General features: G+C 38.7%; 1 long non-coding RNA gene across 1 annotated transcript; it reads left to right on the top strand.

Annotated features, from left to right (window-relative positions):
- Positions 1 to 65,088: 65,088 nt before the first annotated feature.
- Positions 65,089 to 136,910, top strand: LOC144259098 (uncharacterized). Its single transcript, XR_013344821.1, has 4 exons — positions 65,089 to 65,106; positions 69,627 to 69,677; positions 97,944 to 98,007; positions 136,792 to 136,910. It is a non-coding gene; the product is annotated as an uncharacterized LOC144259098 (long non-coding RNA).
- The last annotated feature ends 7,269 nt before the right edge of the window (positions 136,911 to 144,179 follow it).

The raw sequence follows: 144,179 nt of genomic DNA, 5'->3' as shown, positions 1-144,179 counted from the left end.
ATATGCAACCACTGTCATAGTATATCCAAATCAGACATAGAGTGGACACAAGTAAAAAGTTCATTCCAGTTTTAGAGATATTGCTGACTCCAGCAATATACCCTGGACTTGAAATGAAAACTCCCTTTGGAACCAGTAATATATCTAGAAGTGGAATATGAACTTTCTAAGTGCACCTGCTGTACAATTGTGTATATATTTTGCAAATAGTGTTTCACAAGCTAACTTATTTGGAAATCTGGCCAAATCTGAATCTAATATGAATCCTTTTAAGAGATTTATCTAGTGCCTGTTGAAGTCAATGTCAGGCTTTCAGTTCACTTAAGTAGATTTTGGATCCGCCCCTTAAATAGAACCTATATCAGAACTGTAAGGGAATGTTCTCATTTCAATATGTGTGGGTTTTCCTAGGTACAGTTACTCTGTGCATATCAAGTTGAAAAATGAGTCTGTACTGTAGGAAGTTCGGTTCATAGAACTGTTGGTTAAAACAGCATTACAATAGTTTTTGGGTAGATGACTTTTATTACAACACACTTGGAAGTGTTAATTATCTTCATTTTGATTCCTAATATCCATACCCTTTGTACTATAAAAAATAAGTGCAACATACTTTTATCGTATCAATGTTTCCATCAGCTACTTTTTATGGCACCTCAATTATAATTCTTTTCTATTCCTTTTCTTACTTCCCAAAGTTATGAACAATAATTTGTCAAGGGAGTTGTGTGAAATGAATTAGTTAATAGCAAATTCACACTAGATATCAAAATGTCTCATCTATTGATTTTGAACTATTGTGGCAACATTTTTTGAAGTTCGAGATGCATGATTATTGTGTGGGTTACCTGTTGATTTAGTGGCTGACATTCAAAATATTATTCAGTTTTCAATATACTGTCATTTTACTTGTGTGTGTTTGTTTATTTTAAAATGCAGGCTACAGTATTCTTATAACTGAACCTGCCATTGAGAGGCTGGTGAGTAAAATATGCATGACAGTTCAGTTTTGGTTGAAACATAGGTCTTGACTCTTATTAACCAGTTCTCAGGTTAATAAAGGGAAAACCTTTCATCTGTTAACTGTCAGAAAACTAGTTCAGTTTGTTGCACTTCGGGGCAGTTTTACAAAGGTAAATAGGCACCTAAAGATGCAGATAGACACTTAGTGAGATTTTAAAAAGCACCTATGCAGGTTAGGTGCCTAACAGCCATTGGCTTCAATGGGAATTAGATGCCTAATTTGGCTAGACTCTTTTGTAAATCCTACCGGGTATCTTTAGGCACCTAACTACCTTGTAAATTTACCCCTTTATGTCTTATTCAAGCTCCACTCCACCATCACCAATACAAACCACAGGATAAATGAGATTCAATTCCTAAGCCTCAAGCATCCCAATAAAACTGTGATCTTGGAGAAGTTTGGGACCCAGCAAGGGGTGCCTTCAGCAAGGCTGAAATGCACACCAGTCTTATGTCTCCACAAAACAGAAAATGTCCCCCTAATCAAGTGGGTAACAAAGAAATACAATCACATCCCGGCAATAGCCCAACAATGTTTGGATTCACAAAATTTATGAAAACTGCCACTCCCAATAATAGATGAGGAGGTGTCAATTCCAGGAGAGGCAAAGCTGCTTTTGTAACGAGCCAGCCACTCCCAGACCCTATTCAAGGGGGGTAAAGGGAAAACCCATACCCCATTGTCAAATTGTGGTTTGCAATTCCTTCCCACCCCCAAAACTGGTGTTCATCAGTAGTTCTCAGCATTTGCCTACTAGAGCACAGGTGTGTTACCCAATTTAGGAAAGTAATGATAAACATATCCATTTCCCCAAACATCAATTGCTTCCTTCCACCTTCTGGCAATGATAATGGATAGTAGTGAAAGTGTGTGCATTTCAATTTGTATTTATTTATTGTGTTTGAATTAAAGGTGCATGCAGCTGTGATTCACTAATAACTGATTAGAGTGTCTTTTTATTGAGCTACAAAACCTTCAACAAATTAATGGAAATTTCAAAACACCTTGAAAATTGCAGACACTTCAGTCCTGCATTGAGTACTGAGACAATTGAGTAAATAGCCACATCACTTAATTCTTTCTTTTGAAAACAGTTTTCTTATTAAATTAAAAAAAACAACCCATGATTATTACTAATTGATGCATGGCTAAGAAATATCTCCCATGTTTTGTTTTTTCTGCGCTAATGTGAAATTTTCACTAAAGATAACTTTGATTATTTCAGTTGTTTTCTTCCTTCACTATACAGTTCAGAATCACAGAGCCCTATTTAAAATTTAAGCAAACATTTTGTATTTTTCCCACCAAATGTATACCATAATCAAGTAATTATATTTTCTGTTACTTTGAGGTAATGATTTTGATAAGTTACATTTTTCCAGCTTCCACCCCCCAAAATCAGATCGTAATTCAAAGAGAACTGTTTTTGAAAGAAAAATATTAATTATTTTCTCTTTAAATACAGTGGCAGAACTCCAAATATAACAGTAATGAAATGCATTATTTTATAGGACTGGGCATGTTTAAGAAAGATTTATGGGGGCAGATCCTCAGCTGCTGTAAATTGTCATAGCCCCATTGACATCAGGAAAATTATGACAATTTATGCTAGCTGGGGATCTGGCCTATGCTATTTAGGGCCCATTCCTGTCAGATGTTGAGTACTGTTTGCTTAGCTCCCTGATATCCCATTAACTCAATGGGTACTCAGCACTTTACAGGTAGAACTCAGCATTACATACCCTAACTCTATAAAGATCTGATTAGAGGTTTTTCCCTTCGCAGTTTAAAAAAAAAAATCCCTCTTTTGCTACGTCTTAGACTATCTGTAATTTTGTGTCCGGCCAGCCATTTATTAAAGGGTTTTCAACATCCAGTAGTGTATTTTGAGATTTTCTAAGCCACTTTAGGGTAGCTTGTTGTAAGTGAAAGATCATATGGAATTCATGTTAGAAGTTCCAACATAAGTAACAAATTAAATAGGGCCAAATTCTCCACCCTGAGGCACACTTAGGGTTGCTGGTGAAGTCGCTGGGTCATGAGCATACCTAAGCACACATACACTGTCCCCTAGTTGTCAGCAGAAGAAAGGCAGGCCTATAATTACGAAGCCTTTAAATTTCCAATAACACAACTGCCGTTGGTGGACAGGAGGAAATGGAGTACTCTTTTCAGTCTTTGAACACAAAACCTTCTGAGAAATTTGTCTAGGTTAGTCAGGTTCTAGGGCTGAATAATTTATGGGATATGAAATAATGTCTCTTTCAGATGGCTGGTCTTGAGAACTGGGAGTAGCAAAGTGTGAGACACTCTCAATGATCCTTCTTCCCCTCACACAGCTAAAGAGTGGATTAGACTAACCTTCCTTCATCTTTTCTTTCACTTGTTCTTCAGCTTCTTATGCCTTCTCCCCCCACCATCTGTTGTTTCCTTTTCTCATTTTCTCCAAATTGTTGATAATGTATTCTGATTCTTATTATTTCATTATATTTTTAACCAGGACTTGTGAAACCTCTCTTCTTAATCACCCTGTTACTCTCTCATTTCCCTACTTTTGTCTCATCTTCCCCATATCTGTTTAGAACTTCCAGGGTGATTGTTGACCAGAGAGATGCTCTTCCCCTGACAAATGCTATGAAGGAGAAAGAGATTCTTGCTCCTTTTCCTTTCTTCCCCTCCCTGTTCAGACTAATTAGACCCAAACATGCCCATCTTTCTTTGCCCTTTCTCCAACCTTGTTAACAGGGAAACAGAGTCCTTAAGATTCTTTCTTCCTTCCTGCATGAAGCTCACAAAGCTTATATATAAAGCTTGACCTTATATTTCCTTGTCCTTTATGTCTAACTCAGCTGTTCTCAGTCAGGCAAGGAATGAACACTTCCTCTTTCACCTGAAAACAACTGATAGCTGATGAAAATGGGGTGGCTTGCTGCCCAAAACTCCAGACTGTGGAGTCCTGATAATCTTGTATTCATATTTTTTTAAATACACGTGAAACACTTGCTTTGCTAGGAACCTCCCATCACCGCTGCAGAAGATACGTACATCTGGAGAATCCACATCACTTTCAGAGATGTGTAGAATGATGTATCAAAAAATTAAGCAATGGCAGCTGTCTTCCCTTCTTATTATCCTTTTTAAACATCACAATGTGAAATGAGACTTTGGAACAAAATGAAGTATGCAGAACCTGTTTCTTAAAATATTTGTATTAACTTTAAATCTTGTAATGGCCCCAGGGCCCATTAGATTCCATGATTCCAAATTAAAAATGTAAGAGAGCTAATTGACCAAATCTGTATCTCTTATTGTTTATGATACTTAAACAGTTATTTGTCAGAGTATATATGCCAGTGAGTTCATATGTTCCATTGGCACATACACACAAGTCCTGTTAGTCTTACTGGGACTTAATCATATTTGTCCAGATGATACTTTGCATCCAAAACTTCAAGAAAGTTTCTCATTCTGCTGTTGTGATTAGAAAGTGTAAGGCCTTTTCTGATGACAAATTCCATTTTTCTGGACTTCACATTGAAATGGTAATCCCATTTTATATATATTGTACATATGAACCAGCTTGTAATGACGTGACAGTAACTGAAAATTACTTTTCATAAATGCTACTTGTTCAGCTATGGCCCAGAGGGTGCATTAGATTAAACTGGAAACTTCTTCAATACTGCCTAAAATAACTAATAATATGCTTCTCTAGCTGGAATAAAGGTGGCAATGAGAGCCATGTTGTTGAAAAGGCATCAGTTACTCTGTGTGCAGTGTGACAGATTTACATATCTTTGTGAATTGCAGAAAAGGAATTGAACAGGATCTACCTAATTTAATCTCTCAGATATATTGTATTTCAAAGGGACCTATACATGAATCTGACTGGAATTTCTGAAAGCCTAGACCATCAAAATACCGTGGTAACAATTGCAATTCAGTGTATTTTCTATTATTAGACGTTTTCTTTGAACAAAAATCTGATCTGATCTAATCTACCTCTCTACCTATTATAGTAGTAGGGTCCCCATCATTGTAGTACCAAGGCCCTAACTGTCCACTAAGAAACAAACTCACTTCATGTTATGTTTCTGGCCTAACATACTCAGCTGTACTAAATATATGAACTCGGGTTTTTGACTGTTCTCTTTGATCTCCATAGAACTCTCTTCTTATTATAATAATAATAATAATAATAATAAATAAATAATTTCAAATATCTGATTTAGTGCTGCTTCATTTAGGTATCTGAAATATCTAGTGGTTCAGTTGTAAAGGAAAATATGATCTTAACAGACCAATCTGTTTTGTTTCATGCTGTGTTGAATGGTGAGGACTTAAATACTGTTATCTGTAGCACCCAAAGTGAATAGAAATATTGTTAAGTAGAATGCAACAATAATAATAATACAGATTAGTAGGTATATCCATTTTATGGATGAGTGAATTGAGAAATAGAGAGATTAAGGACATAATTTTCAAACCTGGATGCCTACAGTTTGAAAATCAAACTGCTTTTGTTTGAATGCCTAATTATGAAATCAGGGGCCTAATCTTAGGCACTTAGGCCCAGACCCTCAAAGGTATTTGGATACCTAACTCCAGGATTCTTTGATCCAGGCCTCCAGTATGAAACTTTGGCCTTAACGCCTGATTTTATTTGGGCTCCTAAAGGTGCAGATAGGTTTCTAGCAGGGTTTTCAAAAGCGTATATGCGCTTAACTCCTAGCGGGCCCTTCATGGCTGCTCAAACTCACAAGCACATCAATAGCAGAGCTTGGAATGCAACCTAGGGCCACTTATTATTAATCACCTATTATAAATAATAGGCACTGCTACCTCACATTAGGTAAATGACATCACAATCTGCTTTGAACTACAAGTTGCTAAAAGTTTAGTAAGCAGACTACTGCTCAGGCGAAAGTGATGCTAGCATCTGTGCAGTGTCAGCTGTACTTAAACAGATGAGACTGAAAAAACAAAGTGGTAACCTCCTTCTATTTTGTTTGTGTAGAGTCCTTGTTGTCTAAGAGACTTTTGTCTGAAAAGTTTACATTAAAGAGTGAAAATATTTTAAGAGTCAACTTAGTGCTAATTTAAAGGCATATATATTGGCGGACTGATTGACTAAGCTTTGCAGTTGGACAGGTAGTTTTGAACTCTAGACATAATGCTGCAAATCATTGTGAAGCATACATTGAAGAGCTTGACTTGATGCCCTAATCTAATCTTTCTGAGGAATGTACATATCACCTGAATTTTTTTACAAGTTTTATTCCTGTCTTGTGGATTCATTAAATCTTCCTTTAAAATAATGGCAGTATCTGCAGCAGATGAATATTATGTGCGATAACACCACCAACAAAAAAGACAATAAAATAAAATTATGTGTATTTGGTGAAGGAGAGTGAGTACCTTAGTCACTCTCAGACTATAGACTATGGAGCAGATTCTGCATTTTTCTTTTGCCCTTTGTGTCATGCCAGTGGTGTAAAGGGGACACATAACTGGCAGAAACAGCCCCTAGAGCAGGGGTGGGCAAACTTTTTGGCCCAAGGGCCACATCTGGGTGGGGAAATTGCTTGCAGGGCTGGGGCAGAGGGTTGGGGTGCGGGGGTGGAGTGTGGGGTGTGGGAGGGGGTGTGGTGTGCAGGAAGGGGCTCAGGGCAAGGGGTTGGGGCAGAGGATGGGTGTGGGGTCTATGAGGGGGCTCATGGAAGGGGGTTAGGGTGCAGGAGGCGTGCAGAGTGCAGGAGGGCGTAAAGGAGGGGTATGGGATGCGCCGGGGGATCAGGGCAGGGAGTTGGGGTGCGGAATTCAGGAGGGGTTCAGGCTTCCGCCAGGCGCCGCTTACCTAGAGCGGCTCCGGGGTGGCAGCAGCTCCCTGCATGCTGCCCCAAGCCCCACGCCGTGTCACTCCAGAAAGCGACCAGCACCACGTCCCTGTGCGGCCCCTGGGGGAGGGGAGGGCAGAGGGCTCCGCGTGTTTCCCTCGCCTGTGGGTACTTCCCCCAAAGCTCCTATTGGCCACAGTAGCCCGTCCCTCGCCAGTGGGAGCTTCGGGGGAGGTATCCACAGGCAAGAGCAGCGTGCGGAGCTCTCTGCCACCCCATCCCCACGGGCTGCAGGGACGTGGTGTGACCGCTTCCTGGAGCGGTGCGGAGCCCGCAGCAGTAGTTTGCCCACCACTGCCCTAGAGAATACCCTTGGTGGCATAGAGCTGTCAAAACAGCTCCACATCAACCCTTCCTTTAAATCTCCTGGTGTAGACATAGTACAATGGGCTGTTTGGGGAAGGAGGGTAGATGATCAGAGCATACGTGCTCCAGCTGTCCTTAATTGCCAAAATTAAGGAGGGCCATTGGAGTTGAAATAGATTACAGCATTCCTGAGGCTGCTCTAACTTGTGCCAGAAAGTGTGCCAAAAAATATGACAAAGACCAAAGACATCTTAAAGACATCTTTACTCTCCCTCACTCCATTCCTGTACAAAATGGACATCTGGAGAAATGGAAGAGAATTTGGCCCACTGTTGTCTAAATTGCATAGTTATCCTTAATATACAGAAGTCACTCATCATCAGCCAACACTTGCCACAAAGTGGCACAGTTATGTTTTATGGTCAGAACAAGGAAATAGTTTGATATCTTAGCTGTCGCTGTGTGGTCACAGCTGTGAAATGCTTACCCTTTAACGGTGACCACTATATAATACAAACACTGCTACAGCACCTTTCATCAGAGTATCCCAGAGCACTCAACAAGTTTTGAAATTGGTAGGGAAGCATTGTTACCCCATTTTACAGATGGAGAATCTGAGACTCAGATTGTCAGATCCTCAGTAGGGAAATCTTTTTACTTTGGTGGAGGTATGCCAATTTAAACCAGCAGAGAATCTGGCCCAGAGAGTTTAAATAACATACCCAATGTCACTGAATGAGCTACAGGCAGAATCTGAAATGGAAACCAGGAATCCTGATTTCTAATCAGCCCAAACCAGTAGACAACATTCATACTTATTTTATATTATAGTTCTGAGATGCCAGCTGGTGTATTAGAAATTTCACATCTGCTTCAAATGAAGGAATAAGATTTTTCTGTTTAGTGATACATTTTTAACAGGTTTTAATGTTTGTTTAAAGACTGCTTTTTTGTTTGTCTTAATATTGAATTTTATTTCAATCTTCATCCTACTTGTTTAAAAAATACTTTTGAAATAAAAGCAGTGAGAGACACTTCAGTGCAATATGCCAAACCTCCTTCATAGTGAGCATTACAAAAATGAATACTATAGGATGTTCCAATTATTTACATATGAACTCAAGAAAATGGTCAAAACACCATGACTGCAGATGATAGACAAGAGGAGGTAAAATAAGCTCTTTGGGGCAAAAACCATCACTTGGGTTCTGACTTTGTAGAGCACCTAGCACAATGGGGTCCTGGTCCAGATTTCCCATGTTGAATCAGTGGAATGGTAAAGCCAGACACACTGCTACATATATTGGAGGAGATGCTTCAGGGGAGCATGTAAGTCCACCATAAAGGACATTTATGCATTACTGTATCTGAGGCAAGTTTCTTCCTAACTCCAGGCAGTTAGTAGTTGTGTTCCATCCTGAAACATGAACACTGATATCCCATGAAACCCTTTAGCCCTTTCCACACTCAATATCTCTACAAAGTGTAATGTATCTTGCTATACATTTATGAAACTTCACCGCCATCCTGCAGCTCAACATAACATGTTAGGGAAGCATGTTTCTTGGGAATGAAAAAAGCTGTAGGGCAGGACAGTTAATTTGAAATGCCTCAGAGTCTCAAACCCAGGGTTAATCTGTGTTTTCTTTCTATATTATCATATGGGAAAGTTTTACAGTGTGGAAGACATAGTATCTGACAATTCAGCTTGCAGTGGGCCCTGCAGTTGGACAAAGGCACAAGAAGAGAGAGTAGAAGAAATTATGGGAGTCTCAAAGTCCAAAACAGATTATATGTCTTGCAAGCCTAGGTCATAGTTTTGGCCCATCCCGTCTGCTTTCCTGCTTCCAGTAATGCTTCAGAGGAAGCTAAAACTATGCATTAAGTCACCTAGCTAGTTTTCATAACGGTGTACATGTATTGATGAACTACTATCTGTTGATCCTTGTGGCGATCTCTTTACACCTTTGAAACAGAGGCGATGAAATCCTGACCCCACTGAAATCAATTAGAGTTTTGCAGTTGACTTCAGTGGAGTGAGGATTTTACTCCAGGCTTGTGATTACTTCTTATCTTGTAGAATATTAGCAGACACATTATTGGTCATAAAGTAATAGTTCAACATGATTATATCCAAAGTAAATAAATAAAAGTAGAAAAAAATCAGTCTACGTGAACACTTAAAAATATTCTAAGGGTATATCTGGTAAGACTCCCCAACGAGGAAAAGAATAGATGTTGCTGGTGATAGAGAACCCCTCATTATTTGTGAAGGAATGTTCATGGGGGATGGCAAGCGGTGATGCCAGGTAGTTCGGGGAGGGAGTGTCACCTCTACCTTTGACTCACCTGAGCTCAAAATGACCTCAGCCCCCCCGCCAAAGTTACAATTTTTGGTTGTGCCACCCCCAACCTGGGCAGGCTGGGTGGCCTGCTCTGGTGGCGGTCCCTCCCCAATCCCTGCCATGTGGCATTTGCCCAAGCTGTCGGGCGTCACTGTTTGCTCCCCACCAATGTTCCTCCATGCCCCTTCTACAGGGGGCACCCCACAGTTTGAAAACCTCTGTACTAAATAAAATGTGTTGTCCGCCATTACAGGGTTTTTCTCGCATACACCCTGGTGAGAGCTTGCATATTCCAGTTTGAAAACCACTGCTCTATACCATTCTTGAGTTTATAGATCTTTATCAGATCGCCTCATAGTCATCTCTTTTCCAAGCTGAAAAGTCAGTCTTTTAAATCTCTCCTCATTTTGGAATTTGGAAGTGGAATGCAGTTTGGGTGAAAGTGATCATGCAGTGGTAAAGTTCATGATTCTAAGGAATGGTAGGAGGGAGAAAAGCAAAATAAAGACAATGGATTTCAAGAAAGTAGCCTTTAGCAAACTAAGGGAGTTGGTAGGTAAGATTTTATGGGAAGCAAGTCTAAGGGGAAAACAATCGAAGACAGTTGGCAGTTTTTCAGAGACATTATTAAGGGGACAAGAACAAACTATCCCACTGCGTAGGAAAGATAGAAGTATGGCAAGAGACCACCCTGGTTTAAACAGGAGATCTTCAATGATCTAAAAATAAGAGTCCGACAAAAAGTGGAAACTAGGTCAAATTACAAAGGATGAATAGAAACAAATAATGTAAGTATGTAGACACAAAATTAGAAAGGCCAGGGCACAAAATGGGATCAAACTAGACATAAAGGGTAAAAAGAAAACATTCTACAAATACATTAGAAGCAAGAGGAAGACCAAGAACAGGTTAGGCCCATTACTTAATGCAAGGAGGAGGGAGAAACAATAACAGAAAATGTGGAAATGGCAGAGGTGCTTAATGACTTCGTTTCGGTTTTCACCAAGATGGTGGTGATTGGACGTCTAACATAGTGAATGCCAGTGAAAATGAGGTAGGATCAGAGGCTAAAATAGGGAAGGATCAAGTTAAAATTACTTGGACAAATTAGGTGTCTTTAAGTCACCAGGGCCTGGTTAAATGCATCCTAGAATACTCAAGGAACTGACTGAGGAGATATCTGAGCATTTGCAATTATCTTTGAAAAGTCATGGAAAACGAGAGAGATCCCAGAAGACTGGAAAAGGGCAAATATAGTGACAATCTATAAAAAGGGAAATAAGGACAACCCGGGGAATTACAGACCAGTAATCTTAACTTCTGTACCCAGAAAAATAATGGAGCTTATAATTAAGCAATCAATTTGCAAACATATAGAAGATAATAAGGTGATAAGTAACAGCATGGATATGTCAAGAACAAATCGTATCAAAGCAACCTGATAGCTTTCTTTGACAGGGTAACAAGCCTTGTGGATAGGGGGGGAAGTGGTAGATATGGTATATCTTGACTTTAGTAAAGCTTTTGATACTGTCTTGCATGACCTTCTCATAAACAAACTAGGGAAATGCAACTTAAATGGAGCTACTATAAGGTGGGTGCAAAACTGGTTGAAAAACTGTTCCCAGAAAGGAAGGAAATAACAAGTGGGGTCCTGCAGGGATCGGTTTTGGATCCAGTTTGATTCAGTGTCTTCATCCACAATTTAGATAATGGCATAGAGAGTACACCTATAAAAAGTTTGCAGATGATACTAAGCTGGGAGGGGTTCCAAGTGCTTTGGAGGATAGGATTAAAATTCAAAATGATCTGGAGAAACTGGAGAAATGGTTTGAAGTAAATAGTATGAAATTCAATAGGGACAAATGCAAAGTATTCCATTTAGGAAGGAATAATCAGTAGCACACATACAAAATGGGTAATGACTACCTAGGAAGGAGTACTATGGAAAGGGATCTGGGGGTCCTAGTGGACCACAAGCTAAATATGAGTCAACAGTGTAACACTCTTGCAAAAAAAAAGCAAACATGATTATGTGATGTATTAGCAGGAGTGTTGTAAGCAAGGCACGAGAAGTAATTGTTCCGCTCTACTCCGTGCTGATTAGGCCTCAAATGGAGTATTGTGTACAGTTCTGGGTGGCACATTTCAGGAAAGATGTGGACAAATTGGAGAGAATCCAGAGAAGAGTAACAAAAATTATTAAAGATCTAGAAAACATGATCTATGAGGGAAGATTGAAAAAAAAAATGGGTTTCTTTAGTCTGGGAAAGAGAAGACTAGGATGGGACATGAAAACCAGTTTTCAAGTACATAAAAGGTTGTTACAAGGAAGAGGGAAAAGAACTGTTCCTCTTAACCTCTGAGGATAGGACAAGAAGCAGTGAGCTTAAATTGCCGCAAGGGAGGCTTAGGTTGGACATTAGGAAAAACTTCCTAACTGTCAGAGTGGTTAAGCACTGGGATAAATTGCCTAGGGAGGTTGTGGAATCTCCGTCATTGGGGATTTTTAAGAGCAGGTTAGACAAACACCTGTCAGGAATGGTATATATAATACTTAGTCCTGCCATGAGTGCAGGGGACTGGACTAGATGTCCCTTCCAGTTCCTACGAAACCTGTACCCCTCCTCCCTACATCATTGCCTCATCCATGCATTGAGACCCTGCAGTTCTCCCTGTCTAACTGGGCCTGTGCGTGGAACTTGAAGCATTTCAGAGACTGCTACCATGGAGGTCCTTGACTTCAATCTCTTACCTGACAGCCTAAATTTGACCTCCAGGACTTCACTGTTATATTTCCCTATGTCATTGGGTCTTACGTGTACCACAACCACTGGCTCCTCCCCAGGACTGCACAAAAGCCTGTCAAGATGTCTCAAGATCTGCAACCTTTGTACCCAGCAGGCAATTTACCAATTCTCCCGGTCAACACAAACCCAGCTATCTATATTTCTAATGATCAGATCCCCCATTACTATTACCTGTATCTTCCTAATAACTGGGATTACTTTCCCCAGAGAGGTATCCTCAGTGCAAGAGGATACCATGAAATCATCTGGAAGGAGGGTCCCAGCTATAGGATTGTTTCCCTCCACTCCACTTCGATGTACTCCTTCCCTGAGACTTTCATCTTCCTCAGTAGCACGGAATCAGACTTGGGGTGGGACCACTCTACTGTGTCCTGGAAAGTCTCATATAAGTACGTCTCTGTTGTCTTTAGCTCCTCTGGTTCGGCCTCTCTGGTCTCCAGAGCCTGTACTCAGTTTCTGAGAGCCATGAGCTGCTTGCACCGAATCCACACATATGCCACCTGCCCACAAGGGAGGCAATTACACATGCTTCATTCAGTGCAATAAACTGGATAGCCCCCACTCTGCTGCTGGACCTCTGCCTGCATTCTCTTTTTACTCTTGCAGCCTTTTGTGTTTTTTGTTTTGTTTTGTTTGGGGAAGGGGAAGGGGAACGGGCTGTTTATTGGCCTAAGTTTAGAGAATGTTAATCAGGTGTATCAGGCTCTCACATCCCCTCTCTAAACGCCCTTGCATAACTTTCATCATGGAGCTCAATATATGGATGTTTTGTTCAAAAACTTTATTGATCCACAATATCTGCAGATCTTTGTTGGGCCACCATGATATCTGAAATTGTATTTTGATGCATATGTTTCCTGATATGATACTGATGGGTGCTCAGCACAAATGACTTCCAATGGTTTTAGTGAGTGTTGGGGATGCTGAGTATCTCTCAGTATCAGACTTATCCAGCCCAGTCAACAGAGTGAGCTATCACCATTATGATAATTTATTATGACTGTTTGGGGCATACATTGGCTTTAACATATCCATCTTAGAAAGCTGGCTAGATTGTCAGGCTCAATGAGTAGTGATCAACAGCTCGATGTCTAGTTGGCAGCCGGTATCAAGCAGAGTGCCCCAGGGGTCAACCTGAGGCTGGTTTTGTTCAACGTCTTCATTAATGATCTGGATAACGGGATGAATTCCACCCTCAGCAAGTTTGCAGATGACACTAAGCTGGAGGGAGAGGTAGATATGCTGGAGGATAGGGATAGGGTCCAGAGTGACCTAGACAAATTGGAGGATTGGGCCAAAAGAAATCGGATGAGGTTCAACAAGGACAAGTGCAGAGTTCTGCACTTAGGAAGGAAGAATCCCATGCACCGCTACAGGCTGGGGACCGACTGGCTAAGTAGCAGTTCTGCAGAAAAGGACCTAAGGGTTACAGTGGACGAGAAGCTGGATATGAGTCAACAGTGTGCCCTTGTTGCCAAGAAGGCTACCGGCATATTGGGCTGTATTAGTACTGTAGGAGCATTGCCAGCAGATCAAGGGAAGTGATTATTCCCATCTACTTGAGGGCACACCTGGAGTATTGCATCCAGTTTTGGTCCCCCCACTACAGAAGGGATGTGGACAAATTGGAGAGAGTCGGGGGCTGGGGCACATGACTTACGAGGAGAGGCTGAGGGAACTGGGGTTATTTAGTCTACAGAAGAGAAGAGGAGGGGGAGATTTGATAGCAGCCTTCAACTACCTGAAGTGGGATTCCAAAGAGGATGGAGCTCGGCTGTTCTCAGTGGTGGCAGATGACTGAACAAGGATCAATAGTCTCAAGTTGCAGTGAGGAGGGTCTAGGTTGGATATTCAGAAACACTATTTCACTAGGAGGATGGTGAAGCACTGGAATGGGTTACCTAGGGAGGTGGTGGAATCTCCATCCTTAGAGGTTTTTAAGGCTTGGCTTGACAAAGCCCTGGCTGGGATAATTTAGTGGGTGTTGGTCCTGCTTTGAGCAGGGGATTGGACTAGATGACCTCCTGAAGTCTCTTCCAACCCTAATATTCTATGATTCTATGATCCCTGTCAATCCCAAACATTCAGAAATCATGAGTCAGGCACCAGAAATCATGAGAGTGTCTTAAGAATCATGATTTTTGTTTAAAAAATAACTCCAAAGCCTCAAGTGAGTCGTGGGGTCTTTTTATGTCTTCTGCATTTTTTTTGGTTGGTTGCTTGGTTTGGGGTTTTTTTAGCTCTCTAGGATGCACTCAGTTCATATTTTCAAGGGGTTTTTTTTCCTGCAACCATGAGGGCTATAAGCTTTCCTTAAAAAAAATGAAACCTAAGATTCTCACTTGACTTCAAGAGCCAGGGCTTAAAGGAAACACCAAAGATTATGAGGCTTGCAGTAAAGTCACAATGATTGCAACACTGACATTGTTGCACTCTGCAGTGCATACCATATGTTCAGCTTTGTGATATTATTTTCTCTGTGAAAACCTAAATAAAATATATTTAAAGAAAAAAGGAGTGCTCCTCTAGTCCTACTTTGATAATTAGACAGAACTGTGCCCATGGAAGATGTCAGCGCACCAATTATTCTCTACTATAGTCTACTTTTTTGCTTTGGATTAGTGTACTTCAACATTTGTTTCACACCATCTGGGGAGGCAAGGCTGCGGGACAGGGATGCAGTGTATGTGGGAGAAGCCAATGAGCTTTCTAGGGCAGGGTGAGGGTAGGGGGAACTCTGCAGCTAGGACACCATTGGACAGTTTGGGTGGAAGTGCACCAAAATTCTAATAGAAGATACTTTGTTCAACTTTTGCTATATAATCGGATACTATATAGTTCAGAAGGGATGTTTCTCAGTGCCCCTGTTGAATTTTATGTATGTTTGTGTTCCACTTCAGATTACTCACAAGATCTGAATGTTTCTTTTTGCACTGGTTACAGAATATGATGTGTCAGCTTCCATGCACCATACCTATAACTAATAGAGGCTTATATTTTCTTTTAATGATCTTACTTTTCACATATGAACGTTATATGTAAATGGATACGTCGAGTTCTAATCTCATTTATGATGGTGCAAATTGGAATAACTCCACTGGTTGCAGTGGAGTAATTCTGGGGTTGCACCAGTGTAACTGAGAACAGAATCTGGACCTGTGTGTGTATGGGTATATATATGCCTACTTACACAACACATATATGCATAGTATTTGTGGGGGAGGGGTGCCTATACAATATTTAAGAACTGTTACAAAAATACAGATTAAGTAGAAAAACTAGTGAGAAACGGAAAATAGATGTGTTGTTTCTGATGCTTGATAAGTTTTAGAATCCGTGCTAAGTCAAAAAAACATCTTGGGTGCCAGTTGGATTTTGGAATCATGTTCCAGTAATCTTTTGTCCTAAATGGTCACTTCTCTTTACTTGAATTGAAATGCTGCGTTTCTACAAGTCTATAATCTCATTTTTATTTCACTCCAGGGGAACAAGGGGTGTTAAAATTGCTCCTATATGACAAATCCAAACATGGAACATATTTTAGCACTACAACCCTAGCTCTATCATATGTGCTGTGCAGAGTCATCATGGCCATGGTGCATAGCTCAGAGCCGGAAAGCAAACAGCTGCTGTAGCCTGATTTGAGTTAAAATAGTGTCAGTGTTTAGTCTGGCGCACTGCTTCAGGAGAGATTGGCAGCTGGGTCAAACAAAGTCATTCCATTGGCTCCTTTCCCAGTTTGCTTCTGCTAGTATTTAGGTACTAATGCAGCCTAGGCCCCTTTTCTCAGGGATAGCCTAACATCTGACCGCACCCTCTTTGCTTTTTAAAAAATGCCTTTTCCCTCTTTAAGATAAATCCACTATTATACAATCTGCTGCTAATTGTGTATTAAGAATATTTTTTCTCTTGAAAGCTGACGTATCCTGCTCTCACTGTGGTGTAGAAAGCAGTCTGTTACAGTGCTGGATTAATCAAAGGGGCCTTTATGGTTTGTGAAAGAATATCTGTGTGCTTAGGCAGGAAACTTTTTGATCCACAGAAAAGCCAGACGACATCTAGGTAAGGCTGTGTATCAAATCTGCTTTTATGGGAAAGTTGTGCAGCTCTGTTAATTGTAAATGCTTAATGTTTGCAACTTGCATGAACAGTTTGATTATCTTTTTAGAACATTTGGGAAATAGCTACTCTTATATATTAAGTCCTTTCTCACACACTCCCTCGCCCCCCACTCCACCCACGCTTTTAAAGCTCTTGAAATGTTGTAATTGTCTATTTACCATTTATAGAAATTAAATCTATATGGGCATGCTACTCCTACTTTAGAGAGATTTTTAGTAGACACTTAAAATGAAAGTTCTGTCAGCACATGAAAATACTTTTAAAAGTGCAGCAGATTGAGTGAATTTACAGGGAAAGCTTTCAACTTTTAAAGAATGCCGGCACAATTATTTAAAAGTAGTTGAAAACTGTTTAAACTAATGAGGGTTTAATTACGAAAAAGTTCAGTGTGGCTATGGAAGGAATATTAAGTAAGTTGTCTTTGTCTCATAATTTTTAATTTTAGTCGTTGCTTCAGCCTGTTGGGTCACATTTTTTTGTCAGCGCTGAAGGCTGCCATGAATTGGTAATGAGGGCCCCTTGTGCACATGATTTTGGCACCTCGCCAAAATCAACTTCCCAACAGCAAGCTTTCTCTAAAAGATCCTGGAGCATTTTTTTGTGATTAGGAATCATTTGTGAAAGCTGCTACAACCAGTTGTGTAGGCATGTCAAAATGACTTTGTACAGTTTATCTGACACATTCATTTTCTTTCTGGTTTTTCCTAATGTACCAAATTGTTGCTATTATCATTCTAAATTTCCTTCGCTTACTTGCCACCAAAAATAGGTTACAATGAGCTAAGTCATAAGGAGGAAGGCTTGTCTTTTATATGTATATCTTTTTTTCAGCATATCGAAACAGGCTAATTTTATCTCATTTAAACAGTATACAGTGCTAAGGGTTGTTTAAAACACTCCTGGATAAGTAGCAGATGAATTCTTTTAACGGGTTAATCTCAGTAAGTAATACTCAGTGAACAGTAAGTAATGAAATTTTCTAGAAGTTTCTTTGTGCACACAGTAAAAGTTAACCTTTTTAATATAACTATTCAGATCTCGGCAGAATGTTGTAATTTAAAAAAAATAACAGAAACCTTTGAATTTATCCTACATTTAAAAAAAAATCTGGCTATGAAGCTTTCTGGAATAGTGTGCAACAGCTGCGTGCCCTTTATTATTAAAAATGGAACAGGAGATTTACTTTAAACATTAATAAAGAACTGAGAAAGTTGACATTTCAGCCTTTTCAGAGATCAAAAATTTGTAGAGATTGTCACTGTATTTTATGTGCACTTATTTATTTTTTATATTATCTAAATAAATTTGGCCCTGTAAATGAATAGTTCACTATTGTACACTTGAATGTTTTGTGAGTTAAATCTGTTTCCAACAATGAAGTACAGTAATTAGAAACTAAGGACCTCCTGTTACATACTGTATAGCTTGCACCAGTACTGAAGGCAGATTTCAGTGTCTACTCGATGTAAAGGGAATATATGAAACAAGATTTTTGTAAAGATTTTATTTTACTTAGCAGTACTTGTGGTTTTAGCCTTTTAATTGCTTGTTTCCTCTTATATTTTATTCTGTTTTTCCCTTGACTTATAAGCAAAGTCATGTTTAATAAGCAGCATCAGTAAGAAACAAGGCTTTCATCACCACACTACTCTGCTCCCTTTTGCAATAGCACCTGCACTTAGAATGGGCTTTGTAAGCATTGTGTATTTCTTTTTTAAACATACATACATTTTCTATAAAGTGTATTGTTTTTTTCCTTTATTATTAAACAATGCAAGATGTAACTAGATTTAGGGAAAAGCACCTGGAACAACTTGAGAAGCTTTAAGAAACCTTCAGGGTCTGAAAATTCATATTAATTTGTGTAGAAAAGTGATCGTTCATTATTGTGTTGCTGTGGACTGAATTATGATATTGTACATTCTTCCCTAACAATTGAATTGTAACATATGGCGTTTGCAGAGGTGAAAGCTGACAAGATTAAAAATACATTGAAATAATGGATTGACAGTGTTTCTGAAACAGCACAAAATGTGTAAGTCCTAATAGATTTTAGTGAAGATTTTATTTTTGGGTTTTCAAGAGGTAAAAATATATTGCAGCTGAATCCTGATTTACTCTGAAGTATTGCCGGAAAAATGACAATATAGTGCATAAAAGGAAATGTCACAGTAGCATTTGGGAGTGGGGGAAATAAATCTTGTATCCAATATATAAAAATAATTTTTGCTTGTTTCTCTAAATTAGATACAGCTGATTTAACTCCCTTCCCCCCCTCCCATTTCTGCCCCATTCATTGCCAAACTACATTTTAAAGCAAGGTTTTCAGTACAAAAAGTGAGCACTGGCTATCAATACTTTGTGCATCGCTTGTAGAGTTTCATATCTTATGGGGGTAAGGAGGAGGACTAAGTTATAAATCATAACAAGTACTGCTCTAGAAACTTCATGAGCCATTTTCTAAATCCAAAGTCAAGTTCTCTATTGTGGTAAGCACTAACTTCAGAGATCGTTACAGTGTCTAAAGTAAAGGAGAGTTTGCAAAGAAACTAAAGACGGTATAAATTTGATTTTAGACTACTGTAAAGTTCACAAAAGTAACTGACGTGCTAGTTAGTATTTTGCTTCATCAAAAATATTGGCTAAATCAGTAAATAATATTTAATATTATTTCCTCTTTCTAAATCCTGAAACAACAAATGAATATTTCTTCAGTACAGCCAGGTTGGTACATGACCTGGTTTGTTAACTTTCCCGGAGAGACTCAAAAGTAAAGCATACTAAATATTCCCCATTAAGTGATTTTTACAACTCTCTGAAATGGTGTTATTTTAACTTCCTAATTGGCATTCTTTAACTTTTGGTTTTGTCTGTTTATGAAGGTATCATTAGTCTGAAGAATTGTAGAATTGAAGTTTATTCTATTTTTTTCATCTTTGATTTTACTCTATAGAACAGCTGAACTTCTAATTGCTGATTTTAACTTAATAAAATAATTGGTCCTCATTCAAAATATTACACTTTTGCTTTGTAGTTTGCACTGTTAACCATGACACATTAATGCTTGAGGATTTTGCTAATAGTTCAGTGACAAAGAACATTATTTGTAATTTTTTTCCAATGTGTAAGAATATGTGAAGTACTTTTTCCCCTCCTTAAAAAATCAAATAAACAGATAACAAAGTATGTTCGATTCACCAGGCTAACAAACAAAATTTAAAAGACAGCTTTATCCCTCAGTAATTTGCACCCTCATTTTTAAAACTTGAGAAATGAAAGAGAGGATTTTGTTAAAGGCATTTCATTCATATAAACTGAGCACTTTGTTCTATATGGTCTAAATTCCAGCAATGAGATAAATAAATTGCTACACTGGATAGAACATAATTATTGAATTTTGGCAGAACTTCAGTGAACTCTGCCATGAAAGATTAATGTATACAGTGCACTCTTAGATTCTAAAGTAACAGAGTTAGATAAGAGGAGCACATACCAGACTCCAAACTTCATGGGTTAGAGAAAAAAGAAGACGATGTGCTAAATTAAAATGTTAGTTTTGTTATAAGGTACTAATGGTAATATGTTGTCAGCTCAGTGATAAAAAGTACAGTAAACGACTAGAAATCTCAATTTAACATGAAATTATTTTATTTATGTTTTATCTTCAGACTTTTAGTATTATGTAAGAGTAGTATGATTGCTGTATATTCTTATGCAAGGGGAATACAAGCATGCAGACTACTTATAGTGTGCAGTGGTGTAATTTACTTTATTAGCATGTTGCGTGCGCTTTCTTATTATATTTTTTTTTTCCTGTGCAGTGATTTGAGGGTCTGAATAAAAATGCATGAGTTTGCACAGAGACTACATGCAGTCAAAATAGTTCTTGATTATATTCCCTTCTCTGTTCTCTCTGCAGCAGACTCTCAAAAGTTTACAAAGTTTGTTTTAATTGACAAATTGTTGGTATAACTGCACCATATTCTGATTGGTTATTAAATAATTACTGTATCCAAATATTGTTTTTAATTGAGAACAGTGGTATATGGTATTAGGTTTGTCAAATATCCCAAGAAGGACGAATAGAATTACGTAGCCTTTTTAAATATCTGCAACTACATCTCTAAGGGAAAAAATGGACAAGGATTTAACCCTGCCCTTCTTAAAATGGCCATGATATACTAATATGACCCAGAAAACCCCTGTTCCTGGTAGTAATTCCAATGTCAACTCTGCATTCTGCACACAACAATCACCCAGATATTCAGTAGTTTCTGGGTGTGGGAGGCCTTTCTGGCCAGATGGCGATGCTCTCTTTTCCCTTCATGCACCATGTTCTTCACCAGTCACCAGCTGCAATCCAGATTCCAGTTCACTACTTTGCAAGTAACTGAGTGGACAAGCTCCATGTGAACGTATGTGCATGCACACTACAGGACTAATGGGTTCAAGGGGAATTGCCCTAATAAATCCCATCAAATCTACAGTCTGAAATGAGAGGGCTTTGGGTAGTGTGTCCATGGGAGTGTTTGCTTGCTCTTTACCCCACCACCAGGCTGTTATCTGCAATACTGTGAACTACGGTAGAATGAATTCATATCTATATTTTAAAATGTTAATGGCTCAGCATCTTGTAAAAATCCCATTTCTTCTAAGGCACCGTTCATCTCATTCCCAGACACATCCCTTATCATGCTATTCTCCTATTAGCAATGCTAGTGAGTGTGGCAGTTGAGGAAATGGGAACACATGGGGCTTGAGCTAAAGCTCATTGTAATCACTGGAAAGAATCCCGTTGACTTCACGGGGCTTTGGATCGTACCCATGGTGAGCAAGCCTTTGTAGGGTGCACATTTTTCTTTCTTTCCATGACTGCTTAACCATTTATGGTGGAGCGTAATTTTCCTACTCCCCTGTGTAAGTATCTCCTTGCTTGAAACAAAATCAGCATCTATCTCATTTAAAAGCTGAAGATATGATTCTGGAGATTTTACTTGGTTCCTGATTGTAGTACCATCTTCTACAAACAGCCCCATTGTCTTCACTGGCCTGACTTATGGAAGATGGTGGTAAAGTTAGGAAGGGTGGTCGAATCAGCTCCGAATTTTGTGTAAAGAGGTAGCATCTAACAGCCTTTTTTTCCAGCCAGTTTGCATTCTTTTGTTTCTAAACTTACTCCCATGACCTTGCTTTGATTAGATAAAGCAGTGTCACTATTTCCAATTTATTTATGTTGGTGTGCCAGCTGGTTAAGTATGTGCTAACACATTCTCACTTAAAAAACTACATCAGATAAAATATTTCCAAGATTAATCAGATTTAAATTCCCAGATCCACTGTTTGATAATTAAAAACACCTTTTTTCCCAATAAAGTTGATTTCAAGTGGTCCCTAAGATGCAAATGATAAAATGAATATACAAAATAAACTTATTTTTGAATAATAGTTGAGCACTATTGAATGCTTGACAGGGTTTGTACGCCTTATGAATTTATCTAGTTTGCAATACATTTTACAAGATATGTATGAAGTGTGCCTGTTTTTCCAAGTAGACAGTGGTCCTTTTACATTTTTAGTTTTGTGTGCTTCACAAAAATGAAAATATTTTTAACAGTGTAAAACAGTTACTGTAGATTAGGGAATAGGAGAAAGAGTATTCTCTCTCCTTCACGTGGACAACCAGTATGTTAAGACTGTGAAAGCAGGTTATAATTTTATAACAATATGGTTGTGGCCTATTAACCTTCTTAATTCCCCAAGGATATTCAAAATATTTCTTGCAAAGGGCTAGCTGTGTGGCCCAGTGCATGTTCTATACAGCAACCCATCCAGCATTGCACTATTATTGAATATATAGTACTTGGGTGCATTTGTAAAGGGATGCCCAATATGCATAGGTGTGGCACACAAGCCTTTGAAGTACGAAGAAGATAGATTAATGGACACATCTTGCCCTCCTTTCCCAGCAGATATGGAGAACCTTGGATGCAGCGGAACCAATGCTGCTATGGGGTGGGAGGCAGCAGAATTTGGACAGCCTGTGCAGGGAATGCATGCCTTCTAGGTGCTACTGTGCACGGTCATGGAGGGATTTTGGTGGTGGGAGGGCAGGAGAGAGGCCAAATAGATTTGTGGATCCATTAGTGATTCCTCCACACAGAAAGAGAGTGTAGTGGCTGAGGTAGTATCCAGGAATCAGCTCCACTGTTTCTCTGTCTGGAAGGGGGAGAAGAATCATTCATTCCAAACCTCAGGGCTCTTGACAGCACAGTGAAGTTATTCAGGATTTGTTCCCAAGAAGAATTCTCTGTGGCTTCATATAATCCCGTAAAATTTAATTTCTGAAATGTGGGTGAAAATATTAGTCAGGTGAATGTGTTTTTATTTTTATGATAGTTTGAAATCTTTTTTCTCCAAACATATTAACTGATAAGCTGATGAAAGTATGCTGATGTGACATTTATAGCTCTGTTCTTAGTTAAATGAATGTTATGAAAATAACATAGAAATTTATACTAAAATATGGTAGTTTGGCTGTATCATTATGTTCAAGGGTTACTCTTTTTTATACTTCTTTGAGGGAGAAAAAAACTATTTGGAAAAGTTGTACGAGTGTCCATTTCTGACTGATGTGTCCTTGGAGAGTCAGGGATTCCTGTATCAGAGTTAAATACATTACAAGTAATCACTGTCTCCCCTCCCAGATGGTACATAGAGATGTTTGCATGTCCACCTTAGACACACTGAGAATTCTGAAAGAGTGATATTGAAAAAAGGAATGTAAAAATAATGTACAAATCTGGAACTTCATCCTTTGTCAGAAATGAATGATGGGGATGTAAACAAGCAAAACATTTACTTTTCCCTTGTAAGCCAAAAAGACCCAGATTACCATAAAATCAAGATATATGCAGCTTATGAAATATTTTTGACTGAATTGAAAGATTGTGCTGGCATATTAGAGTTTTAATTGTCTTTTGTAATCACAGGGTTTGACTACAAATGCAAGATGAAGTATGATTATGACACTAAAAGTCTGAAATAAAATGTAAAAAAAAACAAACAGAAACCAAACCAAAATAAAACCCCACACAATTCATCTAATTTGAAGAAATAAATTAATTTACTAAATTACACTCTGCAGACTAATAAACATAATTTTTAATGTATATCTTTATGATTTCAGAACCAGACAAGACTATTTTAGATGCACGCTTATTGTGATATCCTCAGTGGTAAGTACCTTAACTGCAATCAAGTTTATTACACTTTTTGTTGAGGAAAGGCCTTTTTTAAGACCACGCTTGCTGCAGCTTAATCACATAACAACTTTATATGTAGTTCTGGAATAATAGGGTAGTAATGTGATATACTCTATAATGCAAATCAGAGTAAAGCACAGGTGGTTGTTAGCATTTGTGTGGTCAGATATAAAAGCTTCACTATGGGCACAAGCTACTGCTTTCCTACTTGAGTAAAATGCAATTAAAAGTGGTTTCCAGATGTGCTGGCACAGATCTGCTTCTTTTGAAAGTAAATTTTGCAAATACAAAATAAAATATGTTGTATTCATCACCACTAAATTGTCAGTGGGTTTTTAGATAATAATAAAAAAGATTAGAAGTATCGATATTGCCTTTGTAAGTAAGGTATGCTTAAGAAATGTAGAGTAGCATTTCATGTTTACATTAGATTCTTTTCCATATTTTTTATGTGTTCCATAGTTAATTCACTGCCAGTAAACTAAATCAATTCAAAGAAGAATTTAACATTGTATCACCAAAACATGAAAAGAAAGATTAAGTTTAAAGAGACATCTCCATGTTAGGTACTGTTATTGTTTACCTCCAACAGTGTGCAGATCTCTCTGCAATACACAAAGAAAATCCCTGCCCCAAACAGTTAGATTTGAACTTCCTTATTTCTGCTAGAAATTTAATTTTCAAGTCCAAAAACACAAGTTACTGCTTTTTTATAGCTTTGTTACATTTTTGTATAGGTAAATACAAATATCAGACAACATGCAGAAAAATGCTACATGCTGAAAAGATACCCTTTAATTTGTCTCAGAACACAAAAGAGAAGAACAGTCAATCCATCTAGGCATTTATAATGCACCCATCAGTTTGATATCCAGCACAAATTAAATTTAGTCAAAAATTCAGAAGGCTAGACGTGTTCTAGACATTCTCCATTACAGAAGCATTAGCCAGTGCAGCTACTCAGTCTGAGCAAGTGTCAGAAAGGCACACTCAGACACTTTCATATCTTTAAAATCACCATCACAAGTACTGAGACATATACCTCCAAATGAATTATAAAAAATGAAGGCTGGGGCCCATGAGCTCTGGAGGCTGGGATCATTGATCACACTGCTAGAAACAAGTAGAGTCTTGACAGGTATCAGACAAAAATTTCTTGAGTTTCAGAAGCTAGAACATAATCTGGATGAATTTTCCTAGCTGTTTCTGCAAATGTAACACCTCGTGTGTTTCCCATCAGGTGAGAACCTGACCTCTTAAGAATCTTGTTTTAGAGGAACCTCAGCAATGGAGAAATCAATATTTTCTGAGCATTTGACCATATCTTTTCTTCTTAATAATATATGTGCCCTCATGTATTCATTCTTCCATTTAACTTCAATTTCAGTGATTAATGGGTAGATTGGACTGTTTACTCTATTAGATGGAAATTAGTCCCTATTTCATGGGCTCTTACAGGATTATTACAGATCCTTCATTTTAGAAATCTCCCTAAGGTCCAGTTACTGTTAGGAAAGTATTTGCCCTAGTTGACTTTTCTGGGAATAAAACATTTTGTAGTAATTTTATTAATATTATTGTGATGATTTTATATGAATTATTAAACATTATAAAGTGAATCTTAAAAACAGATTTAGAGATGGGATCACACTTCAAACCTGCTATTGAAGAAAGCAAGCTGTCCTGTGCATTTTATTTTCAACAATAACGCACTGACATACAGATATTATAGGTATTAACATAACACTGGTTTCCTCTAAACATTGTAAACTCTCTAGGACTGGAACTTTTTGTTTTATGTTTGTACAGCACTTAGCACAATGGAGTCTTGGTCCATGAGTCTGGCTCCTAGGTGCTACAGTCCAGGACAAATAGTAAATAATAAAGGTGATAAGCACAGCATAGTAGATATTTCTTTGCAATATCAGTTACAAGGCAGAATCTCTACCTTGCAAATAGGTTACCGCACTTTAGCATCTTGAAAATGATGTTTCAATACATATCTGCCAAATGCAGATTGCAGTGTTGTGAGAGCCTGGTAAATTGATGACTTCAGAGTGGGGTGACTGGAGGACAGTATAAACTGTTGTGAATATACGATATTGTTGATGAAGGCTGTTTACTATACATTTTGCAACTGTACCCTATTCCTTTAGACCCAATGCTTTATCTTTTTCAGTTTGTAGTTACTGTGTAACTAGTTAGAGTTTAACAGCTCTATTTTTAGGGACAAATACACAATATATTAAAAATAAACTCTGAATGTTTCCTTTAGATTGCATTCTATCTTGTACGTATTTTTGATCTTTCCCCCTGATTTGTTGCTTCTGATGTTTTCTTGAAAAACAGGATAATTGTCATCTAGGATTTCATCACTTCCAGATGTTTTTTCTTCACCAAAAGTCATAATCCTCTGCTTTTGACTTCACCATTAATTGCTGTGGAGATGTCTATGATCTTGCAAACAGAAGATTAAGATTTTTGGGTGAGGAACAAACCATGGAAATTGAAGTACTCTTTAGAAATAAAGATTCTCTTTTCATGCAAAGATTCCTAGTTTAAAAAAATGTTGGGGGAGAAATATAAAATATAAACAAATTGTGTATAATCAAAATATTCTTCAAAACTTTCCATGAAGTATCAGCAGTTCTTCCAGTTTGTCAAAGAGCAAATTCTATTCACCAGAAATTGGTTCATGCTTATGAAAAGTCATTTCAACCTCAAAAAATAACTTTATTAAAAAATTTTAGGAAGGAGGAAAGTTGTCGAGACTGATAATAATCCTCTCAATAATTTCTGTTTTGACAAATCAACATTTGCTGATGAAAAACTTTTTGTCAGAACATTTTCAATCATCTTTAGTAGAAATATGTATCATATGACAAGCATGTTACGTATTTTGCATGTTTTAGTGCTTCCCATCTGTTGATTCTCATTGTGTGGTACAAACGTTAATGAATTTAGCCTCATGTTGTGCATTTGAGATAGGCAAGTTTTATAAATCTACATTTTGCAGACAAGGAAACTAAGGCATAAAAACATGAAGGCCCAATTCAGCAACCCTTACTCATGTTGAGTAGCATTTACTCTTGTCAGTGGCTATATTGAAGCCAATGAAAATCGGGCCATAAGTGACTTATGCAAAGTCAGCATTTCCATGGCAAAATCAAGAATATATACCAGATCACTTGGGTGTGTCTGAGTCCTGTATGCTGATCATTGTGCTTAGAACATATTTTTTCTTTCCTCGTAACATCCTAGTGCAAGTGTCTCAACTCTTTTTAAGGAAGGTGTGATGGGAAAAAAATCTATAGTGCTTGATTGACTATGTAATATATATATATATATATATATATATATATATATATATATGCTTTAAGGAGAACCCCGCAAGGTGCTACCAGCCACATATGGTCATCAGATCTACCACTTCTGTCCAAATCTGTCACCAATGCCTTTGGCACTGAATGCTAATTTATATTATTCTAGCCCTTCTGCTATTGCCATTCCTGTATTCGTTGCCACGGCTGTCCCTTCCCCCAAACCAAATGCTCTGTGCAAAGATTGTCTCGTCTCTGTGTTTGTTCGTCACCTAGCACAATGGTACTAATGGGGGCCTTTGGGAGCTACCATAATATAAATATTTACTGTTAATAATCGTCTCCAAAGCAGCAAAAGGAGGTCTTCATTTTTGAACAGTCCAATCTGACGTTGGCACTTGGCTGCACATTTGTAGGCTGAAGGGAAGAGTCCACATCCCTGAGCAAGGAGATGTAGTCTGTTTGGAAGTCATCAGCTCTATCCCTGATCTAGCTATCCAGTGACTCAGTCTGCATACACATCTGTATTGCTAGTGCAATTGCTCTCGACAATCCCTACTCAGTGTAATCATCGCGCTCTTTGCTTCCTTCCCCCACCACTCCCTCCCTCGCCCCCTCCAAAAAACCCAACCTTTCAACATAGTGAAGTACAAGTGATACAGAGCTCTTTCGATGACAGCTCCTCAAAGGCTCCTACTGTATATACGGATTTATACCTCACTCATAACCATAGTATCTGGAGCAGACCATGATGGGTAAAGTAAGGGATTCTACAGGAGTCTTGTTGTAGTATTGGAAGCAAAATCTCTTCTGCTCCTCTAATGGCTGCCTTGTATCCCTTAGGGTATTTTAGTCTCCTGGTGGCCCTCCCCAAGAATGGCGCGGGAGAACATTCTGTGTGCTCTTGACTTAGCAGATTCAGCTGCTTTCTCCATGCTATCTGCCTTACTTTGGTCAGAGATCCAATCACTATGCTTGTGTCTGCCCAAAAAATGCCCCAACTCCACTGTCAGGGACTCCATTTTGATGTACGTTAAACAGGAGAAAATGTTTATTTGCATCATACAGAACATTTGAGGGAAAAAACATAAATCAGAAGGAGGGCCGTTTCATACACAGCCAGTACTAGGTAAGGCATCTTTAAACTGCCCCCTCACCTCTCAATTACAGAATATTTAAAGATTAACTGGATTTACAGCATTGTATAAATTATCTAGATGTGACCCTAGTAAGAGAAACAGAAGCCTGACAGGTTCGAAGAAGCTGTCTGGGCTTAACAAATCCTTTCGCATAAATAAAATACCACGTAGTGTCCTTTGTGTTTTGCTAGTGGATCTAAGTCACACTTTTAAAGTTTTGGTCCCTCCACTACAGAAGGGATGTGGACAAATTGGAAGGAGTCCAGTGGAGGGCAACGAAAATGATAGGGGGCTGGGGCACATGATTTACGAGGAGAGGCTGAGGGACCTGGGGTTATTTAGTCTACAGAAGAGAAGAGTGAGGGGAGATTTGATAGCAGCCTTCAACTACCTGAAGGGGGATTCCAAAGGGGATGTAGCTCTGCTGTTCTCAGTGGTGGCAGATGACTGAACAAGGAGCAATGGTCTCAAGTTGCAGTGAGGGAGGTCTAGGTTGGATATTCGGATATACTATTTCACTAGGAGGATGGTGAAGCACTGTAATGGGTTATTTGTGTGGGGGTGGAATCTCCATCCTTAGAGGTTTTTAAGGCTTGGCTTGACAAAGCCCTGGTTGGGATGATTTAGTTGGTGTTGGTCCTGCTTTGAGCCGGGGGTTGGACTAGATGACCTCCTGAGGTCTCTTCCAATGCTAATCATCTATTATTCTATGATTCTATGATGAAAAACAAGTACCAACTTCCTTTTGAGCAAACAAGTTTATTATTGGTTAAGTTCTGGTGCTGCTTGCTGAGCACTATATAGGATAAAGATATGGCCCCTGCCCCAAGAAGGACTACAGTGTAAATGGACAACACATGTCAGCCAGAATGCACTGGGGCATCTGGAAGAAGGCTCTGTATTAGCAACCTTTTAAAAAGAGTGGAAGATAGCCGTCATACTGATGTAGGTTAGTGTGTGTTGGCTTTGTAGAATAAGTGAGAACTGAGAGAAGATGGTGGGTGCCTGGTGCAAGTAGGTAGGAAACAGAAGTTATTTCATGTGTTGGAGACAGCAGCGGAGAAAGCGCCAAAGAAGGGTGATGCAGAGAGTACATGGTCTGAAATGAGAGCAGAGATATAGGCAGAACCTTGAAGGCAAGGAAGAGGTTCTTAAAGTTGATGCAGACCCATGCTTAGAAACCCACTTTGTTCCTCCTTGTGGTTTTTCCCTTACATATGGTAGGGGGCAACTCCACTTTGAGAAACGTAACAAAATGATTAGCTCATCCAGGTAGGGTTCACAATGAGATCGTGTAAAAAAAGAAAGAAATGGAACACCCTGCAAATTATAGCAAACTCTACATATTGGACTTTTAGCAGTGGAAGCTGATAGAGAGGGCTGTGGGTTTGCTTCCCAAGCAGAAACGTATATGCTTTATGCACTTCCCCTATATGTGGTGCATTCTACAGTAATTACCATTACCAATAGTACAGTCAGAGGATCAGCAGCAGCACATATAAGACTCTGTGCGTGCGCACGCGCTTTACAGTTTGTAGGGGTTATTTATGGTGTTGGATTTGAGATGTTTTCGGTATAGCATGTGATGATAGAATTGGTAATAATAGTAGCATTTGGGAATAAAATGCCTCGTATTCATGGAACATACCCATATGTAACAGCTGTACCCTCAAAAATCTGGGAAATAAATGGTATTAAGAAAAAATATCCATTCCACAGAGATAGTTGGGCCACGTTGTGATACAGCGTATCCCCCAACCTTTTTATCTTTTAAGAAGTAACTGTGTAAGAGTCTAGGGAATGCTACCGTCCATAATGGCTGCATAGTAGCAAGAGTGAGCAATGGGCAACCTCTTTTCTGTGTATTTAAGTCCACCTGGAAAACCCAGGCTCAGTGGGGTTTTCCCCAAAACACTAGCTGATTTGGAATAATGCTTTTGTTTTAAATGTTGTTTGTTTGTTTGTTGTTTAATTAACAAACTATGTAGAGGAATAAAGTTTCTTCTTCAAGTGCTGGCTCATGTCGATTCCTTTTTAGGTGTGTGCATGCCCATATACACTGTCGTAAGAGATTTTTGCCTTATCAGTATCTGTAGGGTCGGCAGTGGCACACCCTTGAGTGCTGCATCAGTATATAGGCCCTATGCCCTCCCTGTCCTCGATTAAGGTCCATTTGGCTGCTATTTCAGCCTTCCACCCTCCATTCCAGGGCAGGGCAGTCTTTGCTCACAACGTGATGGTCTGGTTTTTGAAAAGTCGGGAGCATCTCTACCCTCACATCCCAGACCCCATCCCTCCTTGGGACCTGAATCTCATGCTGTCATGGCTCATGGGTCCCCCCTTCGAGCTTTTGACTTCCTGCTCCCTTCTCCTCCTTTCCTGGAAGGTTTCTTTCCTGGGCACAATAATGTCCACAGGGTGTCTGAGATCAGGGCGCTTACTTCGAAGCAACCCTATATGGTGTTCTATAAGAAGTAGGTCCAGCTGCGGTCACACCCAGCATTCCTGCCCAAGGTAGTCTCAGTTTCATACCAGCCAGGACATATATTTACCTGTCTTCTTTCCAAAGCCTCATAAATCGGAGGAGGAGTGCAAATTGCACTCTCTGGATGTCAGGAAAGCACTTGCCTTTTACATCAACAGGACCAAGCTATTTCGTAAGTCAACACAGTTGTTCGTCATGGTGGCGGACAGGATGTAAGGTTGTCCAGTGTCCACTCAGAGAATTTCACCCTGGATCACTGCCTGCATCTGTTGCTGCTACGATCTGGCAAAAGTGTCTCCACCAATGATTGTAACTTCCCACTCGACTAGGGGGCAAGCCTCGTTGGCGGCCTTCCTGGCCCAAGTGCCTATTCAAGATATCTGCAGGGCAGATACCTGGTCGTCTATCTACACCAGTGGTTCCCAAACTTGTTCCGCCGCTTGTGCAGGGAAAGCCCCTGGCGGGCCAGGCCGCCAGGTTTGGTTACCTGCCGCGTCCACAGGTTCGGCCTGTCGTGGCTCCCAGTGGCCGCAGTTCTCTGTTCCAGGCCAATGGGAGCTGCTGGAAGTGGCGCAGGCTGAGGGACGTACTGGCCAGCCACTTCCAGCTGCTCCCATTGGCCTGGAGCAGCAAACCGCGGCCACTGGGAGCCACGATCGGCCGAACCTGTGGACGCGGCAGGTAAACAAACTGGCCCGGCCGGCCAGGGGCTTTCACTGCACGAGCAGCTGAACAAGTTTGGGAACCACTGATCTACACATTTACATCTCATTACGCACTAACCCAGCAGGCCCGAGATGATGCTGCCTTCAGTAGAGCAGTGTTTCAAGCCACATAACAATGAACTCTGAGCCCACCTCCAGGGATATTGCTTGTGAGTCACCTAAATGGAATCAACATAAGCAAGCACTCAAAGAAGAAAAACCGGTTACCTCCTTTTGTAACTGTTGTTCTTCGAGATATGTTGTTCATGTCCATTACATTACCCGCTCTCCTGACCCTCTATCGGAGTTGCCAGCATGAAGGACCTGAGAGGGTGTAGGGCTGGCAGCGCCTAATACCGACTCATGAGCGGGGTACTCCAGAGGGTGCCACTGCCGACCCTACGGATACCTGTAAGGCAAAAATCTCCGACGACTGTGCACGTGGGCATGCACACACCTAAAATGGAATCACCATGAGCAACACATCTCAAAGAACAACAGTTATGAAAGGTAGGTAACTGCTTTTGCAGAATATAACCACCACCACCGAAGAAATCAGTGACTGCACTCCTGAGTAGTACTGAAAATACAGCACCCGTCAGTTCCTTTTGCAGATGCCTCAAAGACCCAGAAACAGAAGACAGCCTTTTTGATTTTCCCAGCTCTTGTGACCTACATAATTGTCATTCCTGTGATTTCAGCCAACAAAGATTGCCATCAGCTACCTTGATTTACATTTTGGTGGCCTACTGCATGACCATACTTTTAAACAGATACATTCATCCCAATTCATAGTGTACAAAAAATAAACAGCCATCTGTATTTGTTTATAAAAAACTGTGTTCCTTTAGCAGCAGTGTACGTTCAAAGCAAGCAGCATAAGTTTAATGAGGATCCATTTAGATAGTGACACTTTTTCAGAGTACTCTGAAATATTAGGGAACTATGATATAGAGAACAAGGTACAGAGATAGTGCTTACTGCATATAGTTTGCAAAACTATTGTGAGTTTTTGGCGATTAACAATGATATGAGGACGCAGCAACAGTATCCTTAAAAGGTATGCAGCATACAGCTGTGGGCCAGATGCCAGAGCAAAAAAAACACCAAACAGCCTTTTAAAAGTTATCAGGTTGAAAATTTATGATGACTCCACACTAGGTCCAGGAGAGTCTTGGAATATAAACTGTTACAGTCACTAAAACTTTCCTTTTAGGCAGAGGTGCCCACTTGAGTTGGGATTTTAAGATTCAAATTCCTCTCTTTACTGGAGGATGGCAATTTCCCCATCCATTTACATCCTCTCTGGTCAGAAACTGAAGCTGAATCTTCACATGTACTAGGAATAGGCAGGCAGCCCTAAACATCACACTTCTCTTCAAACAGTGTCCAGCCTCATTCTTTTTTAGTTTCAGATCAGTACCTAATTCCCTCTCGAAGGATCCCATTTCCCTGCATCCATGCGAAAAATAGATTGCTTGACCTCCAGCTCTCTCCCCAGTTTTAACTGCTGGATCCAGCGAGTATACATTCACTTTATGGGGTTTATATAGCACATTTGATATGCTGACCCATGATCCTTCTGGAGCACAACTGGCCTGATGAAACCCTGGGCCATATGAGACTTGAAAAGAGTATTTGCTCAGATTTAAATGGTAAGGGTGAGAGATTAGGTGGGACTAGAGACAGGGACTGGGGACAGTAAGCCCCATCAGACTTTCAGTGGGGCAGGAAACTCTACAAGAACTTCGGTTAGCTATAGAAGGCCTTTAAGAAAGAAGGCCTCCATAGCAAGTTTTTGCTGGCTTGGTTTGTAGCACAGGTTGAGCAATTTTCTGTTTGTGTTCACGAAAAATCATTTCTGTTCTTGTAAGCAGTGAACACTATAACCCTCAAGCACAAAACCTTGACAAGCAAAACAGGCTGACTGGAAGTTTGTTCTTTTGTTGCTGAACCAGCTGATCCATTCCCACTATTTTACAGTGACATCACAAAAGTTACAGAAATAGTTCATAGCAGACTGCAGTTCACACCTGGGTGCAATGTGGACCTGGTCACCATTCAAGATGGTTATTTCCAGCACCCAAGAAATAGAAGAAACTAGATGTATTCTACAGATTTGTTGCTACTAACTTCTGACTGATATGTTCAAAATACTTCAATTTTATCTGATGGTTCGTTGGCTCATAAACACAAGGAACATACAAGAAAGGGTTTTCATGAGGATCGTAGCAGGGACCATGAGCTCATTGCTTGAAAGCAAAAATCCCAGCTGACATTCAGGTGAATGCTGGCTAAAAGGTTAAGAATTCGGTTTGAAATGGATGATTCCCAAGTTTCTTTTAAGGAAAATTTCTCTTACACTCCTGAACCAATTACTAGCTTAACTACTGCAATTCTTTCTTTTATGTTCTTCCTTAAACCCCTACCCTGAAAACTTCAGGGGCCTCCAGAACGCAGGAGACAGAGGTGCCTCGTGTTTCAGAAAGCTCAGCATTTATCATCCCTGTCATCTTCATCAACTTCCTCCCCATTTCCAGATCCAACCTGCAAATTGTTATCATGGTTTTCAAAACCCTCTGGGGACTTACTGTAGCACAGTGCGCTAACTTCTCAGCTTCAGCTCCTGATTACTCCAAGTCATTGTCCTCTGCGCCATTCCCTCCCTTCATCTCTTCACATTCAGGGGACTGCTCTTTTACTTATGCTGCCCCATCTTTCTTAACCCTCTGAGACAGAGTAACTTTTCTTTTCTTTGTACCTCACATTCATAAAAAGGTTTTATTTTGCTCTCAGCATTTGATTTACACTCTGGAAAGCACTTGCTGATAATGCTTAGGAAGGATGGCTGTCCAAAAAATAAATGTTAAATAAGTGTTAAAGGTCTTCAGTTTAAATTCATACATACCTATAAGTCATTCCAAGCCAATATTTATGCAAGTGATTGATCCAGATCTGTATCTTTGTTTTGTAGAGTATCAAATCATTAGCTCAGTTAATAGATTAGTGTGTTACCTTTACAATGCAAAAAGATGAATATATCTTTTGGTATGTGGCACAGTGTTCTCTCTCTCATAGCTCAAAACTGAGCGCTTACTTATATGATGTATCCTGAGCCTCCATGGAATTTCCTAGGGTTGCAAGGTAGGTATATAGAGTCCCATTGCCTTGCCTACAGCTTAGCAAACATGAAATAAAAATAGAACATACAGAAAACAGCATTACTAAAAAATATAGCTAATTGATTCATGTTAATTGGAAACCTTTAGTTACAAAGAAAGACACACAGTAAAATTTAGAAGCACTCAGGATTAGGGATTTTTATCTTGATCTCTGTCTTGGGATCTGCCAGTGTGGTGGAGGGTGGGAGTGTTACTGATACATATGGAGACTGGTAGAACACCTCATAGCTCCCTTTGTTTTGAGCTTACATCTCCAGAGCTTCTATTTCACTCCATTCTCCAAGGGCTGTAGCGTAGGTTGCCTAACATTAGGGGTTTTTTGTTTTATCACTCTTTCTTAGTATGAAGTGGGTTATATGACATGTACAGTTAGCAACAGCTGTTTCTCATATATTTGTAAATTGCCAAGGATCAGGTCCTACCTCCCAAGAGCCAGGGTATTTTAAGAAATTTGTTGGAACTTTGTTCACCCTAAAGTCTCTGGACAGTAAGTTCAGAATTCACCTTTTCCAGATGCATAAATATTTCAGTCATCTTAATTCTTAGAGACTAAAAACCAAATCCAATGAAAAGGGGAAATATCAAGGAAAAATCAATGCATTGGTAAAATATTGTAGAAAAACGTAACTGTTTCCTTGCTCGTCTACACAGTTTACTGCTCATCCGGAGAATGCTACAAGGAAGCTGCCACTTTTTTCTGAATGCTTTTCCCAAGAACTGATCCTTCAATATAAAATGAGACTATTGAAAAGGAGGTACAGATGAATGATTTTCATCATTTTGTTCTTCACACAGTGAGTTCAGTCCTATTCTTCCATGTCCAGTTATGCAGCAACACACAGCATCCTGAAACTCCAAGTGAGACACATTTGTTTAATGGCAAAGCAGATGATATGTAACATATTGGAAGGCTGGACTAAACCCGCAGTTTCAAGGTGAAAACTAAACATGGTCAGAAATGCCCTTTTGGAGTTGGAGAATACTACTTCATGGCAAGATATTGTATGCACAATGATATACAATATCTTAGACAGCATCTACCATTGGGCATAAAGTTTCGCTGGTGCTTTAAAATAAGGTGCCATATTACCTGAAAAGGATAATCCAATAACATTACAATATTATATTTCTTCAAGAATGTAATTACTTTAAGTTAGTAAGTAGAAGAGGGAAGCCAAACAAAGGTTTGGAAGATGCAGACTGAGACAAATAAAATGTCGTAAAATACAGTGCTTAGAAAATCATAAAACAAACCACATAAACATATAAAAATGAGAGGAAAATGCATTCCTTGGTTGAAAGACTTTTGAACAATTAAAGTCAAGGAACAGATTATTTAGGGAGGCATTTCCCTGGTTTCAAATAAAAATCATTGCTTCTGTGTTAGTTTGGGACAATGGATGTCTGAGGCTTAAGGTAAGGAATGTATCTGTTAGAGCATCTGCATGCATGTTTAAAGTTTTATACTACGATCCCATTTCTTTGAAGGCCTTGTGAGAGGCCTTTAAAATTGTTCAGATCCAAAGGTACAGTATCTGTATATGGCTAGGGAACATAACTGGAGTCCAGTGAACCAGAGCTGCACTGTACTAAGTTTTAATCAGTCCTTGTAGCAGTAATGAAAACTGATCCACTCTTTCACCTGTAAGAATGTTTCTGGGGGTTTTGGTATGTTCAGCAGTATTGGATTAACAAGCATTCATGTGTTCGTAATTCAATCATCTAATTAAAAGAAATTTCATGATATTGCATAGTAACAAAGAATAAATTAAAAAAAGAAGACGAAAGAGAATGACTAAATTTGTTTCTATCTAAAGGAGAGGAATTTTTTTTGGCAGTAAATTCATGCCTTTACAGTGGAAAATTCATGTGTTGCTAATTATTAGCATTTGTGTGTTTTTGTAGTTATAATTAATCATAAATTAAATAATTATATGAAAAAATTAAATACACAGTCATAAGTAGCAGGGCACTAGTGGAGCTCAGGAGCTTGGTAAATTGATTTCAATGGGGTGAGATTTTCATCCCTAGTTTGTAATGACGAAGTGGCTGATCCAAACCCTATTGAAATCAATGGAAGGATTCCCATTGACTTTAATTGAGTTTGAATTCACGTCTGGTGGCTATGCAGTTGCTTATGTGAAATGATTTGGGTTTCTAAGTCCAGTTCTTAGTCTAGGTGTTACATCACAAAAGAGCTGGCACATCTGTTAGCATTCTCAGCAGATAACCTACAGGTTGAACTGGCAGGGACACCTAATTAGAAGTACTTGTTCAAGGTCAGGTTTGTTTAGACACATGGGCAGGATGGTGTGGAAAAGCTGCTTCTGCTACCATGTCTGCTCTACTTACTTGGTCTATTGGTAAATAGGACCTCAGCCTTTAAGAGTTCTGAATCCTCAATGTCTCACAAACAATCAAATCACTAAGAACACAATTTTCAATCTTGAAGTTGGGCACCAAAATAAGAATATAGGTACCAAACTTTAGGCTACTTGAGTTCAAACTTTGGCCCAGATAATTTATGTAAATTTCATAAAAAATAAAGATTTAAATATTTGTAAGTGTATTGAGGAGTCATTTGCGCATAGTGATTCATTGGATTAAAGTGGTTCAGTGTGCAAGACGTGCTAAAAGCTACAGCATACAAATTTCATTTAAAATTATTTTGATTGAGTCCATAATCAGTTAACTGCGATGCTCTTCATGTCAAATGTTCTGGCTAAATGAATAGCTTTACCTGACTCAGCTGATTGATTTATTTATGATCTAAACACCGCTTCACTATGCACAGATTTATGACATTAATAAAAAGGCTCACTGCTTGGTAACTCATTGTGTCTGGGAACTATTTGTTATTTTTTTATTCAAAATAAATCCAATTTTTAAAAATTCAAGTTGGCAAAGCTCTGCAAATTAAAAAGTTAAGGCTGGTAATTATATCCTTAAGTCCCCATACTTTTATTTAAAAAATGCATTGAGTTAATTCTGGAATTCAGCAACCGTGGTTTTTTGGTGACTTTTGTCACTTTCATATCGTTATACTGTCAGTTGAATGGATATTTCTTTTTATTGTTGTTACCTGTTATGGGAAAAGTCCTAAAATTATGTAGAATTTAATAGAAAATTATAACTTTTCTTTATTTTTTGCCATTTTATGGGATTTACTACAAAATTAAATCCTGCTATATAATTATGTAGCATGGTTCAAAAATCCTATAGAGAGATTATTATTCATAATTAAAATATTTAGGTTTTGTAAGTAACTTCTATATTAAATTTTCACATGAGTCTGTTGCTTTCATTTCTATTATTTTCTCTAATAATTTTCTCCAATGGGGAAAACTGGGGAATGTTTGTATGTGTGCTTCCCCCCCATCCCTTTAAGGCCAAACTCTATATTCACTTAAGGTAAAAGCATTCAAGTAGCTCAGAAGCCTAAATCTCATTTTCAGAAGTGATTTAGGGCATTTCAGTGGGATTTGCACCGAAATACTTTTTAGGATCTGGTAGCTAAGTGCCTAATTCCCTTTTGAAAGTAGGATTTAGGCTCCTAGGTCACTTACATGCTTTTGAAATTTTTACCCTAATACTTTATGCAGTCTCATTGTCCCCAAAAAGACAGAAACAGATCACGGTTTTAAATCTAATCAGAAGTTGGCTTCCTATGTATTTACATGTGAAGGCTCTCACATGTATAAAATTCCCTTAATTACATACTGAGTCAAAATGATATGTTACCTGTTTTAAAAGACACTGTTATTATTAAAAGAAAAGGAGGACTTGTGGCACCTTACAGACTAGCAAATTTATTTGAGCATAAGCTTTCGTGAGCTACAGCTCACTTCATCGGATGCATCTGATGAAGTGAGCTGTAGCTCACGAAAGCTTATGCTCAAATAAATTTGTTAGTCTCTAAGGTGCCACAAGTCCTCCTTTTCTTTTTGCGAATACAGACTAACACGGCTGCTACTCTGAAAACTGTTATCATTAACTCCTGGGGGAATTTTGCACCAAAATTTAAAATCCTCTGCCCCAAAATCAAATTCTGCTCACAGTATTTTAAAATTCTGCATATTTTATTTGTCAAAATAACACAATATAATCAAGCCAGTTTCAATTATTTTGGTAATTTATTTCAAAATACTTGTCAGCAAGCATGTCTGTAACAATACTGACAGCAAAAAAAAAAAAAAAAAAAAAGATTCTCCCAGGAGTAGAGAGGTAAAGAAACACCTACAACAGCCTAGTTCCTGTTTCTCTGTTATGCTTGGGGGGTGCTGGAGAAGTCTGTGTGAACTGGGAGAGGGTATTTGGGGGCATTGGATGGGGGATTTTGGGGGTGCTGAAGTGGGCTGAATGGGGCCCCTCCAGCCAAAACACCTGTACTCCCTCCCCCCGAGAGCCTAGCTGCAGGCTTTGCTCCACACATCTTTGTTATTTCCCTGCCCTTCCTTACCCTTTGCGAGAGCCAGCACAGCCAGGTCTGGCACACCTGCTTCCATCCCTGGGCAGATGAGGATCAGACCCAGCAGTCAGAGTGCACAGAGCCTCCAACCCAACCAGACCGGGTGCTCTGCTTATTGTGGGGCCGTGGCCCACATGACCCTCCTTCTTCATTCAGGGCATGCCAGAAACTACAGCCCGCCCACTCCTCCCGCACAGGCACACTGTGAGCTGGGGAGCTGGGCTCTGCTGGGTCCAGCTCCCCCTAGCAGCAGCCAGCACTTCTCAGTGTCTGTTCTGCAGGAAAAAATAAAATTCTGTGGAGAACATTAGTTCTGTGCGAATTCTGCATTGCGCAGTGGCACAGAATTCCCCCAGGAGTATATCATATGTCCAGTTAATATCATGTTATTGTTTATGCCTGTATCAGCCTTACAATATTCTACTTGTGTTATGGGCAAGTTATTTTTTGTGTATGGCCATTCCCTTCTATGCTCCTTTGGGAAGGGGATAAAAGGAGCAGAAAACTTCCTCCACTGGAGGCCTCTGCAGAATAAGAGGAAAAGATGATGAAAAGAGAGCCAGCAGTAGGACCAAAGGTTCTAGTTTAGATCTGGGCAAAACATTTCACGTGTACCATTTTTTTGCCAAAAAATGCACATTTGGATTGACCAAAATAATTCAAACAGCTCATTTGAGCATTTCCCAAATAAAACATTTTGACTTTTCATTTCAGAAAGATGAAGAAAACATTATCAGAGGTTCAAAAAGACCCTCAACAACTAAACATTTTTTTTTCAACTTGTGTTTCAGTGAAAAAATAAATACATTCATTTCTAGTTGACCTGACCTGATTTTTTTTTGGGGGGGGGAGGGGATGGGGGGTGTTATCCAGTTCAGCCATCAAACCAAAAAAATAGTTTTTCTCACAACTCTATTGCTGTCCACCAGCATAAGCGAGTTGTCCCAGGAGCAGGGGGAGAAGCGAATCCAGGTGGCTAAGCAGCCTGCCCAGGTGGCAGAGGAGCATGAGCTGGGCGTGAGAGAGGAACAGAGCGTATGGAAAGGGGCAAGAAAATGAAGGTTAAAAGGAGACAGTGAGAATAACTCTTTTTCAAAAGTCAAAACAGTTACTGTGTTTTGAAATACGTACATACTTTTCCATACAAGAACTGTGTAATTGTCCAGGAATGTCCAGTGATCATGAAGAGGTGGTCCTTGTGATTGCAAATTGAAAAGAGGAGGCACACAAGACAATCTCTTTATTTAAATGTGTTCCACAATATGAAAATGTTTGAGAGTCCATGTTCTGGGCCGTTTTGATTTATCAGATTTTAAAAGTAAATCTTTAGGCCTAAGGAGAATTGTATTGAGTAGTATCAAGTTACTACTTTTTGCAGTGTAAATATTTATCAAGCCCACACCACTGAGAAGATAGATAATAATTACCTCTGCCATCCTTCCTTTGACTCTATACTGTCTATTGTTTTTACTCTTATTTACCCTGTTATTTCAGCTGCCATGCCTATGAGTTTGTACAACAAAATTCTCAGGATAAAACATAGTGGGAAAATGCTTTTCTAAACAAATTAATGTAGTCATTTTAATTTCTTGTTTCCGAAGTACAGGATCGCAGACAACATTTTGAATTAATACCTTCTAAAATTATGGATTAAAACAGAAAGCTTTTTAAAAAAAATATTATAGGATTGCAAATAAACCAGCCTCTGAAATGCTTCACTATTACATATATTTGTACTTCCGTGATGTAAAACATTCAGTTAATATTTATTTCAAATAGAATGTAAAAAAATAATTCCTAGCCTAGAACTTGATACAGTGTTTACTAAGTTTCATCTTATAGGAAATTTTTACAGCCTCCTTAAAAATAAGTAAATACTGAGAACCTTAACCATAGAAATTGAAAATGCATAGCTGTAGTCAGAAAATATATTCTGTTAATACTGTGTTTAAAACCATATCCCTGAGGCAGTAATTCCCTGACTGAAGATTATATAAATTAGAAACTTTTACTGCATTGAGTTGCTCAGATCACTTGTACGTTAGTTGAGTGTTAGCTTTCCACAATTTTTTATCATCATTTATATTTTAGATCTGTGTTCCAGCTGAAAATACAATAGTTCTTTACAAAACTTATCTTGGGCCCCAATTCAGCAAGGCATTTTAAGTATGACTTCAGTGGGAGTTAGCACTTGCTTAAGTGTGTTACTATTTATTTAAGACCCAGGAGGTAGTTGTCCCATTCTGCTTGGCACCTGTGCCTGAGCTGGAGTACTTTGTCCAAGTCTGAATGCCAGACTTTATGAAAGAGGTGGATAAATTGGACAGAATCCAGAGAAGAGTGACAAAAATGATAAAAGATTTATGAGGCAAGGTTAAAAGCACTGGACATATTTAATCTTGAGAAAAGAAGACAGGGGGCGGGGACTTGATAACAGTCTTCAAATATGTTAAGGGCTGTTACAAAGAGGACAGTGATCAGTTGTTCTTCGTGTCCAACGAAGGTAGTGGAAGAAGTAATGGACTTAACCTGCAGCAAGTCAGATTTAGGTTAGATATTAGGAAAAACTTTTTAACTGTTCGGGTTGTTATGTTCTGGAATTGGCTTCCAAGAGAGGTTGTGAAATCCCTGTCGTTGGGGGATTTTACAGGTTAGGGATGGTCTAGGTTTACTTTGCCCTGCCTCAGTGCAGGGAACTGGACTTGATGACCTCTGAAGGTCCTTTTCAGCCCTATATTTCCCAGAATCTAGGATTTTATTTACTTAATGTTTGTACTACAGTAACATCTAGAGGCCCCAACCAAGTCAAGAGCCTTGTTGGGCTAGGTGCTGCACAATTACACAGTATGAGATAGTTCCTGCCCCCAAGAGATTACAATTTAAATCATACAAGCAGACAGTACAGTGTGAGGGTCTGCAAATAGCATGTTAGTGAGAGATTTGAGATTGGAGGGGGGTGTACATTTTCTTTTTGAGTAGGGTTTTGTATAAGAAGGGAATTCTCTAAAGAAAAAGAAAAGAATAAAAGAAGATGGGACATTGGGCACAGGCAGGTAAGGGTACAAGGGAGGAAAGAAAGGGAGAAGTGGAAGAAAAGGAAGGTGAGAGCAACAAAGGCCAGGTGGAGTCAGGTGGAAGTGGAGTGAGCGGGAGGGGGCGGGGTGGCGGCAGGAGGAGCTTGGAATGATCACATAATTAGTCAGCACAGAGGAGAGACTGCCCAGACTCATAACAGAGGGGGAGGGAAGCGATGACATCGTCATTGTCTAAAGGTCCCTGCTGCAACTGCTTGAGGGTATGTCAAGACCCAGGGTAATTACGAAGGTGGCTAGCCTGTGCTGAAGCCAACGGAGCTGCAACTTTACTGCTCTGGTACCTGAGCTAGCTTGATTAAAGCTGGCTTGGGTATGTCTACACAGGCTGCAATCACACACTTTGATTGTAATGTACTCATAACCTAACCTAAGTTTTCTCATGATGGGTTTGCCATATAAGGATGGACTCCTGAATTGGGGTTTAAAGAATAGGCAGGGTGAAGGAGATCTGCTGGTGTTCTAAGACTAAAGAACTCTCTAGTGCAGTCAGGCAGACAGTACAATGTAATTTTTCTAGTGTACATAAGAAATAATTTTTTTCTTTGCCATATTATTCAGTGTAAGTATCACACAAATCCAGTATCCTAAAATGTTTTGTTGTACGGTAAATTCATGAAAGTGCCTAGAAGGAGGAAGCATTTGTTTTAGCATAATCTGAATGTTTAAAACTAGAGGAATAGTTCAAAAAATTGAAGATTATTATTAAGGAAAAATTACTGGGCAAGTAGATACTTAGCTATTTTATTACCCTGTATCCAATATTCAGATAGTGTAATTGCCTGCAAAAAATATCAAATGTGATAGATTTTAAAAATATTAATAACTATAATATACCTGCTGTGGTTTGTTAATGAGTAAGGACAACTGGTTTTTGTTTGAAAAAAACCCCTAGAAATAATATGCCTTGGGTGATATGAGGAGATTCATTCTCTAAGATGGTGACAACATGCCTAGTAGGTAAACTTGATTGTAAACATTGCATAATGTCGCTTTTAAAGACACAAACAAACAAAAAGTTTGACTTTACCTGTTACTGTTGCACTTTTAGTACTTGTGTGGTTATGGTTTGTAAACAATGCTTATTTTTTACATGAACAGTTAAAATAGTTTGAAAAATATCAGTGAACATATTTAATATATTTACAATTTCTTAAAGTACAGAAATCACATATGCTGCTGTGCTGCAACTTTCAAGGTTCAATCCATCATTCCAAGACCCAAGGGGCCTAGATTTGACACCCTGCTTAGAAACCTTAGTTCAGATTGGTTGGAACAATGCCATTTTATGTTCAGGTCAAAAGAGCAGCTGTAATTTGTCTGGGTAGCACTTTAAATATGTACAGCAAAAGCATAGAGCCTATTCTTAATAAACATAAAGCTAAAATGTATCCATTAGCTTTATTTGTTATCCAGATCTGATTTCCATCATCTTGATGCAAGGTTGGTTGGAGCTTGATCATACAGCTAAGTATAATTTTATAACAATCTTCCTCAGATTAACAGTTATATTCCGTGTAGGAGTTTGCTTTCTGCTGTTCAGTAGATCTTGCTTGCCATTGTTCCTTGGAACTGAAAATATGAGAATAATTTCACAGTAGGAGTTAGGCTTATATGTGATTGTCACAATAAATAAAAATCTTAGTTTTTTTTTTCTTTTGCAAATACTAGACTTGAACATACTCTAATGTATAGTAACTATCCTTGAAATATGTATTTTTTTTTGTTTGTTTCTGTTCTTAGCTCCTCTTTTTGCACTGCCTGGTTGTTAGGGCCTGGAGAACCTTAAACATTTTCAGTGAGTAGCCAAGAACTCTACAGAAAGTTTTAAATCTAAGAGAAGATTTTGATTTAGCCCCACTGGTGTCGGGATAACCATTTAAAGCCTCCTTGGTTTGCGGGCACTGCTGCACTTGAGCAGGGATTCATTCTAGTTGAGAAGGTAAATGGAAAACAGTTGCTCTGTGTCCAGGTTGGGCAGCTTTATACCCTTGCTGAGGTTTCACAGGAGCTCCACTTATGGAGACTGCCTGGGAGTTGTGCTGAATTATCCCAACTCCCAGGGGCCTGGCCCTGCCTCCTTCCCAGGCAGCCCATCCTACTTTGTGGGCTGCACTATATGGCTTCAGACCCTGAACAGGGCACAAGCTGTGTGTGTGCTGCTGTGCCTCACCTCCTTTCCGTGTCCGGAGTTCCATAGCCTGCTTTCTGCTGCCAGAAACCTGCCAAATTCTTGCAGTGACTCACATTCATGAACTATAAAAAAATTGCTTAAATTACGCTGAAATATCTTGCTATCTCTGTAAATTACTTCACCTCCTGTGGTGTAAAAGTAAATCAGACTTGCACACCCCTTAGGTTGGATCCTTTAGCTCTGCTCTTTGACAGTGGCACTCTTCTGCCAGGTTGCATTGTCCCTGCTTTGCTTTCTCTGTACATAGATATTTTTGTCTGTTTTCACTTCTATCAGGAACCTCCCTCTCTCTGTTTCAGCCCTCTAGGCTCCTCTCCGTTTTCAGATCTTCAAGATCCCCTCCTCACTCCAAAAGAAATGTCCCCTCTCTTTCTTCCTCATCCCCCTTTTTAGAGTTGAGGGGCCATTCTCTTCCCCTGCCCGCCCCCCACCATTCTTCCTTCTCATGCTGTTGCTGTCTCTCAGCAATTTTTCCCCTCACTGAATACCTTTTGTGTTCTTTATTTCTGCATTGATGCTGTCGCTAACCCAGGGGAGGTTCCTTGTCATGCACTTAGCTCAATGCTGTGATGCATTTTGATACCGCTGGCAACTCAGCTTATCCATATTATTGTGTTGTAGCATCTGAGCCTAGTTCCCTGAAAACAGACGCTTTCAATATGTTTGTTTCCATTATATAACTTAGCACTTCAAAAATTCCTGTGGGTAAAAATTTACTGGGTTGTGTTCTTCCCATGTATATACTGACTTTACTTTAGTAGCCTAACTCAATGTGCTTTTATATCCTCCATTCTCATGTACTGTAGTTCAATCAGAGCATGGAGCAGGATGGCATTGTGTTGTTTATACTGCTAGTCACACTAGTACTTTGTATTCACTGGAGATTTAGAGATACGACAGCTGCATATAAATATGCATAGTTGGAGAGATGGGCCTTATTCTAGTGCTGGTTGATGGTAGTGTAGCCACTGCAAATTAATGAACATTTTCCTCATCTGTTAGCTACTTGCTTGCTTGAGCACAGACAAAATGGTTAAAACTCCAGCAGCTCACAGAGGACTCCTGAGTGAGCAAGTCTTCCCTGCTACAGCACTCAAAACATTTCCCTCAATCTACAGTAGTTTTTAGAAGATGAATTTAGCATTGAGCAGATTAAATTAGCTATCAGTGTGCTGTATTTAGAAAGAAAAACTAATATAGATTAATACATTCTATTCAATCAGCATATTTTGTTTTGCAAGAATTTGTATGTCTTATTTGAATTGCAGTCTGGTAGGAAAGCATTTTGAGAATGGTGCATTGATCATAAAATGAGTCATGCTTGCTCATTTTTTCAAAAGCTTTCATTGCATCTAACGCAGATTAAGGAACAAAACACTGAGCAATTCATTGGAAACAGAGTCTTAGGGTTATAGCCTTCTCTGCTGAGCTTCTGGTAGCTTTTTGAGACAAGAGTGTAATATTCAGTTTAAAAGGCTTTAGCAGTTCCATTTCATTCCAATGCCTCTGTACTCTACTGTGTATTGTGTAATGCTTCCTTCATGGGTGCTCCTCCCACTTGCCCCTGGGCAAGGGCATTTTTCTCTGCAGAAGCAGGAGATACGTCTACTGGAAACTTGTGAGTGCTCTTCAGCAGGATCAATCCAGTGGTGGATTGAAGTCTCTATAGAAAACAGTCTTCACACTCTTGGTATAGGCTTCAGTTCCCTCTCCCCTCCCCCGGAAACTGAACATGGAAACCCAGTCTAATCCATATACAGTAGCAGAAATAATGCTGGCAAGGAAGAAAGCTAATAAAACACACGCAGTTGGGGAATGAAAACGTAAAAGTTGGGCAGACCACTTTCATTCGCTTTATTTAAAAACTTACAAGGATTAAGAAGAAGAATGCTATAAAAGTGCTGGATAGAGTTCCAAATATAAAACTTTATAATACAGCCTTCTGATCAAGCACCCTCAGTGAATGGGTTCTTCATATGCAAAGACTGTCTCCAAGCACACTTGCGGGACCCTCCTTCCTAAAGCATATCTGCCATCACTATCATGATTATCATGCATGATTATCAAAGCGTGATATGAAAAGCAGAAAACTCCCCAAAGTCCACTAGGGACCTCACAGTGCAGATTTAATTGCCCTGGGAAGAGCTCTGATGCTATGAGGATGGGTGCTATAAAAAATGGCAAGATGGAGGCATGGCTAATATGTTAGCTAATGTTAGTTAGGGTGACTAAATATCAAGTTACAAAAACTTCAGCCTTAATTGCACAACTTCTAGCTGGCTGGAACATGGTGAGGCCTATTGCTGGAGTGAGGAACTTCAGTGGTGGTCCAGGAGAGAGCGTACACAAAATAGAGTGGGGATCTCAAGAGCACAATGAGCTAGATTGTACTTTTACAGTCTGCCCTATGGAAGGGGAGATGCATGACTGTTGTGCCCTGGGAGCACCACAGGAAAGGAATCGTGACTGAGGCCTTGTCTACACTACCAAGTTTTGTACCCAAAAACTGCCTTTTGGCAACAAAACAGGAAGAGCGTACACACTACAGTGGGACTTTTGTTCCAAAAAATGCCCAGTTTGGAGACAAAAAACTTCCTACGAGAGACTTTTGTCTTTTCCTCTCCCTTTATTGTCGACAAAGAGCCAGTATAGACACTGCTGATTGTTCTGTTAACAGAACTAGCTTCTGCCAGTATCCCACAATGCCTGCCCTGATTGCTCTGCTCAGTGTTTTGATCTCTGCTGCCCTGCACGCATGTGCCCCTCCCCTTTCAAAGCCCCGGGAAGTATCTGTGCGCTGCTCCGTTCAGGGAGCAAAGAGCAAATCATTGGAATGCTCCTGTTCTGCCCTGTGCTAGGAACACAGCAGCAGGCAGACTGCTGCTGCAGGGGGAGGCGGGGACAGACTGCGGGGCTGCTTTGCCATTCCTCAGCACGGAGAGCTCACAGAGCTACTCATGATGCTGCTCTCGGCAACTGGGGGGGCTGTGGGAGAACTTGGAGAGAATCCCAAGATGCCCAGCAATCAGCTCTTCTTTCCCACAACGCTACACTGTGGGATACATACCCATGCTGCATTTCTCACCCTGTCGATGATGGTGTTCCCAATGTCGACATGATCTGTCGACAGAGGGAGCAAGTGTGAACACCCTTCAGCGATTTTTGTTTTGTCGATTTTTGGGTGTCGACATAAGTTTTGTCAACAAAATTTGTTAATGTAGACAGGTCCCTAGAGAAGCATGATTCCTTCCTGCTCCTCCTTTCTCCGGGGAGGAGGAATGTGCTACTAATAAAAAACTCCTGTTAGTTGCAGATTGGTAACCCCCTCCCCTATTCTCACTGACTCAGCTATGCTGAGCTGCATATTGAGGGGATGGAGCCAAGGCTGTGCCCAGTCCCTGCCCTCTTGCTTGGTAAGGGAGTAATATAGGCATCTGTATGCAGTTTATGTAGATGAATATATAATAAATTACTTTGAGGGGTGGGGAGATGATGTTCAGCTGAATGTGGAAAACCTGGGTGAAATCCTGGCCTTATTGAAGTCAATGGCAGAGGTCCCCAGAGTTTCAGCCCCATGGTTTTCTTTCCACTCTTCTAGAGTCAGTCCCTGCAAGTACACTTTTCTTTATTTATACTAGAATGCTTGTCTCTAGCTATACTGACAAACCCTCCTATTGTACATGCAGCTTATCCCAGCAAAAGAATTCTCTTTCTAGTATGGTTTATACCATTTCCCTAACCAACATAGCTATGCCAGCAAAACTTTTAAGCTTAGACCAGGCCTTATTGCACTGCTGAAAGCAGACACCTCCCTTCAACAAAATTTCCTTTGGTTTTGTGGGGCTAGACCTTTACAGACTGCTGGTAACAATTCTTCCCTTCCCAAAGTTTCCTTGGGTGCTAGCAGACACTACAGAGGAAACTAAGGGCCATATTTCCAACATAGTGTTAGGTGGTACAAAATGGAGGCCAGCATCTGAAAATCCAGTACTTAAGCCTCAGTGATTATTATTTTCTACACTCCCTGCCAAGAACTTATCCCTGCTGTGACAAAATATCACCATATATATTTGGCACATCCATGTGGATAAAGTAGAGCCTAAAACCCTAAACTTTTAAGGACCCTGTCACATTTTGGATCATCCTAAAGTCTATTGAATGTTGGGTTTTTGTGTAGGGTTGCCAATTTTGGTTGGACATATTCCTGGAGGTTTCATCACATGACAATCTTTAATTAAATATTAATAGTTAATTCCTGGAGATTCCAAGACAATCCTGGAGGCTTGGCAACTATAGTTTGTTCTTTTTCCTTTATTCCTCTCTGGTGCAGCTCAGACCACACCCCTAATCTTTTGTAAATCCCTGAGTGCATCCTCTTCCTTTAGACCTAACTAGAAAATGTGCCACTAAGGTTATGTCTTCACTACTCACTGGATTGGCAGGCAGCAATCGATCCAGTGGGGATCGATTTATCACATCTAGTCTAGATGCGATAAATCGACCCCCGAGCACTCTCCCATCAACTCCTGTACTCCAGAGCCATGAGACGCGCAGGCACAGTTGACAGGGGAGCGGCAGCAGTCGACGCACCGCGGTGAAGACACCACACTAAGTCGATCTAAGTATGTCGACTTCAGCTACGTTATTCACGTAGCTGAAGTTGCGTAACTTAGATCGATCCCCCTCCCTTGTCCGTCCCCCCACCCAGTCTAGACCAGGGCTAAGATATGTAAGAAAGAGGCCATCTGGCATATTATGGCTCTTGTCCTGCTCAATTCCCGGAGGATATTTCTTTGTTACACTAATAAAAATTATACCAACAGGCTCTTGTAAGAGTCACAAGGCAAATTGCCATGTTTATTGTAAATACAACAAAAATATTCCTATTTGCAATTTCTATATAGATCCATTCACACACAGGTTCTACATAAAGGTTGTTATAGTTACCAGCCTAGATGTTGCTCATGCCAAGTCACTGGCCAGGTGGCCTGGACACGAGAGTGGAGCTGAGTCATTGTCAGATGCACATCCGAAGCTCCTGGAGGGTGGTCGTAGAACCAGACTCAAAGAGCACAGTCCCTGGACCCAATTTTTATAGGTCTCTGGTTCAATACAAGTCTATGGAAGTTGCTTCATCATGCTGAATTTACAATTGAGATGATCATCAATCAGCAGGTGGTACATCCATGACGGCTCCATGATGGCTAGGTGTTATCTTCTTGTTCTTCCTTGATGCGTTTTGGGTGGATTCCGGTTCGCTCTCCGGGGATCATCCGGTTATCTCCACTTTGCATATTCTTTGGCCCATCGATATCAAGGTTGAAATTCTTAGGATTAGGCTGGCACCATTTACTAACCAATTATTTCCCTGCTGAGGCTCTCAATTCCATGCACTCATCATTTATTCTTTTACTTAACACCACAATCGATGACTCTTGATTCATTTAAGAAGTTTTATCCCACTATCTTTTTTTCCCCTCTTTGGATACCAAGATTTACATAGGCATGACAAGGGCCCCCACGGGGGAGGAGCATCAGGGTGTTGTTTTAAAGAACAGCATTGTTTCCTCAAAGTTCTTATCACTTTCCAGCACAGACTGTTTGTCCTGTAACGGTCTGAAATAATTAGCACTTTGGCCTTGCATTTGTTACAGAGTGAAATTCAACAGCATGGAACTGATGTTCATACCTTTTTACAATACCTATATACTCTTTCATCTTTCTTTATTTCTACTACTACATAATTATAATTCTATCATACTTATATAACTTTGAGGGTGACCCAACATCTTAACAGTGACAAGCTTCTACATACGTCTCCCATTTCTTTTAAAATCAGTTGTGTATTCTTCTGATAGCAAAAGTCACAGCTTAATAATGCACAATTTTAAATATAAATAATCATTATTATCCATCTTTTATTGATATCTCACACCTTAGAACTTGGAAGTCATGGACTGGTTGGTTGGTTTATTTTAATCCATCTTTCCTACATTCATCTACTTCTGTTTCTTGAGGGTGCTGAAAAAAGTACCACTTTCCTCTTTACTGGCTGAGGAGTTTTGGCTATGCCAGTGAAACACAGAAAAATGTTATTCTTACCTGTTCTTGATTCAAACGCTAAAATATGATTGTATGGATTCTTTTGGTGATCTTTAGCAAAGGCTACCAGGCAAAACCTATGATTTGCCAAGTAGCAGAAAATAATTTACAAATATGTACCCAATAGTAGAAACTTAAACATTTCAGAATCTAAATCACTCTTTGTATACTAATAGCAGTGTATACATTTCCTTTAATACTCATGACAGAAATATACCTAAAAGATTTCAGTCATGATTTCAAGAAAAACAGCAGATCTAAACTTTCATCTAGCCTTTGAATTACTAGGATATCTTTCCTCCTTGAGCTAAAGTGTCTTATTTCATACTTTCTCTGTTGAGTGCATAACATCTTTACTGTGTTTTGGTGATGTATCAAAGAGAAGTCTGAGAAGCTACTTTTAATGCATTATAAAAAGCTCATTTCCAGATTTAGGCTTCAATCTCTCAAGGAAAAGTCTGTAGAAAATTGATAAAAATGGAAAAATTAAGTTTTCTTCTAATATTGCCATTAAAAATAATTTTCAGCAGAATTTTGAATAATGCATTTTTTTGGCTTGTAGCCATAATGTTTAGGTTTTTGGACATTCAACAGAAAACAGCCACTTTTCATGAAAACAGTTTAGGTGGAAAATTTTCAACCAGCTATTGTGGGCATATAAGTGTGCTGTTCACACTGATCTCCTTACAGAACTGGGACCATAATTACATGGTAAAGCCATAATATGAATAGATAATGTGCCCTTAAAGGTTGTTTTTTTATATTCTTACATTATGCTTTATTAAAATTTACATCTTTTCAAATATTTTGTTGAAAACGTATAGGAAGTAATACTTGTCTAACAGGAATCCTGAAAAGTGCCTTGAATGGAATATCAAATTCTTTCCACGAAGTTGTTGTTAAAATTATTATTGTAGTTGGTTATTATTATGGGATCAGTATGGTAACTTTGCAATCAGTTTATGAAATAATATCCTTGGAAATTAGAACCTCTGAATGTTATCAGAGAGGATTACCACAATGATGTCAAATGCAAAATTATATGTACATCATCAGCACAGCATTCTGACTATTCTTGTTGTGAAAATAGTGCCAACTATTACCACTTTAGGCTCTTTTATAATATAATATGTGTGTGAATAAATCTGGAGAAATTGTATTTCCTTTTGTTATGCTGTAATGTCTCTACTAGTCATATAGAATATTTGCCTTTCTAAAAGATGCAAAAGTAAACGGACCTGAAAATATTCACTTTTATTTAAGAACAATATACTTCTAAACAATCCTATTCTAAAAGATATTCAGACATGGTTTCATTGTCTTTCTAAGTTAGTTATGAGGTTAGGCAGACATGCTGTTATTTATTCCCATTTCTGTGACTGGCTATAGAAAAGCAAGACTCACCGGATGCAACGCCTCCTGCTGGTCGTCTGGGAATTAGCTCTTTTCAGCGTACGGCTTGCCCTCTGCAGGCCAGTGTCTTGCCTGCTGCTGGCACCGTGTCCCTCCCAGACCCCGGTACCCTTTACCTTGGGTGCTGCCCCAGCATTACTCCACCACGCTCTGGGTCTCCTCTCCCAGGGGAACCCCCACCCTCTCACCCATCTTGCCTCAGGGGCTACTGCCAGTCATCATCTAGCCCCTGCTCACTGGGGCAAACTGCAGTCTGTCATGGCCACTCATCATTGGCAAGGAGGTTGGACCAGCTGCCTCTGCCTAACCCTGGGCTGGACCTCTGCAACCCCAGTACCTGTGTAGGCCTTGCACAAGGCCTGCAGCCTTGGGGTTTACCAGGCTGGAGCTCCCCAGCTCCCTTGCCCTATTCCCTAGCACTGCTCTAGTTCAGGTACCTTCATCTCAGGCAGCTAGCCCTTCCCATTCCAGGATTAGAGTGAAACTCCTTCAGCTCCTGTTCCACAACCCTTTTATCAGGGCCAGCTGGACCCTGATCAGCATGGCCCCAACTGTGGCTGCTTCCCCAATCAGCCTAGCTTGGCTGCTTTCAATCCCTGTTCTCCAGGAGTGGGGCAGCTACAACAGTGGCCCATTAACCTTATTGTTCTCTGTCCCCCAAAGAACTACCCCAAACAGAGCTCTTTATAACCCAGAAAGGGAGGCAAGCCCAAAATTCCATTCAGGGACTTTGCTATTGCAGATGTAATGATTGTGGAACATGCTCAGATACTAAGGTGATTACAGAAGCTTTGAAACTGACAGTCTCCAAAATGGGATTTGGGGCAGGATGTGTCAGGATTCTGCAGGGTTGGTGAGATGATATCTTGCCAGCTTTCCAGAGTAGGCCTTTTGGACTAGTACATTTTATAAGTCATTTGTGGGAGCAGCTAACCTACTTATTCAGCAGTGACTTGGCTCCCCTCCTTTTAAGTTGTGGTAACATTGACAGATAGAGGTTGAGAATTTCAGGTCCATAATAAATTGTTCTGTATGTTATAGCATGTTGTTTATTGGAAATGTAATAATTTTGTTGAATCAGGCCATAAAAAGTACTGGAGTCTTGATGTTCTACTAATCCTACAGGAAATGAATGTCTTCCTTTTATCTTTACGGGAGCGTAGCCAGGCTTTGTCTACACGGGGCATTTGCCCTGGTTACAACTATTGGTGGCCTCCCATTCACATGGCTGAATGGTGCGAACCCCTAGCGGAGACAGGCCATACACCAGTGTTGCTTACCCCTGATTGTGAAAAAAGGGCAAGCTGCACTGATGTAAATCACATCTTATAGCAACCTTGCCTGTCTGTGCCACTGCAGCTATGCTGGCCACCTATGGATGATATTCCCACTGTTGACGAGTTTTAATTGTTATTCAGTAGAATTCACCTTTCAGGACAGGTGTGGTTTTAAAGTAATAGATCAAGGATTCTTGCATGTGTATGTTGGCCCTTGAAGTCAGTGTTTCTTCAAAGCTGGTTTGTTAAGTTGTTAAGCAAATGTTAAATCACATCATGGGGGAGCTGTAGTCCTAAGTGCTTGGTCTGCGGACTTTCCTTTTTCCCAAATGTGGGTTCAGATCTGGGAATGAGTGTCCCATAGTATGACTTGGATGGGACATCTCATCACAGGGAGAAACTTTCTTATTAGGCACAGGTGGGAGGTGTCCCTGAGAAGAGTGGCCCATTTCTTCCCATAGGAAAGGACTTTTGGTGATTCACAGCTTGGCCTGGGTCCCTGTTTATATTTCAGCATAGGAAGGAGCCCTGCAGCTTGAAGACTACTGTCTCAGATTGCTGAATACCAGATTTGTTCCAGCTTGTGTCTTTTAACTAAAGCTTTCTCTGGGTGTGTGTTGTCCCTAATTTTCCCAGTCATAGATTAAGGCCAGGATCCTTGGGCTCTGAGCCCCTCGGATGGCGGGTGGCCCATTTAAAGCAGTGATACACAGATAAAGAGCAGCAGATGGTGATACAGTGAAGAGCTGATTGTTGCCATTACCTGTTGGAGGCCAGGTTGAACTGGGTGGGTTTGCATTATTCTGCAGGAAGTTCAAAGTCTCAGGACTAGAAGAAAAGCAAGTCCATCAGGGTGAGGTGGAAGGGTGGCTAGGCTGCAAGAAAACGTCTGTGGAGAAGCAAATTTTTCCAGAGACCCTCAAGTTTTCGTGCATCCGAGCCTTTTAACCTTAATCCACCTCAGTGTTTGCCAGTCACATGTTGGCACTAGCATACAGAACACTGCTTGCATAACTAAAAAGCAAAGTACAGTGCCTGCAGTAAATGTCGTTTGTATCCCTAGAGTTATTAAACCATTCTGAGGTACTGTTTTGATGCTTAATACACATTCCAACATCTCCCACATTTCCACATAAAAATCTGAGTTCAGAGACAGGATTAGAATACAAATATTTTAATAGGTAAATGGAGGACTAGATGATAGAAAGGGAATAATACTCAATTATATAAATAACTAAAGTCACACTGCCATAGTCAGTGCAAAACAGATTAAAAATTAGAATGGAAAGTGTATTGAAAATAGCACAGGCATCCCTGTTGCATTGCAATTGTACATAAAAACTACCCAGAATACATATGTTTTTTTTAAAAGGTCTTAATTCATCGGGTAAAGGCTATAGTGTAATTCACATGTAGTTGGTCTAAGTGTCACAAATTAGAAATATTTCACAATAGAATATAAATGAGCAGATTGTGCCATGCCATAGTGGGTGTACAAAGGGGAAGGCAAAAGTTGCCTTCCACTCCTCATCTATGGACCAGCCACAATAGCTCCCCCCAGGAGGCACAAATGGTTCCAAAGGAACAAGGAAGGAGATATGCCAGAGCTGTCAAGGCATACAGTGAGGGTGCAGGCTGCATCTTATGTAGGGTTGGTGAGGTGTGTGTGAAGCCCCTGTGATCTGTAGCGTTTCTTAATAGTGCACACCACTTTTCATCCCTTGACCTCAAAGCATTTTACAAAGCATGATGATGTCCATTTTACAGATGAGGAAAAAGAGTCAAGGTCTCCTGACTCAGTGTCCTATCCATGGCACCAAGCTGTGCCTATACTGAAGTTCAGTGCCTCACCAAAATCTCACTAGAGTTCCTCAGCTCAAGCCTGTGTGTTAATTACAGTCTGGCTCAAAAGGCCCAAGTGAATCTGCCTTGGCATTCCATTCCTTCCCTGTGGATACAGCTCTTACTTCTTTAACATATAAACTATAAAATATAGTCAAAGTGGTTCTCCTTTTGGGTAAAGGTTGGGGAGACAGTCCCTCTTTTTCATGGACATTGATTCCTCACATCAGAACTGTTTCTTCTATTTTTGGGTGCCTCCATTTTTGAATGTCCAATTTGAAAAAGGTGTAATTTTCAAAGGTTTGGATATCCAGTTGCTTATCTCACATTAGGCACTCATAATTTAAAGACATTTTTAAAAAATGTTTGGCCTAATGGCTTTGTTTATATCTATATAAAAAAAGACTTATCTTATTCTCACAGTAACAATACCAAGAATGGTTCAAAAGATCTATTTAACCAGCTTTTGGACCCAAGTCTAAAATAAATATTATTCTGTTGATGATATTCACATAGTCTTACATTTGCCTTCATTATAATAACCCTTTTTTGACACTCAAAATATCCAGTTTCCAAGGCTACTATTATAAATCAGTTGCTAAGTTATTTTATTGATCCATTAATATAAAAAAGTGAAAATATTTGAAAAATGTAAATCTTAACAAAGCATATTGTAAGAAAATTTAAAAATCTGAATTTTTGATATTGCATGCAAGGACATGGAAGAGCTGTTGTTCAACAAGTAATCAAATAAAGTTTTCTTTAGTCACACAGGAGACCTGTGTCAGAATTGGAAATATAACTCATCTTCCAAGTTCCAGTCCAGGTCCTTAACCACAAGCATGTCCTTCTTCTCAAATAAAATATGGAAGGTGAAGGAGAATTTATGGTCAATACTTATGTCAAGTGCATGGCTATGGGAGACAAATGGGAAGCCTATATTAAGAAAAGGAAGCAGAGACAATGATACTTTTGATGCTCCTCTTACCGAAGAGAAATACTTGAAACATTTTAGTTAAAGAATGGCAAGATGAATACAGTATTTAATCAAGGCAGGCAGTGGGGGGAATCAGTGAGGACTTATTAAAAGAGGTGTTAAAAGATTATATTAATTGGTGACTAAGAGGTATAAAAAGGTGTTACCAGTTGAGTATCAGGGTAAAATTGTGGTAGAAGTTAAAAAATAAAGATAAGAGACTGAGAAGGTGAAAGATGGTAGAAAAGAGCAAAGGCCTGAGCACTGAGCTTTGTAGGACACCACAGAAAAAGATTTTCATGCCAAGGAGAAGCTATCAGTGTAGGCAGTGATTAAGCAAAATCATTAATGAAGGGAACTAGAGATTCCTGTGCAGTATGGTGTGGATGAAGGAGAATAGAGGGGTTCAGAGTGTTGTAAACTTGGAAAAGGAGGCTTCAGCAGGAGAAGGATCTTGGTATATTGATGAAGGTGATGTTCATGCAATGGCCAGAGCTAAACCCAGATGGAACCTGGTTGAAATACTGGTCTGGGAGAGCTGACTGGGGATGAGAGAAGGTTATGCTGAGAAAGCGAAAATTAAAGAGAGAGCAACTGAACGGCAGACTCAAGGGAGAACTTTGTAAAAAGGGACGTTAGCAGAAGCAGGGGAATTGTTGACAGTGGCAGAAGTGCCAAGATCAAAGACAGAAAGAAACAATAGGAGGAGTGAGAAGGCGTGGGTATCAGGACAGGGAGGTATTTTTCTTAATGGATTGGATTCGATTAAAAATATCCAAGTTGGTTGCTGAAGAAGGGGAGAACGTGTTAGTGCAGATTAATGGGGAGAGTTGTTGGAGTTGGAATAGATATTGCTGCAAATTCGGACAGTCTTAGATTGTTAAGAAGCTGCAAATTTCTTGCACCTGGCTAGGGAAAGGCTGGGAGGAATAGAAGGCAAACTGAGTGGATGGAGAGGAGAATAGTATAGAAGAGAAACTCAGAAGAAATTTGATTTTGCAGCCCAGAAAGCATTCCTGTAGAGTAACTTATATGAATTCTCGATATTATAATTAACATCAAGATCAAATATATCCCTCTGTTCATAGCATCAACTCATAGATAATCTGTGCAAAAAGGGAAAATGGTGAAGCAAGAAACAGAATAGAGCTTGATATGTTAGAGACAGAGGGCAGGACAGCATTGTAGATATAAGTACCAGGGATTGAGGATGGAAGGGGTCAGCAAAGTGTCCCAGATCCAAAGCCCATTGAAATTAGTGGAAACACTTGACTTCACTGGGCTTTATATCAGGCCCCAGGACTAAAAATCTGGCTGGTGCATCTAATAGAGCCAAGTTGCTTATGAGTGCAGTGGGACAAGGGCAGTTTTCGTAGAGGGGAAGTGGTGAACAGTTGTGTGCAACAGTAGCATAGGTAAGATCAGGACTCTCTAGAATAGAGAAAAGGGTAGTCAGATAGCAGAGAGAGAGGTGGCAGATTGGGAAGCCTTTGGAAAACGAATATACGGTTAGAGGAAAGATGATCAAGGTAATAGAGGTCAACAGACATGCTGAACTCACACCAGTGAGGATGAACTCAAGAGGAAGACTTATCAGAGAGAGGCTGCAAAAAACTTGTGAGAGGAAAGACAGGCCAATCTTGAGGAGCAGGGGTAAACACAGTGAGTGTGAGACTGGAAATGAAGGATGAAATATTCATAGAAGAATGACTTTAAAAATAGTGGAGAATTTGGATTGTTGACTATGTTTTGAGATTAGATGTTTTTGGTTCACTAAAGTTATGTAGATTCATAAAGGAAATAAGAATGACATGACATGCCATTTCATCTCACCTGTATAGCAATAGGTTAGGTTAGGATAGATTTGTGAGCTGAGTTTCTTGAACTGCAAATTCAGCTTGCTGTTTGCTGCATTGAGAAGATGAAATTCTGTTTCCTGTTTAGCCTAACTTTTAAAGAAAACAACAGTTCAACATTTGGCTGGCAGCTCTAGGTTCCTTAGCAGCACAAGGTTTGTTAACAGGAAGTTGAGTAAATACAAATGAAGTTTTGAAAGCATAAAACACCTGGAACATTTTAAAGATGCATGGAAATGTTATTTGATTAAATTCTATTGTGCTCATTATACTTATTACAAATGTGACTTAAGACAGTTTCCACTTTGCAGCCATCCGTTATCTCGTTATGTAACTTGTGGCTTTACAGTTCTTTGAAAAGCAGCGGTCTCTTCATGTGGTGTCATTAAAAAATGTTAGAAGACAAGTTACAAAGCTTAAGTGAAACAGTGCCAAAAACTTAAGCTACTTTACAAGATAAATAAACAGTGCAATGCACACTGTGTGTGTGTGTGTGTGTGTGTATATATATAATTTAAAATTAAAATATATAAATAAAACTACAACGTAGTGAACCAAATTTTGCTCATTTAAATCATTTAATGGAGTCATTCTGCATTTACACTGGCGTAACTGAGAACAGAATTAGGTGCATTATTCCTAGCTTGGTGCCTAGTACTCAACAGCACTTTTTACAAAATGTCAGGTAGATTTCATGTAATGCAGCTGACACAGTGCATACTAGTTTTAATGCCCTGGAATATATTATAGGTCATATTAGGAATGACAGTCATGGTAAGATAATTGTTATAAACAACAAAGCTGTCAGCTAAAGATTATTTTGTGGAATAAAGTTATCCAGCCTACACAATAGAAACCTCCATTTAATTAAGCAGCTGTCACTATCACTTAGCCAAACTGAGGACAAAGCACTAGATTATGCCTGGCCACTAACACTGTACAGGGTGTACAGTGATGGGGGAGGGAGGAAGGATGTAAGAAACCTTTCCCTACCTTGTGCAGCCCATGTAAGGGTCAGGCAGCAATTCAGTCTATGTGCTGAAGGGAATGAAGAGGATGCTCCTCCCCTCATGGAAGTTAGGAGCTGGGCCTATGTGACTGCTCCTACACCCCCATGCACCTGCTTCTTCAGAAAGTAAGCTACTATATGTTATAGGTGCAAGGCCCCTATGTATGTGTGAGTTCTAGGAGGTGTTTTGGAAATGTCTTCTAGTGCACTTCTTGAGGCAATGCAACTCTTTATTCCCTCCTTCTCCACTTGTATGGGCTGTGATTAAATGGTGTGCCTTCAGTAATTATTATATGGCAGTTCAGCCTGTTTTCAGTGCTTTAGGGGGAAAAATGCTTAAACGTCCTGGTCCTTGTGAGCAACAGGTGTCTGGAGATAATTAACGTAATTTAGACACTTCATTTTGATCATCCTATGGCATTGCTTATGATATTTCAGCAGCCTGCAGATCTGCATCTCACAGGGCCAGATTCATCCACGTGAAGAGGGCCCACACAGGGCTTTATGCAGCACTTGAGTTGCACTTCACCCCTGGTTTAAAGGCTGAAGTGGGACTGATGTGTCGCACAAGCCTTGAGTGAGCCCTCAGCAGCAGGATGGATTTCACCCACACTGAGCTTGTTTGCGTAGAATAAAGCCATTGCAATTTTCACTCAATGATCAATCTAAACCTTTGTGATGCTTGAAAAAGTTCAAGTAATTTTTTTTAAAAAAAATATATCGACATTTTCTTTTCACCTCTGTGTTTCTTCAGCTGAAGTGTGAAAAAAAATAATTTAATAAATGAGAGAGAGACAGAGATAGGCAGTTCTGATGATATGTAAGTTCCTACACTTATTACAAATGCAGAAAAATATCAGAAAAGCTTTTTCTCCCAAAATCTCCAGCTCAGCTTTGCAGATATGAGAGGTTCACATAATTTGGATCATTTTCTCTGCCAAACAGAACCTCCAGTGTTAATTCTTTCCTATATTAAGCACATCACAGAAATGGAATATGAAAAAGATGCAGACAAAAGATAACTTATTTTAAAACCAAGAGGTCCAGTGGACAAAATGGCTCTTCCTTTTCTACAGACAACATACTTATAGTTGTCTCTCCCCTCATCCCCCCGAACATTTGTACATTTGGATATCATTTTGTATTTGAAAAAACAACAACATGGTATTGATTTAAATTAGCACTCTATGTTCCATTGAAATTGAAAATGTTCAAAACATGTGATACAATGGTCAACTAACTTTAGCTGCATAATAATTACAGAAATTGTCAAATAAATGATATCATACAATTCTGAAAGCACAAATGTATCCAGATTGCAAAGAAGGCAGGCTCCCTGTAAGACTAATAAGCAAGTATTTGCACATTTGTTATGAATATTACTTGCTATAGTAAACAGAGAATAATGTACCCCTGGGATGCTCTTTCAGTGAAATTGACTCCATTCAGAAAGCATGCACAAGGTATACGTACCTCCTAAGAGGGCTTCAGTGGTGCAGAGGCATTTTGCTGGCAACCCTTGTGCGCTTAAGGATATTTAGTTGTTTTTACAGTGCTATCCATTTAAACACTCATTTTAAAATTCTATATTTATTTTGTTTTCAAGAAAAAATGCCTGTGCAAACAACAATACAATGAGCAAGATATTCAAATTAATACAACAATCATTATGGCTGACCTCAGGACAAAGGAATACAAATATGCAAGTCTATTACTTTATGCTTTTAGCTTCTGGGTTTGCTTTATTATTGTTTTATTATTATTTTTTATTTATTAGTTACTATTTAAAAAAAATGTTGACACAGGAAAGAGCCAATGCATAACTAACAGATCAGTGCAGTTAAAAATTCAATTTAAAATGCACATCACACATGAATCATGTTATGTCACAACTTTATTAATACATCCAAGTGACACAAAATTTTAGTGTATTTTCTCCCATTTTATTGCCAATATAGTTTTCTCCATCCAAGCTATGTTTTACCATTGTTTCAATCATTCTGTATAAACTGGAGCTGTGTTAGATTCCCTTTTCTGAGTACACACTTTGTGCTAGTAATAGACATTTCAGTACCTGTTTCTTGCTGTTTGTGGAAAGATTTAATTCATTGCTAATTCCCAGCATTTGGAGAAGGACAGATCTTTGTATTCACAACCGTGGAAAGACCTTTACATATATTGCTCCAATGTTTTTGTAACTGGCAACAAGAAAAATTTATACGGGAAAGGTTATCTGATGATTGATGGCATCCTCAATATTTACTGTAGTTACCTAAATCTGCTTTATAGACACACTCTGATGTACAATAAAAAAATTGCTTTTGAGAACCAGAGAAGACTATCTAAGTATTTTATGTAATCCCTGTAATACCCTAAACTCAGTATTTGCTGTGTTGCAAACACTTTCTTGTACAGCAAATATTGAGGTACTGTTGTCTAGTTATCTGAAGCAAAACCAGAACGCTTACAAGTACAGAAACTGTAGATGGAATATTTTATGTAAATTTCCCTTTAAATTATATGCTTGTATTTTTTCAAAGACAAGATAATACTGAAAAATGGTTATTATGATGTTACCATAAGGACCACAGCACCTTAGATTGTTTCCTTTCTATTCTGAACTTGAGGAATCCTTCCTATTTCTATATTTATTGGTCTATGCTTTCATGCTCCAGAATCTCTGTCTGAAACTATTTTTGTTTCCTGTATTCATTAGCTGAGATACTCTTTATCAAAATTAGATTAATTTGAACACAGAATAAAAATTTTGTAGCAATCTAGACTCCTCTCTGTTCTGCATATTAAAACAGCCCCAGAGAGCCAAACTACTGTATTTACCATAGTGGAAATTGATTCTTTACAGACTGTTAGGATTGAAATTCTTCATTTTCAGAAGTCACATGATATAAATTAGAGTGATATGCCTAATGGCACTTTTTCTGTGTGTTGGTCCTCCAGTATGAATACAACTAATATCCTGTGAGGCAGAAGAGGGGGATGGGAGGGTCACATAGTGAGATGATACTGGATGGTCTATCCCAGGGCATTCTGGCTAGCACCACGAAGGTTAGATCACCAGGTGACTTAAATCATTCCAATGTGGCTAATTCCTCTTGTCACTTATTCAAATGGGGGTCACTCACTATTTGATTCTGCCAGTGAAGAACCTTAATGCCAAGCTCCTAGAAGAAAATAATGCTGATGATATCTGGCTCCCATAAGATCAGAAGGGAGGCCCACTACGAGTATTTCTCATTCACAGGAATCCATTGTTCTGTAAAAGAGTTTTCTGGTACACACCTTGCACATGTAGAAACAGCTCTGCTGAACTTTTTGTTGCCCCAGGCCTTCCTGTAAAAGCCACAGGGCTCTGCCATAGTGTTCTGCCTCCATCTGATAGAAGAAACTTATTGAATATTCTATGGCTGCTCTCTCTAGGCCATCTAGTTTTCTTGGGCTTAGCCATAACATCGTCGCTTCTATGCCCTTCCCTGGAAATCAAGGGGTCCTAGGGAGATTGTTTAAGCAGCTGGGCCCTGAAAACCAACAGCACTGTTTCCCAGTAATCACAGGGAAGAGCTTCCACATCCTGCAGAGCCTCTCAGTGTATCAGGGCTCAGCAATGAACATGGAATACTTCCCCACCACTTCAGAGCAGTGCTATACAACTGTGCTTATCTGAGGAATGGAGGAAGCACGTTTCACTGTTCCCACTTTGATCAGCACTACTTCCAGTGGAAAAGTGGCCTCACATCATACTTCACAGCAGCTAGCAACAGCATGCATGTGGCATGCCTACTGTTCGGAACACAGCAATCTTCCTTTCTGACTACAGGAAACAGCAACATGATAAATAGTGGGTCCTGTGGCCAGATCCTGGCTGAAAGAGGTCCTCTCCCACTTTCTTCTTACAAACCTCCTGGGGCATGCCCCCTCCGTATTGGCAAAGGCCTCTCCTAGGCACTCAAATGCTATGATGGTGAGGGCTGTATACACAGCCAGCTAGATTGTCTTCCTGCTACTGGTACTTTTGCACACCTCGCTCACCTCTGACAATCAGAAAATATCCCAGACACCCATTCTTCTTTTGGCATTATTTCCACCCCACAGAGGACACTAATTAGAAGAGAAACTTTCAATTATAAGAACATAAGAATCACCGTATTGAGTCAAACCAATGGTCCATGTATTCTGTCTTCTGACAGTGGCCAATACCAGATGCTTCAAAGGAAATGAATAGGACAGGGCGATTCTCAAGTGATCCAACCTCTGTCATCCAGTCCCAGCATTGGACAGTCAGACTTAGGAACACCCAGAGCATGGGATTGCATCCCTGATCATCTTGGCTAATAGTCATTGATGGACCTGTCCTCCATGAACTTATCTAGCTATTTTTTTAACCCAGTTATATTTTTGGCCTTCACAACATCTGGTAATAAGTTCAGTAGGTTGGCTGTGTGCTGTTTGAAGAAGCACTTCCTTTTGTTTGTTTTAAACCTGCTGCCTATTAATTTCATTGGGACCCCTGGTTCTTGTGTTATGTGAATGGGTAAATTACACTTTCTTATTTACTTTCTCCTCATCATTCATGATTGTATAGACCTCTATTATATCCCCCCTTAGTCATCTCTTTTCTAAACTGAACACTCCCAGTCTTTTTATTCTCTCTTCATTCTTCACATGGAAAGCTGTTCCATACCCTTAATCATTTTCATTGCCCTTCTCTGTACCTTTTTTATTTCTAATATATCTTTTTTGAGATGGGGGCACTGGAATTGAATACAGTATTCAAGGTGTGAGCATACCATGTATTTATATACTTTGCATTTTTCAACTTTGAATTTCATCTGCCATTTTGTTGCCCAGTCACCCAGTTTTGTGAGATTCCTTTGTAATTCTTCACACTCAGTGTTGGTCTTAACTATATTGAGTAATTATGTATCATCTGCAAATTTTGCCATCCCTTTACCAAAACCTTTATGAATGTGTAGAAAGCACTGGTCCCAGTACAGATCCCTGGAGGACACCACTGTTTACCTCTTTCCCTTCTGAAAACTGACCATTTATTCCAACCCTTTGTTTCCAGTCTTTTAACCAGTACTCATCCATAATACTCTTATCCTGCTTACTTTGCTTAAGAGCCTTTGGTGAGAGACCATGTTTGTTGACCCTCTCAAAGAATTCTAATAGATTGGTGAGGCATGATTTCCTTTTACAAAAGCTGTGTAGACTCTTCCCCAGAAAATCATGTTCATCTATGTGTCTGATACTTGTGTTCTTTACTACAGTTTCAACCAGTTTGTCTGGTACTGAAGTTAGGCTTATCGGCCTGTAATTGTGAGAATCACCTCTGGAGCCTTTTCTGAAAATTAATGTCACATTAGCTATGCTCCAGCCATCTGGTCGAGAAGTTGATTCACGTGATGGGTTACATGCCACAGTTAGTTGTTCTGTAATTCTATATTTGACTTTCTTTAGAACTCTTGGGTGAATACCATACGGTCCTGATGACTTATTACTGTTTAATTTATCAATTCATTCCAAAACTTCCTCTATTGACCCCTCAGTCTGGGACAGTTCCACAGATTTGTCACCTAAAAAGAATGGCTCAGCTGTGGGAATCTCCCTCACATCCTCTGTAGTTAAGACCAATGCAAAGAAATAATTTAGCGTCTCCTCTATGGCCTTATCTTCCTTGAGTGCTCCTTCAGCACCTTGATCATCCTGTAGCCCCACTGATTGTTTGGCAGGTTTCCTGCTTCTGATGTACTTAAAAATCCTTTTGCTGTTGGTTTTTGAGTCTTTTTGCTTGTTGCTCATCAAATTCTTTTTTGGCCTGACTAATTAGGCTTTTACACTTGATTTGCCAAAGTTTATGCTCTTTTCTATTGTTTTCAGTAGAATGTGACTTTCAGGTTTTTGAAGGGATGCCTTTTTGCCTCTGACTGCCTCTTTTACTATGTTGTTTAGTCATGGTGACATTTTTTGTTCCTCTTACTAATTTTTTATGTGGGGTATGAATCCAGAACGAAGAACAGCATGATCCTAAAATATTTTCCTCTTTCCTCCTTTCTATAAGCCCCTTGCAAAATCTGTGTCACTATCTTGTCCAACGAGATTTGGATTGGAGGGATTCTCATGCTCCTGCATCTCTTGTTCTCCACATCCATCCCTGAGAGTCCCTATCAGTTTTCTGAGATTTTCAGAATTCACCCCTCAGAATCCTGCTCTTCCTGAGCTGTGCCTGTTTCTAAGAAGACGGAAGATTAAAAAGGGACAAGGTGGGAACATCAAGCAAACTTAAAATAAAAAAAAGTTTCTTCCCTGCTCTTCATACCATCTGCTCTGAATTCCTGTTGATGGTATGAGCCGGATTCCAAACCAGGAGGTCAGCTTTTGAATTCATGGAGAAACTAATAAGCAAGGTCATAGAGGCCCTTTAGATTGTGGGAATTATACTGTGAAAGTACCAAGGCTGCCTTTAAAATGGGAAAGCGTGAAGAGAAACAAGCCTTCCCAATCCTGAAATTCATAGGGGTGATTGTTGATTGAGAATTTCCATTCTTCTGAGAAGAAGAGCTCGTAGAATTCCTAAAATATAGAAATGTAAATTCTGTGCCAACCTGAAGGTGAATTCCAAAATTGTGTCAGTTATTAAAAAGATAGTAATCCCCCATTGAAGGAATTCAATCCCAATAACAATGCAGACAAAAACCAAAAAACCTCTGTTCTAAACTGATCGATTCCTTGAGGTGGAAAGACAAATTTGCATGAAAGAACAAAAGTTTCCTATTTTTTTCAATAGAATTTCTGTAGGGATACTTTAAATGCAGGTATTTGTTTAAGAATTAGCTCTCCATCTTGTTCCTAATAAACAGCTGTACTGTATGTACAGACATATTACAACTATCATTACTGAAAAAGACTCAAATTTGTTGTTCCTTGTGTATATACACAATCAATTATGTTCAGGAGGTGGGACAGACATTCCCAAGAGCTTCTAGGGCAGGGGTCTCAAACTCAAATGACCATGAGGGCCACATGAGGACTAGTACATTGGCCCAAGGGCCACACCACTGACCCCCCACTGCTGCCCTGGCCCCACCCCCACTCCACCCCTTCCATGAGGCCCCGCCCCTGCCCTGCCTCTTCCCACCCCTTCCCTGCCCCCATTCCAACCCCTTCCTCTAGGTAAATGCTGGCAGGGGCGCGGGGAGCTGGCGGGCCGCAGAAAATAACCCCACGGCAGCCTGCGGGCCGCATGTTTGAGACCCGTGTTCTAGAATTTCAAGAAGCATTTGGGTGACTTTTTCCAAACTAGAGCAAGACTTAATGGGTTGGATGGTGTTCTTCGTTCTGGATTTGTTTTCTTAATTGCTGTGAGACCTGTTCCAATTCTGTTTTTGTATGAAACTTCAAAGAAAGGGATTCTGTAAAGCAAGTCCTGAATTCTTAGAGGAGAAAGGTATTACAACCTTTGATTTATTATTCATCCAACCCTTATTCATCTTTCTTTTCCACAGTTTTTGTGTTCTCCTTCCCCTGTCCCCTCAATATTGATATCCAGGTAGAATGTGTATGGGGCTTTTATTAGCAACACTAAATGAGAGTATTAACAATCTTTGTGTAAATATATGCTTAAGCAATGATGTTGACACTGTAGGCCTCTTCCAAGAGAGTAGGATAACCATAAAATCCATTGCATAATCTTACAAGCTGATCGTCTTATCATACAGTATATGCTTTCACCCACATGGTTAGAATCTTATGGATTTTAGATTTAAATGCCCCATAGCATGTTCTGAAAACATTTTTTGTGAGAAGAATTTAAATGAGGCATTGCTGAAACACATCTTCAGTAAACATTTTTATAGACTCAAAGAGTCAATGCAATATCAGTGAGGATAATGGAAAGAATGGGGGAAATGTAGTGCCTGATACTATTCAAAATGAAACCAATGTCCAAACACCCACTGCTAGCAGAATCAAGTTTGTAAATAACTTTGTACAACTAAGAAAGAAAAAGGCCAGTACTGACATATTCAGAGAGTGGAGGCTCAGACTAATACCGACAGTTATATGAATTCAGTGATGAGAACATGTATGGCTGCTTAAATTGTCACTATGTGCCCAGCCCATTTCTGGAGCATCATAAATAACTGTGGGTTTAATTCTGCATTTTTAGCCGTTTATTGGTATGGTTTTGTATGTCTCAGTATGTATTAGGGAAGAAGCAGCATCTAAAATGTAAACTTCTACTACATTTTTAAGGCTAAAATGTAATTAAGATGTCTTTGGTCCTGAATTTAAAAAATGAAGTCCTAAAGGTAATTAGAATATTGAACATGAAAATGCACATCTTAAGTTCTAGCTCATTTTGTACTAATATTCTTGCTTACACTTTTGGATGGTATATTTTCACAGACACATTTTGGGTGTTGGTGAATCGTTTTTTAAGTAATCATTGAATATCTGGGCAGTGGTAGGTGCTTTTTTCCCCTCCTCTCATTTTGGAGCTTCATATTTCATATATGACCTTTCATGGGACTGTTGCTTCACTGAGGTTTCAATTTGTTTCTACTCTTGGATTTCTTTGGACAAATTATGCTAGTTGTGAGAAATGTTCCTGCTTTTGGGTCTGTGCAGGCACACAATTCCACCTGCAAAAAGATCTGAGAAGCTTCAGGAGTCCACCCATGCAAATTCAATTGCCAGATTTTGGGCTATATTTGGAACAGAAAAAATAATTTCCATCGTTAATCTTGCTGAAAAAGGAAAGGAGAAACTGCAAAATATCTCAGACAGGAAGCTGAGGAGATGGCAAGGTTATGTCCCTACCCAAGGGCTGCTTGAGTCAACTCTCAGTTCTAAAAATAAGATATTGGGTCAAAATCTCTTCTGTTACATTAGTGCCATGTGATTTGGTTAGAGCTACACTGGTATAATGAAAAGTAGAATATGTCCCATTAACAGCTCGTATTTTATGTGCTGAAGTTAGACAGGTTGATCTGACTGTGTTTGTGATATGTTTCTGTACATGCAAATGGCTGATTATTGGTCCATTCCAAAATTGCACACATGGCTGCAGGCAGTTTCTCATTTCGTTAAATAATGCTAAGCACCATAACCTGGTGTGTGTATGAATACATTTGCACATATTGTACAGTATAACTGAAACCCCTTACAATTATACTTTTGAAGGGAAGGAAAGGAGTTCCCTTTCTATATTATTGGCAGGGCTAGTAGTACCGCTTATTATTAAGGTTGCCCGATGCTTCCTATTATAAGGTTATTATAAGATCTCATCTGGGGTTGACTGAGTGTTGTGTGGTGAAGGAACCTGTTGTCTGTAGGACACCTGCTTCAGTTGTTACATTTGTTGGAAGGTGTGTAGTGAAGAAGACAGGAGATTACAGGAAGAGAAAATTAAGGTCTTGTGGTTAATGCAATTGAATGCTGCCCTGGAGAATTGGATTCTATCCCTGCCTCTGCCAGAGAGTTCCTGCATAGTGCTAAACAAATCACTTAAATGAAAGTTTTCATGGGTGGTCACTAACTGTGTGTTCCTCATTTTCTGGGTGCCCAGCTTGATACCCTGAGGCCTGATTTGCAGAAGTGCTGAGCATTCACAGCTGCAACTGAAATCAGTGGGAGCTGTGAGTGAATATATAAAGTGCTATATAATGCTAAATAAAAAATTATATAGCAGGGCCTACGTGTCTCAGATAGGGTTGCCAGCCCTCCAGGATTGGCCTGGAGTCTTCAGGAATTAAAAACTAATCTTTCATGTGAGATTATGTCATGTGATGAAACCTCCTGGAATATGTCCGACCACAATTGGCAACCGTCATCTCAAATTGATGGAAATTTTTGACCTCCAACTTTCAGTGCCTTAGCTCTCCATTTGGAAAATGGTGAAAGTACTAATCCCTTATCTCACAGGGGATTAGTGAAGATAAATAATGTTTGTGACACATTCCGATACTATAGTAATGAGTGCCATAGAAAAGTCCATGAGGAAATTCATAATTCTGTCTTCCGAGCAAGGTTTGAATAGTGTGCAGTAAATAAGGCCTATGGTGACACATTGAACAATATGGATAAAATGAAATATTGAATAGTCGCTTGTTAATTGAGTACCGTCCATCCATAAATGAGCAGGGATCCTGTGGGGAAAATAGCATGTGATCATGTCATTAAAGACTGTATTATAATACATATCCATAAGGGGCCCAATTTAAGGTTGCATAGAACAGCCTTACTTCAGGCATAGCTTAACTTTTGAGTGCTTGACTTTGCAACCTGTACTTGTGTTTATAGATAGATAGATATTGTGCGTGTGTGTGTGTGTGTGAGAGAGAGAGAGAGAGAGAAGAAACCAATATTTCAAAAAGTTGAGTTGAGTTTTAAATTTTCTAACGGACATTAAAATCTCTGAATATTAGGAATGTTAGAAGGAAAATTATTCTAGAGCCATTTTTATACTTAAATAAGTGGGGCTGTTGCCATATATATATATTAGCAAAAAGAATAAGCATGGCAACTGGTAACTACAATCATTAGTTTCTTATTAAGACATCATGGATTGTTGTTGTTAATATAAATCCTGTCGGTCATCCAGGGCCCTAACTTCTGGTGAAGTAGGCATTTGATGGATTTTAGGATATACCAGGATTAGTATATTTTTACTGTTCAAAATTTGTATGGTAGGAACTTCTTGTTGCTGTTTATTAATTTACTATTAGACTCATGGATGTGAGAGGTGGATTATATTTTAATACACTTTTTTTTTCTTTCACAGCTTGTTATCATATATTCTTCATAGGTCTGCCCACTATGATAAATTGTACAGGTAAGAAAAAATATATAAAGAAGTTAGTTTATTGACGGGAAATATTTTTAAGATTTTAGGGACTAATTCCTAAGGGACTTCTGTAGTATTCTTAGAGAAACTTCAGCAAATCTATTGCAAAAATGTTGAAAATGCCAGTGTTGTCAGTTTCCACTTAAAAAAAATGAACATCTCAAGAAATTTTTCCCAGTTGGGAGCAGAGTTTATTTTTCCAATCTGCTTATATGTATTTATTCTTTCTCTTCATTCATCTTCTCTTCCCTCGTGCTCTCCTGTTGTCTCATTTCCCCCACAGTTTGTATTAGTATTTATAGCTTTTCAAACCCTGGTAAGTTCTCCCATTCATGCTGGCTGCTGTCAATCTGCCTTTTCCTACTTGTGTATCAACATCTTAAGCAGTATTACCTGTTGACAGTTCACAGGTAGTATTTCAATACAATTGGGACGGCAAAGCAACTGTGGGAGGTAGGGTCAACCAACAGTGTCTTTACAAATTAATAAATACAGATTTGTTAAATTGAAATCAATATTTGAAATTAATGGCTTTGCTTGTTGTGAAAAGCAACCGGGTAGCAATGACTCAGGGCAGAACATCAACTCCTTAAGTCTCTTTTAGTGTGCCTATAGTGGTAGGTTGATTCAAATTAGAGCTCAGAGCTTTTACCTCTTGAATTCCTGCTTGCCTAGTCACTGTTGTATTAAATTATTATGGCTTCAGCAAAGGATTTTCATTACTTGTTTTCCATTGTTGTGTGTGTTCATGATGTAATTTGCACCATATGGCATGAATGCAGTATAGTTTTAATCCGGCCTTCTGTAGCTGGCAAGTCCCATTACTTTTACGTTGCCTCAACTTCTGAGAGTACAAGAAAACACTGGACATCTCAAGCAGGTTACTTGTTTGTTGGGAGAGAAATGAGTGGATAGAGACAGATATTTTTTCACGGACTATTTTTACTTCCAGAATGCATATAAGGATTGATCCAAAGCCCACTGAATCAATAGCAGCCTTTCCATCCATTTCAGTGGACATTAGAAGAGATCCTAAAGACAGCTAAAATGACCTCTGACAGGCAAATCAAGAGAAGTCAAATTAACATAGATTCTACTCGTTCTCTCTTTTCTACCTCACCCCTTTCGCTCCGTCAGTAATGTTAGCCTCATGCCTCCCTTAGTTCTCTCACTCTCTTCTTCATGTTTTCTTCCATGATGTCATCAACACCTAGAACATCCTCCCAACCCAGTACTCCAAAGGTAAACCTCCTTTCACTGAAGTCTCTCCAAACACTCTCTTCTTTCACAGGACCTTCCAGTGCAAACCCACCCAGTGTTACCATTCCAGTTTCTTTCTGTGAATAACAAAAAAGAGCTCAGTTGTCACCATATTTTCAGCTCTCCTTCAACGGTCATGTTTGGTTCTGTTTGTGTTTCAGATTGTAATCTCTCACTGATAGGAAATGAGGCCAATATTTAGAAAAGTGACAAGTGCCCAGCATGAGACACCTTGAAAGGACCTAATTTTCAAAGGTTGGGTGGAAAGGCCTGATTTTCCATAGGTAGAGGCTCAGCACTTTTTGAAAATCAGGATCCTTCAAGCTTCCTCAAGTTGGGCACCCAAAATCACTAATTATGTCTGAAAATCTTGCTCCACACCTTTTTTATGTCTTGTACGCCATCGAACAAAATATCAACAGTTAACAAATATCATTAATGATATCACTTTCAGAGCTCTGGAAAAAAGAAAGCTTTTTTCAAGTTCCAACCTGACTCCTCTTACGTAAATATGTCTCCACTTGCTCGGCAAAACATGTCAGTCAAACAGATCACTTTGTAACAACATCTGCCTGAACCCAAATCACTTACAGTCTAAACAGGCAGACAGTACAAGATGCACAGAGAGTCACAGAAGAAGGTACATTCTTAGAGCTTCAGTGTCTGTGGCCTTCGCAGGAAGCAGCAAAACCCAACAGCTACCATAAATACTACTGTAGTATAGGCAGGAAGAGATCAACATGTTTTGTATGTAGTTTTCACATTGTAATGAATACATGGGATTCCTATGTATCTGCTGCATACTTTAAATAAGTAATTTGAATGATAATTATCAAGTAGACAATAGCACAATTCAGTACAGGTTATGGAGCTCTTTGGGCCAAGTGCCATTCTTTTGTATGTGTTTGTACAACATCTTGCACAATAGGGCCTCAGTGCTGATTGAGACCTCTGCTTGCTACCACAATACAGGATAACAATGAAGTAGAGTTTTCTACAAATATGGATATTCAGGAATTATCTCTGAAAAAAACAGCCCCCCCCCCCGCCAAAAAAAAAACAACCCTGAATGCTACATTTTAAGGAACTTATTTTTACAGACCTTTTAAGACTTTCATGAGTGTCCCATATATCCAGTTCTGTATGTGAACACAGGTAAAAATGGGTGCTTTATCTAGAACATTGATACTCCTACTGAGGCTTGTGAGCCACAAGTGGATCTTTAATGTCTCTCTTGTGGCTTTTCAGCAGATGATATCAAAACACTGAATGATTTAATTATTCATTAGTCTAAGATATTAACCAATCAGGATGCTTTTACTATGTTATTTACTATATATATAGTAAATGAAACAATAAATTCACACTACTGTGGCTCTTTTGGGTAATTGTGATTGCTAATTTAGCTCCTGAACCACTGAGGTCTGAGTATCACTGATCTGTAACATGCAATCTGTGTATGGGTGCACATGCACAATTTGCAGTCTCAGAGTCAGAGGCCTGTTTGAAAATATGAAATAGTCATTTTTTTAATCTGCTTTTTATCTATTGCTGTACTAGTGCTGGATACGCTTTGTGTTCATTATGAGGAGTGAATTTGGGAATAAGTGGAATAGTGAAAGCTTCACTTATCTATTTTGGAAAAACATACTTAAAAATATCTGTCAAAGGTACAGCTTTGTCGACAGTGGTATAAAAATCCCTTGTATTTATAAATACATTCATTTTCACAGTCTGAATTTGTAAACAAATTAGTTTCACCCCTCCCCCTTATGATGGCAACCTGTGACTATTTTAGCTAGTGAGTTTAATGACAGAAGCAGGGTAAGTTAATCACACTTTTAGACCATTCTTGGAAAATAAAAATTTAACGCTCAGTTTTCACACAAGAAACCTACTTATAAGAGTTGTGTTCATTCAGTGAGGAAGCAGAAGCAATGCCATTTGATGTAACGGATTATCCTCATAATTCAAATATGGAATACACACAATAAACTGCTCACAAATATGCTACAAACCAAGAATTATTCAAGCCACAGAAAAATTCACTTCTGTGCAGAGAGCTAGCACGAGACCTACGCACACCATAAGTCTCTTCTGTCTCATCTAATTCCGACTACTGTCAGAGACAGGATACTGGACTAGATGGATATTGGTTCTGATTCAGTATGGTGATTCCTATGTTCTGATTTTAAAGGCTTAAGTAGCATAAAATCTTGTTCTGGTCCTATGCACAGCGGTGAATTTTATCCAGAATGATTAAATTTGAGAAAATCACAATCTGCCTTCGGATAATCTGTAAACAGAAGGAAGAAAAGTGAAAAGTGTCAAATAAATGATTCATTATGAATTATTCACCTAGCTTTTGGTCAGAATTTCATAATCCTTGTTTTTGTACAGAATACACATTGGAAATCAGTGTCCTGACTAAAATGAATCAGTTTTAAAGATTTTTAATTATGGCAATAATTCAGTTCAAAAACATAGTTGCTCATTCCTTGCAGTAAATAATTAGTTTTCTGTGCCATCTTTCTTAACCAATGACAAAGAAGGCATGGGGACACATAAATGTTTTCATTAACACTATATAAAGCCATCTATTAGAAGGACTCTTTCTCTTTTGGCTTGGGGGACAGGAGTGTGAAAGGTGCTCAGACATCTTACTGTAAGGAGATAACCTCATGGATAAATCCAAATGAAATTATGGGAAGGAATCCTGGCCCCATTGAAGTCAATGGGATTTTGGCTATTGGCTTCAGCAGGGGTCAGCATTTCACCCAGAGTGCTTTTACCCAATTAATGATTTTAGACTCACTTCTATTTTTATCCTATTTTTCCTACCTGTGTAATAATAGCAGCTACCTCACTGCGCATATCCTGTGGCTCAGTGGGATGAGACAACTCTCCAAGATTCTTGCTACTCCAAACTGGCTGCTGTGAAGTTCTGCAGAGTGATACAATATATATCAGCCTTTTCCCTCTCAAGACTAAGGTCATAGTTCTCCCCCTGTCACCTGCTCTATGGATCTCTTATCTGCAGTGCATATCCTTTTTGCATATTCTGGGTCTGATCCTGCTCCCATACAATTCAAGAGCAAAACTGCCACTGATTTCAATGGTGGAAGATCAAGCATTCCGCCCTTTTTGCTGTATGCAGAACTCTCATTGGTAGCAGTGGGAACTTCATAGGTGGATAAAAAGCTGGCTAGATTGTCGGGCTCAACGGGTAGTGATCAATGGCTCCATGTCTAGTTGGCAGCCGGTATCAAGTGGAGTGCCCTAAGGGTCGGTCCTGGGGCCGGTTTTGTTCAATATCTTCATAAATGATCTGGAGGATGGTGTGGATTGCACCCTCAGCAAGTTTGCAGATGACACTAAACTGGGAGGAGAGGTAGATACGCTGGAGGGTAGGGATAGGATACAGAGGGACCTAGACAAATTGGAGGATTGGGCCAAAAGAAATCTGATGAGGTTCAACAAGGACAAGTGCAGAGGACGGAAGAATCCAATGCACCGCTACAGACTAGGGACGGAATAGCTCGGCAGCAGTTCTGCAGAAAAGGACCTAGGGGTTACAGTGGACGAGAAGCTGGATATGAGTCAACAGTGTGCCCTTGTTGCCAAGAAGGCCAATGGCATTTTGGGATGTATAAGTAGGGGCATTGCCAGCAGATCGAGGGACGTGATCGTTCCCGTCTATTCGACACTGGTGAGGCCTCATCTGGAGTACTGTGTCCAGTTTTGGGCCCCACACTACAAGAAGGATGTGGAAAAATTGGAAAGAGTCCAGCGGAGGGTAAGAAAAATGATTAGGGGACTGGAACACATGAGTTATGAGGAGAGGCTGAGGGAACTGAGGATGTTTAGTTTGCGGAAGAGAAGAATGAAGTGGGATTTGATTGCTGCTTTCAACTACCTGAAAGAGGGTTCCAAAGAGGATGGCTCTAGACTGTTCTCAGTGGTAGCAGATGACAGAACAAGGAGTAATGGGCTCAAGTTGCAGTGGGGGAGATTTAGGTTGGATATTAGGAAAAACTTTTTCACTAGGAGGGTGGTGAAACACTGGAATGCATTGCCTAGGGAGGTGGTGGAATCTCCTTAGAAGTTTTTAAGGTCAGGCTTGATAAAGCCCTGGCTAGGATGATTTAATTGGGGATCGGTCCTTCTTTGAGCAGGGGATTGGACTAGATGACCTCCTGAGGTCCCTTCCAACCCTGATATTCTATGATTCTATGATTCATATATGGACCAAAGGCAGAATGTTTAACAGGTGTCCACAATGCAGATCAGAGATGGGAATTCTGTCCTAATTAGCTGATATGGACAACAGTCCACTGTAAGATCCCAAGTTAAAACTTGAACCCATGTCTTCCATTTAGCACTTTGGTGTCAATAACTAGGCTTTTCCCCTTGTAACCAATTTTAAATTATTGAAACATACTAAAATGAAATATAAACATTAGAATGATTTTCTTCTGAATGTGTGAGATATGCAGTCAGCATCTACTTTGTGTACTGCACCCATAGACTTATACAAATACAGCCACATCACAGAGCCTCCAACTAACTAATCAAATAACACATTTTAAAATGTGCTATCTATATTCTGTGTGCATGAAGTTCACAGATTGAACTGTTAACCTATTTAGGCCCCAGTGCTATAACTGAAACCATACAGATGGGCCCTTGTGCCCAGGCGGAGCCCAGTTGGCTTCAGTAGGGCTTGCACCAAACCCAAGAGGCTCTTTGCAGGTTCAGGGCCTCAGCAGTGTTGCCAGCTCACAGTTTTATCACGAATCTTGCAATATTCGGTATTTTTCTTCAAGCCCCAGCTATTGGACTCACATGATTCTGTGAGCCTCTCAGCTTTCAGTGTTAAAAATGAAAATTTCTAGCCTTCATGTCTGTAGAGAAAATCTTGAAAATAGGAATCCTGAAGACTCAAAAAACAGAAGGCAAATAAAAGGAACCAAACATTTGATGATTTTTTAAAATCTCATAATTTGTAATCCAGTCTCATGATTTTGGGATTCTGAATCATAGTTTTTTTTGTTGTTGGTTTTGGGTTTTTTTTGAAAACTTGGGCTTGATTGTACTATATGTAAAATTTAACAGTAGTTGCATATATAAAGATCACTAAATGTTATCTTGAAAAGTATGGTTACTGGTTTTCTCCTCATCGTATTGAAATCAGACTGTAAATTATATTTTTGTCAATCAATTAACATGATTGGGGAGAAAAAAAATGACATCTGATATCTTCACTATTCGAGTCCCAATAGCTTACAGGTATCAGAGGTAATTATATATTCCTTACTATATCTACAGCTCCTTATCCTATATTCTGTTGTTACCTAGAGCAAACATCAAATGAAATTTATAATGATTGGTCACCTGAAATAGACTGAACCACTGATAAGGGGAAAATACCTTACTGACTTACAGGCATGCAGACCTTTACAATTATTTATATAGAGATTTGGCATGAATTTTCTAACAATAGGACATTGTGCATCTAAAAATTTTATTTCTATATTCAACAATACAGCATCATGCAATAAAAATTATCTAAGCAGAAGTGAAATACAAGCCTCATATTACTGCTATACATCCATAACTTTTGTGGCTTTGGCATTGTTTCAGCATGTGTAAGTAGAAAAGATACAAACTTGTTTATTGTTTTAGAATCCCTTAAAATCTGAATTGCACAGAAAATCTGTCATATGTCCAGAGGAGGACCATATGCTTAGCTTTGAGTAGATTCCACAGGGATATCTAAAAGAAAATTTAATCTAAATATATTAGATCCCATATTTTGTAGATTAAATTAATCTCTTCAGAAAATTATTTTATTAATGTATCCCATAATACACTTTTACTTTGGCTTTCTTAGAGATTCATAAAGTCACTTATTTAATTTTAATAATATGAAGCAACAACAAACAATAGTTCCTAAATTGTCTCAAGGTTATGTTCAAAAGACATTTCTCACCAGTGTTTGTAGTCTCCCAAACCTCTCTGGGAAGATTTTAAAATACTCTCAATATTGACAAGATTGTTTTCTGATCAGTTATAATACAACAGATACCCAAATAACAAGGAAAACAGAACTGTAGAAAGAAAAGTGCAGGTAACTTTGCTAACAGTAATGAGTTAAAATATTTTCCATCTAGTTGTAAAACTAGCTTGCTGGAACTACCACTAGCTATAATAAATTTAAGAAGTTAAATTAGAGAGGTTTGTGTGCCAATTCTGTCTTCAGACAGCAATATGTTGTAAAGTTTGGAGATTCTATTAACTCATGATGGTTGTAGAATCAAGAAAACGACTTTTTCACAGAGAACAAGTGATTCATATATTTATGGTATATCTTAATTATATTGAGACTGTAATACCATAAGGTTTTGAGTAGGGGTTGCCAGATGTTGGCAGTATTCATCAAATATAGTCAGACCATCCCCTGATAGTCTCAAACTGGGATGTAGTAGGTTCTTCCTTGGCTTACTGAATATCAGTAGGTGAATTTTAAAAGGGCTACAGCCTCAAAAATATCAGGATATTTCTGAATGATAGCTCCAGGGAGGGGGGAAGATGCATGAAATCCAAAGAAGAAACCCTTATTTCATAACATGAGAAGGGAAAAATGATTGAGCAGAGAGCCCCAAAATCACTGGGGGTATGTGTGCAGAAGGGGGAGTCCACTTCCCTTAATAATGCTACAGAGAGTGGGAGAGGGTAGAATGCCTTTTTCGGCACACTAATGAAGGGAGTAGGCAAGAGCCATATCCTCCCACTCTGAGTACTTTAAGCTGTTGTTTTTTTAAAAAAGATTGATGTCCCAACCCATCAGCTGGATCAACTCCACCCTTAATGCACTCACTCATGGAGCAATGAGGGTTATTGTTATTACTGGTTGCATTTTACCATTTGTATCAGCATGACCTATACAATAAAATAAGAAAATAACTTTTGCCCCATGAAGCTTACAGTGAATATTTCACTGTAACTGATAACGTGTTTGCCTCAAGAAGGAGGGGACACAACAGAGAATGGAAAAAGTGACAAATGCTCAGGGCAGAACATAATGAAAGGGCTAAAAGCACAGTTTGTGTCTATTTTGTTTTATATTTCTTTATTGCTGAGCTTATTCTTGTCATTGTTAAACTGATGGATTTTATTTCAGCTGTCTTCCTCTGTTGCTCTTCAGTCCCACTTTTGCAGGCAGTGCACGGGTTCAGTAGTCTGTGTGTGTACGGTTGGGACAGTCAACATAGGAAGTGGCAGAGAAGAGAAACAGGGGGAGATTTTGTCCCTCCTAACAGCAGGGTCACAACTTCTTAACACATCATTTTGTTTGGGAGGTTTGCGTCTTCTACAGCAGGCTGACATTTCTTCGGTCTGGATCATCTTGCCTTGGAGCCAGCAGTCATTGCCTCTCAAGAGATGTGTCTGAGGTCCAAAGCTATAGTGTGCTGGATTGGTTCCAGAGCATTTAAAACTCTTGGTAGCTTTCTTTTGTCACTCGTAATAAGCTAAGAATTACAGGGACTAAAATTTAAAGGAAGAACACTTCGCAAATATTGCTAAGCACTAGATTTTTTTAATTCAGTGTAGTTGTATTTTTGATGGAGTTTTATTTAATTTTTGCTTGAAAATTCATTTTCAAGTTCTGATCCCTGTTGCTTTCACATTATTATTATGGTTACACTTCATAATAGTCTGATTGTAGTCACTCTGTGGTTATGCTTTTTGCTAACTAACTACCACTTATTCTTTGTGTGTGTATACATGCATGCATGCTCATGCATGTGCGGAGGATTGTCAAACTGGCAGATATGTCTAAAATGTATTTCCATCTGTGGGAAAGATGCTAAAGTGCTTGTGTTGCATTTCTTTTAGATCTGGGTCAGAGACAGTTTTCCTGTCCCATGAAAGTTTGTGAGATGCCAAAACTTTTCCCATTCTACTTTGGGGCAGGGCCTGTAGGGTGACCAGATAGCAACTGTGAAAAAATGGGACGGGGGTGGGGAGTAATAGGCGCCTATGTAGGAAAAAGGCCCAAAAAACGGGACTGTCCCTATAAAAATGGGACATCTAGTCACCCTAGGCCCGGGGGAGGAGAGCCATCCTCCCCAGAATAGTCAATAGCCCAGTTGTTATTGCACAAGCTGGTATGTAGGAGACCCAGGTTCAAGTCCTTATTCTGCCTGATCCCCACATTCCAGGTGACTGCCATAACCAGCCAGCAGCAGAGTTAGTCCGTCTCTTTCTTGCTCAATGAATATTTAATTATTTATACAAAGTGGAACAGTTCCAACAGGAGACATGGACGGACACCAACCCCAGAATAACCTGGTTGGTACATCACATAACGGGGATATAGGGAACGACAGGTTCACATCCTTGCTTTGGGCCTCCCGGTTGATTGCCCTAACCACCAGGCTATTCTGGGGACTCTCTCAGTTACTCTCATTTTGACCAGAAATTCCACCCTGGACCTAAGGAAACTTTTCTGAAGAAAAGCCATTTTGAAAAATTCCTAACCAGCTCTATTTTCTTTATAGCATGCAACATATGTGCACTGTAGCAATAAATTTAGAAAAAACAAAACACCATGAAAAATAAACAAATTATTTGAGGCACAAATAGAGATATTAAACCCTACACACACTTATTTCAAAGCTGTGCTTATGGTAGTTATGATGTTGCTCACTCTGGCAAAGAGTCAGTAACTCAAATTTCTCAGGCTTTAAAGGAGGTTGCAATTATCTCACATTTCACTTCACATGCAGTGCTAATTAAGATTTTAAACAATGGCTGTAGACTTCTTTTCCTCTTTGGAATCTTATCAGAGAGTTATTTCAGACTTCCTTACGCACTTGCAATTCACCTTTAAAATTTTAGTGCTGCATTTTTGTATAGATACAGGGCTCCACAGTGTTTTTAAAACTATGAAGGGTCCTGTGCTTTAGTCCTTATGTAACCCACACACCTCCTTGGTCCCCTCTAGTGGCACTAAGACTACTTAGAGATTAATGAGTCTGCTACAGCCTTAGCTAAGGGCCATGTGGCTTTTAGCTCAGGCAGTAGAGGCTCATGCATTTAGCTTCAGAGATCCCAGATTCTATCCTGCCTGCCAATAACCAGTGTCTGTTGGTGTTGTACTTACACTAGTAATCCATACATACACAAGTAGTTCCATTTACTTCAATGGGGTTATTTTATTAAGTAAGATTTAATCACATGATAAAGGTTGCTCTTTTGTGTCTTAATATTGTGGATATCAAGTGGAAAATTTACAAATCTGGTGCCTAAATTTAAGTAACAAAACCTGTTAGGCACATTGTAACTGGGCCATCTGCCTAACATTCACTCCTTTGTGGCCTAGGTCAAGCCACAGAGACCCTGCCTCAGTTTTCCCTCTTGGGCTATTCAAGAAACTCAAAAGGCACTGTTATCAATTCCCATCCCTTCTTTGGTTGTGCTTTATTAAATTAACAAACATTCAAAATAGTTTTCAAGTCCACTCAAAAGTTCACACAAACAACGGATTTTTTTCTTCCTCCCAGGCCTTCCTGCTTGGGGCCTTTCCTGCTTTGTCAAGCCACTCCCAGGCCCTACTAGTTGGAAACTCAGTCCAAACTCCCAGGACTTTCTGCTAGAATCTAGCAGCTAGATCCTGCTCATTTCCAGCGGTCTCTAATCCCTGAGCATTGCTGTATAAAGAGGAGGAGCAGGCTGCAATCATCCTGATCCCTCCAAGGTGTGGCTCATTCTATACTGAAGGTTGGCTAGCCCCAACCCTTAATGGGCAAGCCACCTCATTACACAGCTAAATAACTAGTTTGAATTTTCAAAGTTAATGAGCACCCACAACACTTATTAACTTCATAGTTTGGAGTGTTCCGCTCTTCTGAAATTGTGGCCAACTTTATTTTGGTGCCTACATAAGGATTTAGGTGTTTAACTTTGGACAGTCAAGGTTGGAAATTTTGTTCCTACATTATAAATTTCAGTTTTCTTTTAGCTTTCTTTTACATCACTTGTAAGCATGTATTTTTTCCTCAAACACCAACACAGTACCATTCTAACATCAGCCAGGAATCAGAAATATTGTGGATCAGTATTACCTCCTTACCTGCTAGTCCATCTGTTCCAGGTTGTCCATTGCTACCATAGTATTCTTTATTTTTTAGAACAGAATGATTATAAAATGTTTTGATAAAGCTGAGGAAATAAAATTAAAAAATATATTGGGGGGACGGGGAAGGGAAGGAAACAATACCCTAAATCTACTTTAGGCCTTTGAGAGTCAGCATGTTAGTTAGAAAAGTCTCATGCAGACACAGAATTAGTATGCATTATAATTATATATTATATTTTAAACATTCAAGAGAAATTTTTTATACAGATTTTAAATGTAATTTTACTTATTTGTAAAACTGACTAATATTTATGAAAACTATCTGTATCCATATTAACAACGAAAGTAATGGAATAATTTTCTCTCTATAAATACACACACACTTATACAGACCTTTTCACATACAAGAATTCTTTAGAATGTAAAATCAATATCTTACACAATCATCAGCCATTCTGCAAGAAGATATGAGTTTTGAGAATTCGTTTGTATAGCTGAAATGTTGATTTATTTTCATCCTAATGCTTTTGCTCATCCTATAAATAAGTAATTAAATATATTTTTTATGAAACATTCAGTTTAAAAGATCATCAAATAATTAATTTTCTAAAGACAGCACTTTGCAGGTTGTTGTTTGATGTCTTTATTAATATGAAGAGGCTCCATGACTTCGGTGTTAGCTGTGACACAGGGAGTATCAGTGCGTTTCCCCTAAAAGTCTAATAGAAACTTTGAGAGCAAATTGCTCCTACATTATAATCATCTTCACTACGAAGAGTAAGAAGAAAAGGGTCATATTTTGCCCTTGATCCATATAAGCATCTCCTAGCTGACCATAACAGGAGCTTCACAAGTCTAATATAAAAATCTTGAAGAGCATTTGTCCCACATAAATGTCCCAAGGTTCTAATTCTGCACGTACATCTATACTGAGCAGTTCTTGTTTGTGTAAATAGTCAATTGTGGCCTGCAACCTTTACCCACAATGGATGTGAGTGACTGCAGAAAGTTGGTCTTCACAGATATCATGGGTTGTCTACAGCTGCAGCAAGTGTCAGAGCCAGGTCAACTTCCTTGGGTTTATGGAGCTTGCGCTGCGGTGCTAAATATAGCAGTGTAGACATTCAGGCTCAGACTGGAGCCTGTGCTCCGAGACCCTCCCGCCATGCTGGGTTTCAGAGCCTGAGTTCCAGCCAAGCCTGAACATCCACACTGTTATTTTTAGTACTGAAGTCTGAGCTCTGCAAGTCCGAGTAAATTGACCCTGGCTCTGACACTTGCTGTGTAGACAAGTGTGTCTGTGCCACGGATCTGCATCTCCAACGGGGTTAATAATACTTTACTTTGTGTCCTCACTATTTAGACTTTACAGCCCAAAGTTCTCCAAAACATGTGCTATCTCTTACTATATATATAAAATATAAATGCAAGTACATTTGGGCCCGGTCTGCAGACAGCTAGCCAAAACACTACTTGAGCACTATTCTGCACAGGAGTGAATTTCACCCACTGAATGGTATTTATGTGGGTAGACCTACTGCTCCTGTAAGAACATACTACTCACATTTTGTATTGTTAAGTACCATTTATTATTATTTATATTACAATAGACTGTAAAGGTCCCAGTCAGGATGGGGGAGGGCTGCATGTTCTCATGGAGAAATCATATGAAAATAATGACATGAACAGTCTACAAGCAAAAGATTGATACAAAAGATTGAATTAGAGGGATATTAATTAATCTTCCAGTGGTGAAGGTCAGAGATATTACTTTGAGTCACAAAATAAGTTAATCAATAGACTTAGGTGTATGCTTGTAATAATTATGTATGCCAGAGTAATGACAGTATTATGGATATGTTATTAGTGACTCCAGAGTTAAGGTTGTACTGAAATTTGCACTTCAAGCAGGACTAAAATCCTTCTCCTTCACATTTTAAATGATTGAATTTAGTTCCAAATTGAATATATTAACTCTTCACCGAGCATTACATTTTCCATCATATCCCCCGTCCCCTCAAAGATTAATGTATTTGTCAAAGAAGAAAAAAAATCTCTCTTTTTGAAATGTAACCCTCAGAATCATTTTGTTTTGTTTTTCCCCCTTTTCTTTCTAGCAAAAGAATTACAAGCCATGAACTTTGGATAGGCCACCTTTCAAAATTTTTAAATAAAACCAAATAATAGTTATTCCCCTTAAGCTCAGCAAACAGCAACCTATATATTCCATGCACATCCATTTTTAACCCCCTCTTCCCCCAAATTTTTTTTTATCCCATTCCACTTTCACACCTTGGTAAGTATAAACATTAGACTCTTTATAAGTATCAGCATTAAAAACTGAATGGGAATTGGGATTGGGAGCAGGACTTTAAAGGATGACATATAGAAAAACAAATGATTGACCTATAGGTAACTTTCAGAAAAATTCCCAAGTTAAAGTAAATTAGATATTTTGAGGACAGAGCAGCGGCATGAAGGGTGGTGGGGAGAAGAGAAGTAAAATTTTGATCTGTATTTAAATTAAGTTTTATCCTACTGGAATAAGTCAAAGTAATGAAAATTTTGCCTACAAATCAATTACAGGAAATAGCCAAAATAAATTAACTTGGTAATAAGGGAATAAAAAAAATATGGATGACATAGATCTCAGGGTAATTATCCCCACCAGTCATATTTTCGAACATACCAAGAAGGTACACTTAAAAAAATGCCATGGGACAGAACTAAATATTTTAAAATAAATGCTGGAAATACATGTAATTAGGCTGCTGAGTTACAGTTAAATACTTTTTAAAAGTGTGTGATATCAGAATAGTATTTCGAGTGTGCTGGTGTTTAAAAGGTGTATCATGTGTGTAGCCCATGGGAAAGCAAGTGGTCCTGTTGCACAAAAATCTGACTTTTCATTTACATTTAAGGGGGAAAATTGTAGAGGCACAATGGAAATATTTCAGAATGGTAGTGGTGTTAGTCTGTATCAGCAAAAACAACGAGGAATCCTTGTGGCACCTTAGAAACTAATAAATTTATCTGGAAATAAGCTTTCGTGGGTTTTAGCCCACGAAATCTTATGCCCAAATAAATTTGTTAGTCTCTAAAATGGAAATATTATTTTCTATTCTATTCTAAACTATATAGGTTCTCATACTTCCCTCATTACCATAGCATCTGAGTGCCTTCTAGCAGTGCATTAAGCAATGTAACTTACAGATATTGCTTAATGCACTACTTTCATAATATGACACTTTTAGAAATGTTGTCAAGCTCTTAAATTCTTTCAGACATTAACTGAGCGTGCTTGTGGATATGCAATATAATATCGCAGAAAAGGACAATACTGATGCAAATAATATTCAATCTGCCGAGAGACATGATCTAGACGTTTTGTCTGACACTGCAAAAACATTAGGAAGTTAAGGATAATAAAGGGTTGTCATTGGATCCAGGAAAATTGTTATATACCTCTAGGACAATTAGAAAATGTACATCACAAAATAGTTAAAGAGAAAATCTATGAAAAGATCAGAATATTTGACTTGATTTTATTAATATACATATTTATTGGGACAAAGAGAACCAGGTTTCTAGAAATAATATTTTTAGATTATAATTATTTGTAGGATCATGTTTAGAGAAGAAGAAGCAATAGTACAATTTAACTTTAGAGAATCTTCACTTTGGGAAATACTGAAATTCCCCACTATTTTTGGGTAGGAATGCTATCTTATGATAAAGCTATTACAGTTTATTATAGAAGTAAGCAGTATTGAAGAGATACTTGGAAAAACTGCACTCAAAATTCACCCAAACTATGTATTAATGGTAAAAAGGGAAACTGAGATATATGTGATTACTCAGGAAAATAAAACTATGTTCAGTAAATGGAATAAGCAAAATGCTTAAAAATATAAACAATCTAAGAACTGCAAAGCCTCTAAAAATAATCAGATACAAGTTAGAAAGCAATAGAAGGAAAAGATACTGAACAGCAAATTGAAGAAACTACTTCAACAAAAAATAAAGGCTTCTTCTGCCAGCGTCAGGCCCTCTGCTAACCCTCCAGACCACCCTGGACTCCATGTCCCCCTCATGTGAGAGGCCCCCCAAAGCGCGGGGCCTGGGGCGGTTGCCCCGGTCCGTCCTAATGATGGGACGGCTCTGCTTGGACCCATTCTGGGCACCACCAAAAATTATACAAACCTGGTGCCCATGGTTATCAACCAACTTGTGTACCTGTGTCTGATTGTCTTAGAGTTCACTCAGACAAGGAGACTGCAGTTTCAGTGGCATGTATCCACAATATGACCTTCTCTGAAATCTGTGGGGCTGCTCTGTAGAATTTGATTTACATTTTCATCATGATTCTTTCAACATGACATCAAGAGCAGATTCTGGTTTTGGTAGGTCAGTGCTTCAGTCGCGGTTTAAGTACAGGGGTCCCCACTTAGCCAAAGAGGAGGGATGGGGCCTCCTAAACAGGGGGAGGAAACCATCCGGGATTCTTACATGGACCCAGAGTGGGCATGAAGTTTAGCAGCTAATAAGTGATTTGCCCTCTTTAGAATATGTGCATAAACCAGAACCTGCAAGGGAGGTATATGTTTGAATAAATCTGATGTAGTAAATGACTGAAAGAACCAGAGGGGTGGTTGAGTTCAACACATGTCCAAGGCTACAAGGAGGCATGCTGAAGGGCAGCACCTCCCAAGCATCTCTGGCAGCAGGGCAGGACAGGTGACTTGACTGGATGGAACTCAGCAAAAAAGGATACCCTCTTTAGACTTGCTCAGCACTGCTGCTTTATGCATACTTCATACTTTGTGCATAGTACTATGAGTTATATATACTGTATTGATGTGCTTTTTCTAGAAGATTCACATTTTTATGAATAAAGAAAAGGAGTACTTGTGGCACCTTAGAGACGAACAAATTTATTTGAGCATAAGCTTTCGTGAGCTACAGCTCACTTCATCCAGTGAAGTGAACTGTAGCTCACGAAAGCTTATGCTCAGATAAATTTATCTCTAAGGTGCCACAAGTACTCCTTTTCTTTTTGCGAATACAGACTAACGCAGCTGCCACTCTGAAACCTGTCATTATGCAACTTTTATGAATGTTTCCTTCTAATTCACAATCACATGGCTGACATAAGCCATTTGATAATAGTTTTCTAGATTCTGTCTCACTGTACTTTTCATCAAACTGAACTGTTCTCTACATGTTGCATTCCAATTCTCTCCTTTATGATAAAAGCTATCCAGAAGGCCATTCTAGAAATCTGGTTGCTATGTTTTGGTTGTCATTTGGTGCTTAGACTACAAGTAGTGGTTACCATAGTGTTTTAGGAAAACACCTTTTCATGAGGCAGGTATTTAAGCAAATATGACTCCATCCCTTAAGAAAAGGAAAATAATGTGTATGTTGATTAAACAATTCAGGCTGTTTATTTGCCCGTCTTACTGGAAGGGTTATGAAGAGGAGAAGGGGAGAGTATCCTCTACAGGAGTTCCACCACTTATGACTAGGCTACTGACCCTTTCAAATCACCATGTCATGGGGATCTTGCTTCTGCCAAAGAAATTAGGATAAATTGCCATTCATCACCCATTAATTCAAGTTCTAGTGCAATAAAACCCAAAGAGTTCACCCTGTCCAAGCGCACATTTCTGTAGAGCTCACCTTAAGCCCCTGAAGTAAGAGATCCAAACTAATCATGGGATCAAGATCTCTCCAGTGGTGGTGACAGCCCACATTGTTCAGGGCCACCATGTTGGACAATTCTGAGTTAAAACAAAGACCATGTTAAACATTATTATTATTTATTTATTATTTTATTTATATTGTGGTAATACTTAGGAGCCTCAGTCATAGAGAACAGGACCCCCAATGTGCTAGGTCTTGTACAAACACAAAGCAAAGGAGGTTGTGGAATACCTCTCACTGGAGGTTTTTAAGAACAGGTTAGACGAACAATCATCAGGGATGGTCTAGTTATACTTGGTCCTACCTCTGCTCTGGGGGCTGAACTAAATGGCCTCTTGAGGACCTTTGCAGCCCTACATTTCTATGACTCTGTGAAAAAGACATTCACTGCCCCAGAGAACTTATTATCTAACTCAACACTCACTTGTCCCCTGTCATGAAAAAGAGATCTCACTGAAGGGCTGGGGTACTCTTATAATGGGAAATAAAGGTGTTCAGATTACTCCTACAAAGGAGAAAAATACCTCTTATAAATATGACACCTCTCAGTCTTCTGAAATCAATCTTATTCAATTCAAGTGTTGAATAACTGAGTGCAAAAAAGATTTTTAAATTAATAACTGAACAAGTTGTGATAGCTGCATTAATTTTCCAGTTCAACATATTTCAAGATCTTCAACTAATCATTATATGGTTATTTATAATATGTGTCTCACTTTGTCCAAATCTGTGGCTTTGTATTAGTTGTCAAGAGTGAAATGAAACTGTCTCTTAAGCACAAGTATATTTTCAGCTACACTGTAAGCTATAATAAAGTTCTGTCATCCCATCAGGAAAACAATTTGATAATGCCAGACTCACAACATTATTTCCCAATAGCACATATATGTAACATTGAAATTTAGGTTAAAATCAAAAGCCATGTCAATACAAGTATCCTTATTAAATCAGTTGGGATTACTGCCTTCAGGTATTTGTTTTGATAAATTTAATCTTTATTTTCAACCTATTATATATAAATAATGTGTATGATTAGTATCATTATTATTCATTTCTATTACTATAGCATCGAGGAGCCCAAGTCATGCATACACATCATATAGCAACAGGAATATATATCTCAATAGATACACTGTATTTCAGACCACTTGTGGACGTTAGAGATCCCATGACACTTTGTAAAATGAGAGCTGTTAACCCCAATATCCTGGCCAGACAGTATTCCAGCTCAGGTAATTAAATATTGTACTAGCTACTCAAATTTGTGTTGTATTTGCAATTGGATACAGTTTTTTTTTCTACTCTGTTCTAAACTAGGGCGTGTTTTTATGCACATGTGCATAAGCAAATATTCACTGTGGAGATGCCATTGACTATGGTATTTTTCTTCAGTTCTTGTCCTGGAGGATCTTAATGCATTTTACATGTAGTATTTAAACACTTTGAGGCCTGACAACAACACTTGAGGTCTTCAGTTAAACCTACATACGTCAGGCACCAATGAGGATGCTACCTGTCAAATTCTACCTTCAAATACGTGCAAATGTCATCCACTGAGTTAAACAGAAATTGCTTTATCACTGTATAGATAGTGAAATTCACTCATTGATTGTGTGTCTAACCCTCTATGGCGTCTGAGAAATGCACATGAAATCCCTGAATCTTAGAATTGGTATTTGGATTTCTGATTTACCTGAAATGTGGGAGGAAATTCATAAAGCCAGACATCCCTAAATGTTTTAGTCAGATGAGAATGATCTGGAGTGATAGTTCAGCAAGGCTCTGTAGTAACTGAGATCTGATTGATTGACTACAGACAATAGCATAATTACAAACCATTTGTTAAACTTGCCCACTCCACTTTCAGCCACATTACAATTGTTTAACTCAGTGGATGACATTTGCACGTATTTGAAGGTAGAATTTGACAGGTAGCATCCTCATTGGTGCCTGACGTATGTAGGTTTAACTGAAGACCTCAAGTGTTGTTGTCAGGCCTCAAAGTGTTTATTATTAATGGAATCCAGAGTATAAATCCACACATAGATCCAAAAGAAATGGGAGAGATTAACAGAAATTTAACAAGAGTTTATACACAAACATGAATAGGTTGTCATACTGTGCATCGATATAAGTAGCATGAATGCTGCATCTCATGAACAAAACTTATTTTATGAATGTTTCAAATGCTGAGAGTAGAAGTAAAAGGTGAAAAAAAGTCTGTTGTGAAACTTTTCCTGTTATCCATTCTGTCAACATTTTGCTAAAAGAATGTTAAGAACCATTAGGAAAGGAATAGAAAATAGGACAGAAAATGTAGTAATGCCACTATGGTACACCCAAACCTTGAATACTGGTTGCAGGTCTGGTCACCTCTTCTCAAAAAAGATTTATTAGCATTGGAAGAAGCACAGAGAAGGGCAACCAAAATGTGTAGGAGTATGGAACAGCTTCCATATGAGGAGAGATTAAAAAGACTGGGATTGTTCAGTTTAGAAAAGAGACGACTAAGGAGGGATATGATAGAGGTTTATAAAATCATGAATGGTGTGGAGAAAGTGAATAGGGAAGTGTTATTTATCCTTACACATAACACAAGAACCAGAGGTCACCCAATGAAATTAACTGGCTGCAGGTTTAAAGCAAACAAAAGGAAGTACTTCTTCACACAGTGCAGTCAACCTATGGAACTCTTTGCTGCGGGCTGCTGTGAAATTCAAAAGTATAGCTGGGTTCAGAAAATAATTAGATAAGTTCATGGAGGATAGGCCCATCAATGGCTATTAGCCAAGCTGGTCAGAGATGTAACCCTATACTTTGGGTGTCCCTAAATCTCTGGCTGCCGGATATTGGAACTGGATGACAGGAGATGGATCACTCAATAATTGTCTTGTTCTGTTCATTCCCTCTGAAGCACTTGGCACAGGCCACTGTCAGAAGACCGGCTACTGGGCTGGATGGACCATTAGTCTGACCCAGTTTGCCCATTCTTATGTTCTGATCATCCATTTAGTTCAGTATTTTATGACAACATAGCACTCTTCTGTCCTCTGTCCATAGCACTCCTCCGATGTGATCTCCTGTTTCTGCTGAAATAATATCACCCTTTTGTATCTAAAGGATTATCCCTAATAGCCCAGGTTTTTGAGAGAAGCAAAGTAGAGGAAAACTTGCTGTTTGTTCCATCTCGATGGTCTTATGGCACTGCAACTATTCCACACTCAGTGGAGAACGGCTTCTCCTGAAACAGCTCATTGCAAAGAAAAAAAAGGGCACCTCTATTTGCTGTGGAGTAGAACTTTTAAAACACGGTAAAACGGCATTTGGGAAGGTTCATTTCAATTTTAGGTGGTTAACTGATTTGACCATGTTTTCCTCCTTTTCGTTGTTAAAACCCGTATTTTGTTCTCACGTGCCTTAGGGGAATGGCTGTTCTTCAGACAAATGCCCATATTTGTCTGTGAACAAGATTATTCTTGCATGACCAAAAGTATTTTCTATACATTATTATTTGTTGCTGTTCTGTTAAACAGTTTGATTGTTCCTACAAGGAAATAGACGTAATATCAGGAGACTCAGGTGACCAGTCAGACCCCACCTGAATTGTGAAGAGTCAAAACAAAACTTGCAAGGGTTTGCAAGTAGCCCATAGACTGAAATTTGGAAGACAAATACATTGTAAAAGCTTGTCTGCTCTTGAACGTTTCAAGAGCAGGAAAAGGGCTTCAATTCACAAGGAATATTAATTATGATGAATAATGATTCAGACTCTTAACAAGGAGCCTCCTGCCTGTTTAGCTGTAGCTGGAGGATTTAATTATGTGGTACTAACCTTAAAACCCGTAGAAAGATGGGAAGTCACATCCATTTGAAGAGAAAATAGAGGAGGCCAGAATATGAAAAAAGACTACCTTGCTGATTTCAGAGCCTTCAAAGTCACTTTCACATTTTGCATACATTTTACAGTCACCTCTGTCTCCCCAGAATACCAGTGCCTTGCAAGCTATGGTCTGCAGAGCAAAGGTTTTTAATTTCTTTTTGTAAAGTACCATGCACTGCTAAGATGGTGTCATGATTCAGAGAGAGGCTCCCATTTCCTCCTTCCCACAGGAAGGGGAGTCTCTCTGGGTTCTTACAAGGACTCCAGTAGCAGTGCAGGTGCCCAGGTGATGAAAAGCTACTTGGAGCTTTAATATTACTGGAATCCCCAGCACAATCAAGCTTCCCCATCACCACCATTTTCTTACCTATGTTTGGGGTATCAGGAATAAAGTTCTCCTGTTCAAAGTCATGGTCCCTCCCCCTGCCTCCATGCCACTGCTGCCTGCTTAGCCATGGACAAGACCATACACATTGGTGCATACTTTTTTTCACCCTTTGTGACATCACCACATTATTTAATGGGTAGGGCACTCATGTAGATCTTTTCCAGTTGTCTGGCATGCATGGACAAAAGTGTCCTCACTGAGGACTAGCCACATGTGAAAGTGTTCTTCTACCTAAAAATGGTTGTGTGGATTCACATGTTGATTGTCTCTCAAAGACTCCAACTCAATTTAGCTCCATGTACAAGTAAAAATGTATATATTTGTTTTGTGTATTATTTTCAAACACTGCAAAACTCCCACTGTGATCTGAAAGTCAAGCTCTTTTCCTTTATTTTCTCACACATCACCACCATTTTGCATGCCCGAATTTTCCCTTTATCTGTTTTACCGGTGCAACAGCATCTGTCTTCAAATTAAACTATTAGTTACACCTGTGCAACTGCACTGCAGGTCAGTGGGGTGGCACTGGTGTAACAAAGGGCTTAATTTGAAGACATTATTACTGAGGACGTAATTTGGCCAGGAGAATCTTTATGCCTAATGATGATGTGTATGACAGAAAGAACCCAGCTTCACTTTCATATTCCTGGCTGAGTTTGAAGCACTGACAGTTAAGAAAAAAGATATTTTGATTTATCACAAGAATAAGTTAGATGTGAAAGTCACTGAGACACAATAAACATGGAAGTCTAAGCTGCCATTTTCACAGAATCACTCTTTAGGTTACAGTCACACTTTAAATTGACTGGATCAGCTGTTTTTGAGTTATTTGTGAGTCTGAAAAGCTGAAATAGTAGTACTTAGGCTGGTAGACTAGTCTGCATTGGGAGATTTCAAAGAATTTTACAAAACAGGGTATCATCATGCCCATTTGAACAATTTTGGCACAAAGAAGCTACATAACTTGCCCAAGGTCAAACAGTGAAGGAGGCTCTTTTTACTGTGAGTTCAGAGGCCCAAGACTGGAGAGTTTTTAAAAGGAAAAAAGGTATTATTCCCTACTAATAACTAGACATGAGTAAGGCTTTTCCTTAACCTTTCAAAAAGGTTATCTGTGGGCTGAGACCATGCATGTGAAATTCCATTCTAATGCAGAATTTTTTGAGACTGCTTAGGAGGAGTAATTGCACTACCATAGTAGGGTCCAGATGCCATCCTAGTACGCCATGGTGGAAAAGAAAGGGAACTGTTCTTTTTTAGGTTTCAGAGTAGCAGCCGTGTTAGCCTGTATCCGCAAAAAGAAAAGGAGTACTTGTGGCACCTTAGAGACTTACCAATTTATTTGTGCGTAAGCTTTCATGAGCTACAGCTCACTTAGAGGCAAACAAATTTATTTGAGCATAAGCTTTCATGAGCTACAGCTCACTTCATTGGATGCATTCAGTGGCCCTTAGCTCTGGAACAAGATCCACTCATCTATCAGTACTAAAATATCCTGATCTGTTCACCAAACGGGGCACACTGTAAGTTGCCTTTATTTTCTGTGGAGGGAAGGTGGTTGATGGATGTGGTGGGGCGGTTTAGGGGAATGGGGGAGATTTATGAAGAGTTGAGTTCTGCTGACTGTCACAGGGTAAACTGCTATTTAATTGTATTTGTTTTCTTGTAGTTTGTGGTGCGGGCCCCCTAACACTTTGGATAGGGGTCCCTTTATTATTATAAACATTCAAAGAAATAACTTGAGGTTTCAGTTTTAACTCTAACATTCACCGTTGCAAACCCTATATACAGTGAGTGAAAGTGTATAGTGGGTGGAAGTGTATGTGTACATTCAATACATGTTTTACACAATGTGACAGGTCTGATCAGGAGAGGAGAGGGGTGGCAAAGAGAGACCCTTCCTTAAGGTCAGATGGTTGGGATTTGTGGAATCTCTTTCCTTTGACCCTTGCATTCAGTCATTTCTTCCTTTTGCAATATATCCAAAATCCATCTGTTCCTGTTCATCCTACTATGACCATCATCCTCTGTGCCTTGATAATTTTCTGCTTGAACTACACTCACCTTCTTTCTGGCCTTCCTGACAACCCCCTCAGTCTCCTCTCTTCTGTCAGAAAAGGAGCTGTCATTAAACTCCTCTTCCTCTCCCACTGCCCTAGACTATCAGCCTTTTGGCACGAATCCTTCCGTATCCCCTTCAGCATCAGTTTCAAAGTCCTCATCCTCATGTTCTTGGCTGGTACTGTTCTGCTTCCTCTTAGCACTGGCTGCCCATCATTTTTCAGTTCAGACCCCTCTCTCCTCCAGTTCCACCTCTGTTACCTCACTGTTCCTTCTGTCCTCAAGGATTTCTATGACATCTCCCATGCTGCCCACAGAGCCAGGAATTTCCTTTTTGATCCATTTTCCCACATCATATTCATCCTGTCCTCCTTCACATCCCTCATCAAACCCCCTTTCCCAGAATCCCTCACATAATGAACCTCTAGAATGCTTAAAGTAAATAAAATGAACTTAAAAGTGTAATTATAAAACAAAAACCACCAGGGGTACTGGAGCAATTTTTATAGTGGGGGTGCTGAGATCCATTGAACCAAACTAAACCCTGTATATGATGGAACCACTTCAAGTCAGGGGGCATGGTAGCACACATACACACACCCTGCCCCCCCCTAGTTCCAGCACCTATGAAAACAAGAGAATTAAGATGATAATACCCGACCATCCTTACAACACTGTTACCTTACTGTGTTTTCCCTGCTCCCTCTTCCTATATTCCTTGTCTGCTACCTCCCCTATTGCCCTGCCATGTCCTAATCAATTTAGATTATAAACTCTTTGTGGCAGGGATCCTGCCTTTACTTATTATGTAAAGTGCCAGGCACAGCTATGGTGCTATGTACAAATATTAATTAATAATAGTAAGTTTGGCGGTTCCTACCCACCTCCCTTTTATTAATGTAGAAACTATGGACATTACTATATTTTAACATTTTTATTGCCGCAATTCCTGAAACTGAGGTAGGAGAATTGATTTGATTTCAGTTACTTTGTTCACAACATTGAACTCCAGATAAATTCTCTTAACTAGCCTATTTTATGTCCTGTAGAAGTGTATCGTGGTTGGCATTTTTATTTGGCAGTCTAATGACATTTTATATTAGAACAATAGATGGGCAGAATAGAAATTATAGATTTGAAGCTGGGGAACTATATCAAATGCTATTTAATAACTTGTGTTTTTTATAAATCCAATCTGGTTGTATCCCTTCGCAGGAGTATCTGGATTAACTGTATTTAGGAAAGGGGACAGTGCAGTTCTCAAATGTGTTGGTCTGCAAACTTGCACTCCAGCTGTCCTAGTCAGTAGTGAAGATAACAGGGCTAAGATGAAGGTATTCATGCTGTTGGAAATACAGCTAGCTTTCTCAGGAGACTGCTTTGAGGAAGATTGCAGCAATATTGAATCCCCACTGTTACTCGTGGGTATTGCTGTGCATATATATAATTTGTGTTAGATAAAATCAGAAAGTAATAAAGGGGGGGGAAGAAGAGCTGTAAGATCTACTATATACTACGTTTTATATCTTAAGGAGAAAAAAATACTAGGGAATGTTGCTTTAATTTGTGGGGAAAAAGAATGCTCCTTTAAATCAGAAAACTTGCGTTCTAGTAACTCTTTTAGTTTGGGAACCATTTGGGTGTGTTATAAAGTAAAGTTGCAGAGTAGGCATGTTTACTAGACCTTTAATTGCTACATTTAGTAGAAAGGCTTTTTTTTTTTTTTTTTTTTTAACGACAAGAAGCCAGAGTTTGCTGTGCAAATGAAGCAGGCTTTGCAAGAATCAGATTCACTTTGGACGACTCTTCACATTCCTAGTCATCATTACATTAGGCAGCACAATTCCATCTCTGGTTGATGGGCAGAAAAAGTGGGCAGCCTGCCAGGTAGACGTTTCCATGGCTCCCAACCCCCAAAGGTGATGCGTTTTTCAGCTAATTCAGTGAAGAGTGGGCTGAACTTTGGGTATAAACTAGACAATAGCTGCCTTCGCAGTATCAGCAGAATGGTTTATGGGAATGCACTCCACATTTGGCAGAGAATCATGTGACCTTACGGCTGAGATTTTGTGATGGTGCCAACGGAGACTTGGAAAGCAGCACCCGTTCTGACTTTTTTCCTCCTTTCTTACATGGCTCAGAAAATGGTGGATCTTAATACTTGACTTTAGCCAGACTCAGCAAGCGATTGAGCTTTGAAGCACAACTTTGCCTTTATTCTGGCTTTTTTGGCACACCACCAGGAGGCTGTCCCTTTCACGCCTGATAAACTCTGTTGCTTATCTCTAACTAGGAAAAAATAGATAGATATAGATAGCTAGATAGATGTATATACAGAATATTTAGACTTAATAACTGAATTTTAAAACTACATGTTCTATTTTTTTTATTGCTGAACTGTGGTTTATAATAATCTTTTTGAGTGTCTGAAGAATAAAAGTTCTTACTGTTTAATGAACAGGCGTTTGAACTGGGCAAACGGGGCGACAGCTCTGAACATGAGATCATTGCAGCATAGTGTAGCAAACTGGCACCCTGCCTTTTCACCCCTTTGCTTCGGCAGATTTGTGCAATCCCCATTTATAAAATCAGCACAGGGGCTAGATGAATTTTCTGGTCTCTTCCACCTCTATCACTGTGCAGGCACTTGCAACAAGGATTGGTGCAGCTTTTGCGCAGTGCTTTGTGCTTGGAATTCCGAGAAGAACGAAAAAGAAGACAGGCATCCTGGTCCTATTCCGAGAAATAACAGGAGCCTAAGAAGAAACAAATCTGAGTTTGTCCTAGATACAAGAGTGATGGAAAAAATGTGAATCTCCTGCTTCAAAAAAAAAAAATCTGGCACGTTTAACTACAGAGACATCAGGATGTATTAGAGCTTCTTAAAACAATATAACTAAATGAGCCTAAGCGATTGTTTCTTTTATTTACCAAAAAAACTTTATTTTATTTTATTATTGCTTAAATAGCAATATTTGGCAGTGGGTGAAAACGTACCTTTCATATCAGGTATAGCTTATTTTTCTTTTCTTTTCTTTTTTTCCATTTTAAACATGTTATTTTGAAACAGAGTCCTTGTGTATTAAATTTACCGTAGTCAACCAATCACACCTCTTTCTTTCTTTTTTTTTTTTTTTTACTAACTTTTGGTTTCACTGTTTGATCTAATACTGCTAAAAATAGAAAAGTAAACAAACAGGAAAACCAGAAACTATATAAATAAGTAGTTGGCACATTTTATCTTAGCTAAGCACTGAAGTTACTCAAAGATTTTAATGGTTATATGTATTCAGTATAAGCTTTGGTTATCTGTAGGAAAATGGGTATTTGGAGCTGGTTGCTACGGAAAGTCGATTCTTTTTTTATACAGTGTGACTCATGCTTTCGATTCCTAAAGAGAGGAGGGGGGTGGAAAAAGTTAAAGCTGTAGGAGAAGATCACTCTTGTAAGCAGTATATTAGAGCAAAGTTATTATTGATTTCGTTCACATACAATCTTACAATCTGTGTTTAAATCCATTACAAAGAATTCAGTGTAATTAGCACAGGAATAAAAGGCACATTATTTGAAGTTTCATGCAGTAAGCCTGGTTTGCTGCTAGTGACAGTGCCTATTTTAGGATGTTTGGTAAATCAGCACTTGTCCTAGAATAGTTGAAACAGTGCTTAAGATATCCATTCAATATTTTTGTGAGAAGTGCATACAAAGTTACTGTAAGTTTAAAGCACAGTGCTGTGTCAGCAGATCATTTGCTTTTTAATCATTTTGTCTGTCTTTGGAAATAAATTGCTAGGCAATTGGAACAATTTGTAATAAAATTCATTTTCCCTGGCAAACAATGAAAGTGTTGTCCAAATCAATATATTTTATATATTTTCAGTATGATTTTTTTCTCAGTCTTTGTCTATTCTTTTGAATCCTATATTAAAAAGTCATAAGTCCCTGGGCAGAAAATACCTTGAGATAGAAAATGTGATTCCATTGAAAACTTTGATTTTCTTATTTTAAAAAACTGTAATTTTTTGTTTCTTTTCTTATACAAACTTCATAACCATCTTATGGTTTTACAAAATATATTTAGTGAAGTTTACACATGTATTTCACAATTTATAGATTACCAGTTGGATAGCTGCTCTAAGACTACCTGCTGAATTGTGCTACTTTATATTTTTGTTGCTTTGCAGTGAATTGTGGGAAATTACTAAATGGAGATCATATATGTATAGGAAAGGTATAGCTCTATTCACCTGTATTAAAAAGAACAAATTTATTGTGATTTCTCCCCAATACTTGTGTAAAAATAACTACATATGTCAATAATGCTTATTCGTATAATGCACAACCTATTCCTGCATTCTCTTAAAAGAACATAATTTTTTTGTAAATTTAAGCATAGCAATCAAATTATATATTTTTCTGAGTTTTTACAAAAGTATCTTTTTAAAAATTATCGTAAGTGTAATTGAACTTAACTTTCTCCAATATTTTTATATTAAGTTCCATGCCAAATTAAAATCAGATAAGCATCTTTAAGCAAACCTTTTTTATTGTCTACCAAGTGTACACTTCTGTTTTTGGAATTATTAATACAATTTTAAAAATTAAAAAAAAAAGAATAAAGAAACACAAATGACACAGTCACTTTGCCTAAGTGTGTATGGCTCACTGCATATTTTGCCAGTGGCCTTCAGAGGGGCGTTGGTTTTAGATCTTTAAAATTATGGTTGCTATCCTTTTACATATTTCATGTTCTAAAAATACTTTCACAGAATAGACCTTTTCATTATTTCTCTCTAAATCATTTTCTTCTTTTAGTGCAAGGAAAAATTAAAACGGACATGAAAAATGAAGAAGTTGGTTATACCAGAAATCAGTGAAGGTAATAAAGTGATCTTCTTAAACATTTTTACGTATATAAAATAAACAAATATTTTATATATATATATATATATATATATATATATATATTTAAATAAACAAAGTGGGCAAGAACACTGAAAATACTAATGTAAAAGGATTGTCTTTTTGTTAAAAGGGAACGTGACAAAAATAATCTTACAGATATCTATTAAACTTTTTTCTTTTATTGTTTTCTGTTGGGAATAGTGCACTACTGGTTGCTTTTATCCTTTTTTCTGTGTAACTTTAGACTAAACTGAAAAATCATTATATACTTTGGATCTTTTACAATATATATATGAAGTGCAGTGACCAATGTGGGTTTTTTTATGAAATGTTAAATACCTCTCCATCATTCTTAGAAATGGAAATATCTGAGAAGTCCTCTCCTGTAGCATCCATTAGAATCAATCAGTAAGAGATATAAGCAGTCAGTATTCATGCTTTTGATAATCTTAAGTATTTTAGGCACAGGGATTGGCTTTTATGACACAATATGTTAACCCTTTGGCTTCAGCAGAAAGCATGTATAAAGTTTTGTTACTCTTGAATGCACATGTACATAAAATCATAGCCAGTTTAAAACATGCATTTCTGGAAAATAATTTGTTTAAACAATTACGAAAAACCAAGTAACATATCGTAGATGTTCTAAGATTTAATCTACTAAATTATTCAAAAACACAATGGTCGTTCACAGGCTTCAGATCATTGTTACCCTTTTCAAACTAAAAGTATTTGCTGCAGTTTTCCAGATACTGAACAGAGTATGGGCCTGATCCAGTATCCCTGTGCTAGCAGTACTCTCACTCTCTTAAATGGAAGTTTTCCAGACTAAGGACTACAGAGTTGGGCCTTTGATGGGAAACAATTTAAGGTGAATATTGAAATCCAGTTCAGATACAGATTTTCAGCTGCAGATTTTCAACAACCTGCTAAAACCAAATCATCTCTGCAGCAGTTATTTTAATAAGTGCACCTCTGCTGCCAATATTTTAAAAATACATTTGTAGTTATGCTGTTTTAGAATTACACTCATTTATCATGTATTGATCTTTAAAATATTGAGATGAAATTGCATTCATGTAAAATATTTAGATTATAAAAATGTGTCCGTCTGTCTCACCTGTTGAGTTACTGAATATTTCTACAAAGGGCCTATTTGGATGAGGCACCATACTTTGGGTCAGTGAAAACAAGGGCAAATTTGGTTTATGAGTTAATCCTGAAGTTTTACCAGGAAGCAATATGGTTTGGAATTTTGGTGAACAAAATATATAAACTAATTTCTGGGGTTTGATTTTTATATGGTTTACTTAATAATCAAGTTCTTGGTAAGAAGTACCTGTAAGCATTGTACTATGATGAAATCTCTAATGTTGGAGCCCAGCTCTCATACATGATGGATTTTCAGATACAGTGGTTTGATTTTCATTGTTGGTTTATAGTACGTTTCATATTCAAGCATAGAAGCTGATCATATATTGTTCTTATTATTTCACATCTAATTATGGGACCCAATCCTGCATTCTTTGGGCATGCAAAACTCCTGTGGAAGTCACTGCGAATTTCGGATGCACCAATGTTGCATAGTTTATGTAAAATGATGTTTATTCTGATTATGGCTAAAAAGATTATGCAGTAAACCTGTCAAATATTGTAGGGTTTTTTTTGTATTTTCCTCTTTTTAAAAAACGTACCAAAGTTATTTTCTGAAGGCCAATTGTTGGATTATGCAGCCTCAGGTTAGAAATATATATTAATTAGGTTTCTTTCTACAGTTGATTTAAATATTTTACTCTTTGATTATCCTAATTATAAATGCTTCGCAAGTTATTTTGTCCTAAGCCTTCCACATTTCATTTAAAATGGGAGATGCTAGCTGATGGTGCCAATTGGCATAAACCCGTAGATCCGATCTTGTGGTAAAGTATACTGCACAAGCTCGCTTCTATGGGTCTGTGTCATTCTGGTGATCTGGCAAAAGATTACGTGACAAGCTACTTGGTGATATTTGAAAATCTGATGTCTAGGTAATTGCTTCAAGTAAAAGCGGATTTTGGACATTTTGTTAAACTTTTAATTCTGTTATGCTTTTGTTGTCATGTGCCTTATTAGTGTATTAAATAATTTTGTTCCATTTGATTTATTTAAAGCACTCTTGTCTTAAAATCAAATTAAAAACCTATACTCATATTTAAGGAATTTAAATATTTTTCACAGAGCAAGGGTAGAGTATACCAGTTTTAAATAAATACATAACATGACACAATGTTAAATTCATATAGCATGTGGTCAAAGGAAATAACTAAATTTGGATGTCTACTTGATTTTTATTTTAAAAAACACTAAGTGACCACAGTGAGTTCTTTTAGAAATATAGTTGGATTCTCATCATCCCTTTAAACGTTTTTCTTAAAAAGAAAAGATCTGGATGAAACTGATTGCTAGCAGTGCCCTCACAATAGACAAATATGTATTTTCATTATAATGTTAAAAATGGAACATGACTGAAAATAAAGTTAACTATATTTAACATTTTCAAAATCCACCCAGTAGGGAGCACATAGATATGTGACTGCCATGTTTGAAAGAGATGCTGAAGATGTGAAGAAGACTTTATGGTCACCGTTGGAAGCTGTGTGCATCCGGGTTGAGGTAGTAGGTTGTATGGTTTAGAGTTACACCCTGGGAGTTAACTGTACAACCTTCTAGCTTTCCTTGGAGCACACTTGGGCCATCGAGGAATTCATCATCATTTTAATCTGATCAGGGAAACTGTGCAAAAAGGTATTGTGTTACAGCTATACAGAATAATCACTCTAAAGCTTTACTGATGTTGAAATAGTCCTGATTACATGATTATTTCATTCACATCCTGTTATGAACCATGCTAACATTCTTTTAATGGACTGTGACTACACGCTACAGACACTTAGAAAAGAGTGATGGTGCTTTAATTCCATTAACAACATGGCTTTAAAACTTGATTTTAATATACAGATTGATAAAATATCAAGTATTAGATATGGTACTAATTTTCTGTAGGATTAGCTAATCCTAAATAGTTGAAATTAGTTGATTTTCTGCTGCTATAGAGAAACAAACTATTTAAAAATACTTCTCTTTATGACTCTTTGGAATAAATATTGCATCACGCTGTTTAGGTAGATACATAGTATTATTGTTTAGTGCTGAGCTTTGTGTGGGAATGTGATATCCTTTCTTATGCATACGTTGTCCTACATTGTCACCTCGGTTCTAACCTGGAGCACTCCTACTCTTCAATTGTTAGATTTCAGACACAGTCCTGCCCAAGAACATCAGTATTGACTTACAGCACCCCAAGCATTCTAGTTCTGGGTCCTCCCATAGTTCTATCAATGTACCTGAATCCTGACCTGTAATAACCTTGTTATTTCAGTCCCGGGTCTCTCCTAGACACAGGTTGCCATCTGAGCTAGCTTGTGCTAATGATGATGGCTGAAGTTAACAACAGGGACCACCATACCCCATTTGTTCATAATCAAACTCAAAACTTTAGTCTCCATACTAAACTTTAGATTTTTAGGATTTAATTTTGGCATACAGCCATAGCCCATCAAGAGATGAAAGAGACCCTGTCTATATCTCCCAGAGTTCCAGCAAGCATCTTAAAGAGGGTGTAGTATGTGCTCATTTCTGCACCCAGCCCGGCAGGGACAGGGACCATGGTTCCAGCTGCCCCTGCTTCCTTTTCAGAGATTAGTGCAGATACAAGAGCTAGCCCTGTAGAGAACTTGTGTTCCTTGAGTTCAAGTCACCTATTTTTGGAAAAAAAAAAATGATGATAGAGTTTAGTGGAGAGAAAAATACTTTGACCTAGGGCAGTTAATCATTTTTCAAGCAAAACAGGTAGATGGATGTGTATAACTCAGGGACTGTTTGATTTTTATGTCCTGTGTTAAATATTCTTATCATGTACTTTCCCTTCTGTCTACCATGGCCCTAAAAAAAATCATTTTGCATTATGTATATGAGTACTTTTGACAGACATTTCATCAAATAGATAAAATAATCAAAGGACTATCACATTTAGGCCGTGTAAGGTTTAAAGAGGCATTATATTGATCAATTGATACAAGGCACTCTTAAGCCAAAATAAGAATTCCACACAAGGGATTGCACTGTTTTAACTAAATCAGTTTCTAAAACAATTTAATTAAATCAGTACACCTTTCCCATGTAGGCAAGGCCTTACTGGTGAGAAGTGTAATGGGGATGAAATTCTGCAAATCAGAGTATTACTAATAAGAAATATAATAGTGGAGCGCATTGTGTTTTTTCAGCAGAGAGACATCTGATGCCGTCTTCCTAGCAAATAACAAAGCTTTGTATAAAATGGGTATTGTTCTATGTTGGTCATTATATAATATCCAGTAGACTACCTTTTTTCTGATATTAGCATTAAATTAGGTCCTTCTCTGAGATTATTTAAATATGTGACCATTTATATATTGTGTTTTACAAAAGATGTGAAAATGTTTTGCTGCTATCATTCTAAATCAAGGGCAGAAATAAAGCTCATCCATTTCTACAGTAAGTGAAGGCCAGAGATTTCATTACTGAGAATTTTTAACCACGTAATAAAGTTCCCAGCATCCATTCAGAAAAGAAAAGAGAATATGTCCAATTTCAATGTAATGCCTGTATAGGCCCCAAACCCTTGGGGGCAACACAGGAATCGCAAACCAATGAAATATGACCCTCAAATTGCAATCTCCGTTGGGGAAGAAAATTGGGCTCATAGGAGGCACGTCTTGAATCTGTGCATGATTGCAAAGCCTTTCCCACCATGTTAACATGGCATTGTTTTGTCCATTCTTTGCTAGCTTTGTACTCGTGTTTGTTATGGCTCAGAACCACAATTACTACAAAGAATTCCTGCCATCCTAACACTTTGACAAAGGTCAGATCAAACAAGCAACCTGCTGTAGACTGTCTATTTTTGAGGTGCTTCCTGTATGTATCAGTAGGAACAAGAACCCTATCTCACCCCACCAGCCATTATGAGCAGGGTGGAAGGATGGACAGTCTGAAGGTCACCAGTGAGAAGCATGAAAGAGCTTCCCTCCGATCAGTGGTCTTAAATTCCCTCTGTTGCATTGGGAAACAAGTAAAAAAGTCTGGCTGTCTCCTAACCTGCAAGTTCTCATACAGGAAATCACTGGCCTTATAGTGGCCAAGAATGATGTCAGGAGAAATTCAGATCCTTTCCTTTTGACTTTCCTTCCTTTGCCCTGTGAGGTGTGGGAGGAGAGGAAACACATTTTTCTATTTTTTTTTTTTAATTTTTAATTGAATTTACTCTTGCTAATTAATACCTGTAGCAAGGAGATTAGGAAATTGTACCTGCATGATAGATGCCTGGAAAGTTTAAGAGCTAGATTATGGCTTTTGAGAGACAACCTTGATTATGGGATGGTGTGGAGTTGCCCCAAGCCAGTGTGGGGGGGCATCAGACAGTTTTAGTAAGCTGCAGCTAAGCAAGTGTGGGAACTGTGTTGCTCACCCAGGAGACTGAGCGTGGGCCACTCCCAATCTAGACAAAAAGGTTTATTGTCCTCTTTGGATTAAAAGTGGCCCCAGTCATCACCAGTATGTTGTTTTCTTTTGTTTTTATTTTCTTTTGTAGTTTAATTCCTTTGGAAAGAGAGGTTATTGCTGTTTTCTGCCAACAAAGCAATATTTTATATTAATTTTACAAAATAAGGAGGATTGTTTGATCTGAAACCAAATAGAAATGACTGGTACAGAAACTGTGGGAATGTTTCTTTGGTCTTTTAACTGCATGATAGAATTATAATTCTATCCAGAATAGTTTATAGGTTGTCACATTTTCCTTGTGTCATCATTAACTTTAATTAAAATATTTTTACTTTACAATGTATAATATGTTGTTTCTAGAGTTATCAAGTTACATGCAAAAATTTATGGGAATGTCAATTAACTTTAAAGCAGATTAAAGCAGAGAATGAAAAACAAAAAGAAAGGACTCTATTAAGTACAGCTGGATGGAGCAGGTTATAGTCTTTAGTTTCATTTTGAAGCCATAAGATATATGGTCTGTTTTAGGCAAAACATGGCATTCTTGACCTTTAAAGATGATTACCAGGATGCCAGAATACCAACTGATCAAGCAGTAATTAGCATTGTGTTGCTGTGTTGTGTTTTCTCCTTTAGGAAATAAATGCACCCCTATAACATAGTTTATCGTGAATGTTTTCAAATATAGGACAAATCTGGTAATATTTATTCACATAAGTAATCTTTTCTAAAGTAGGCCCATTGATTTCAAGTAGTCTCAGTACTTTGTTGTCACTTATACTGCCTGTGTGCATACGGAATATTCACATGTATAAGAGTTGCAGGATTGGGTTTAAAGTTATGGGCATCTTGAACTCCCATTGATTTCTCCGGGCGATACCGGTGTTCAGTATCTCACAGGGTCTGACCCATGGAAAGAAATATTCCCACAGTTCTGTATGTATTATTGCAGAGACACTGACCAGCCAAATTTGCTTATCAATTCCACTGATTCCTGTGGAGATTAGAGATTAGCATAAACCATAACCTAGTTCCAAACCCACAAACTTTTTGGGTGTTCGAAGTATGGATACAAATTTTTCAGGTTGCACCCATGCCAAATCCTGCTTGCATATAAATCAACTCACTTGAGTGAAGTAAGGAGAACAGCAATGCACAAATCCAAAGAAAACGTATACAGAAAGAACACTTTGGGGTTAAAAATCATGGGCCAGATTCATGGATACAGTGTGGATGCTTTTACCCATTCCAGTGAAATATAGCAGCCATCAACCCAGTCCGACTGGTTAAACCACGTTTCTAGCTACTCTGCATTGCCAAAACAATACAAAGCAGTTGGAGCATATAGGTGAATCTGGCTTCGTATAGTTTTAGGTGACATATTTTCAAATCCCCGTTAGATATAATCCCTTTAGATTATCAAATTGAAAGAAATTTAAAAACCTAATTATCTTTTCACAGTTTCTGCTGTTTTTCACTTCACTCGGACAAATGAAAATAAACTGATCACTTTTGCTGTAGTTTTTCGTCTCTTTCACTTTCTCTTGTCAGAAACTAGCTCAAGGCAGCAGTCTTGGGTTGAGAATGTAAGGGAATGTTTAAACCCAAACCAAAAAATGTTTTCATTGATGTTTTTTAAAAGGGAGAAATTTACTAACAGCATTTATTAGACTGTGAAACTTTTCTTTGTGACCATTCAGGAGCCCTACAATAGGTTGCTTATCAGGTAAAGGGGGATCAAAATTGCATCTGACATTTTTTGAATTATTTTAGTGACAGTCTGTTACCCAATCAGGGTGTCTCCAGTACAATTTCCTCTATTAGTTATTTTTAATAAAACTAAAATTTTGGGCCTAATCTGTCTGAAAGGGTCTCTTTAAACATGACTATTACTTTTATTAGATGGGTAAATACAAGCTTGTATAAAAGCTAATGTGCATTATATCTCCCACCAGAATTAAACTTATTTCAGCTTTGACTTTTCTCACCTAGTAAAAATATTTACATCCAAGTGATTTTTTTTGGCATTGTTTAACTTTGTACATGGTTGCTGGGGCTTTCGTCTATATTTTATTGCTAATGGTTTAATTATAATTTATGTGGCAATTTCAGTTACATTTGGTGCAGTATTTCCTTTTCTCCACCCCCTCTTTTGTATTAGTGGTTTGTTCTTGTAACACGCACACAGTAGGAAAGAGCCTTGTGTTTCTGCAGGAGATCTAGCTTATGAAACTTTCAAAGAAATATTAATTCATATTCCTATAAATGTGGGTTGGGATGGGGGAGAAAATACTTGGAAAAAATAGGTGCATTCTTGTCTTCTCTAAGAGCAGCACAGCATACACTGTGCAGAGTTCTCCTTCTTTAGATAGATATGTATGCTCAGAATTGGTTGTGTCCAGTCTTCAAATTCATGTGATTAATATTTAACTGGGACTTATGCAGTGTTGGTCATTTAAGACCTCATGTTTAGTGCCATAATAGCACAGATGGAGTACCCACTGTCTTGAATGCCCTGGCCCCAACTTCCTTTGGAGGTGGAATTCTCACCTGAATCACACTGCTTGGGAACCTGATCTGATGACTTTTCTTTTTGGTGCTGGGTGTGGTGGATAGGCCTGAGCTCAAATGCTTCAGGCATGTTCAAGCCAGCTGGCCAGCACACCAGGAGCATCAGAAAGATGATGCAGAGTCAACCACAGCACACTGTGTCCCAGACTGCCCGCATCAGAGTTCAGACAGTCTTGTCTGCTGCCTGCTTTTGTCCCACAGTTGGGTGAGAGTCATTCTATACTTTATTATTTTCTTAATGTATACATATATATTCTATTGCCATTTAACAGTTACTGCCCTGGCAAAAATCTGTGCATTTTGAATTTCTCAGCCAAACCACTTGAGCTTTTGTTTTCAGTGTTGGCCTTATGCTTATCTGGGAAACACATCCCCTCATATAACCATTCATTTCTCTCATATGATCTTCTGCTTGTCTCTGGTTCACATGTTTGAATTTATTTCCCTGTTGCTCCATTCCTACTCCTTCACTTGCTGATTACAATTTTGCTAGTGACAAAGCCTCCAGAGACTGCAGATTATCACAGATAAGACAGATTTGGGTTTTGCAGAGGTTTGGGGTTTGCCCACAGACAAGGAGTGCTATGGGAGACTGAGGGGGAAGATGGAAGGGGAGGGAGGAAAGTGTCCTGGTCACAGGTGCACAGGGAGACAGGTGCTTAACCAAACCAAAGCTGAACACAACCGGCATGGAGGGGTCGTGTCTGCTATTCCAGCCAATAGACTGGAGCAGCAGCCTTGAGACATGGCTGTATGACACCATAACCTTGGATTCAGTGTGAAGATATGACATCTTTAACCACTATGTAACCCCTCCCACACAGAGCCTGAAAACTTGGGTTTCATAGGAGTGGACAGATTTCAAACTAAGTTATTGGATTCTGAGCCTTCTGAGGTTTGCCCATGCGTAGACCTGCCTTTCTGTTGACAGCAGTTTCTAGGCAGATCCACAGCTTTGAAAATAGGTGATTGATAGTCCTTGAAATGTATTGTATGTATTTCACTTTGCAGTGATATGCACTGTGTAGATCTGAGAAGAGAATCAACAGAACCCTTAGAAATACTTTATCTCCTACAGGCATTAAACTTTGGGGTGGTGGAGTAGCTTGCTTATCTATATTTTTCTTTATTTAAAAAACATCTAATCTTTCTGATGATTCCTAAAAATATGCTTTCACCTTCTATTTACATGACTGCCTCTTTGGGGTGAGAGGTTTCAGAGTAGCAGCTGTGTTAGTCTATATTCGCAAAAAGAAAAAGAGTACTTGTGGCATCCAATGAAGTGAGCTGTAGCTCACGAAAGCTTATGCTCAAATAAATTTGTTAGTCTCCCACAAGTACTCCTTTTTGGGGTGAGAGTAGCTCAAACTCCATATGCTTTCAGGGCCAGTGCAATGGTTTGCACATCCTCATAAGGCTGATCACCTGAGCAGATGCACAGAAATGCCCATTCGCCCCTTGTATGCCATGGAAATAGACCCCTGTGAGGGTAATCCAGGGTTTCCATTACTCCACGCAACTGGCTTTGAGGAGTATGGCCACTATTTTAGCCCATATGAAGTCCCACTCATATTTATCCTGATTGGAGAGTGGATTCACCTCTCTGACCACTCTTACCTTCGCAGGGCTCGAATGCTTGGGCTTTATGCAAGTGAAGTGAATCCCACCCAAAGTCTTTGAATCCCTGATGTGACTTCCAGCAGTGGCTGTGTTAACTTGTGCCAGTTCTGAGGGTGGCCTTCTGTGATGTAGACACTTGTCCCAAGGAACGAGATCGTGACCAATGGCACACCCTCTATGTCATTGAATGTCTACCAGGTTGTGACAATTTTTGGCCTCTACCAATCCATCGCACATTTAACTAACAATGACCTATATGCATTAAGATCCTGATTCCAGTTCTGATTATTTGAGCCTGATGGTTTGTATACATTTTCTGAGGCAAGTATTCTAAAGCACTAAGGGTTAGATTTGGTATTATGACCAGGCTTTAGGATATGATTTTTATTAATAAACTGAATCCTATATTGGTGAAGGATTTAATTAATATGCCTCGTTATAATGTACTAGAAGATTGATGTTTTGCTGAAATTATTTGGCTTCTAGTCTAAATATCTTATTATTTACAAATGTTATTGTTACTGTTATTGACATTTCTAATGAAAACCAAGGCCAATTTTTTAAAATTAGAGTAACAGAGTTGGCACCTAAATTCCTGTTTAGGGTAAAAAATTGAAAAGTGCTGAAATCTTGTTTTCAGAAATGTCTTAGGAACCTAAGTCCCATTGACTTACAATAAGATTTACGCTCCTCAGCACTTAAGGGACTTTTGACAATGGGACTTAGGCTCCTAAGTCATGTAGTCACATTTCAAATATTCCCCTTCGGTTCATAAATAAGTGGCCTGATTTTCAGTTTGTGGACTGCTCTGTGAGGGGTGCTGCAGCTGCTCAGTACTTCTGAAAATCAGGCATTTATAATTTAGGTGTCTAATTCTGGATTTACAGGACATGCCTAACTTTAGGCACTCAACTTTTAAAATGCTGTCCTAACTTTTCTACTATTGTACAATTGGTGCTACTACTGTATACTGATTCTGTAGTTAGTGGACGTTGTGCAAATGTGAAAAATAAGAATATTGGCAAAAGGAGCATGAAGGAAATTAGCAGCTGGGCACTGGGCTCTGCAGTTGATGACATAATTTGAAGAGTTTATCAAATGAAAGCTCTTTATTATTTCCAGGTACATACTGATCATATAAACAAAAATTAATATGTACATGTAATATAGGCCTAAACTCTGCTATGTGCTGTGCAGGTGTTCAAAGGGGACTGGTGAGTAAGGATCTTCCTCTTCTTCCCCACATGAGGAATTCTGGATCCTTCCTCGGATCTACTGAAGGGGCTTTTGCCTTGTCTCCTGTCCTGCGTTCAAGCATGTTGATGTCAGTGGAACATGCAGGCTTCTGCTGTGAGGAACAATCAGCATCAGGTTACAGAGGGCTCTCTTGAAACACTCTGTGCTGCAGCTGCAGGGATGGCTCTTGTGCCAGCCAGGATTAGAATGATACCCCCGCTCCCCCGCACACACACACTCTCTCTCTCTCTCTCTCTCTCTCAGCAGGCCTTCCAGGTAAGGGCAAGATTTTGCTCATAGTGAGGAAAGCTGTTTCTGACAGAAATCAAGGTTATTTGGCTGAAAATATTTGAATTGTATGTAACACATATTTGTCTAGCTAAGTTATTTATTAGTTATATAGCTAAGCAGATATACAACCTGTTTTAGCAATATAAGGAGATAAGTTTTTAAGGTCCCAACCCTGCATCAGGATTCAGCAGCACTGCCCCTGGGCCTATCTGGGGTCATTCAAGTCAGTAGGCCAATGGCATGGGGATCCACGCTAACAGGAGGCCCAGGTAATCTCAAGCAAACAGTGCCATATCTTTCAGTGTGAACAGGTGTAGTTTTGTCATGAGGATGCCTTTTAAATTAGGAGAAGCTGGCTATTTCAATACAGTATAGACTCTTCATATCTGTATGTGACACTAATTTAATGACGTTCCTTAGTGTGGAACATGTTTTGTAAGGCTGACTTCCAGTTTTATGGATTGTGCCTTGAATTTATCTCTGCCTGAACTCTTACCTTTCAACAATGACTCACTACAGGTTCAGTGAAAATATCTTTGGTATTATTGGTCAGTTCTCTCTCCTTGGATAATGTACCATTTAATTTTTACTTTATTTAAAACTATTGATTCTTGCAGTAACATTTGTTTAACTTACAATAGCAATAGATTGGATAACAGATCACATTTTTGGTGATTTTCAACTAGGATTTTCAATGGCTCCTCAGAGTGTTTCTGCCACTCTCCTGGCAGCATACAGAAAATATTTTACGCACTAGCTTCGTTAAACAGATAAACTTTCAGTTAAGAAAAATAATGGCAAAAATAGCCACTAATTTTAAATCTTTGTTTTAAAAAACTATCAGTTGGACCACATCTATTCAATAAAGATGGCAACTGGGAGGGGGAAACCAAAGGGTGGAGTGGAGTGGCGATGGGATGGCACCAGCCTTTTCCGGGGGACATGGGGGGGCAGAAGGGGGCTAGACAGAAAATTGCTATTCATCTTGTGGGTACGCCACCCTTACTTCTGCAGTTCTGCGCTGCTGCCAGTGGTGGCATCAGCCACCGCTCTCTGGCTGCCCAGCTCTGCAGGCAGTGCTGCCGCCAGCAGCAGCAGAGAAGTAAGGGTGACAATACCATACCACCCTTACTTCTGTGTAATGTTTGACCTTTGGCTACAACGGAGTCTAAGGCAATCGGGGGGCGGGGGGGATGACTATAGCCCCTGCAAACTCCTCCCCAGCACCACCACTGAGTGGAGAAAAGAGAAAGACCGAAGGAAGAAGGAAATGGGTGAATGTCTGATCAAGGGAATTAGGAGAAGGAGAAAGGAGGAAGGTAAATTGAAGTGGGTGTATACAAACGTGTGTAGGGGGTGCATAACGGAGGGGGCTCTGGTGTATTTGTGCATGGGAATGTAGGGGGTGCAAGAAGGGGGGGAAGCTTGAGCGTGTGTGCAGAGGAATACAGGGAGATGCAAGGGGCAAAAGAAGTTTGGAAGATGGGGGGAGGGGAACTGGGATGTACACTCTGGCTGCTTTGCACTGTTCTCATGAAACAAAGTGCCTTAACTCCTGTGTACTCTGGTCGCTCTGTGCAGCTCCAGAGTGGCATAAAGTAGCGAAAATTTACCAGTGAATCTATCCATAGAAGTTAAAATAAAAATGATTGAAAGTCAAAACTTGGCATCTTCAAATAATTAAAAATATCACATGGCAATGACTCTCTTTGACTTTCTTGTTTTAATCTTCATGTATTAATTTTTTTAAGGAAAGGCACAGATAAAAATGACATTAAAATTGAGTTACTGTTGAAAGTACATAATAGTGATTTAGGATAACATACAGCACAGCAATATTGCAATCCTAAGAGCAATAATTATGAACCAAGAAAATTCAGAATTAAGGATAAATTTAAAGGAAATCCAAATATGTTAACATATGGGAAATGCGCAATCAGGGCATCCAAATATACTTAATTCTACCCTGTACTGACACAATTTGGGAGGTGGGGGGAATCTAATGTGTCTTTAAAAATCAGATTAATCTGATATAGGACCACAAACAATAAAATGCCACAATCATAGATAGTTATTCCATAGTTTTGCTACAAGGCAAAGTTTAGGTTGTTGGGAGCCATAACTGCCTTAACTGAATTTCCATACTTAACAGGAAGTAGCAGGAATCCAAAATTAAAAGCCTGAATCAAAAAGGATAAGAAACTACCAAATGTTGTGTAATGTATAACTAATCTGTAAAACTCACTACCATAAAATACCATTGAAGGAAACCCCAGGTAAAATTCAAAAACATTCAACAATTGTATGAAAAAGAAAGGTTTTTCACTATAGTTTCACTAGGACTAGCAATCCTCCTGGTTCCCAACATAAACTGGATAGTTGCTGGGCTCAGGAAGAACTTCCTCCCTCTGATAATTTTTACAATTATGTTCATTATGGGAGAGTTATGCCACCGAATGCTGATCACTTCCAGAGACAGGCTGCTAGACCAGGAAGATAGTAATTATTCCATTAATGAGCTATCTTATTAATTCCCCCGACATGTCACTAAATTTGTTCAATCCATAAAAATCTTTGCTATTGTAAGTCTTCAGCTGGTTAAAAAAATGATTATCAGTGGCTCAAATTTTCCTGTTAAAACCATGTGGAAAGTATGAACTGTGTTAATACAGCAGTAAATATACTGGAGGATATCTAGATCTTAATTTCATCTATTTCAGGCATTGAGTTCAGTGCCCCAAACATCGAAGTGGAGTTTTAAAAAGTCCATTCAGACAGTTTTGAAAAGGAAGCCGGTCCATATACACAACTAAATTACACATGGACATCTTTTTCAGTATTCCAGTGTGTAAAATTGAATTTTTGCATACATTTAATATAGGAATCATTAAAAACATTATGTAAAGAAATATACTACTAAAATATTGTCAGAAAGTAGAATTGTATGAGAAAAGAATATTTAGGGCTGGTGTACACTACCGTTTAAGTCAATGTAACTTATGTCATTCAGGGGTGTGAAAAAGTCACGCCCCCTGAGCGATGTAAGTTACATCGACATAAGCGCTGTCCATGCCAACGCTATGTTGGTGAGAGATGCTCTCCTGCTGACACAGCTTCCGCCTCTTGAGGAGGTGGAGTAATTATGTCAACGGGAGAGCTGTCTCCCATCGGCATAGCACAGCTTTACCAGATGTGCTATAGCGGTGCAGCTGTGCCAATGTAGAGCTCTAGTGTAGATTTGCCCTTAAACGGCAATATTTATGTGGTATACATTTGTCTTAAAATGATCTTCAAGCACCAACAAGGTGCCCTCTTGCTCTTATTGCACACAAGGGAAAAGATTAGATTAAAATGAGCTTCTTCATATCTGCAGCCAACTTTGAAAGGGAAAATAAACATTAAAATGTGTATTCATTCTTTTAAAACACAATGAGCAATTTAGTAGACAGGCGCTAATTTATCTTCAGACATCTGCAACATGTGATCTATTTTACTGTATTTGTGAATCTGAGTTAGAAAACAATGGAGTCTGACCATAATCAGCTGTTTCTCTTCTGGTTTGAATTTGATAGAACCGTGTTAAAGCTCAGTTTCACCTATAAATCCACAATCTTGTATTTTATAAAGTGAATCTCTGAAAACATAAAGCCCCAGATGCACTGTTTACATTTTTAAGACTTGATCCTACATCACCGAGGTTTCCTTCTTTCTGCTCCGTTAATTTACCCAAATCCAGTACAACTCCATACATTTACATTACTTTTAGTATGATCTCAGTGAGAAGTGAGAGAATCTACTCATGAAAACTACTTCTAAAGTTAGTGCTAATTGGAACAATTATTTCTCCTAACAGGGCCAAATTCAGCCCCCTTATAACTCCATTGACTTAATTACTCACAGCAGGGCTCATTTTGGCCTAGAGACTAAATTTTCCTTTCCTCATTTCAGTGCAGACCAAGAAACTTTATTTTGATCTGTAACTTGTTTCTGAACAACTATTTAATGAAAATCAAAGCTATACAATCACAGGTTTTGGATCTTCTGCTTCTTAAAAGTAACATTTAATTTTCACCTTTATGACAAAATTAGTTAACAAAAATAACCGCTCATTAGTCCACCCTTTATTTTCATTAACACATGTAAAACACCTGAAATAGATTGAGCACTTTATTTTTTTTTATAATTTCTTGTATTTCTTAGTCACAAAACTCCATACCCAATATAAGCAAATTCTCTGGTCTGAGGCTTGCATCTCAAATATGTGCAGAAGCCAAGCACATATAATACCTGGCTATTAAAAAAAAAAGATAAAAGTAAATAAAAATTCCCCTACTATAGCTTTTAGGAGAAATATGTTCATATTTTAATAGAGGAAATTAAAATATATTTAAATAAAATTCAATCTCAATCACCATTAGAAGTCATCCTTTGCCTGCAGTAACCACAGGGTGGTATCTGAGATACCACAGTTTATCACTATATTCAGAGTAGGAGATGTCAGTGATAACTTTGTAGTTAAGAGCTGCCAAATGCTTATTTTTTAATAGCTGCTTCTCCTGTGTGGGCCCCAATTCAAGAAAATACTTAAGCACGTACCTAACTTTAGACTCTTGAGTTGTATCTTTGAAGTAAATGAGACAACTTTGTTTACGTTAGAAAACGTGCTTAAGTACCTTGCTAAATTAGAGCCTGGGGTGAAATCCTGGCCTCACAGGTGTCAATAGGAGTTTTGCCATTGACTTCAATGGGGATTTCTTCCTGTATGTGTTTTGGTTTCTCTGTATTCACTGCTTTAGCTCACCTTGATTTCGTAGGGCCTGATACAGTATAAAAAATAGAGGTGGCTACAGCCTTAACATGAAAGGGTTTGGTTTTGTTTGCTTCTTTTTTAGTTGATGGTTAGATGTTTCAAGGGTCATGTAATTTACTGCATATTTTGTAACACAGAGCAAATCTGGTCATTGTTTTACCTATACTTTTTGACATGCTTCCTATGACTCTGTGACCAGAAATAGCTTAATGCCCAATGCTGCCTCCATGTACCTCTGGAACTCCCGTCAGGTCAGTAGTGGAAGCCTTTGGATGGTAACCATGTCTTTACCTAAATCCAAAGAATAGCAGGGCAAAGGATTTGGAAAACATGGAGTGAATCCTGACCCCATTTAAGTTAACAGGAATTTTGCCATTAACTTCAGCGAGGCAAGAGTTCCACCCATGCTCTTTAAAACACGGTGAAGGAAATAATTGTGTACAGTCTACAATAATGATGACTGAGGAGTCCCCATGAAATTGTGTGGGCAGTATAAGAATGCAGAAGTGGAGGTAAAAAAATTAAAAATTTTATGGAGGAAATACTTAACTTTAAATAAGTAAAATTTTATAATTGTTTTTCTTTTCTAATTATTTTTACAACCTGCCAAGAAAAATTGTGATATTGCCATCATTAGAGGTAGTGAAGGCAAGAGCAGACAATATACCACTGGGGATGAGGTATTGAACTATGGAAACTGACCTGCAACCGTTGACTAAATAACCCTGGGGCCACTTTCAGTCCTAATTTTTATGAAACTGTGAATGTCTTACCATCTTTGGAATAGCATTACCAATAAATAGTAATGATTAGTACTTATCTGAAACTATACGACCCCAATAGCTAATTGTTAGGACACTAATCAACAAAGAATTATGAGCAGAAAAGGTGACTACTATCACGGTAAACTTTCAGTAACACAGAAAACATCATGTAAATCTTTCACATAATTTTCCATCAAATAATTTTCTTTGGAGACTAGCTATTTGGGCTCTTGGGTTTCAGCTAACTTTGATTATTTTTCAGATAAAACCTAATATCTAGGGATACATCAGCTTTCATTTTGCTACTGTTCAGTGGCATCCACTGAAAAATTACTGTAATCTGTGTGAAAGAAAGGAACAGCTATTCACCATCACATACATTAAGATTTCATTTCAAAGAGGTATCAGTAACACTTAGTAAAACCAGAGTGACACTTAGTAAAACAAGAGTGTGCTGGGTGATGTGTCTGTAGACATAAGATGTAACAATGGTAAGACATTTCAAACACACCTCTATAGCAGCAAAGAACAATTAGGAACACATATGAGCAGGCTGAGATTCAAAAGCATTAGTTCTTTCCAACAAAGCCAACTGAAACTTCAAAAGGGACATTCATACTTGTGAAAACTTCCAGATGCATCATATGTAAAGAACAAATCGTTTGTCTTTCTCTTTTTAAATACAGTTACTTAGCACATTTGCTGATTATTGAAGAGACGTTCAAAGAGAGATTGTTGTTTGGTAAGGTCAAATAACATTTTAATTTCTGACACTTAGCCTTATTAAATACCCAATGGATTTTTTAAAAATACCTTTTCCGATTAAATTATAGTTTGAATTTGAAGATTTTCCATTCCTGCCTCCACTGCTTGATTTGAGACATTGGATATGGGTTCAGGTTGTGAGTTCTGGAGCATCTAAGCTGTAGGTCTGTGTGTCAGCTCGTGTTATCCTGTGGTGTGATCTCACCTCTGGAATCCATGTCTGTCACTTTTCACTGAGATAGTTCATTACAAACATAATTACATCCCTATGCAGCAGGAAAATATCACTATCCCCATTATACAGAAGGTGAAATGGAGGCTCAGAAAAGTTAAGTGATTTGTAAGCTCATACTAGAAGTCAGTGTCACTACCAGGATTAGAGTACAAGTCTCCTGACAGCCAAACTCATGCCTAATTTAAAAGTCCACAGCAGAAATTCTGTGCAGCAGAAATTCTACTGACTAGCCTGAGCACAATCGACTGTTCCTTTGTTTCAGGATGTATTTTCATTATTCAAAAGAAGAGTCTATGTCTTGTCAGTATTGAAAGTTTTAAAGATCTAGACTTTAATATTTAGAAATATCCAAGTAAAATGAAAGTTTTAATTTTTTCTTTAAATATTGCTTCCACACTTGCCAAAACCTATTGCAATTTCATGCCATTTGTTTTATTAGCAGTGCTGATGACATGCTAAAGCTGAGGCCAATCATAACATAATGGCAAATTTAGGCTGATGAACTAAAATTTCTCCTCATATTGTGTTTAACATAGGGCCAAATCCTGTAGACCTTATTCAAGCAAATATCCCATTGACCTCACTGTTACACCACTGTCAGTTTCTGATTGGAATTCATGGTCTTGGCTTTAACTTATAAAGGTCTAAATGTTTTGGGATCTGGTTTGAGACATTTCCTCTTTCCCTGTGCCATAATGACTCAGTTGAGATCAACTGGAACTCCTTTGGAACAAACAGGAGATGGTTATTGGCAGGGCATCTTCCATGGAGGCTCTTCTCTGGAATTAGTTTCTTTTCTGGGTTCACTAAACCCACCATCGTCTGTTAACCTTCCGGACATGTTGAAAGACCCATCTTTTGTCCCTTACATTTGTGTTTGAGTTTGTGGTGTTCTCACAGTAAGGATGTTAATTAGGCCCTGGTCTGAGCTTTTCCAGCACAGATGAGCATTTTAAGTATGTCACTTCCTACAGGGGAAAACATCTGTGTAAAATCTAAAATTCTACAAACAATTCAGAAACTGTAAAGAAACCAGAACAAAACATCCACATGAGCAATTTAAGACACTAAAACGGGAATAAAATAAAGAATTAGCAACATATAAATACAAAATTTTATTTCAATTTTAAAAAAGTTAAATTATCTTTCAAAAATATTTTTCATTAAAAATCATCATTATTCATTCTGTAAGGTCCTGATCCTGATACGCTTGCACTAAGTAGTATTTACTGTAGTCCCTTTGATTTCCCTGGGACAACATGAGGAATAAGAAACTACTCAGCTTGAGTCTTGGTATCGGAACTGGGTCCTAAAGACTAAGCGTTGGCTTTAAGGCACAGCCCATAGTAAAGAGCAGTGTGGAGCTATGGGAGGTATTCTACCTCAGTGATGCAGAATGCTTCCTGGAGCTGCCCAGCATGGCCATTATTATACACCTTTGAGGTACGGTTTCTCCCCCCATTCCTCTGATCCCAGTACAGAGTTAGCATGTGGGCCTGGGCCTGCCTCCCCACTACATGTAGCTCTGGGAAAGTCCCTGCGTTCCCTTGAGTTCAGGGACTGCAATTCTGCTTAGTGCTTATCCAGAAGATAAAGCTCTGTGTTGTCTTCTTATCTGTTCCCCTGCTGTGCACATCCATATAAAGGTTTGGGAGAGTCTGGCCTTAAGTCAGTAACATCTTTTATAAACTAAACTAAACTAACTAACTAAATGGGAGTCCTTGCTGCGTAATAACTGTAAAGTTTGGTCCACATAGACTGGATAATAAATACCAATGTAATATTTGAAAACAGCTATGTAACACGTTCACACATGTTCCTTCTTCAACATGGGGCTTTATTGTTCCTTTTTAAGATACAAATAGTCACCAAAAGAGGGGGAACCAGTCCTAGGGCTCTCCTTGGAAATGAATACAAGTCTTCAAAATATATACAATAATATGAGAAAAGAAGCCCAAGAATTTCATGAGAATGTAAGCCAGGTTATCCTTTTCAAGAAAGGTGCTTAGAAAATGTTTAGGAATATATGTCATGCCAGTGCAAAGTCAGTTATGTCTGGGAAGTGTGGAATATAAGGAGTGGAAAGACTAGAATGGAGTGAAAACAGTTGTGGAATAATTGTATAAAGTGGGTGTGAGTATAGCAAATGGGCGACTGTTTATGTAAACTTATGGAAATCTATGGAAATGACTGCAAAGTAAAACCTACAGATTTTTGGTTTGAAAGTGTTGGCAAATTTGAAAGTGTTGGCAAATATGCAACACCTATTGTACTGCAGAGGTGGAAAGAAAGATAAGATACAAGGGATGTGGTTTGTTTAGGCCTCAACTATATTACTTAACTCATCTGGGAACTATTAGGCAATAATTCATACAGTGCAGGTCATGATTCCTTCCTTAATCATTTCCACTTGGTAGGACTGCCATCACCCCACCATCATTCCACAGCTGGTCCCAGCTAGTATGAGGCTTAAGGGTTCGGGGTAAGGACTTGTCTCTTTGCTGTACCAGACATTAGGAGCTCCAAGCTTGTTCCTCAGCTTCTTTAGGGTAAGACTTCCCTTAAGTCCACTTCCAATTCCTGTTTATTAGGGAACCTTATCCCCTCTGTAATGGATACCTGCACTGGATACCTGCTTCAAAGAGGCTTCAGCAATTAGCTTGGATGCTTCATCCCCACCCCCAGCATGTTCCTCCCTAACACTGGGATAGATAGATATAGTGATAAAGTTCCTCCTCTGCCTTGCTGGGTTCTGTGCTTACTGGTGGATTCTGCTTGCCTCAGAGTCCTCAGTTTGGCTCCTTTTGTTAGTGGCACAAACCTGCCGTTCACTCGGCTAACCTCATCACTGGCCAGCATGGGGAAAAGAGGAGAACAATCCCTGCAGTCTCTGCTGGCCCACCTAATGGGTCGGGGGACAGGCCAGAGACCTTCCCCTGTGGTGGGACCCACAGTCCAGATCAATTCCTCTTATATCAAATAGGGATTTGGGGAACCCGGGCTCGCCCTCTACTAACCCAGGGCCCTGTGGATTGCAGCTGTCTACAGTGTCTCCTGTAACAGCTGCATTACCGCTGCAACTCCTTGGGCTACTTCCTCATGGCCTCCTCCCAACACCTTCTTTATCCTCACCAAAAGACCTTCCTCCTGATGTCTGATAAAGCTTGTACTTCTCAGTCCTCCAGCAGTATGCCTACTGACTCTCAGCTTCTTGCACACCTCTTGCTCCCAGCTCCTCGCACGTACCTCACTAACTGAAGTGAGGTCCTTTTTAAAACCAGGTGCCCTGATTAGCCTGCCTGTCCTAAATGATTCTGGTAGCTTCTTGATTGGCTCCAGGTGTCCTAATTAGCCTGCCTTCATTGATTCCAGCAACTTCCTGATTGTTCTGGAATAGCCTATTAGCTTACTCAGGGAAAAGGGACCTGCTTAATCTGGGGCTAATATATCTACCTTCTATCACTCTCCTGTAGCTGGGGGGCAGGATCCTTTAGCAGTGGGTGGGCTTCTGCCCACCCACTTCCTGGATCCCAATAGAATCACTCTCCTGTAGCCATCTGGCCTGACCTTGTCAGAATATTCTCCCCAGTCAAAAGGGGAATGCAAATTAAAACACAGGTTTTTGGTTTGCAAGTATTGACACAAATGCAATACCTATTTTACCTACAAGTAGCACCTATTTTTACTTAAAGACAGCCAACTTAAATTTGACCTAAAATTTAATTTTGCAAAATAAAACCATAATAGCAATGTGAATGTGTCCATTTTGTGGAGGAAAAAACCCCCACATATACCAGCATTTGTTTTCAAATACATGAACAACATTCCCCAGCATTGTGTGGAACCTGAATATTGCAGCGCTATAGATTCTGAAAGGAAAACCGACCATATACAAAACTAAAACTGACATCACTGATTTTCACTGTTAATGGTGAGAGGAATGTCAGTGTTGTGTCCATAGCATACACACAGAGAAGTTAGATAAAAACATAAATACTCTTGCTGGAAGGTGACAATATAACACTAGCTTATTTCTTAGAATTTAAAACGATAAACATGCAAGACCCAAGCACAGAGAAAGACAAAGCAAGCTGCTTCCTACGGCAGCGAGTCACACTCACCATACCATTGTCTAAGCTGGCTCTTTCCAGACTGACTGCTGCCCCCGGATGATTCACTACAGAGCCTCTAGCCTGCAAGCAAGATCAGAAAACGCCCAGCACTTGAAGTGACAGCTTGCCATTCCAACACAGTCCTTAACACACCACAGCATGAAGTAAACCAAGAGAATGAATAGTGACCGAAAAAGTGATTTTTAAAAATTCTTTTAATAATCTAAGATGATCGTTATTGATAATGTAGGCAAAGAAGTGTATCTGCCTGCAACATATGGGATGAGATCTCGCCTCACCCCTGCTCCAGCCCCTTTATGCTGTAAAGCAGCCAGAGTGATGTAAAGGGGCCTAAAAGCACTGGATCTGACTGGGGGAGAATTGTCTTGACCCTAGAATTGAGGAAGACAGACATCAGACTATCATCTGAAGACCTCCTATCAATCCCTGACATATGGGTTGTTGCAGAGGCAGGAGGGCCATGTCACAGGCAAGGCCACAGCATAAACCACTGCGGAGATTCCAGCCAGTACTGTGGCCATGGGTAGCTGGGATCAGGCTGCCATAACTTAGACAAGCCCCACAGAGCCATCTAAATTATGCCCACTCCAGAGCAGTGCAAGATGGAGATGGCACAAAGTTGGTGTAAAGCCATGTTAGCCCTCTTCTTCCCTGCTCAGGAAGTTCTGTGCTTTACAGCACAGAATCTCACCCATAGCTTTTACGTTCACAGTGTTCTTTTAACTCATCACAGTATGCGGTGAGAACTAACTGAGCTCAAATTGCAAAATTCAGATCTGGATTTCAAGCACCCCATGGTTCTGGGGTGTTTTTGGTTTGGCACATTACAGTGAATGGGACCAGCTGTGAAATTTGGATGCAAGTTCAAAGTCCCCAAAAAGAGAAAAGTTTGGAAGGGTTTGGATCTAGGGTTTCAGTTTAGGTCTCTGAACTTAAATGTGTATTCAAGTCTGGTGCTGCTTAGAAAATTATTGCTTCAAGTTCCTTTGCTTCTGGTATATCTGGAGAGTTAATGTAACAAGGATGGTCTCTGAACCTTTATATTCCAAGAGGAGGATAATCCAGTTCAGTATTTCCAGAAAGGAAAATTACTTTTGGGAAAGAGCAATAGAGGACATGAGCCAAATTCTGACCAGCTATTGTTGCTCACATCTGGATAAGGTACAGACACTACCCTGGAGAATTGGAGGGTAGCAAATATTGTGGTTAGTTTTTAGAAAGCTGTTTTGGATTAAACCAGTTAAACTTACTTCAAGACAAGGAAAAGGGGGAGAAACTATTATTTAAAATTTAATTATAAAATACTGAGATGATCATAATAGAAACTAACCATGTTATTAAAACACAAGAAAAAGGAGAGTCAGCTGACATAATTTTCTTTGACTTTTACAAAATCCCTCATGAGAGACTATTAAAGAAGCCATGGAATCACTTGGTGAGCAGTAATGTTCTCTCATGGATTAGAAACTGGCTAAGAAACAGAACAAGAATGAATAGCCAGTTTTCATCAGAGCAAAAAGTTAACAATGGGGTGCTGCAAGATTTCAATGCTAGGGCAGATGTTGTTTAATATGTTTATTAATGATCTGGAAAAAGGGGTGAGAAGTAAGATGGCAACATTTGCAGATGACACAATTATTTATGTTAGTCACGTCCAAAGAAGACTCTGAGGAACATCAAAGTGACCCATCAAAGCAACAAAAATGGGCAACACAATGACAAATGAAATTCAGTGTTGATAAATGCAAGGAAGTGCACATTGGAGGAATAGTTTGAACTACTTATGCACTTTACTGGATTCTAAATTAATTGTAGCAGTTCAGGAAAGAGATCATCATTGTGGGCAACTCAGTGAAAACATATGCTCAATGTTCGGCTGTGGTAAAAACAAGCAACAAAAACCAACCACCTAACTATCAAGATACATAAGGAACAGGTGGAAAATTATACTGATAATTTTGATAAGGTCATGACGATATTATATAAGTTGATGGCACCCCTTACCTTGAATGGTATGTTCGGTTTTGGTCAGCCTTTGTTAAAAAGGATATAACAAAAATAAGCGGAGGTTCAGAGGTAGGTGAATAAAATTATTAGAGCAATGAAAAATCCTCAATGTAAAGAGAGATTGAAAAGATTGAGACTGTTTAGTTTGTAGAGAAAAAGAGCAAGATGTGAAATGTTTATCTATTACAGACACAGTAGATAGGTTGTTGTGTTGCCAATCACTGAGATCCTGCCTTTATATTGATTCTCACTACTAACCTAGTTCTTTTCCCCGCTTAGTCCCCACAAAATTCAGTATAGAATCTAGAGATAGGAAAGACCCTTTAGCTTGTAATGTTCTAAACTTAATGGCCATTATGAGATATGTGTACAGACTATGCTTATGAATGCATGTATTTGTATATATAGAAAATTGTGCTCATAGTCTTTGTATGAAATGTATAAATATACATGTAGTTGTAATATACTTGGAGTTTTGCTAAATATTTTTGTTTCATAGCGTCTCATAAAATCTTATTCTCCGAACTAATTCAGCTGGCTTGGATACAAAAATGCTGCATTGAAAATTGGATAAAGGACAAGAAACAAAAGATAATGATAAATAGTAAATTGTTAAATTAGGGAGGAAGAGTAAAGGGGATTCCACAGAGATGTGTGCTAAGTTAAGTCTTATTTAATATCTTCATTAATGGGTTAGAAGAGGAAGTGAACACCATATTAATGAAACTCAACGGTAACAGTTAACCTGAAAGATTTGTGAACTCCAATGGAGACAGAAAGTTGATGCAAAGAAATCAAGAGAGATTAGAGACATAGACAGATAATAGTAAAAGTGAGATTTAATCTGGAGAATGCAAGCTAGTTTTATAGCACAATAACATTGTATACAGCTAGTTGATTCATCTGCTTATTCTTTGGGGTTCAAACCCCATGTTCTCCCCTTTTTGTGTCTGGACCCTGATTGTCACACAGACAATGCAGATAGCTTACACTGATACTGGGTGAAATTCACCCTAGTAGCGTGCCCTCATAAAGGCCTACTCACCACTTCAGTCCTCAAAATTGAGCATAGGTCAGTTTTAAATTATGTATCGGCCTGTGCTGGCCCTCTGCACAGAGGTGAATACCATCTATTGTCCTTGTATGGTCTCCTTATCATTTCTTTAAAGAATATGGTGAAATTCACCTGAGATGATTTATTTTCATAAAACAGTGATGACATTTTCTTATTAGCCTATTCTTTCCCAGTCCTAATATCCAATTATTTCATCCCTGGTAATTCTTTTTAATATTTATCTGGACTAAAGATCAGACTCCTGCTGTTTACTTTAAAAATAGATACCACATCAACCTTCCTCTACTCTTCTGTGGTGGCTCTCACTGATGTGTCAGCATTTATCCACTGCCACTACTCAGTTATCACACATACCAGTTATCCCCTACTCTAGGTGTAGGGAAATACTTTGGTATGTCAGATGTCTCTGGGCAAATTCTGATTCTTTAAAAATAACTCCTGAATGTTCCTCAGTTAATTAATATTAATATTAATACTGAGGAAACAAACCAATTAACTATTTTTACATAATAATTAAGACAAAATGACCTCAGTAGAACACCATGGTATGATCGAGTTCAGTCACAAGGAACAAAGGAGGACATAATCTATTCTCTCTCCATTCATGAGTTTTAGTTTAGTTCTTTGGGTGGTGAAGGCCCCTGATATAATGAAGTACCTAACAGAGGAGTGAGTGGTTGGTCCTCAGAGATAAAGTACCTAATAGAAGAGTGAGAAGGCTTGGTCCTCACAAATAAAGTTCTTTCCTTTGCTTAAAATTTCATTAGCTGTAACATTTAGAAAGGATAGATGGATTATGAAAAAAGTCATAATTTTCCATCTCGAGTATTTTTTCTCTTTTTGGGGAAATAAGCTGAAATGTAAATACCGCCTGTAGCTCTTTAATCCCACGCCTAAATTGTGGGAGTAAATTCATAAAACATATTTGAAATTATTTTCTTTTTATGCATCAACCCAGATTCCTGCCCCCACAGCAGACACACACATCTTTCCTTTCTAGTATTCTAAGGGTAGAATTCAACCTTGGATCATCTTGAAGAGTTGTGAGGATCCCAGGAAACATGACTGGAAACACAAATAATCAGACTAAGGATGCAGACATTCACTAAAGTGGAATGCCACTTGATGCTTCGTGTGCTTTCTAATTTTCCCCAAACAATTCTAAATTAAAGGGATATAAAAATATTGTCTTATTCATCCGGTGAAGATATAATTAAGAATATTAGGATAGATCAAAGACTGTAAAAAATATAATGAGATTAGGAATTAACAGAATCCATTTTAGAGATGTTTTTCCATTAATATTCAGTGGATTAACAGCCATTAATGTTAATGAGAGTTAGACAAATCCTCCTGCAAATAGGGGCAGATACCCTTGGAAGATTAAACTTTATCAGACTATATACAATATATTATGTTAAAAAAAGATTGATTTAGTGAAATGGAGAAAACAATGAATATCTGGGTATATAAAGCCTAAACCCCACTGGCATGAGGTCTCCGTGTAAAGTATCACATAATAAGAAAATGTGATCTATAAGAGCTGGTATAATATAGATGGATCTGATAAATCTGCCCTCAGCTTGTGAGTCTAAGGTTTTCCTTGCAATACACGGAATAATACACCCACTTTTTGTTAAGCATAGAGGTGTAGCCGTGTTAGTCTGGATCTGTAAAAGCGGCAAAGAGTCCTGTGGCACCTTATAGACTAACAGACGTATTGGAGCATGAGCTTTCGTGGGTGAATACCCACTTCCTTGGATGCATGTAGTGGAAATTTCCAGAGGCAGGTATAAATATGAAAGCAAGAATCAGGCTAGGGATAACGAGGTTAGTTCAATCAGGGAGGATGAGGCCCTCTTCTAGCAGTTGAGGTGTGAACACCAAGGGAGGAGAAACTGCTCTTGTAGTTGGCTAGCCAATCACAGTCTTTGTTTAATCCTGGGCTGATGGTGTCTAATTTGCAACTGAACTGAAGCTCAGCAGTTTCTCTTTGAAGTCTGGTCCTGAAGTTTTTTTGCTGCAGGACGGCTACCTTTAAATCTGCTATTGTGTGTCCAGTGAGGCTGAAGTGTTCTCCTACAGGTTTTTGTATGTTGCCATTCCTAATATCTGATTTGTGTCCATTTATCCTTTTAAGTGCTCACTTTACCAGCTTAGGAATGAGCCAGGTGTGATAGCATAGTCTGACCGGCTGAAACCAATGCTACTCTTCAAAATGCTTTTGAAAAATCCTAAAACTATAAAGACCCAACTAAACCCATTTTCTATGAACAAGGGTCTTGCAGCATTCTCTGTCTAAGATCCCTGGATGTGTATTGCTACTTATATTGGTGAGTTAAATGCTGTTCCATCTTGCAAAAGAGTTTTAGAGGCTCACAGATTTAGCTAACAGCTATTCTATGTGTGACTATAAATAATGCCAACAGTGCTTGCCATTAAAAACCCTGTATAGAATTGTTCATAATTTCCTTGGCAAATAACTATTGCTACTATGATTTTCTTTCTCGCAGAGGCATAACTGTAGATATTTTAATGGTTAATAGTATATGGCTCTATACAGAGCTGTATCTTATGTCTCAGCAACTTCACAGTCAACATTATTCCCTGAGCTTTTCTTGTCTATTTCATCAATGGACTATTTTTTTATTTAAATTGCATAAATAAATATTTTATATTGTATGGTAAGTCACTTTTGAATATTATTTAATAAGCCATTTTAGGTGCCAGGCAGCCTTAAATGTTTCCATCGAGAAGCTACTTTCCTGGAGTTTACCAGAGGAAGCACCACCAGATCACCTTTGCCATCTTAAAGAATCAAAAATATAGTTAAAAATCTGAGCTTCAAATTAGGGTTCATATTCATTAACTTTCCCCCTCCTCACATTAACTTTCCTCCCCCTTACTCAGATACCAAGAAGGAGAGACAGGGAAAAATAATTATAATAAATATGGTATAACCGATTATCTGTCTTTGTTATTAGTTATTTATTATTTGTACTACAGAAGTGCTTGGAGGCCTTAATCAGTTTCAGGATCCACTTGGGCTAGGTAGTATACATCTACATAGAAGGAGATGGTCCTTGTCCTGCCGAGTTTATATTCTAAGGCTAGGATTTTCATAAGTGCCCAGAATTGGCCCCAGTTTACTCTCATTGAACTCAGTGAAGAGGCCAATGCTGAGTTTGCTTGAAAATCCCACTGGAAATATACCAAGACAAACAAAGAGTGGAGGGAATTACTGAAGAAAATACCAAAGTAGCAGTTTCTTCTTTCTGCACCCCCCGTCCAACACAACGACCACCACCACCACCCCGCAAAAAACAAAAACAAAACACTCCATTTCTTTCTGAGTTCACTTTCCCCCATATGGCAACCTGGTAATCCCTGCTCTGCAGGAAATCCAATGTCTTAGCTGGTTTCAGAGTAGCAGCCGTGTTAGTCTGTATTCGCAAAAAGAAAAGGAGTACTTGTGGCACCTTAGAGACTAACAAATTTATTTGAGCATAAGCTTTCGTGAGCTACAGCTCACTTCATCGGATGCATTCAGTGGATGCATTCCCAGCCAGGCCTCTCTCACTCTCTACAGCCATATCTCAACTTATGATAGAAATGAAGAACTAAAAGTTTGCTTTCCATCTGCCAATCATCATCATGTGGCTTCTTTCCAGCAGGAGTAGGAACATACACACAACTTGTGGGCTGCCTGAGCACTCTTCCTTCCTAGATAAAACTGAAAAAACAAAATTATTAGAGATCTTGTTCTATTTCCATAGGTCACCATTTCAGAGGTTGAAATACTGGCCCCACTGACGTAAATGGCAAACCTTCCATTGACTTCACTTGTGTCAGGTTATCTTCCAGAATCTCTAAGGATTTATAGGAGGGCCTATATCTTCTTTCAGATATGCACTGTGGCTCTCTGATACTTGGTATAAATTCTTTATTTAGAGGTCTTATTGCAGCTTCTTAACCAAATATCCATATATGCCATGGTTCTGCCATTCTCTAAAGACTGCAGCTTCTCAGAACCACATGCAGCATGGTATCCTCACTACAATGTGTTTGTGGTTTGGGTAAAAGTGAGGTGTTTAGAACCAATCATTTATTCCAAATCTTCTTTGTAAAAAAGGCAGATGTGCTCTGAGGGCCATTTCACAAGTAAACTACAAGTGACTTGGAAAGGAATAACTTACATTGTTAAGTCTACTCCTCTGTGCAGTCAGTGTGCAAACTGCCTGGCTACGTGAATTCTACGTATCTTTCAACTAAGTCATAGGTTCAAATGCATAATCCATCACTCCTGTGCATCCTGTGGATTTCTGATGCACTTTCAAATATTTTTATCTCCTTTGTGCCAGTTCTTTTAAGCAGAACTCATTTGTTTCAATGGGGAGTTCTGCATAAAAACTCAGGGCCCAACATGGCCCTATGAGTAGATCACAGCAATCCACCATTTTTCATACGTCATAGATAGGATATTGATTATATTCATCATTTTGCATGTTTGTTTGAAATAGTATGTCTGAGAGAACACAGCAGCACAGAAACTACTTACAAGATAGGTACACAATGTCTGATGGCATGGAACATGTGAAATGAAAGATACACCAGATGCTGCCTTTAAACTTGTATTGTATGCCAAAAGCTCAAAAGCTGATGCTTGGAATACCTTCCACATCAGTGATAAGCGGGCTAGTTGCCAAACAATAAGGCAAAATGTTGCCTCTTGTATTGGATAGTATATTTTATAGGTGATCTGTATATATGTTGTGGCTGTAATGGTCACAGTGAGCTTATGAGAACTGCAGCAATTTTACATTTTAAACTATAACATGATCACACATATTGTATAGCAATTAAACTCTTTTCAGCACATTCTTTACTCTCTCCGAATTCCAACCACAGTTTCTAGGCTGATTTATTTTACTGTGGCAAATAAATTACCAAGACTCTGTTGGGAAAAAACACAGCAGGGCACAGATCATCCAATAAGTTCTTGGAATATATTGGAGACAATTTTTTATTTCAGAAGGTGGAGAAAGCTACCAGGGGAGAGGCTGCTTTAGGTTTGATTTTGAACTGGTTGAGAATTTGAAAGTGGAAGGCAGCTTGGGTGAAAGTGATCATGAAATAATAAGAGTTCATGATTCTAAGGAGTGGTAGGAGGGAGAACAGCAAAATAAAGACAATGGATTTCAAGAAGGCAGACTTTAGCAAACTCAGGGCATTGGTAGGTAAGTTCCCATGGGAAGCAAGTCTAAGGGGAAAAACAATAGAAGACAGTTGCCAGTTGGCACAAGAACAAACAATTCCACTGTGTAGGAAAGATAGGAGGTATGGCAAGAGACCAGCCTGGCTTGACCAGGAGATATTCAATGATCTAAAAATCAAAAAAGAGTCATACAAAAAGTGGAAACTAGATAAAATTAGAAAGGATGAATATAAACAAATAACACAAGTATGTAGGGACAAAATTAGAAAGGGCAAGGCACAAAATGAGATCAAACAAGCTAGAGACATAAAGGGTAACAAGAAAACATTCCACAAACACACTGGAAGCAAGAGGAAGACTAACGACAGGGTAGGCCAGTTATTCAATGGAGGGAAGGGGAAATAATAATGTGAAATGACAGAGGTGCTTAATGACTTCTTTCTTTCGGTTTTCACCAAGAAGGTTGGTGGTGCTTGGACTTCTAATGTAGTGAATGCCAGTGAAAATGAGGTAGGATCAGAAGAAGCTAAAATAGGGAAAGAACAAGTTAAAAATTACTTAGACAAATTAGATGTCTTAAAGTCACCAGGTCCTGATGAAATGCATCCTAGAATACTCAAGGAGCTGACTGAGGAGATATCTGAACCATTAGCGATTAGCTTTGAGAAATCATGGAAGACAGGAGAGATCCCAGAAGACTGGGAAAGGGCAAATATAGTGCCCATCTATAAAAAAGGAAATAAGGACAACTCAGGGAATTACAGACCAGTCAGCTTAACTTCTGTACCCAGAAAGATAATGGAGTAAATTATTAAGCAATCAGTTTGCGAACATCTAGAAGAAAATAAGGTGATAAGTAACAGTCAGCATAGATTTGTCAAAAACAAATCATGTCAAAGCAACCTGGTAGCTTACTTTAACCGGATAACAAGCCTTGTGGATGGGGGGAAGCGGTAGACATGGTATATCTTGATTTTAGTAAAGCTTTTGATATTCTCCCGCATGACTGTCTCATAAATTAACTAGGGAAATGAAACCTATATGGAGCTACTGTAAGGTGGGTGCAAAATTTGTTGGAAAACCATTCCCAGAGAGTAATCAGTGGTTCACAGTCATGCTGGAAGGGCATAACAAGTGGGGTCCCGCAGGGATCAGTTCTGCGTCCGGTTCTGTTCAATATATTCATCAATGATTTAGATAATGGCATACACAGTACACTTATAAAGTTTGTGGATGATACCAAGCTGGGAGGGGTTGCAAATGCTTTGGAGGATAGGATTAAAATTCAAAAAGATCTGGACAAACTGGAGAAGTGGTCTGACGTAAATAGGATGAAATTCAATAAGGACAAATACAGAGTATTCTATTTAGGATAGAACAATCTGTTGCACACATACAAAGTGGGAAAGGACTGCGTAGGAAAGAAAGGGATCTGGGGGTCATAGCGGACCACAAGCTAAATATGAGTCAACAGTGTAACACTGTTGCAAAAAAAGTGAACATAATTCTAGGATTTATTAATGGGAGTTTTGTAAGCAAGACATGAGAAGTAATTCTTCCGCTGTACTCCACACTGATTAGGCCTCAACTGGAGTATTGTGTCCAGTTCAGGGCACCACATTTCAGGAAGGATGTGGAAAAGTTGGAGAGAGTCTAGAGAAGAGCAACAAAAATGATTAAAGGTCTAGAAAACATGATCTATGAGGGAAGATTGAAAAAATTGGGTTTGTTTAGTCTGGAAGAGAGAAGACTGACAGGGGACATGATAAAAGTTTTCAAGTATGTAAAAGGTTGTTACAAGGAGGAGGAAGAAAATTTATTTTTCTTAATCTCTGAGGATAGGACAAGAAACAATGGGCTTAAATTGCGGCAAGGGAGGTTTAGGTTGGCCATTAGGAAAAACTTCCTACTGTCAGGGTGATTAAATACTGGAATAAATTGCTTAGGGAGGTTGTGGAATCTCCATCGTTGGAGATTTTTAAGAGCAGGTTAGACAAACACCTGTCAGGAATGGTCTAGATAATTACTCCTGCCCCGAGTGCAGGGGACTGGACTAGATGACCTCTTGAGGTCCCTGTGACGTTGCACCCCATAATGCTTTATGGAAATATACTTATGAAAGTAAATATGGCATAACTGGAATATGTTTTATGCTATATATGCCATGTAACATATCTCTGTAAAGGTTATGATATATTGAATATATTCATCCTATTTGTATACATGCATCATTTTTGTATTCGAAGTTATGAATATTGGCTATGTACTTGTTTGAGTTTAAGTAGCCTTAGTAAAGCATTTGATCAGCTTCTTGAGAAAGGAATGTGCAAATTAAGTTCCCAATCAAGAAACACTTAACTGGCAATAGATCTTGCAAGACTCCAATCCACATAAGAAGTCTTCGTGGAGACATTCAAGATAGCATGTGGGCAATGGCTGCTGCCTGTAAAAACTGACTCATGGACATTTGACTTGCCCATGCGACTCCAAACTCCATCTTGGAGCTGGATTTTGCATAGGAGAGAGGAGGGGTCTCCACCCACAAGAGGAGTCTACTTAAGCCCCTGGGAGACCCCTCCATTTTTGTCTTCAGCTTGCTCAAGAGATAGCCTCTCCGCCCCCAAAGGATACCTGAAAGAAACTGGAACAAAGGACAGTAACCATGGGGGTGTGAGTGATTGCTGAACCCAGTCTAGAAGGAGGCTAGTGTGTAAAAGAAGCTTACTGGGACATCTCTGAGGGTGAGATTTCATCTGTAATCATTTTCTTACTGTATGAGGTTTAGACTAGCATGTTTTATTTTATTTTGTTTGGTAATTTACTTTGTTCTGTCTGTTATACTTGGAACCACTTAAATCCTACGTTTTGTAGTTAATAAAGTCACTTTTTACTTATTAATTATCCCAGAGTATGTATTAATGCCTGGGGGGGGGGCAAACAGCTGTGCATATCTCTCTATCAGTGTTATAGAGGGTGAACAATTTATAAGTTTACCCTGTATAAGCTTTATACATATATATTTCACAAAGGTGCAGTTCAGGAAAACCATAACCTCTGAAAATCAGAGAGCTGATTTTAGTAAGAATTCTGTTGTACTAGGCGTGTTCTTCTCTACAGTACTTTCAGTTCAAGTGCCCAGATATTTCTAAGTATGTTCTTTGTGTGTTGGTGTATAATTCCTCCTAACAAGAAATTAAATATGAAGAGATCAAATAACAGTTAGAGAGTATAATGACAATTTCTTTCAGTTAAATGTCTGACTTCCGTTTGTGTGTATTCTTTGGCTATTGTTAGTATGGTGGCTTCTCAACTACAGTTCCCACCAGCCAGAACATCTTTCTAGTATTTCTTGTCCTCCTCGATTCTCCTCTCTTTTCTCCATTGCCTATGCCTCTTGTTTTCTTTCTCCCTGTCCTGTTGTTTCAAATTTAGCAGCAAAACAGTTTATTTAGCTCCACGTAGCAGTTAGAGATGCTGCCAGTATGAAAGACCCTATACAATATCAATTTTCATAATTCAATGTTATATACAGTACAAACATGGTTTTCCAAAGGTCTCAGATGGAGACAACCATAATCTTTGACTAAGGAAGGGTTTGGATAATTGGATGAGCTAGCTCAGCAGATTCTGAAGTTGGCATTCAGGCTCAGAAGATCCTGAGTCAAACTTCCAAGCCTGCTGAGCTAGTTCTCCAGTTGGCTGACTCACTCAGCAGAGTTTCTGGCTTTATGTGGTGAAAAAAAGTGTGAATGCATCAAGACTTGGGCTTCAAGGTCTGTCTTGGAGGTTAAGTTCCTGAATGAGCCAGGACACTGTCATTCTATCCGTGGTAGTGAACTGCAGCAAGTATCTACTGAGTGGTGATCACTGGGGAGGGAAGTAGTAGTCACCATTCACCAAACCTAATTTACCTGAAACTGTGAGGGGACATAACCCTATTTGAAAGACCAGACCAGCTGGGAAAACTGATGTTTGAGTAATCGATGACTGGCTCTATATTTTCATGGTGGTGACAAAAAATAGGAGGGAGGGAAATAATTTTGGCAATACAGAATATTAACTATGAAGGACTAGCGGTGGCCTAAAAACGCAGGACATGGCAGATGAATTGCCAATTGGTGCCTTTGAAAGTCTTGATTTATGCTGGTCATTTTGGTAGAGTAACTAACCAAAAGGTAGCGTAGTATAAGCGTATTCATTGGAAACTTTCATCTTAGTTTTTCAGTCACATTTCACTCTCTTTTGTGATATTTTCATCCTTTTATTCAGTCTGAGATAAAAACTAAGTTAAGCTACAGTTATTAATAACTTCAGGGATGTTGTAAATATCCCCAATCCAATCATTACAAATTTAGGAGATTCAGAGCTCAAGTTACACTTAAAAGAATTTCAAACATAATAACGTATGGAAATTCATAGTTAAAGCACCCAAACACCCTTACCTTGGTCCTGCAGTGATGTCATATAATAAAAATACAATTGTGGTTAGCGCATAATAAATCTTGTAGTCTCAGATTTGATTAAAACTGGATTTTAAAGACACAGTAAAGATTTGCTTTGGCAGGAGGTGCACGCAGTGTCACTACAGGGCAGAGTCAAGGGTGTTTGTGTGCATTCTCATGCTTCTGTAAGATAATTGAGGAGAGAAGTCTAGGCAAAAGTAGGGAGCATGACAGTCTGTAGGAAGAAATGAGGTACAGGTGGGATGGAACTGATGGGGAGGAGGAGACCTGCAGAAGAAAATGGAAAGCCAGTACAGAGATGTGCTCAGCAGATGATCTTGTTAGTACTGTTTCGGTAACACTGGAAGGAAGAAGTGAGACAGTTACAGTAGTGAGGCCTGATTGAGTTTTGATTATTTTTTTATTTATTTACTTACTTACTTTTAATAACTACTAAAGTTATTAAACTAAACTACTAAAGTTGACTTTCATGCAGTTAGGGTAAAATTATGCCTTTTGAAATGCATATATCCCATTTATCAATGGGAGCAGACATGCATCAAAGGGCAGAATTTGGCTTATTTTGTGATTGGCCGTACATATGTATAAATCTTGTGCATCTATTGAAGTCCTAATGTAGATATCGTTACAGGTGCAGTATTTTTATATTCTTTAGGTCTAGTCTATGCATGAAACCCCTCAGTTATATAGGTTTCAGAGTAACCGCCGTGTTAGTCTGTATTCGCAAAAAGAAAAGGAGTACTTGTGGCACCTTAGAGACTAACCAATTTATTTGAGCATAAGCTTTCGTGAGCTACAGCTCACTTCATCGGATGCATACTGTGGAAACTGTTATATACATATTTTCAGTCTCTGTTCTTTGTTCGAAAAAGAGTCAAAACTACAGATTGTATAAGCTTTCAATATTCATTTTTATTTACCTCAAAAATGCAACTGATTTGCTTTGTGATGGCTTTTCTGAGGGAAGTGATGCATTGTAATCAATTTATTGTGTCCATTTTAAAATGTTAAGGACACTTTTGTTACTTAACTAGCAGCAATTTTTCTTTATGGGATTTTGCGGCCTTTCTATTTATTTATGTATTTATTTAGAAAGATTTTCTAATATTGAAGTAAAGCTATTTAAAGAACTTGTTTCTATGAGAATTCTGGTCTAGCATATCTTAATTAAGTACATGCTTGTTATTGTTTTTGTTTGTTTGTTTGTTTTTAATTAACACTCAATAAGACTTTAGGGAATAAGTAAGATAGATATCGGAGAGTATATTTCTACTACTATTTTATAATAAAGATTTTTTCTTTATGATTTTTCCTGTGGTAAGATATGACACACAGACAAATGTTTACTTGATTGTCTTGATAACTGACTGGGAAAGTTCTTTGGAGATATTAAATATTTGTTTGTAATAAAAATGACATCTGAGCGTAATAGTTCAGTTAGAATTTCTTAGTAACAAAATGTAGAAAGATGCAAATTGTTCCTATGTACACATTAATTTGATAAAATGAACTTTTAAATTTTTGTTTCTGGAACTACATGCGGATTCTGTAGATACTTGGGCCAGTGTTCACTGTCGGTTGAGTTTATTTAAAGAGCTTTTCTAGTCACCTTTGAACCCAAACGATTTCTCCAGATGTACAGACGTGAACAATGTAAAAATCTTGCTGCTTCAGCAGAACAGGATCCAGCTGGCAGGGAACTGGATCTGCAAGTCATTGGTTACAGCTGTGTTTCGATTTGTGTGATGGTTGAAAAAATAAATTACCAGATTAAATGGTTAGAAAGAGGACTCTTTGTTTAGCCCTTGTGTGGGGACTGAAAGTGTTTATGGTGCTGTTTTCTACACAGCCTTTGCAAAGTAAGTTGGACAAACAGATTTATTCAAAACTCCTCAGAAATGTTGCACATTCAGCTTTATATCATCACAGAAGAAACTGTATGTTTTTGTGTAATGTTGTCAACCAGCAACTATTTTAAAGGTCTGTGGCCTCTGATGGTGGCAGTCACATTTCTGTCTTTTAGGCGTTGTAGTTTATCATTAGAATACAGTGTTCTATAGTTTAATAGTTAAACGCTTTAAAATGTGTCTCTTAGCATGCATACAAATACATGATGGCCTCTGTCAGATTCATAAATTGTTAATAGGTTTATTATTTCACTTTTGTAGATCACTTACCTTTCACTTTGCATAATAATGCTGATGCAGTTGTAAATCTGGCACACAACAATTTAGAAGACTAGATACAATGAAATCAGAAATTAAATGCCAACAGTTTGGACTATTAAGTATTTTTTAATGTTCTAACAATTTAGATGAATATACTCCCCAATGCAGGTATTAGGTTTTATTGCACAATAGCCCTGATTCTGCAAAGACATACATGCTTGATTTTATGTACAGTGAGGATTCTCATTGATTTCAGTGAGAGTACTCATGCTTAAAGTTAATCACAAGTCTTTGTAGGATTGGGGAGGGAGGAAGAAGGGGTATGCTTTGCTAAGAACTATACATATTTTATAGTGCTATATGAGGGCGCAATCCCATGAGGTACTGGGAGCCCCCAACTGTCAATGTGAGTTGAGGGTGCTTAGCCCTTCACATGATTGGGCCTTACATTCTTGAAGTGAAATCCTCACTCCATTGAAGTCAATGGGAGTTTTACCATTGACTTAAATGATGACAGGCTTTAACCCTTGGAGACAGAGTCTGATGCCCTTACTCAAACTAACTAGTACCATATCCCACAAGTGATTCCACTCAAGTAAATGGAACTATTTGTGGAGTTAAAGTACTACTCAGTGTGCATAGGAGTATCAGAATCTGGCCATTAATAATAATAAATTCAAAGCCTGCATCTCAAGATCAGATAAATATATGAAAAAATCAATAACATGCAACTTTCAGAGGTGAAAAAGCAGGGAAGTAACTGTAAGATTTTAAAGCTTTAGCTGGCTTGTGGTATAGTAGTTTGCAAACCCAGATACATTTTCTGTTTGTTCAGCATGATTTTCTAGCAATAATTTTAAGCAGACAATTTAGTTTCATTTTACAATTATAAAACCGTCAGTGGCCATGGATTGATATCAGTTACATTGTATCTATTAAGGCATATTTCTAAACAAATGCATAGATAAATATGGAATGTGATGGTTGTAATTATGTCATAATTGTTATTCTATCAAGATTTAATTACTTTCTTAAATACGTTTTGCACAAATCTTTTTCAAAGAGCTGTCTGTATTCTTTATGAAATCCTACGCAATGCTGACAGTAAGGAGAACTAAACACCAGAACAAGAGTTCTGTTCCAAGTCAAAAATGAAATCAAACAAGCTGGCCAAGTTCCACCATAAACCACCCTCAGAAATACCAGAGGCACACTTAAAATGTTTATAATAGAATATTTCCCCCTTCCCCATTTTCTTGTCCCCCAGCAGCATTTTACATTAAGAACTATGCGACAGAAAGCCATGGTGGTGCAGAATAAATAACCATAATGTATCAAAAGCAGACAAAGGTGTGATTGATCTGTCTGGAATTGGCAGACTCTTTCGCTGCATCAGGCTGTTTCTTTGATCAATGAAGGTATAGCCTCTGACCCTTAAAAAATCAATGCAATTGATTGAAAAGGAAGAGACAGAACTATGAGAATGCAAGATAGTCTTTAACCTTCACTGTCTAGAAAGTTTTAAATGTTTTTGCATGCATTTAACACCTACAGTTTCATATTTTATTTTTTAAAAGATTTACATTTCTTGAGCCCAGTTTTGAAAACTCCTGAAACAAAGTTCTGGAAACAGTGTCACTTATTGTGAATGTATGTCAGAAAGGCATATCCTTTAAACAACATTGTTCATGAAAGATACACACTGCTGTGCATCAGATTTTCTTCTATAAATTCTAGCCCTGATCCTGAGCAAACAGCAATGCAGATAGTCCAGTTAATTTCACTGGGAGTGCAGCCTAAGTAAAGTTGCTCACGTTTTTTTCAGGATCAGGCCCACTGAATGTTGCAACTACAGGATGAAATTTCGGCATGGGAAAGTGGGATCTCTGGCAAGAAACAACGTCTTTAAACCCTTTCCTGAACGTTTGTCAATAGATACAAAATATAGCTATCCATATATTAAATAAAGGAAATAAAGAAAAGAGAAATTTCAGAAAATATATTTAGCTAATATTTTAAGACTATATGGGTCTCTGAATCTTATGGGATTAGTAGACTGTCTCTCCAAATAAAGTCTATCAAAAAATTTAAACTCAAACTTTTGCCCCGGTGATCATGTGTTTTATTTACATTCTGTGTTTTGTTTTACTCCCAGGCTGTTTCTTCAGATTAGACTAAAGGAGTATTAATATGAAATAATTAATAAAATCAGACTATAATGTGCTCTTCAATAGACAAAACAAACTAATTCACTCAATGTTTCATGCTTTTGGACTGCTTGAAAATGAAGAGGGGTGTGGGTGTGTGTATATGACTGCTTATTTTGTTTCACAAATAATTAAAAATGAAAAGATTTTTTAATTAAAAATATCAATAGAATCAAACAACATTTAATATGGATGAATATACTTCCAAAGTAATTCAGGCTGCAATAATTTGTGCTGTCATGTATATTAATTTTAATTAAGGACAGGTAAACTGAAAAGGCAGCAAAAAGAGGGGAAAGTAGTATTTCCCAAGTAGGAAGAATTCTTGCAAACTTGCACAGAAAGAGTTAGAAGGTCACTCTTTCTGTGTAAATTACTATTTTTGTGATTTTTTTTTAAAAAAAAATCAGCTTCTGGTTGTACAGCTCCACGTTATGTAATTAAAATAAAATACATTATGCTTAAGTGGGAATTCTCATGACAGTTAGGGGAAACATTGTCACTAAAAACAACAGTAAGGGTGGATGTGAGGGGTTTGAATCAAGGAAGCAACAGAATAGATACTATATTTTCAGTTCATCTGGAATTTTTCTGAACTCTTTATCTCCTTGCTGTTCAACAAGAAGAGATTTCATGAACAGCCATACAAAGGTATGGCATACTGGTCACTCTCAGTCTCACTCTTAAACACTCACTTGAACAATATAGTAAAAGAGATACACTGAGAGGCTAAACAGTAAGCCTCCACTTACTTGCACTGCTACAAAACAACTCTGTTTTTTTTATATCCCACTTGGAGTGCACACAGATTATAACAATTGAAACCTAGACACCACAATCACACATTTGATATCACTTACATTTCCCCTTCCTTTTTAGGAAGATACAGTCTAATTCCCCTGCAATAGTATCTCTCTCTTGTTGTCGTCCACCACCTCTTTCCTTAACAGTGTGTGTGTGTGTGTATACATATTGCACACACCGAAAAATCTCGTTAATATTAAACATCACCTTTAGTGTCATTGTCTAATCCCCCCTCTCCAAAAGATATCTCTGACACGAAGGTACTTTGACATCTAACATCTCCATGTCCAACCTCCGTGCTCATCTTTCCCTGCCCCCTCCCCATAAGCCTCTTTTTTTTTGGTGACTGCAACAATGGCCGCTGCAGTCTCTCATTTTGCTCTTGATATACAGACTGCATCTTTCCATTGTGGATGTGAATGCTGTCCCCTTGTGGATGATGCTCGCAGTCTGAAATGCTGCCTATGTTATATTTGCAAAGTAAAGCTGAGCCGTGTGTCTGTGTGCCCTTCCTCTGTCTGATTTTGGTGCCGAATGCATCACATTCCCTTTTATCCCTACAGGACAGTAGCTAGCTTCTTTCTGAGTCTTGTGCCACTGTCGATAGAGCCCATGCCTGTAAGGATGTGAACCTGAGCTCTTTTTTCCCCCAAGACATTAGTGGCCATGTTGTCTGCATGTCTAAATCAAGGTAGAAATGAAGTAATTCCTGACTGAGGACTAAGTCCCTTGGGTCCCCTTCAAAAGGCTAAGCACTGAATCATTTTCTAGGATGAATCTTACTAAAAGGAAATAGGCAATTTTTTCCGCTTCTACGAATGAAACCAGTTGAATCACTAAATCAGACAATTGATCCCCAATAACAGTATGTCTTGTATAATGATATTGCAGAAAGTTTCCTTGAGCATACTTCAAAAATATGTGATCTGATTTACAAGACATATCTCAAGAGTGCCATACCCAAGCTCCTTCAGGTATACTCCCCTGTAACAGCTTCCCTTGACTTCCTTGCCTAAACCTTTTGTATCAAGACAGCCATTGAATGCTGCTATCCCAATCTCATGCCTCACCGCTACCCTCCGATCCAGCCCCAAAATATAGCGAGCACCAAAATGTGTTCTATTCAACTATGTCAGCACCCTGAGGTACAGAGCATATTGTGTCAGGTAACATTCATAGAGCTGTACGGACTTATGCTGCACATCCTGCTTCTCCAACTGAAAACAGACCTGCAATTAAAAGATGTGGTTCTGGGTGGAAACAAAGGCAATGCATATAGAGATTGATGTTACTGTGCCTGTAATGGGGATTATTTTATTATTTTGAGTGTGCTGGTGGGAATATAACAGATTTAAGTAATCTGGAGTTCTGGGTCTATACTCGCTATACAGTAGCATTTGTTTTGGCTCCCCCCCCCCCCACCCAACATGTTAAAACTTGAACAAGAAAGATATACGTGTTTTGCTAAGATGTTTTTGATATAAAGCTTTCTGATCTTTTCAGTACTTGCAAAAAGAAAAACTCGTTACATTGATGGAATTTTTGTCTATAAGCAGGAAATGTGAATCGTAAAATGAGAGCTAAAAGACTCTGCTTCCGTGGCTGAGACTGACAGCTCTGCCTTCCTGCTGTTGCATGTGGGAGAAAACTGTGGATGCAAAATGTAAAAAGACAAGGGAGATTTTGTGCAACTCCAGTATGCATATAAAGGTATCTTGAAATAAAAACTTTCTAACAGTTATTCATGGACTGAAAAGAGTTTATCCTAGAGGTTCCTTCACTAGGAATGTATGGTCCCTAACTCGGTTGTGCGGGGAAGAGTTCTGTAATATTGGATTAATAGCAAGGGGTGACCAGCTCCAGTGTAATTCAACTAGTCCTGTTGTATTTGTAATCTCCAAGGAAACAGCTGAGTTGAATGTTAATTAAACAGCGTTCTTTGATCCACCCAGCCACTCCCAGAGGCATAATAGCAATCATATATGGCAAATACATAATGGTATGTTTAAAACGAATGCCTCTAACCTTGCCATATTCACACTTAAAATATTTTTTGCTGTCCTGACTCCTTATCCCATATCATTTAAAGCCTAGGGGAAAAAGCTAAGTTCAACTTTGGTCCATCTGGAAGTCAGGGTGACAGGAAGCATAAATTCCTATTTAAGGCTATATAAGGGTTAATGATTAGAAGAGTGGAATCAGGAAAGACCTTAAGCCCAGATCTATGACAGTGGTAATTGAGCTGATTGACTAGGACATCTCGTTTCAGACGACTATTGATTTAATTTAGTCTGTGTGCCCCTTGGTCCCAAAGGTGAAGCCTCAGCACTTGAACCTGGATACTTTCCCTACTCACCGTCTGGACATAAATTTACAAAATGTGCAGCCATTTAAAATTTTGACTCGTCCTCATGGCTTTACTCTAAAGTTTCTAATATCAGCAGGTTAATATTTTTAACCATCGAGGAGACAGAGGCAGAGAGTGTGAGATGGCACAGACAGAGGAGGAAAACAAAAGATGTGGCTAGTATCTGCATCTGTTGTTTTTGATTTGCAGAGCTAGCAAGGGCTTCTTTTTGGAAGCTGTCCACAAAGCTGGGCTATCAGGAGGCAGTTTGCTGTACACAAACGTTCAATTATTAAAATAGTAGAGGTTTTCCCACGTGTGATAGCCATAGCAAGGTCATGACATTAATTTATCCAGGGCATTGTGGGTAACTATACAGAAAAAAAGCATAAAGGGCACAGATGCTGGAGCAGCAAAAAATGGATGGGTCTGAGCAAATGGAGATTAAAAGGGGATGACCAATCTAATGTACGTATAGCAGTAAGAAGCTGGCATCCATCAGACTATTGATGGCAATAAGTATTTTAAGCCATGCTGTGAATGTGTTAAATTTTTTTTTCTAGCTCAGTAAATGCTAAACTGAATGCTGTAATCCTGTATTTTTTTCAGTTTTCCAAATCTGATTTCAGTCTTGCTTTTGTTGTCTCATGCTTGGCGTTCTTCTCTCACTTGCTTTCTCTGTCTGTGGGTGTGTGCCTCTCTCTGAGATTACAGACTTAACTGTTTCCAAATTGTCTACTTTTGGTTTATTAATGATGATTGTTCATGAGTTGGTGTACAAACTGGGTTTAGGTTTCCTACCATGATGTTTTTGCTTTCTGTAGTCTGGGGGTTTGTAGTGTTTTCTCTAGAACTTTTCTGCGAATGGATGCCCTTCATGTTTGCTGCAACAGTGACGTTGCCAAACTGCTACCTTAGTTGGTACTGCAGTGTTGCACTGCATGTTGGGATCTACCTGTGTGGGTAAGCTGAGAATTTCTACAGCACCAGACAGCTTTTAAAATTGGCTTGAGAATTGTGTGCTGCTCATCCCTCTTTTGTAAATAATTTTTATACTACAAATCACTGTGTAGTGGTATTGTCTGCTAAAATAATTGCTAACGTAAAAAGGAAACACTAGTGAGTTTATCACGCTGTATGTCATGAAAGTATCTCGTTTTAAAAACAAAGGAACAAGGTAAAAACACACACCGTAACTGTGCTTTATGGATTTTCATAATCTATAATACGAATGTGCCCGCATTTCAGTTAACAAAGCTTTGTTTTCTACTGTGTGTATAACTTACAGGTATTGAGCATATGTATAAGACATACATTATACCCTGTAGTATATATATATATACACACACACACACATAAAAAAACCCTAGATAAACTACACAGAATATATAAATCAATATATATGCATTATGAGGTACTCGCATGCCCAGTATTCTGTATATTGAGTAGTATATATTGCTTCTGTCTCCCTCTCTCTCTCTCTCACATACATAGACACACACACACACACATGCTATTTTGTATAAGGAGGTCTAAAATAAAGAATGACTAATGTCTTGTGAGGCATTGATTTAAATCCAGCAATTTATGATTTCAACACCATATTGGTGATTCAGATCTTGGCAATGATTTGTCTAAAATAATATAATTCCTACCAAATGAGAGTACATCTAGTTTAAAAAAAGCAATCATTTGAATTCACATTAAAATTAGAAATTTTCATTTTCATTATTCAACAAAAAATAGGAGAAAATTCTGGATCCCAGCAGCTTATGTCCTTTGCACCAATATTTATTCAAGCAAAGGAAAAACTGAAGAAGGCGTAGAATGAACTCTAAGACTGTTAAAGAATTGCTGGCATTATTTCTCCCTACATCACGTGTGAGCCTGGGTTGCCTGCTATTCCTGAGGCAGAGGATCGAGGATGAAAGTCTGTGTGTCAGAGCCTGTTTTCACAACTGCATTTGGAGATCTGTCTTATTGATTAGGAGAAAAAGGGGGAGGGAATAGGAGTGTGAGGTGAGGGGAGGACCGACTGACTACTGGCTTATTGCAGCTCAAGACATTTTCTTCCGGAAAGATGTCAAACAACTGAGACACAGCAACAGAGGAAGTAGAAAGGTGGAAAAATAAGAAGAGAGACCCTTTGGAAGAAATGAAGGCATTTCTTATGAGAGCCTTGAGGCTTTTTTTTTTAATCCTTCCAACATCTGACCTGCAAGGGCTAGAATGCCAGCGTCATGCAAATGCCGCAGTCCAGCAGGTCTGAGAGAGGGTGGATGCTAGACAGTGAGTTAATGTTTATGATGAGTGCAGTGAAAATAGCAGCCGATACCACCCCCTCCACACACAACCGCTCTGAGTCAGCATCCGCTGCTTTGCCTTGCCTTTTTGTGTGTGTCTGTGTGTGTGTGCGCATGTGTGTGTGTGTGGCTGTGTGCGTGTGCGTGCAAGGTAAAAGCGAGTCAGTCAGTGAGAAGCAAAGGTACGTTTGAGAGCAACTAAAATCTGACTGATTTCCATCTTCAGAGCATCAGATGTATTCCCTAAGGAGGATGGGTCTATGCGATGGGGGTGGTGTAATTATGTTAATGTCATATTTATAGAGGGGAGAGATTTTTCATTCTAATTATGGGTTTGAAAGCCGTGGTCAAAAATTGCTTGGAAAACCATGCTCAGGTTTTTTTTTTTAAAAAAAAGGCATGGAATGAAATCTAGGGAATGCTTGGATTTTTTTTATTGTTTCATTTAACTAGTTAGTGTCTAAGGCATAACTGATTTGAATAGTGCATTCCAAATGACAAAGAAAAACTCCTATATAATGTTGCATTATATAACTGACCAAAATATTTGAAGTAATCCAAGATGTATTAAAATCTGAGATAATATTTGGAGAGAAGAGTGAGGGAGGGCAAGGGGGTAGTAAGGCAATTAGCAAATATTTTCTTCAGCATAGCTTTCTGTACAGCTTACTTGTAAATGGATGATTCACCTGTTCTACTAGCATATATTCTAATTCTTCCCCCCCCCCCTTCTCTTTTTCCCTTTAAAGCTGAACCGCTTCCTGAAGAGCACTGAATTTTCTATACCAGATTCTACTTCAGTGGCCAGGACCTTTATGGCCACTGATTCTTTTGCTCTGGGTTCTGAAAAAACATCGTGGATCCATCCCTAAAGTAGAAATGTTATTTTCCGTCCCGCAAGCAAGGCTAAAGATTGGAGGAGAATGAATGTGAATCTAATTCAGGATTGCAGTCGTGCCATTCAAAGTTTTCAGCTTCAGAACAAAATGATTTGGGAAATATCAGTTTTCTTACTCTATCAACAATGTTTAAAAGTTGTAGGTGGTTCAAGTGACTTGACTCAAATAATGACAATCTTTGCATGTCAATAATTTCTACAGTTTAAGGAGTGAAAGGTAGTTTTGAGTTTGGAAAAGAAGAAGCTGTTACTATCAGCCTGTAGTGGGATTAAATGTTGAATATGGGGAAGAGGCAAAAAGTAAATAGATGCCCGAAACTTATCCTTGCACTGAGGATGGGTTTAAAGTGCTGTATATCCTAGGGCCCACCTTACTGTAGAGGTATAATGGGGAAATATTTCAATTAGAAGCCCATTAACAAGCATTTAATCCTTCTTTAAGGCATTAGAGGAAATAGAATAAAACATTTACTGTACAAATCTGCTGCAAGCAGACTTTAACCCACTTATAGACTTATCCTTCTGATGGATTATACTATGGCTACTCAGGAGTCAGAATAGTAAACATTTTATTTGTGCTCCTTTTTTCCAAAGTTGTGGAATCTGTTCTAAGAAGTGTCTTGATCAATCAGCTGATATTATTGTTTTGAATGT

This window comes from Eretmochelys imbricata, chromosome 1 (assembly GCF_965152235.1).
Source record: "Eretmochelys imbricata isolate rEreImb1 chromosome 1, rEreImb1.hap1, whole genome shotgun sequence".
NCBI lineage: Eukaryota > Metazoa > Chordata > Testudines > Cheloniidae > Eretmochelys > Eretmochelys imbricata.
The sequence above is the reverse complement of the archived record's forward strand: the minus strand, read 5'-3'. Positions and strand labels throughout refer to the sequence as shown.